Genomic DNA, 144,179 nt, shown 5'->3' on the forward strand with positions numbered 1-144,179 from the left:
ATGCACTAGTCAATACATCAATAACATTAATTAATTAACACATTTAAAGGCAAAACACAAGACGCTATATTGTTTCTAATTGCTCATATTTGTATATACAGCGAATCGATAACGACGACTGCAAGGAGTGTATTTCGTATATTTTATTTGAGACGTGCTCTGCGAAATGGGGTTTAAAGTGGCCTTTCCACGGTTTAGTAAATTGACAAAATTGAAAAAAGTTGTTTCATATTCGCAAATTTTCGTTTTAGTTATGATATTTGTGAGGTAACAGTATTACTGAACATTTAACATAGTCCAATATAGCCATGATATGTATATTTTGACGATTTGAAAACCTAAATATTATAAAGCGTTGCAACGCGAAACGATTGAATAATTTGGAGTGTTCTGTTGTCGTTTAAATTTACGAAACTACAAAGATTGCATATATAATGTATAAAATATTTCGACTGTGTATACTCGGCGGAATAGCCGAGAGGGCTAATGCGTTTTTACTTCAGACTAACTCCAGGACTCCGGGGGTTACTGGTTCGAGCCAGTACCGGCCACTTTTTTTCCATTTTTAAATTTTATTCTTGATTGTTTACTGGAGCTTTTAAGATCTAATGTTTACATTTATCAATATAAAGCATTTAATGACAAACTTCAAAATATGCCAAAATCTGTGAGAAGGCCCCTTTAATGCATCAAGTGCGGAAAGTGTCGTCCCAGATAAGCCTTCGCTGTTATGTTATGTCGTTTACAGAAAGCCTCTTCTTAGAAAAAATCCAGTTTAGGCGGAAAGTGTAATCCCCGATTATCCTGTGCGGACTGCACAGGCTTATCTGGGACGACACTTAACGCACATGAATTGAACCTATATTTCACAGAGCACGGCCCATTTAGTGTGTATTTTGTTGCATGCTTGCACGGGAAAACGAATATATTTTTATTTTATTTTATTTTTGCTGTTTGTGTATATAGTTTTGTTTTGATTTAAAATTAAAAATAACAATGTTCATCTTTATGTTAGTTATCTTTATGGTAAACTGCCCTGAAGAGGTTAACAAGTTGTTTTTTTATAATAAGAAAGATATATAACGTTTATCATCGCTCGATAAACTGACTTCGTTGTAACTGTTTTATCCCATATTACTAGACTAGCTGAAGGGAACCGGGCGTTTCGGCTGTAAAATAAATTTCTTTAAAGGGATCTTTATACGCTTTGGGAAATTTAGAAAATCGAAAAAAAAAATTCAGAATCACCAATGTTTGTTATATTCTATTTGCGAGGAAACAGTAATAGTGTTACCATGCTCTAAAATATCCTTTATATTCGTCTTTTGACGATTTATATTGTCTAAATTCTACAAAAAAACAGTACATGTTTAGTTGCTGCTAGAAAAACACACATTTCCGAAAAAGCATGTAATATAATATCAACATTTACAATTATTTATTTAGAGATGCATAGTTAAATTCGAATTTACAAGTATATCCATTAAATACATTACCTTGTTATGTGACAGTGCCTTCAAAGAGGAACGTGTCCCCTTCGTTCCGTATTTCCATCGCTGACAAGCCCTAATTATTTAAATCCTTAGCTTTCAAACGTATGTTGCCAAATAACAAGCCTAGAAATACGGTTATTGAATATTCCATGCTTAAACGCTGATGACATCACTGCATGCCATAATAGAAGTTGACAAAGATGCTAAGAAACATGTAGTTAATATAAAAGATAGCATCGAAACACAACATACGGCGATCCAAGCAAGAAAGCCTTTTGGCAGATAATACGTGGCGGGATTTAGAAATAGAATGGCAATACGCAGAACGAAAACGGAAGGCACATTCTTTTCCGAAGAATGTTGATTGTATTAGGCTGCAATACAATAAACCACATCACGAGTTACAAGTCTCCTTTATGAGATGCTTATCTGATGATGTCGGAGAACCACATGCACTTAATACGCAATTATAACACAAACACTTTGTTTGCTATATGAAATCACCAGCGCTTCTTGCCTCTTTTAAATGGCCACCATGTGCAAATATTCACAGATCCGCCAAAATTTGCGATGAATTGATGTGAGGTAAAACAAACAGTCTGTGTACAACCAGGACATTGACCCCTTTCAGCATATGCCATCGCCAGCTCCTGCACCGCATGCACGTATGGGTGCCGAGATGAAATTGCCGTAAAATATTCAATCATATATTTGGCACAGGTATTTATCCAGAAGACTGGTCTAAAGGAGTAATTGTGCCGATTCATAAAAAGGGTTGTAAATCTGACCCATAAAATTACAGGGGCATTACAATAGTAAATACAATGTCTAAAGTATTTCACTCTTGCTAAGAAATAGACTTAACGCTTGGTGCGAAAGTGAACAAAAGCTGAATGATGCTCAATTTGGTTTTCGTGAGAACCGTAGTACTAGCGATTGTATTTTTATCCATCATAATATAATACAGAAAGTACTTGCTAATAAACTAAAATTATATTGTGCATTTATTGACTATCAAAAGGCTTTTGACACTGTTATACATGACGCTTTATGGATGAAATTAACTAATTCACAAATAAGTTCTAAGATGTTAAGAATGCATAATTATAGGATCTGGCACGAGTTGTCATATCATACCATATTTTATTTAACGAGTTCAGGAATTTTGTTAGTAAACGAGCCTTTGGCGAGCTTACTAACGAATTTCCTGGACGAGTTTAATAAAATATGGTATGATATGACAACGATTGTCAGATCTTTTTTATCGCATGCTTCTTAATGTGCAAATTAAATAAATATTTACGCAAACATAATGATAAATCACGAATGTTGTTTACATTGTGTGACGTCATTTGACGTTGCAACGTCATTTCAGCAAAATAACAATGCGATTGGTCTATAAACGAAAACGTAGCCAATGAAAACGCTTAAAAATATTGTATTGCACATGTGTAATAAAAAAAAATATGTAATGGTTGTATTACATGGGAAACAGGGTATAGCATGTGATAAATCCTTATACTCGAATGTTGAGGCCTGTATAAGAAATAATGAAAATATGTCGTATTCTGAACTATTTGATCTAACACAAGGTGTAAAGCAGGGCGAGCTTCTTCTCTTTTGTTTATATTATTTATAAATGACATCAATGACTATATGGACTTTACTAATTTGTCTATAAACGATATTTAAAAATTGTCACTATACATGCTTTAATTTGCTTTTGACATTACATTATTTATGACGGATCCAGAACATCTCCAGACTCAACTTGACTGTATAAGTAGATTATCTTGGACATGGGGCAAAAACACATAAATTTGTATTTTTGAACGCAAAAGGTCTAGAAACAATTATACTCTGTGTATCAACAATATCGATGTTGAGATTGTTGATAGTTTATGTTACCTAGTCATGAAATTTTATTATAACGGAAACTTTAACCAGGCTATAAAACACTTAATGAACAGGCACTCAAAGCCTATTATGGTATTTTATCATTGTTTACTGGAGTATCATTTGATATTAAAACCAACTTGCTACTGTTTGACTCCAAAGTTGCGCCGATTATTCTATATGGTAGCGAGATATGGGGCGTATATGACTTTAAAGAAGTAGACAAACTCCATGTTAATTTTGCAAACATATCCTTGGCGTTCGTCCCGAAACATCCACAGTTGCAGTCCTTGGGGAGTTAGGCAGATTTCCTCTTTCGGTTATCTGTAAGGAAAGGGCTTTAAAGTATTGGTGTAAAATTATGAAAAATTCTTAATCTCTTCCAAGCAAAATATTTCAAGAACACATACATGATGTAAGTTTCAACTCATTAAATTTAAAAAATAGGTGAGGCAAGGCCATGAATAATTTATTAGATGACCTTGGATATGGATACATTTGGTCAAGGTTCGATTATAACTGAAGCTATGTGCATATGTTAAAACAAAGAATCCGTGATCAATATATACAGACTGTTAGCTCACGAAGCAAATTATACTATTTTAACAAATTTAAAACTGTTTTCAAATATGAAAACTATCTACATGCAGCAGACCATGATAATTATAGAATCGCATTAACAAAACTGAGACTGTGTATTTTTACAAATCCTTGGTCAACCCTTAAGAAATAACTAGATTTACAACTCGCGTGACCCACTTAACATCGATCAGACCTGATCTAAGAATGAAATCTTCAAGGAGTTAAGGGCATTTTCCCTGCAAAGTTCACGGACCTCGATACCATAATTCAATAAAACGTTTGAAAAAACATTCTTACCGTGCTGGCCGTTGCATTATTCATCCAAAACTAACTGTCCCGCGCCGTTCGAAACCCTTGTTTACATACATTTCAACTAACTGACATTTTAAACGCACGAGTGATTTCATCGATCCAATGCGAAGGTGTGTCTTTACACCTGGAGATTTCATTCATGAATCATGTCTGATCGCTGTAAAGTAGGTTAAGCGAATTGTGTTTGGTTTTATTTCTTAAAAGTTGACCCAGCATGTGAAGAAATATAACAATATATATACATTTCCAGAAAGGAAATTCATTTCTGCGTTGAATAAGACCGGGTTCATGAAAATCGCTGCAAAATTGATGTAGTAATGGCTGTCCAATGCGATGCACCCTGTTTTCGGGTGATTTCGATTTGAATACCTTGTTATATAAATATTTGATAGTGAATTTTTTTTCTTCAGAAAATTTGATTTTTCGTTATAATATTTATCATTCAAAATGATGTTTTCACTAATTAATATCATAGCCACACGCTAACCACCTGTGACCAAAGGCATGGATTATGTCGATTTGCCCAATAAAGTATATATTATTCAACTATTGATGGGATGAAAATAAAGCTTCAAATATGGATAGAGAAAATTGAGAGAAAATTCAGGGCAAAAAAAAACATTACTCTATTGTTTTTTTTTTAATTATTGACCTTTATTGACCTTTGCTTGTTTTTATGTTGAAAATAACAAAGCACAGTAATTTTCTTGAGCCAAGCATGACTTAAAAAAATTGTATGGATTCAATTAAAACATTATTCATTCATAACGGGCTTTGAGAGCAAGTGAATATGAAACTTACCATAGCTATTTCTTTGATATTTACTTAGCAGCAGTCTTTTGTTAGTTTTCATGTACATTCTACAATATCATTACTATAAAAGATATTGAGATGAGAATCCCGGGGAGAAACTTGTTCTATCACTCTGATAGAAATGTAACTATCATTTACGTGTTTTTGGATTTATTGCAAGTTATGTGCAGAGCCCAATAACACACTTAAATTGAATCAAGCAGATGATAACACAAAAAGTATTTCAGCGATTCAAATGAGCTTCAAATGAAACTTGATACAATGATAAAAGAGAGAAAGTGCGGAGTATAAAATCAAATAACTATTTGTTTATTATTATTTTTTAAGTTTAATCTCCTTTGTTGAATTTTCTTGTGCAAATCATTACTATTTATTTAAAAAAATGATTGTGATAAAAATTTAGATATCAATAGAAAATATTCAGATTTCTCGTTTGAAATGCCTTCCGTGTTTGTTTTCTTCAACTTTTGGGTAAAACCATTCGTCGGGTGCATTCGACAGCTATTTTTATAAACATTGTTATTAAAATGAAATACAACATGTCGATTTTAAACCATATTAATTGAGTAAAGTACCGCATTTTAAGAGGCATCCTTTCTAATGACACGTCAGGAACTGATCTTTATTTTGCACTTAACGATTTGTAATTTTATAATATCAAGTCTTTAAGACAGACTGTTTTAAATAGTTATGTTAAGACTTAATATAACTTATTAAAGCAGCATGAAAGTGCATTCTCCGGAGACACGTGACAAATCCATCCTGGGCCCGTATTCACCAACCGATTCTTAGACTAAAGAATAGACTTAGAACCAAGAAAAATGTGTTCAGTGTTTGAATATATACAGGCCTCCACTGGTGATTATGTCATTAACAAAATGTTCTATATGAAGAATAATATAGATAGAGGTGTTTACTGCAGAGTTTGACTCAATATTAAAGAAATTCATGAATATTCTAATTTAAAGAATTTTCTTTATTCTTAGACTTAAGTCAAAGAATTGTTTTGGTGAATACGGGCCCAGGGTATTCGGAAATATGCACTCAAAGACCTGGCTTTCCCGCGATAATGCCGGAGGATGGTAACCAATACGTGCCTTATGCAATCTCAAAATCCCATCCAGAGTTGCTGCCCATAGTGAAATCGGTGAATATAGCGATAGGGCGCTTAGTATCAAGCTTATACGCGGAACAGTGTCACAAGTGCTCAAGATGGTTTGAAAATAGTATTGAACACTTGCTTTTTTCTGCCCTTATATTAATCCCCACATAACACGCATGATGGCACTAGTCATTGAAACTTGCGGGGTAGACTTCTACTTACAATACTGCAGTAAACAGCTTGAACTACAAGCAGACGTATTGATGTGTAAAACGTTCCTCAACGCAGGTGCGTCAAATTTTACAATGCTTAAAACGTTCCGTCGTGGGCTAAAGGGATACGTATAAAAAGAAAAAACGTGCTCGGGCACTGTGGTCGTAAACACTTAAGAGAACGCATTCTAGAATGTATTCCCGTAACTTGTTAACTAGTTTGTTTCTTAAGTTGCTATCAATCTTGCCGAAATACGCTATCAGCACATGAATCAGTAAACAGAAGTTATTCTAGAATTTCGTTTTCGTATCTAGAATGCCAGATTGTTTTCGCGTAAGTTTTGGTCAGCAGTGGTTTGAGAATACATGTGTTTGTGCGTTATGCGTATACACTCATTACCGTATGTTTCGGTGCACTATGATATTATATGTTTAAGATTTTTACCACATGCGTACTGTTTTTTTCTCTGTTTCATTGACCTCTAGGAGATTATTTTCCATAACAATATCAATTTAATTTAATTCCACACCTGTAAATAATAGTTCAAAATATATGAATATAAGTTTGCTCTGTTTATCATGTCAATGTTTACTGTGTTTATCGCTTATGAAGTGTAAGATATTGTACTATGTATGCATAGTACTCTTATGATTTTTGTGAACAATAGTAAACTTGTGTCTTATTATTTGTTAAGGAGGAAATAAAGTAATATATTATTCCTGTGTTGTTTGCATTTTGATTATAACAAGGAAAACATGCTTAATGAAATATATATTGTCTAGTATGAAAATCAGAGAATGCATCCAATATAATTTAAATGAGCTAATTATTGTTTAAATGTGATGTCCATTGCGCTCGTTGTTATTTGTCACATAAGTGTATATGTATGGCACTTTCATAGCTTATTTAGAATAATTATGTTCTTAGTAAGTTTGCAGTTGCTTCGAGGTTTTCAGAGCTTTTATATATGTATTATGCAGCTATTATCATTGCGGAGTGTAGCATATTTCAAAAAGGGGTTGACTACTTCCAACAATCAAAATGGGCTTTTTAACCCTAATGACTTCGGTTAAAAACATTTCCCAATCTCACAGATTGACATAACAAAAGTCGCATGAATGCCAAGGAAGTGAAAAATAAATTCCCATTTCCATGTATTTGGGAAAAAAGAAACAATGTGGGTGCGGAAATGTGTTATTAAAAAATATAATGCAATATTTGTAAAACTCATTAGTGTTGTTTTGTAAATTGAACCGAAATATATAAGATAATAGAAAAGAAACGGTAATAAATTTTAACAACACATTGCCTTACTGCCTAGTAATAGGTTGATTGTTGTTGTTTTTCCATTCAGTTTGTGGAAGGTGGTTAGTTGTTTACCATGTAGACCTCGGCTTTTAAACTATAGCCCGGTCTTTCTGCTTCACGTAGGATACAAAACATATGCAATGCATGTAACATTATATATTGATCACATAAATGTATCGATTTGCTGTGGTAAAATATTGTAACATTCGTGTACAGTTCACGTGTAAAAAACAACAACAACAGATTGACCTACTTAGCAATAGAAAAGGAGTATGCTTGTCGTTTAAATACGACTGTTATGTTTAGGTGACGATGGTTACATAACGAAACAATCAAAGGATTGGAACAGAGCAGAACAATATTTTGTTTATCACATGTATACATCGATACAACATGGGGATTTCTTTTTTGACTTCTGTTTAATGTGTGTTGGCTCGTAATCGCGGTTAGTAGATTAGAAATGAAGTAGAAATAAATGTGTGTATAATGACCTGATAGGAGAACAAAAGAACTGCACGCTTGACTAACTGTTACATCACAGTTTGTCGATTTAGTTGCAAACTATGAATTAAAACGTCTGGGAATGGCTTTAAACAGTACAAAGCCGAATTTCCGAGAGTAAACAATGAAACATGATTATCAAACGCCACTATGTTAACGAAATCCTTGATTTTTAACATTGCAGTTTATTGAAATATTTCGTGTAAATACTTCACATAATGTTACATATAGTCTTAAGCATTTTGCTAATTGATCAAATAGAGGAGAACATCTAGAAACAACAACGATCTTATCTAAAGTAATTGATGATTATATTACTAATTTCCTTTATATTAAACTATTACAGACAAATGTGTTTGTTAATATCGTATCAGTTAAACAAACATAACGATATTGTGTATAGGAAACGAATGCAGACGGAAAGATTCGTATTTGTATTTCTTTAGGCAATGAATATTTAGTTAAAGACTAACTCCAATCATATTGTGTTGTCCCTCCATTATCTTTCTTGTTCTGTACATTTTTTTGTATAGAAAATTATATCTAGACGCATTCTTTGTCATGTGTTAATCTTAATATAAATTTAAAATATTTTTTTGTAGCTTTTTACAAATTTTGTACACTAATAAAAGCTTGACCTGGTTTGTCAATCGTTCCAACGTCTAGTAGCATATGTTCATGTTATTTGTTCGGCGCGTCATGTATTTAAAGGAAAAACAGTTACATATAGTTATATGCAGTCAGCTTTCTCCATGCGTTTCGGTTCTGGTCGAATCACTCCGCATACCGGTATCTCTGTATGTACGCACACATATAAATGTAAAAGAGACGCGCTCTGTGAAGAGGGGGTTAAATTTGCATGTGCGTAAAGTGTCCTGCAGTCCGTACATGACCCTTTCCGCCTAAACTGGATTTCTGATAAGAATAGACTTTCTGTAAACGAAATATATCATAAAAGCGGAAAGTGTCGTCCCTGATTAACCTGTGCGATCTGCACAGACTATTCTGGGACGACATTTTACGCACATGCGTTAAACTCCCTTTTCACAGAGCACGGCCCTTACGTATGGGACACAATTATTTTTCTGAAGTCCTATGACGTTTGTTCATTAAAGTTCAGAGAAACAGCTACACAGTTAGTTGATTTGATGTGTCGCCACGAACTGTAAAGTACAGTTGACACTTTTGTTTTCAGCCGATCTCTTGAAAAATCATGAACGCCTTAAAAACTATTGATGTACACATAACAATAAACAACGTTTGAATGAAATATGTATTAAATGTAAAAGTATATAAAGTTATCATGACATTAATTAAATATCAATGTTTATTTTATTTGCGATCTATAATAATTCTAGCTACTTATGTCGTGTGTGCAGTGTGCAAATATGAAATAAAAACTAAATTTTCGAATGTTGTTTTGTGATGTACATAATTCGTTTTCTTAGTTAACGCTTTCCTTAGAAGCTGGCATCGTCGATGACGTACTTTATATTTACTTCTAATAGTTAATTCCGATAGATCAAATACGACTTTAACAGTTAAGCACTTCAAAAAATATTAATCTTAATACACTTGATAGTTCTATATAGTTTATTTTCACGAGCAGTAAGTCTTGAAAATTGGTAAACATAACATTCAATAAGCGTTCCAGTGTCTAAATCGACCGTCTTTAAGCGAGTTACTTAAGCAAAAGACATTTCAATATAAATGTATATATGTATATTGATAGGTCTTTGAATTGATAGGTCTTTGTATCGATAGGTCTTTGTATTGATAGGTCTTTGTATCGATAGGTCTTTGTATTGATAGGTCTTTGTAGTGATCGGTCTTTGCATAAGCGTGTCAATTAAGTCGACGCTAGTCGCTACTATCCCCCCTCTAATCCAAATGTAATGTTCGCGAGTAAAGATAATAAACATGTATGAAACGTGACCATTAAACACAAACAAAATACAACGTAGGAACATGTTTTATTAACATTGACGTATTGGGTGTCCGGTCAGCGCTGTGGTTGGTACATGAGCTTCCTACTTAGGCAACCGGGTTCAATGCCTGTTTCCGGAGGCAACTGAGTTTGGTTGGTTGTCCCCATGCCGGTGACCGGCTTCTTCTCATTGTACCATACCAACATTGAACATTACTTGCAGTACAAAATAATATGGAAATCGCAGTTTTAATTCAAAATTTGTCCCCACTCTCGTGAATCAAATGAGTCCCGTTCTGAGAATACTGGGCTTAATGCATGTGCGTACAGTGTCGTCCCAGATAAGCCCGTGTAGTCCGCACAGGCTAATCATGGACGACACTTTCCACTTTTATGACATTTTTTTGTTTAAATTTCATTTAAACGAAAAATGTCATACAAGCGGAAGGTGTTGTCCCTGATTAGCCTGTGCGGACTACACAGGCTAATCTGGGACGACACTTAACGCACATGCATTATGTCCAGTTTCCTCAGAACACGACTCAATTTCGGTAATAGACAATAATAAAATAGCCCTGCTTCAATCAGAGTCAGGGGAAAATTGCTGTACATAGAATAAAGAAAGATATGATATAACAACCAATTACTACACATGTAAGGCCGGCGATAGAGCCTGCTATCATCGGATTAACAGACCAGCGTTCTAGTCATGGGGACAGCCGGCTCGGTCGATTAAAATGTACAGCATATTTATCTCATGGCTTTAGCAATGCTAGTGTGTACGCGTTATACATTGATACAAAGCTATCCTGACGGCTAACATGCGAAAAATGTATTGTAGTATCGTGAGTTATTATAGGTCATCATATACTAAATATTTTACTTACTGTATTTAATTCAATGTATAGCAACATTTAAGTGTAAATAAATGCAATATTTTGCACATGGACCCATCGTAACCATACAATTTGTCGATGAACATTCAAAGCCAAATCGATTAAAGCGATAAAAAAAAACGTATGTCATGTAAAAGCCTAAAATAACTCAACATTAATCAAAATCCAATGTTTTTTCCTTTTCCTAGTGAAATGAACCCCGTTTTAGAGTATGATTCTACTATATTCTGAATCTCTATTATATATCGGTTATTTAGAAGTGAACACATTTGCTTGTCCTATCAATATATCCAAAAGATAAAACCAGAACAACTGTCTAAACTGCAAAACATGCGAGTGAAAATGTTGATTTATTGTGGATGAGACTTAAATAAACTATTAAACTATTTATGAAGAGAAAACAGCTCTACAAGACCCAATTATTTAGTATAATGTAACCTACATGTATAATAAAACCTAAAGTGCTAAAATCGCAAACATCTGCCTTTTCTATCATTATGAACCTGTTTCAATGTGCATACCATAGTTTAGATCGATCATTCGTATAGAAATGCTTGAAATGTTCAAGAGCAAAAACCTTTACCCTAATAATACGCATCCGTCAAAAATAATGAAAGAAAATTTGCCCGTTTTGTCAAAGACGAAATAAACAAATGTTAAAACGCGTATATGGCTTATTTAAACACGAATTGGTGCGCTTTGAGATGCATAAGACTTTTAATTTAGTTTGTTGTAATTTGTCCTGACAAGCAGTCTTTTCTTTAACATCGTAATGGTCGTTATATTTATGACACACAAAGCATTTTTCCCGTGAAACTTACAAAAACGCTCAAACCCCACACAACAGGTTTTTTTTAGTAAAGCGCAAACTGGATTAGCTTCGTTTCTGCCTACTAATTAGTGACCACGAAATGTATTGGCGGCTCAAGCTCAATCCAACTTAAAAATGACACAATCAGCTTAACTGTGAAATGGTGCATGGCTTATGCCAAACCCTGAACAAACCGGATTCTTATGTTTGTTCAGTCCCTCTAAATAGCCGACGCGATGTAGAACCCTTTAATAAGGCCATTGGTCGAAGTGATGTGTACATCGAACGGTCATATAATACACAAAACTGCTCGTTGGAGTGACTTTTTCAACGTCTATACATATTATTAATATAATTGCAATTTATTAACCTATATTGAGAGTGGACGGAAATGGATCTGCTCTGCTGGAAAGAGGTTTGCATATAGATATAGAATTGTGTGCAAGTGTATTTATTGCGATAATACTTTTATGTTTCAGGGCTGTTCGAACATTTTAGTCCGATTTTCAAGTGTAAAAATTGTGACTTATGTTTAGACATTCTCATTTATATTCTAAATATTTTTTGTATGTTCAATTAGTAAGAATATACGAATAAATTAAATATGTTATTCATGGCATTCCCGTGATATTTTGTCGAAAACCATTCCAAGTATTTGTCATGCAGAGTTAAAAACGTTCATAAAATCCAGTTATTCACACTTCAAAACATCTGCACATAACATTGTCGGATTGTGCCACACGACTTTACGATGAATATCGAGTTCTTGATGCCTTTCAAAAAAGACTCCTAAAGATACTGGTAAAAGGAAATCAAGCCGAAAAACCATTTCGCCATTAATGGAGGACAGCACGTGGAAATCGAACAGCGCGGGATTTATCGAAACAGCGAAACTGAATATTAAATAACTTTACCGAGTGTTCTCGCACTACAAAACCAAAAATGGTTGAACAATAATTTTATGACGAGATAAATGATTTTAAAATACTGTGATATGTTTACTGCATGAATCAAACGATCGAAAAAGGCACAATATAGTCCATTATGGTTCAAAATATGATAAAACAAAAAGAAAAATGGTTTGAACCTTTACAATCTTGATTTAACAATGTCGTTATCCACCTAGTTTTCAAATCGAAATTGTACAGCCAAGTTAAGGGTTGATTTTGCTTATAAGAGCTTATAACCTTTGTACGAATTTCATTACAAAAATTCTTAGCGAAAAAAACAACAACAACTGTATTGTGTTTGCATCTGCCAACAACATTTGGACGTATAGACAATAACATGTTATAGCAACAGTTTTTTACAGAAAATATGAGTGGTCAATTTTTGAACGCACTAAAAGCTGTGTACAGCTGCATAAAATTATTTGTACAGTATAGAAGTTCACTGTCTTGCTTTGAACCTAAGTTGGACAAATTCTTTTATTACAATGTAGTTTCATTTCTTTGCTGGAAGTGAAAAAACTCTGCATTCTTGAATAATGGAAACACATAATGCTACAAAGTATATCCAAGGTTTAATTTTCAACATTACTGCATAGAAAATACATTTAAAAAACCGATTTACTCGATATCAAATTTATGTTTTCAGTTTTAAAAAGTCTCGCTTTGGGAAACTTAGTTAAATTGCGAAAATGTGTCCCGGATTAGCCTGTGCAGTCCGCACAGCTAATAAAGGTTGATACTTGCGTCTTTGCTGGTATTTATCGATGAAAGAAAGTTTCTTCTACGTACAAATCTAGTCTAGGCGTAAAGTGTCGCATCTGTTATCTGCGTCGAAACTTTACAAACATGCATGCAGAGTTATATTAAAGTGTTACCATTTGATTACAATGGTAATCAAATAAAGGAACAGATAGCGCTTTTTATTTTATGCTTTCCGGTGGTTTATAGAGAAATATCAGTGAATTAAAACTGATAATTTCACTGTTTCAAACAATGAAAATTATCAGTGAAAATTATCGATAATTTTTAACTGTTTATGTTAAATGACATCATTTTTTTGACGAAATGACGTCATTTTCCCAGCGAAATTCTTTCGTTAAACTCTTTTACAATGTATATAAACTGTGAAAAAAGCATAAAATAAAAAGAAAATTTGTTGGGTTCGGTGGAATATCGATTTTAATTCACTCGTGATCATATAAAATATATTTTCACTCGTGGCTGCGCCACTCGTAAAAATATTATTTTCTATGATCACTCGTGAATTAAAATCGATAATGCACCGAATCCAACAAATATCCTCTTATTTATTTCGTATAGCAATTAAAAATGGCGGTTGCTTTACTGTTCACACAAAAAATCTTTGAATTTACACATGTTTATTCATAGGTAATTGTTCAAACATATATTTTACTTGGGCCGCCTTATCCGCGTAACTTTGACACATTCCAAAAAAGTGTAATAAGTATAATTATATGAATAAACAGTCTTTAGTTCAAATGAAACAATCATTTAATTACTATATTATGCAATGACGAACCATTCCAATAGCACTTGCTAAAACATTGCTATACACTACATTGCCGCATACAGCCATTCAGCTTTAGTTTGACATAATCTAAGCATAGTATCATTACGTGCTGTTATGGAAATAAATTCGCACCCTGAAGACATGTCTATTAATGCTTGAAAGAACAAAATGTCGGGTTCTATGTTTGTCCGATAGACATTGCATAAAATTGCGTGAACGATTGATTAAAATCTTTGTAACACAATCAGAGCGAAACGGGCAGGCGAAGCGGACCGGTTAAACGCCGATTGGACCCAATATAAACCCTATCAATATAATCCGTTTAAAAGATTACTTTTCTTAATTAAAGCGGATATATACGATGTTGTCAAATATTTATTTATTAATATAAAATGTGTAAAAATTTATTATACATATATTTCAATATGATCTAAAATAAAAGTTTAGAAGAACATGTGTCGAAAAATGCTAAATAAGCCAGATATTTAATTCTGAAATCGAAAAAGGCTGTACAGCCGAATTCGCCAGCATGTATATCATGCATGTACGATGTGAATCTAAATTTAGTTTAACGGTTCATTTGAAATTCCTGCAGCGATATCGATTCATACGACACACAAACACTTACTAAAAGACGAATGCATCCGTTATTGTAGGAAAATAATTACGAATTATCTTCGTCACAATCGGCTCAGGGCCCTAATTTGTATTTGCTGTTTTTTATGAAATTCGTCTTAAATGTATCATTTTTCTTGCATATTGTGTGTTATTATAACATATTTGTATCAATATTTTACAATTCAGCACATATAAAAATCGTATATACCCGCTTTAACGCGTTGTCTAAAAAAGAAATGTTTACTAACGTGCATGCAAACACAAGTTCCAATGCTTTTTTTATTTTCGAATTTATCTATTTTTATATTTAAATGCATTTATTAATATGTACATAACGGTCAATTCAAATACGCTCTATGATTCTGCCACTTTCAGATGCGCGCGTCCACGACATGGCACCTGTCCTGTTTTTTGCTGATCGTCTTTCACCTTCAAGCATCTCAACAGTCCGCCATCGATGTCGCCACCTCGCTGTCTAACAAGAGCACTACTTCGAACTCGGCAGAACCGGAAGTAACGAACCAGATAGGCACGGAATCTAGCTTCGAAACATCAACATTTTCATCATCGTCGTCTTCATCATCACAATCGCATTCTTCATCATCCTCATCTACTCCATCAAGTAATAACACCAACAGCGCCACTACCGTTGCAAAATCTAAAACGGAGCCTTTAATACAGGATGACGGTCCGGAAGTGGTCGACCTGCACGACAAACACGGCCAACATGGGGACTCTGTCCCCCTGGCGCCTATACACTTTTCGCACGTGAAATACGCGCTGGTGTTCTCCGTAGTCGTAATCGTCGCTGGACTCAGCAAGATCCTGTTCCACCACTCCCACTTCCTGTCATCACGAGTCCCCGAGTCATGGTAAGATCGCGTTCAACTTTTTTCACAGTCTTGCCGGGAGCTACGTTGCCCGCTTTTAACCCATTTATGCCTAGCGTCTAGAAAAAAAAGGCATTGGGAAACAGCGTATACCCAGATGAGACGCCGCATGATGCGGCGTCTCATCAGGGTCTGCACTGTTCGCTTAAAGAAATTTCGGTAAAAAATATTCTAAATGCAGAAATAAATATACTAGACATCCCTAATTTTTTAAATAAATTGATCCAATTTAATAGGATGGTAGAGTCCACTAGGCATAAATGGGTTAATTAACGCAAAGTGTTATAGTCTCGTAAGCGGACAGAGTAGCACCTAACCAGACTGCGCGAGTTTAACTTAAGACCTCTTTCGCATGGCACTGCTTACCTGTTGTCATGTCTACCGCCAACTGAAAGCATTTTCAGCGTCAACAGCAGTCACCCACGATTTATTCCGTTAACAGTTTTTTTTTGTCATTTTCTATGCAAAAAAAAAACAACAAACAAGCATACATGGATGCATTTTAGTTTTAGGATAATTTTGCTGATTTGTTTAAAAAACATTGTTCATATTATTTACTTATCAACAATTCCTTTTCCTGAAATGCTAATTTATTGCTAATACGAATCCCATTCAATGAAGTGCTATTTTTCTGTTTCAGTGTTCTCATTGTAGTCGGCATCATATTCGGTCTCATACTGAGGTAAGCCGACGTAGATTAAAACTACTATACGACCAAGAATGCTAGGCCGGCTTTTTCTCTCGTACAGGTTACAAACCACTTACAAAATGTCGAAAATATTTGTTGTATATGATTATATTAGCTCATCTATTTTTTGAAAAAAAAATGAGCTATTGTCATCACCTTGGCGTCGGCGTCGGCGTCGGTGTCGGCGTCGGTGTCGGCGTCGTTGTCGGTGTCGGCGTCGGCGTTCGATTAAGTGTTGCGTAAAGGTCCACTCGCAGTGCTAGTGCATTCAAACTTGGTACACTTACTTACTATCATGAGGGGACTGGGCAGGCAAAGTTAGATAACTCTGGCTTGAATTTTGACAGAATTATGTGCCATTTTTATACTTAGAAAATTAAAAAATTTGGTTAAGTTTTGTGTTTAGGTCCATTTTATTCTTTAAGTATCAAAGCTATTGCTTTCATACTTGCAACACTTAATAACTATCATAAGGGGACTGTGTAGGCAAAGTAATGTAACTCTGACTGTCATTTTGACAGAATTATGTGCCCTTTTTATACTTAGAAAATTGAAAATTTGGTTAAGTTTTGTGTTTAGGTCCACTTTTTTTCCTAAAGTATAAAAGCTATTGCTTTCATACTTGCAACACTTACTAACTATCGTAAGGGGACTGTGCAGGCAAAGTTATGTAACTCCGACTGGTATTTTGACGGAATTATGGGCACTTTATACTTGAAAATTTGGTCAAGTTTTGTGTTTTGGTCCACTACCTCTAAAGTATCATAGATATTGCTTTCATACTTGTACCACTCGCATACTATCATAAGGGGACAGTAAAGGACAAGTTGCATAACTCTGGTTGTCATTTTTACGGAATTATGGCCCTTTTTTACTTAGTTACTTTGAATATATGGTTACATTTTGTGTTTAGATCCACTTTACTTCTGAAGTATCAAGGCTATTGCTTTAAAACTTCACATACTTTTATGCTATCATGAGGGTACTGTACCTGGCAAGTTGAATTTTACGAAGACCTTTGAATGATCTTTACTCTAAAGGTCAAATTATTAAATTTTGCTAAAATTGCCATAACTTCTTTATTTATGATTAGATTCGACCACAATAGACTCCACCCAAACCATCCCCACGCCCCCCCCCCCCCCCGCGAATCCCCCCTCACGAATTTCCCCTCAATCCCCCCCTTATTTTTTGTTTGATGAAAGATCATCTAATAAATGACCACACACCCTCACATTAAACCCCACCCCACCCCCAAAAAATAATTTTTATGCCCCCGGTAGGATGTCATATAGCAGTTGAACTGTCCGTCAGTATGTAAGTCAGTTTGTCCGTCCGTCCGAAAAAAACTTTAACATTGGCCATAACTTTTTCACTTTTGAAGATAGCAACTTGATATTTGGCATGCATGTGTATCTCATTGAGTTGCACATTTGGATTGGTGAAAGGTCAAGGTCAACGTCATCCTTCAAGGTCAAATGGAAAATTTATGGTGTCTGTCCGTCAGAAAACTTTAACATGGCTATAACTTTTTCAATATTGAACATAGCAACTTGATATTTGGCATGCATGTGTATCTTATAGAGCTGAACATTTTGAGTGGTGAAAGGTGAAGGTGAAGGTCAAATGTCAAATATATGGCGTCTGTCCGTCAGAAAACTCTAACATGGGCCATAACTTTTTTAATATTGAAGATAGCAACTTGATATTTGGCATGCATGTGTATCTCATGAAGCATTGAGTGGTGGAAGTTCAAGGTCAAGGTCATCCTTCAAGGTCAAGTTCATCCTTCAAGGTCATTTTTTTATATTCAAAGCGGCGTTCTTATGAAGCTGCACATTTTGAGTGGTGGATGTTCAAGGTCAAGGTTATCCTTGAAGGTCAAAGGTCTTTTTTATAATTTCAAAGCGGTGTTCTCATAAAGCTGCACATTTTGAGTGGTGGAAGTTCAAGGTCAAGGTCATTCTTCAAGGTCAAGGTCATACTTCAAGGTCTAAGGTAAAAAAATAATATTTTCAAAGCGACGTTATCCTGAAGCTGCACATTTTGAGTGGTGGAAGTTCAAGGTCAAGGTCATCCTTCAAGGTCAAGGTCATCCTTCAAGGTCAAAAGTCAAAAAAATAAATAATAAATTCAAAGCGGCGTTATCATGAAGCTGTACATTTTGAGTGGTGGAAATTCAAGGTCAAGGTAATCCTTCAAGGTAAAAAAAATCAAAGCGGCGTTCTCATGAAGCTGCACATTTTGAGTGGTGGAAGTTCAAGGTCAAGGTCATCCTTCAAGGTCAAGGTCATCCTACAATGTTAAAGGTAAAAAAAAATAAAAAAATTCTAAGCGGCGTTCTCGTGAAGCTGCACATTTTGAGTGGTGGAAGTTCAAGGTCAAGGTCATCCTTCAAGGTCAAGGTCATCCTTCAAGGTAAAAAAATAAAATAATTCAAAGCTGCGTTATCATGAACTGCACATTTTGGGTGGTGGAAATTCAAGGTAAAGGTAATCCTTCAAGGTAAAAAAATAAATAAATGAAAGCGGCGTTCTCATGAAGCTGCACATTTTGAGTGGTGGAAGTTCAAGGTCAAGGTCATCCTTCAAGGTCAAGGTCATCCTTCAATGTCAAATGTTAAAAAAATATATGATTTCTAAGCGGCGTTCTCGTGAAGCTGCACATTTTGAGTGGTGGAAGTTCAAGGTCAAGGTCATTCTTCCAGGGCAAGGTCATCCTTCAAGGTCAAAGGTCAAAAACATATTCAAAGCGGCGTTATCATGAAGCTGCACATTTTGAGTGGTGGAAGTTCAAGGTCAAGGTCATTCTTCAAGGTCAAGGTCATCCTTCAAGGTCAAAGGTCAAAAACATATTCAAAGCGGCGTTCTCATAAAGCTGCACATTTTGAGTGGCGGGTGTTCAAGGTCAAGGTCATCCTTCAAGGTCAAAGGTAAAAAACCCATTTTTTTTCAAAGCGTCGCAATAGGGGCATTGTGTTTGGCTAACACATCTATTGTTTTTTCTAAACATGGTTAAAAAGCACAAATATTTATTTTTATTATTTTATTTTTGAAATACCGTCCAACCATCCCACCCAAGAATCCCCCCCCTCCAAAAAATGCATTTTTTTTGCATTTTTGGAAGATAATGTAATAAATGACCACACCCCCACACTATACACCCCTCTCCACTCCACCCCTCCCTCCTTTGTGATTGAAATTGAGATAGGTCCCTACACCTTTAAAAAGAAAAATAGATGAGCGGTCTGCACCCGCAAGGTGGTGCTCTTGTATTTATTTGCACGTTGAACATCAATGTAGAAAATAAATTATAACCGACTTTCATAATCTTTGAAGATTTTCAACAAGGAGAAGTAAGAAGCCGCGTATATGATTTATTTTTACTGTGTTCCATTTTTAGGATCAACGTATTCAGAGAACAATTAAGCTACATTGTATTTTAGATCTTGTTTATTTCTCATGACGTCATCTGTCTTTACTGAACTAACAACAAAAGCTAACATGTATTGCTATATATTATTAGTTACACGGCTGTATACTTCTAAACCCGTAGTATAACGGGTAATACATTTATTTAATTTATGTTGAGCTCGGGTGTGTTACACAGTCAGCAGATTACCATTGTATTGTATACATGTACATGTATTGCAATAAATCGTCTGCTGATCCGATTCTAGCTGCGCTTTATTTTGCAGATTTTCAAACGCCTCAGAAAAGATAACACTGTATGAACCGCACGAGTTCTTCTTGTATCTGCTTCCACCGTAAGTACGGTTTTGACATTCTCGGATCTGCATGTTTATGTGTACATAAATATAGAGCTATACAATTTTTATATAACAAAATAATAAGTATAACACGTTTTTTAAACATTGAATTTGCGGGTGGATTGTCTTTATTCGATTTGCAACTTGAAAACATAATTTTTAAACGTGTACTACGTAATATATATTGAAATAATCGCTAATCTCACTTTAAAAGTATGCTTATTTCCTTTTACAGCATTATATTGGAATCGGCATTCAGTCTACACGATCGAACGTTTGCTGACAACATCGGTGGAGTTTTGCTGTTTGCAGTAGTTGTAAGTACTCACATGACGATAGTGGGGTTAATGAACAATTAAATGCTAGTTATTGTGGTTATGTTGATTATAACGATACTAATCTAATGAAGAAATATTCACCAATCTATTTTTTTTAAGCATAATGTATAGACTTAGAACAAAGAAAAAGACGTCGAGGGTATGGATATATGCATGCTACCACTGATGATAACTTAATGTTTCACATGAAGAATGATGGAAATAAAGGCAGCCAACGCCAATATTGACTCAAAATAAATCAATTGTTAAATATTTTAATTTAAAGACTTTTTTATTTTTCATCTTTGAATTTTGATGTTTATACTGGCCAAGCAATAACGTGATTATTTTGTTGTTCCAGGGGACAGTTCTGAACTGCTTCTTGATAGGTAAGTTAAATTAAAACATACCTGTTTTGATGTGTATGATCTATTCATCAAATTGATATCGGAAGGTTATGCACACAAACATATATTTCAGGCAGTAAGTTTCATATTACACAAATAAAAATGCTTAAACAATGTTTCATTGATTTATTCTATGTTTCTGTTACTAGCATAAAACAAGGATTAATATTTGTTTATTTCCGCATATTGAGGTTCGCATTTTGGCTTGTTTAAACAAATCGTGAGTATTCATAATTTTCCGTTCATTATATGAATCTTTAGGCCCGTCCCTATGGGGTCTCTACCAAGTTGGCGCGATGGAGGAGATCGATTGTTCTTTTGTTCAGATTCTCGTGTTCAGTGCTTTGATTGTTGCCGTCGACCCAGTAGCGGTAAGTTTCTATTTGACTAATTAGTGTAAAACACTCATAAGACATATCTGTTACAGATACAGTACAAATGTTTCACTCGCATACCTTCTTTGAATAACCCTTCAGGCTTGTACGGCATCCATACATTTGTCACAAAGCAAACACGTACAGGACGATGTAAACAATAATTTTGTAATGGTTACTATCTTTAACATATTTTTCTATACATTAAAATAACCCATTTCTAACAAAACCATATTTTGTTTTCGTGTCTATTTCAATTGATTTATCTACGAAATTATGAATGTTTTGTATTAACTTAAACGCATGTTGTTGTCGAATATTAAATTTAATGACATACGCTTCACTCGCTTAAGTACGATTAAACCAACATGTATTATTTATAGTTAACCCATTTATGCAAAGCGTCTAGAAAAAAGGACTTGGTAAACAGCGTTGACCCATATGAGACGCCGCGTGATGCGGCGTCTCATCAGGGTCTACGCTGTTTGCTTAAAAGAATTTATATAAGAAATATTCTAAATATAGAAATAAATATACTAGACATCCCTAATTTTGGAAATAGATTTATTCAATTTAGAAGGATGGGAGAGTCCACTAGACATAAATGGGTTATGTGCAAATTGGAGTCGATAAAAACGATAGTATTACGATACATACGCCACATGTTCATGCTGGAAATACTCTTAAAAAGGGGGTGCAATGTTTGCGCGTAAAGTGACGTCACAGATTAGCCTGTGCAGGCTCATCAGGGACGTCACTTTCCACTTTTATAATATTTTTCGTTTAAAGAAAGTCTCTTTTAGCAAAAATCTAGTAAAGACGGAAAGTGTCGTCCCTGATCAGCCTGTGCGGAATGCACAGGCTTATTTGGGACGGCACTTATCGCACATGCATTAAACCTCCTTATCACAGAGCACCAAATATATACTGTACAGTCATTTTTATTCGTTGGACATTTTTGTCAAGTTTGTGGGTTCGGCAATCAACGACTTAAACACAAACACATAGGAACATTTTCAAAACAAGAAGTACACAAATTTTTAAGCCGACGAATGTAAATCGTTTTACAATAATAAGGCGAACAACCTTATTCAATTAGTAAGGATATGTGTTTGCTCTACTCGTCAGGTATTCTTTGTTTACACTTCAGGTGCTGGCAATATTTCAGGAAGTAGGGGTGAACAACACACTCTATTTTCTCGTGTTTGGAGAGTCCTTGTTGAACGGTATGTTAACGGATCAAAGAAGTCGTGACACCTATGCATCGCCACAAAATATAATTGTTGTAATTGTGCAATAATGTGTTTTAGTTTGTTTAGTTTAAATCTTTTTATTTTAGCTCGATTGCATCGAAAGCATCAAGCTTATTTAAATGCCCTCGAGTCCGTTTTCTGGTCAGAATCATTACTTGTTGTCTTTGGGGGATTTATTTAGAACGCTCCCACAATTAGGATCGAACCCATAACATCCCGGTCGCTATGCAGACACCAAGTTCCAATGTCACTGGCAGTTTAAAATGAAGCGTAGTCGCACTTTGTCATATTTCAGCGTCGATTTCAACTGTAGCTATTTTATTCTTTTTTACATATCCACTACTGATGTACAAGGTCATACTGTATATTTAATGAGATGCCATGCAAATATGCCCGTTCTATTTTTCTTTTATTTAAAGTAAATGCATTGATTTATGTCAGTGACATGTTTCAATCAATTTTCCAGACGGTGTGACGGTCGTTTTGTATAACGTGATGCAGGTCTTTAACGGGTTCGAAACTATCTCCGTTGGCCATGTACGTATATGGTCCATAAACCTTAAAAAAACTCAAAATCATAGAATATTTCTTACAAAATTTTGAAAAAATAAAGTTAACGCATAAAAAATAAATTTCCCTTATGGCAATAGCCAAAATTTCAACGCTAGATGTGGTTGGGTAACATAGAATTAACAAGATACAAAATGCTCTCTCTCTATATATATATGTGTGTGCGTATCACGGCCAAGGAGTACAGCAAAACACTGAAAATACACTTAAATATGACTTCAAACATTTTAAACAAGCAGAATGTTTTTTATTTCAGATGTTTTTGGGCGTGGCCAAGTTCTTTATCGTCTGTTCAGTGGCCACTCTGATTGGTATCGTCTGCGGACTGATTGCCTCGTTCTTGACAAAGTTTACTAACTCTGTTAAAGGTAAGACTAGTTGTTACCATAGTTAGTGCCTTAGTTTCACAGAATGAAAGAACTATAAAATCAGCGACTTCAAATGTTTACACAGCGATAGAATCATGAAACTATAATTCTTTTAGTACGGATTTACAGAGATGTATTTGTGCTTGTTACAGATCGCTTTCCGTTAGCCCTCCTATTGTTCGCGTTTATTCGTGTATCTTTCAATGTATTGTATACATGTATTACCTTTCTTAAAAAAATGCTCTTGTTATTGGTTATATATTTGTAATTTAGTTGTTGAACCCATGGTTGTGTCACTTAATATACTGATTGGTTTGCACTGACCATACAATATTGCTTATCGTTTGTTCTCATTTGTTGAAAAAATTATTTTGTAACTTTATAACTTTTTGAAATGCAGTGATAAGATATGTGATTATCTGTGTTCCAGTTGTTGAACCAATGATTGTGTTTGGCTTTGCCTACATCTCGTACTTGCTTTCCGAAATGTTCCAATTCTCCGGAATCGTCAGGTAGTCAGACGCCCTATTTAATATGTTTGATACTGCGACTTGATATGATTTCTTATAACATCATATATGGTATAATATTTTCATGAATAATAATGAGAATAAGGTATTACATTAATTATATAAATTAAAGCAACATTAAAGGCATTACGAGACAAAGTCCTGAGTTTGATCATGGCATCTTTCCGAGATAGAACCTTCCTGTTCTTAAACATATAGCGCAAATAAAGAGACAATACTGCGAGCATCATTCTGCTTTCAGCGGTTACTTCCCTTTCCTTATCAGCAATTTCTATTTTTAATTTAATTGATGTTTACACATGATGAACTTAAACTTTATTTCTTATAATTATGATTTCAGTATCATCGCGTGCGGCATAGTTCTAGTGCATTATGCTTTTCATAACGTGACAAAAAAGTCTAGAATGGCGATCAAGTTCGTCTCGAAAGTGATGGCGTAAGTGGACTTCGTCTTTCAAATATTATAGTTAATAAAAAATAAAAGCTCAATCAATAATAAATGACGGAATCAAAACCCTTCAATACAACTTCTTAATTTATTACGTTTAGGAAACTAGTAGAATAGACGAAATTGTCTTTTCCCCCCACTTTAATACCCTTTGTATTAAAATGAAGTCCGTCCTTCACATAATTTTACTCTGGCATCATTTGGATTTCACACAAGAATTATAGCTGTGATATTCGCTGGTTCGATGATTGGTAGTATTTTCTTCATAATACATGATGCGGATGTTTGTCTTTAGAAATAGCTCTTTTCTCACTACTTTTGCTTAAATGCTTGACAAATCGCCCGTCTTGCATGTTTTACAGAAACGCTTGCGAGATCATTGTCTTCATGTTTATCGGGTTCGTTACCGTGAATCAAACTCATGACTGGAAATCAGGATTCATTCTATGGACCACACTTTTGTGTATCGTTTACAGATTCGTAGGTGAGTGGATTTGAAGTGGTCTCTCCATAAGTTGCATCTACATCTTCGATTTTAGTTAACAAATCTCATGGAAAAAAAAGGCTGAAAATGATTTATCTATGCGTTAAAGAAAGGAAAATAATTGATAGTATCGTAAATTGTTATTTCTTGTTTTTCAGTAACCTACTCTCTATCCTACCTCGTCAATCGTTTTGCATCAACTCGGGTCCGGAAAATTAGTTACGACGAAATGTTTATGATAGTAAGTAGACATATTACTACTAATTCTTCTTAAAACTTACATGTTCTACTTACAGCTGCTTACTTTCTACTACTACTGCTAAACTACTTCTAATTTTACAACATCTATTTATACCACTACTACCACCAATTCCATCACCAATAGCATAACCACCAACACTTCCACTTCTACAACTTTTACTACTTCTGCTCCCACTACTATTACTTCTTCTTGTTTGCGACTAATTACTAATTAATAATGATAATAAAATAAAAGTTTGAATATTTACATGAAAACAAAAGTAGTGCTTACTGCTGCCCATTCATCGGTGATACGTTTGCCTTTTTTCAGAGCTACGGCGGACTTCGTGGAGCCATTTGTTTTTCACTGGCCGCTTTAATCGACGAGACCGCGATTCCGGCGAAAAAGCTGTTTGTTACCGCAACCTTGTTCGTGATTTTTTTCACAGTGTTCGTTCAGGTCAGTAGATTTTATATATTATCATTACCATAATACGTGTTTTTGTGGCTGCTTTCCCCTCATTCCTCGTCACCATCGACTTCTTCAACTTTTTCGCTTATTTATAATCATGATTGTCGTCGTTTGTCTTCTTTTTAACGCTTACCTCATCGTCGGCATCGTTATTTTTATGCCCCCGGATCAAAAGATCGGGGGTATATTGTTTTTGGCCTGTCTGTCCGTCTGTCATTCATTGTGTGTGTCCCAGAACTTTAACCGTGGCTAAAGTTTTGTCAAAACTTTTTGAATATTGAAGATAGCAACTTGATATTTGGCATGCAAGTGTATCTCATGAAGCTGCACATTTTGAGTGGTAAAAGGTCGAGGTCAAGGTCATTATTCAAGGTCAAAAGTAAAAAAAACACAATCCAAGGGAAGTAATAAGCTTTAAAAGGGAGATAATTTCTAAACCTGACAAATTTTTTATTTGAAATTTAATTTCAAAGCAGCCCAATAGGGGGCATTGTGTTTCTGACGAACACATTTATTGTTATTATTGTCATTATCAGTGCATCATCATAATCTTCATTATCAAAATAATCATCATCATAATCATACTCATCATCGTCGGCATCGACGTCGTCACCACCATCGCCATCTTCATAACATCGTCACCATCGTCGTCGTCGTCTTCACCCTCATCATTCCCCTAACAACCAGAAGTCTTACTTTTATTTCAGGGCGGGACCATCAAATGGCTCACGAAAAAGTTTCGTATTTCATTGGCTGACACTAGCAAGGAAATGCGCATCAATGAGGAGCTGTCATCACACGTACGTTCAACATGTGGCATCATAGTATTAATATGTGTCTTGTTCTGTGAAAATTTGGCAAAATGCATGGGCGTAAAGTGTCATCCCAGATTAGCCTGTGCAGTCTGCACAGGCTAATCAGGGAGACACTTTCCACATAAACTTGATTTTCGGTAAGGAGGAACTTCTTGAAACTCAATATACCATAACAGCGGAAAGTGTCGTCCCAGATTAGCCTGTGCGGACAGCACAGGCTAATCTAGGATGACACTTTACGCACATGCATTAAGCCCAGTTTTCTCAGAACAAGGCTCATATTATCCTCAAAATTGAGTTCCTAGCCATACCGCTATTTAAACACGATTTCTAAATGAATGGTATTTTTTTTACAAGACTCTTTCTATGGCCTGCATGCTACCAGTGTGTTTTAAAAACGCAGTATGCGGTAATTTTTTATTCAATCTAAATAAATCAGTAATGAATTAGCTAACAAGTCCGGATAACCAGGGACATTTTACAATATGACAGCCATATTGTATTGCACAAAGAGCTGATAACCGCGAGTTTAATATTTTAGAGATAACTCGTGGACATTCAGTAACAGTCCGATTGTAATCCCGAAGTAGAAAGAGCAATATTTTGAACTATTGCTCTAATCCGCAATGCCAAGAGCTGCATTTAATTTTTTTGCACTCGATGCCGAGGGATCATAATTGAATGGCCTTTTCCTAAATGAAAAGAAACTTTAATTACTTTCTTATTATAAAAAATGAAAATAAAATTTATTAGTAATATTGTTGATTACACACCAATAAGATAATGCTATACCACGCAATATTGCCCGCTTGTTTAAATACAATTTGTTGTAAGAGTGCAATGTGCGTAAATATAATCTATATAGTGAAGTTGGTTATAACTGGTGCTATCAGACCCTCGATTGTTATAAATTCCTATTTATGTATTAACTATATAATTATCAATTTATGTGATATTTTATTGCTACGAATTTCAATGGATTGATCGTCTTTTTGTATATTTGTTTAATGTGTGACCAAAGGCATGTATTGGCTGATTCTGCATATCGCATCATTGGTGCAAAAAGGTACCATGTGCCTTGTAATTTCAATGTCACATTGTACCATTTTTTGCATCCAGGGGTGATAAAAACTAAACCTGAAAATGTTATAATTTCGTTATTTCCCAATAGGTATTCGATCACGTATGTGCGGGTATGGAAGAAATCATGGGCTACACCACCGGTCAACATCATTTGAAGGTAAGGCAAGCCGTTTGCATACCCATGACGTATTATATAGAAAAATATAACTGAACTTTATCGTTTGATACGAAGCGTGCTCTGTGAATAAAGGGGTTGAATGCATGTGCGTAAAATGCAGTCCCAGATTAGCCTGTGCGGACTACAGGCTTATCAGGGACCAAACTTTTCGCTTTTATGATATTTTTTGTTTCTTTCAAGGAAGTCTCTTTTTAGCAAAATATAAGTTTAGGCGGAATATGTCGTCCTGATTAGCCTGTGCGGACTGCATTAAACCCCTTTATCACAGAGCACAATGTCGTCCCTGATTAGCCTGTGCGGACTGCATTAAACCCCATTATCACAGAGCACAATGTCGTCCCTGATTAGCCTGTGCGGACTGCATTAAACCCCTTTATCACAGAGCACAATGTCGTCCCTGATTAGCCTGTGCGGACTGCATTAAACCCCATTATCACAGAGCACAATGTCGTCCCTGATTAGCCTGTGCGGACTGCATTAAACCCCTTTATCACAGAGCACAATGTCGTCCCTGATTAGCCTGTGCGGACTGCATTAAACCCCTTTATCACAGAGCACAATGTCGTCCCCGATTAGCCTGTGCGGACTGCATTAAACCCCTTTATCACAGAGCACAATGTCGTCCCTGATTAGCCTGTGCGGACTGCATTAAACCCCTTTATCACAGAGCACGGCTCATATAAACGTGTTCAGCGAAACAACTTCCATGAACACCCAATCAATTGCTGAACACAACGTCATAATGTCATAAAAACAAACCCATTACAATTTGCTGATGTTGTTTCTCTATTATGTTTGCAATGCTAAAAAGCTTCTAATATTTCGACGTTGTACTGACACATTTTTCTCTATAAACTTATATAAATGACAAAAGTGTGTATGATGCTGCAGTAAATATCTCTCTATAGTGTATTGAATCTTGAAAACCACTGTTTCGTTTTTACAAATTATACCGTTTCTTTACTTCATTCAATCCGAATAACCAAGAATATAACAACCTAGTTTCACAACATTACCCTTTCAAAACATATGTGAACAGTTGAAATGTAATACTTTTTAGCTCATCTATTTTTTTAAAACAAAATATGAGCTATTGTCATCACCTTGGCGTCGGCGTTGGTGTCGGCGTTGGTGTCGGCGTCCGGTTAAGTTTTGCGTTTAGGTTCCCTTTTTCTCAGAAAGTATCAATGCTATTGCATTCAAACTTGGTCCACTTACTAACTATCATGAGGGGACTGGGCAGGCAAAGTTAGATAACTCTGGCGTGCATATTGACAGAATTATGTGCCCTTTTTATACTTAGAAAATTGAAAATTTTGGTTAAGTTTTGTGTTTAGGTCCATTTTATTCCGTAAGTATCAAAGCTATTGCTTTCATTCTTGCAACACTTACTAACTATCATAAGGGGACTGTGCAGGCAAAGTTATGTAACTCTGACTGGCATTTTGACAGAATTATGTGCCCTTTTTATACTTAGAAAATTGAAAATTTGGTTAAGTTTTGTGTTTAGGTCCACTTTTTTCCTACAGTATCAAAGCTATTGCTTTCATACTTGCAACATTTATTAACTATCATAAGGGGACTGAGCAGGCAAAGTTATGTAACTCTGACTGGCATTTGGACGGAATTATGGGCCCTTTATACTTAGAAAATTGAAAATTTCGTCAAGTTTATTTGGTTAAGTTTTGTGTTTTGGTCCACTTTTCCCCTTTAGTATCATAGATATTGCTTTCATACTTGGAGCACTCGCAAACTATCATAAGGGTACAGTAAAAGGACAAGTTACATAACTCTGGTTGTCATTTTTACGAAATTATGGCCCTTATTTGACTTAGTAACTTTGAATATATGGTTAAATTTTGAATTTCGATCCACTTTAATTCTAAAGTATCAAGGCTATTGGTTTCAAACTTCAAATACGTTCTTGCTATCATGAGGTTACTGTACCTGGCAATTTTACCTTGACCTTTGAATGACCTTGACTCTCGAGGTCAAATTATTAAATTTTGCTAAAATTGCCATAACTTCTTTATTTATGATTAGATTTGATTATACTTTGTTTAAGATCATCTCACAAATGACCACCACACCCTCACACTTTACCCCCCCCCCCAATTTTTTTTGAAACGGTTAAAAAAACACAAATATTTATTTTTATTATTTTATTTTTTAAATACCGTCCAACCATCGCACCCAAGAATCCCCTCCCCCCACCCCCACCCCCCACAAATTTATTTTTTTTTTGCATTTTTTTTCGCATTTTTGGAAGACAATGTAATACATGTCCACACCCCCACACTATACACCCCTCTTCACTCCACCCCTCTTCACTCCACCCCTCCATCCTTTGTGATTGAAATTGAGAGTCCCTTCGCATTTAAAAAGAAAATATATGAGCGGTCTGCACCCGGAAGGCGGTGCTCTTGTTTAATAATTGCTTTGAACTGTATTCTCCCCCATAGCCCACTGTTACACGTCTATATTTCCATTACATGACGTCACTATGTCTGCAGGCCAAGATATACCACTGGGACGATACCATCATTCGACCGATACTGCTGCGGAACGCCACGTACACGGAGCTTGAGGACATATCTACTTACTACGAGAAACTGGTGATGAAGTAAGTGTTATGACAACGCCACTGAAGTCACCGTGGTGTTGTGGATATGGTGTCCGCCTAGCGATCGGGAGGTCACGGGTTCGATCCCGAATCTGGGAGCGTTCTCTAGATCTTCTTAACAAGAAAGCTTCTTCGACATACTTTGGGTCATTGTCTGTTCGAAACTTGCTTAAACGTAGTCTGCGTACTGGTAAGTCTACTACGGGGTACGGAAAATATATGACCGGATGCTTTTTACACTTATGTTTTGTACCGGGGTACATTGAAGTTTAGAGAAGAGTACCCGGGGTTCTTTTTAGTAGTACCTGAGCCGACAACGACCAATTGAGTCTTAATTGGCTCTTTGCGCAAAACGAAAAATGTGTGATGAAATAAGAGTACCCGGGGTACTTTTTAGTAGTACCTGAGCCGACAACGATCAATTGAGTCGTAATTGGCTCTTTCTGCATAACGAAAAATGTTTGATTAAATAAGTAATATGAGAACGCTTATTCCACAGTGAGATGCCCGCGCTGGGTATTACGTTAAACGCTCCTTTCACACCTGAGATAGTGCTTCTCAGCATTACTAAATTAAAGTGGCCTTTTCACAGATTTTGGCATATTTTGAAGGTTGTCATTAAATGCTTTATATTGATAAATGTAAACATTGGATCTTAAAAGCTCCAGTAAAAAAATCAAGAATAAAATTAAAGAAAGGAAAAAAGTGGCCGGTACTGGCTCGAACCAGTGACCACCGGAGTCCTGGAGTTAGTCTGAAGTAAAAACGCATTAGCCCTCTCGGCTTTTCCGCCGGATATACACAGTTAAGGTATTTTAAACCTTATATAAGCAATCTTCGTAGTTTCGTAAATTTAAACGACAACAACAGAACTCTCCAAATTATTCAATCGTTTCGCGTTGCAACGCTTTATAATTTTTAGGTTTTCAAATCGTCAAAAGATACATATAATGGCTATATTGGACTATGGTAAATGTTCAGTTATACTGTTTCCTCACAAATATCATAACTAAAACGAAAATTTGCGAATCTGAAACAACTTTTTTCAATTTTGGTCAATTTAACAAACCGTGAAAAGATCCCTTTAAGGGATGAAATGAAGTTAGTGTAATGAGAACGCCTTTTCCTCACGGCTTTATGGTCTCAGTAATTATGCCGGAAAGGTGGCATTGAACTGAAAATACTAGAAAATCTGCGTCGTAATGTGCTGGCACAAGTGGTGGATTTATTTAAGTAATTTAAGTAAGGTGGATGGGAGAGTGTTGTTCATCTTCTTATGAGTTAATGTCAATAACTACAAATAACCGTTGTTCTAACAAAAATACACAATAACGGATGTTAAAGTAAGCATTACGAATACACATGCAATTGATGGGATTATGCAATTGATGTGATTATGCAATTGAGTGGATTATGCAATTGATGGGATTATGAAATTGATGGGATTAAGTATATTTACCATTTACAATTTGGTCGTTATGCAGCAATTGTTAACGATGCATTGATGTATACACGTGTTTGTCCGCACAATGTCCGGATTGCAACAGTTTTGGAACAAAAATTAAAAGTTATCACACAAAAATATTATAAATATTTTCTTGTACTGGCATTATGTTTTCAGAGAACACTATAAGAATCTGCAGTTGAGTGGAGCGAAAATACCGCGAGTGAAGTCATCAATGTAAGTTACCATGGTAAAAAATCTAAAAAATATGTTGAAGTATGGGAGTCAAACACATGTAGCTATTTTTTAAAGTCTCAGCGACTTTTAGGCGGTAATTTAACTTATGCATATTTGAGGCATTACTGGAGACGTTATTGAGCAGACAATATTTATATTGAAACCTGGTTTAAACTTATACTTGTATTTAGGAAAATATACCGCAACATGCATTGCATCGAGTTTAAGTAAATACAATATACTGCTAAATAGACAACACGTGTAAATAGTGTAAACAATTCTAGTTATTTCAGCTATTCTGAATATAGCAATTTTCTCTTGTGTAACAGTCGCCGTCTTGATAGCACACTTGCGCTGGAAGAGTTGAAACACCATGCATCTGAGCTTGGGTCGACAGAAGCTCTACGTAAGTTTACCATCATCTGGTAGAGTAACATACCATACATCTGAGCTAGGGTCAACATAAGTTCTGTGTAAGTTTACAAGAATGTGGTATGGTAACATACGATGCAATTTCCAGCTCAACATTCACTTAATTTTAGGCGTTCTTTATGTATATTATACAAATTATAAAGACCATGAATTTCTATTTGGACCGTGCTCAGTGAAAAAAGGGGCTTATACATGTGCGTAATGTGTCGTCCCAGATTAGCATGTGCAGTTCGCACAGGCTTATCAGGGACGACAATTTCCGCTTTTATGATGTTTTTTGTTTCAAAAAAGTATTTTCTTAGCAAAAATCAAGTTTAGGCGGAAAGAGTCGTCCCAAATTAGCCTGTGCAGACTGCACATACTTATCTTGGACGACACTTTACGCACATGCATTAAACCCCCTTTTCACAGAGCGCGGTTCATCTTTAAACGTTTAGTACTCCGTTACATCTTTTGTATTACTTGGTCGTAAAACGGTTTTGATAAGGTGACATTTTTCGAAGCACGAAATAAACGTCAAAAGAATAATAAATCAATTTCAGACGACACTGTTGCAAGACGAGAACAGGAAGTACAAGAAGAAAACAGACGACATGGCGACGAACACCACAAATTCTTTCCACAAACGCTGCGTGCCGCTTCAAGCGTAAGTTATCTCACGAAATGGTTTTGTTACTTGCTCTGGAAACACCGGACTTTATGCAGTCTCAAGAAAGACATGTTCCTTGTATGGTATTGTTCGCATAAGGACCTGTCTTCCTCATATAAATGATCAACTATGAATACGTAAATACAATGCGTCAGCGTTGTTTGTACCTACAGATTTGATTGGTTTTCCATCCAAGTTGTTGAGATCCGCAAAACACGTAATAGAGCTTGTGTTTGACCAAGACATTTTTGTTGTTTTATATGGTGTTGGTAAGTTCCAGTAAATGAAGTTTTATATGATGAGCATTAGACATTCATTTTCTTAATGACGAGAATGTTTTTTTTGCTTAAAAGTCTTAAATAAAGCTATGATTTTCTCTTAACGCGCGTGGTATGCGATGACATATACCCGTCATAAAGTATTTTGTTTCTCATGTTATGAATTGTGTTTAAGTCATTCATTCGTTTCACTCTTATAACTTCATATATTTTTACCTAGAAGTGAAAGAACTGATATTTATTGTGATGCAGTATAGAAGCTGAGAACGCAGTCAATGGTATTGATAAACGTTTTTTTACGTTTTTTACGTGAGTCACCGAATACAAGAATGGACTAAAACTATTACGTTTACCGTTGTATATGTGCCGCGCTATGGCGCAATGAGGCTCATTTAATGTGCATAAAGTGCGTCCCATATTAGCCTGTGCAGTCCACACCGGCTTATCAGCGACCACCCTTTCCACCTTAATGGAAGTTTTTGTGGAAAGGAATTCTATTCCAAACGAAAATCTCGTTTAGACCGAAAGCTTCGTTCCAGATTAGCCTATGCCGGCTATACATTCTTCACATGCTAATCCGGGAAGACACTTTAACGCATTAATGGTCTTGACCTTGTTACCTTCCATATCCTGTTGATATTTGTTTTTACGTTTATTTTTTTCTTTACAGCGGCTACATCGAGCGGTAAGTTTTCCAAGTGTTCTGTTACCTATTTGTTGTGTATATAACATGTCCCCTTTAATCTAACGTGTATATTATGTGTTACCTGAATGTGCCTTATGTGAAAATTGTTACAGAATAGCGCTCTCCTTTTTACATGTAAGCTTTTTAGCTCGGCTGTTTTCGGGGAAAACTCGGGGTATTGTCATAGCCAGCTCGTCGTCCGCGTCGTACTAAAACCTTAACATTTTGTCAAGGTTTTGATTATTGGCTCTAAAATCAAAGTGCTTCAACCTACAATTTTGAAACTTCATATGTAGCTGCACCTTGATGAGTTTTACATGCCACTAGGTTACTAGGTTAAAGGTCAAGGTCACTGCGACCTCCAAATAATAAAAAAATGACAAGCTTTCATTTATTTAAAACTGCACCCGCAGCCGTGGCACACGTTATGCGGTGCTCTTGCTTATGTTTCCTAGCGCTGTACTCTACCAGCCAACATCAATATCTTCTCAATGTTTTGTTGTTATACGTAAGAGCAGGAATGTCTATAATAATTTAAGATCACCCATTTATGCTTATTGGACTCGCCTATCCTTCTAAATTGCATCTATTTATTTCCAAAATAAGGGATGTCTGATATATTTATTTCTATATTCAGAATATTTCTTACAGAAATTCCTTAAAGCAAAGAGCCAATGCCTTTCTCTAGACGCTAGGCATAAATGGGTCAAATAAATTGTCCTTGCAAAATAACGTATCACATGTGCATGTCATTTGGATAAATTGATGTACATGAAACACGTTTTAATATAGGAATATCTGTTTGTTTTCGGTAATTTAGATTCATCTTGATTCTTAATGACAACATAACATTGTTATTAAAACACAATGGTATTGCACGTGTATGAAATAACTACTGGAATATTTTAATAAACAAATAAACTCGTGCAATTACTCAATGTTTCACCACAATAACAAATATTTAACAGCAACAAACAAACAGACAAAAACATAAGCTATCTGCGTGCTAGATCAAAATCGATTCCCCCTCCTCCCCCGCCCACTCCTCCCCCTCCCCCTCCTACCCCGCCACCTCCCTCTTACCCACCCGTTAAACATATTCCACTCAGAAGCAAAGTGAAAATGGTAATATGCAAACAACTTAAAACCAGAACAGCCTTCGAGTAACTCGCAGCCTGTTCAGGTTTAATGCTGTTTGCTGGTCATCAGTATCTTAGGGTCTGATATGACGCCTTTAAACTTGAATCTATACAAAAAAGTCTTAAATTTCAATTGTTATTGTAAGGGACTGAACACATGTCAAAATGCGTAACTATGTGGCAAAAGGTTTATCCCCACTCTCGGCTCGTCCACAGGTTCACGATAAGAACATCACGGCGTCGAACGGTAACGCGTCCAGAATGATCAACCTCTTGCGCAAGAAGCATACCAAGAACAGCATGTTGAGCGAGATGCGCGAGAGGAGTGAGCAGGGGGATTCATTCAAACCTGTGGCAGCGGCTCCTAGCAGCCTCTCCTTAAATAGCGACGGTAGCACGACGTATGAAGAAAACGGGAAATCGAGTCATGTATGTTTGAACTGTTTGTAAATATTAAACATGCGTGCGCATTTCCGTTTCGTTCAATATTGTATTGAAATGAATCCTGATTCGTAATGACAATCTGTTTTTACCTCTTTTAGCTTGATGCCCGTGTAGTTTCCCAACCCATCTAAATATTTAGAATTTCGTGATTAGACTTCTTACAAGTACATTCTTTTGCTGGTCCCTTGTTGTTGATTTTCTTTTGTCGAACATATTGCTTTTACCTCCCTCGCTGTATGCGTCGTCGGGAACTTTAAACTGCACTTTAGAATTTTCCATTCAACTTGGTGTAATCACTATGCCATTGATATTTTATAGATATGAGCTTCTATATGTGCGAAAGGGTTTTATGTATAAGCGTAAAGTGTAGTCCCGGATTAGCTGGGACGACACTTTCCGATTTCACGGTATTTGTCATCAAAATGAAGTCTTTTAGCGAACATCCAGTAAAGTGTCGTCCTTGATAAGCATGTGCGAACTAATCACGGAGACATCAACCGCCATGCATTTAACCCATTTATGCCTAGCGTCTAGAAAAAAAGGCCTTGGCAATAAGCGTAGACCCATTTGAGACGCCGCATGATGCTGCGTCTCATCAGGGTCTGCGCTGTTTGCTTAAAGGTATTTCTGTAAGAAATGTTCGAAATATAGAAATAAGTATGCTAGACATCCCTTATTTTGGAAATAAATTGATCAAATTTAGAATGATGGGAGAGTCCACTAGGCTAAAATGGGTTTACTTAGATTTCTGTGAGCGAGTCTCAATTATGATCATTCAAGTACTTTCTGTTTGCTCGCCTGTGACTCACAGCTCTATCCGTTACATTACAGGTTGTGTTCACAGTTCTATCCGTTACATTAGAGGTTGTGTTCACAGTTCTATCCGTTACATTACAGGTTGTGTTCACAATTCAGGACACGTTGTCTGAAGAAGACGAGACCAAGGGAGATCATGCATACACGAACGCGACCTTTCACTTTTAATTTGTAAAACTTCACAATGTTCATGTGAAAATTGAGCCATAAATAGTCATCTACGAACGGTCACGTGACATTTGAGCTATAAATAATGAAACTACTCACATTATTTTAATACATCACGTTTGTCTTGAGTACGCATGTATTCACCATGTTTTAGGCCAAAACCTTTGATTTTATGAATTTATAAATTGAATGTCTAACTTCGGATTTTTTATATATATTTTTAAAATCTGTGTGCCTCATATGTTATGAAACTGATTTTATTACAAATTACCGGTTAGAAAGATTTTAAATCGTACAACTGCTTTTCAATACGTAGTACATTAGGGGGATACAGGAAACGCCAGGGATGTCCAGTCCGTAGACGCGCTTTGCAAAACAATATGCAAGATTCACACTTGCAGACAATTTTCTCACCAAATGAAGTTTTGCATGCGAGTTTATACCATCGAATGTTTAGTATTACAAATTTTATGTTCATTTTTTAATTAAGACATTTTATAACATCACGTCTTTTATTTATAGCTGTATTTAAATTTTGTCTGGAGAAAATCTCGAAAACTAAATGAGCCATAACTCTTGCTTTCGTTTTTCAGAGAGTTATTGCCCTTGATTAGTTGTTATACTTCAATTTCGTTCGAGTTTATCGACAACTTTTTTAAGAAGTTCAGCTCTGAACTTATTATCTATGAAGACCTCATGCAGGAGGTTGAAGTGTATACGACTCATTACTATTGCTTTAATCATTTCAGTTATTTCTCCTTTAAACGTTGATGGTGATATTTTTGCATATCTCGATAAAATGAAGTATTGGTATACCAACACATCGTTCATGCATTATATAGCATATCTTGTGTGTTCTTTGTTGACAAAGCAGGGGTGGTCCTCAGACATATTATGATTTGATCTCATATCTGTTTTTTTATTGTTTTTAACTATATGCTTATTTTGAGTCGTTTTTATTCATAACATTTTTTTATATGTAAACTTTGTAGAAAGTGTATATAACTTCATAAGACATACTCGAAGACATTCGTGGTATGGGTTGTGATATATTTTTATATTTTGTTTCTTTGTTTTTATTTTTGTTTTTATGTTTGTTTTTAGTTCTTATATTTGTAGATAGGGTTTTATCTGAAAAGCAATCTGCTTTTGTATGATTGCTTTAACAGATATAAACTATTTTGAAAAAAAAATGTGTTTGTTGCGTTCTTTTTTGGATTTTTTTTCTATTTTCATTTGAGGCGGAAAGTGTCGTTCTCTATTAACCTTTGCGGACTGCACATGATAATCTGGGACGACACTCGACGCGCATGCGTTAAACCCCGTTTCCCAGAACGAGGCTCAAATGTAAATTGTAAACAAGTCCTGATGACCAATCGAGATGGTGGATACCAGCTTAACATTTTTCATTTTATTTCATCCGATATGTATGGTTTTTAGCTCGGCTGTTTTCGGAGAAAACCCGAGGTATTGTCATAGCCAGCTCGTCTTGTCGTATCGTGTCCGTCGTCGTGTCCGTCGTCGTGTCCGTCGTCGAGTCGTCCGCCGTCCGCGTCGTGCCAAAACCTTAGCATTTGTCAAGGTTTTGATCATTGGCTCTAAAATCATAGTGCTTCCACCTACGACTTTGAAACTTCATATGTAGCTGCACCTTGATGAGTTCTACACGCCCACCCATATTTGGGTTACTAGGTCAAAGGTCAAGGTCAATATGACCTCTAAAAAAATATATATCTGATAAGCTTTTATTTCTTCAAAAATGCACCCAAAGCCGAGCGTGGCACCCGTTATGCGGTCCTCTTGATTTTTTATAAATATAAACATAATCCCAATGCGCTCTTACTGTACTCTATTGTACAAAGTAATTACTTCTAACTTCTCGGTTACTTGCATGCTAAATTTGAAACAGTTTATAAATTAGTCTCGTCATTGGAAAATAGTCAGCACGCATGTCGTTTTAACCCATTTATGCATAGTGGACTCTCCCATCCTTCAAAATTGGATCAATTTATTTCCAAAATTAGAGATGTCTAGTATACTTATTTCTATATTTAGAATATTTCTTACAGAAATTCCTTTAAGCAAACAGCGGCGTCTCATCTGGGTCTACGCTGTTTGCAATGTCCTTTTTTCAGGACGCTATGCATTAATGGGTTAAGTGTTGTCACAGATAAGCCAGTGCAGTCCGCAAAGGCTAATAATTAACGACTCTTTTCGCCTAAATTGGATTTTTACCAAGACACTTCATTCAAACGAAAAATAAAATACAAGCGTTACGAGTCGTCCCTGATTAGCCTGTGCGGAAGCACAAGCATTAACCCCAGACCCATATATGGCTCATTCACTGAATTGTGTGTGTGTTAAAAACTTGCTTGATGCAAAAAAGGAAAGAAATTGCAAATCTCTAGAGTAATTAAGTATTATTTGTACCCCGGAAAAGCAACCTCTTGGATAAAAACAAAATTGGTCTGCTGGCACAAATAAAGCCCACCCATTTACAATCCTTTAAACATCACACACCGTATAAACCGTTATTATTTAAATTACGCTATCATAAGATGATATAATGGACCCGCGTTGTTTGTACAATCTCTCGTGGGTTATTTTAACCCATTTTTGCCTAGTAGACTCTCCCATCCTTCTAAATTTGGTCAATTTATTTCTAAGATTAGGGATGTCTAGTATATTTATTTCTATATTTAGCAAATTTCTTACAGAAATTCCTTTAAGCCAACAGCGCAGACCCAGATGAGACGCCGCATCATGCGGTGTCTCATCTGGGTCTACGCTGTTTGCCAAGGCCTTTTTTTTCTAGACGCTAGACATAAATGGGTTAAACTCTTCCGAATCCCAACATCGGTCTTTTCTATCGGAATGCCATTATTTGTTTCACCATATTCGGACTTCCGTACTGTAAGATACCATGTATATGTGATCCAATGTAACTGTCACATTGAGATATAGCGCTGACAGTGTACCTATTAAGTACATTTATTCTGCAGAGTTCAATTGTGGTTATCATTGTTACTATAGGATACAGTGTATTCTTCAAATGGAACGTTCATCATAAAGTACCGGTAGCCAATCAAGTGGCATCCGTTGCAAGGCGCGAGTACATGATATAGGGATTGAGGATGCGTAATTGTTAACTATTAATTACCGTTAAAAAAACAAACACGCACAGCACATAAACCACAAAATATTGTGTAATTAATCCATACTCCCATTGATTGACACACAACTTAATATTGCAATAATATTTTTTGCCGTTCTCTATGAAAAAGGGGGCTTGATGCATGTGCATTGAACTGCATTAAATCCACAACTTGGATTTTTGCAAAGAAGAGACTTTCTGTAAACGAAAAAAAGCGGAAAGTGTCGTGCCTGATTAGCCTTTGCGGACTGCACAGGCTAGCCTGGGACGACACTTTACGCACATTCATTAAGCCCCTTCTCACAGAGGACGGCTTATTTATGGTAAAAGTTCACTATAAATACCAACAGTTTACAGCTATAAATTAACGTAAAAGTTACACTTTAAGAAACACGCGCGACATCTTAAGCGGCAGAATGACATGCTAAACCCTGTAACTATTCATGTTGGATTGCGAATTGGCCGATATATAAATGTGTATATTGGCATGATCTCGGTTTTTATATCGGCCAACGATCATATTCAAGACATGGCTCGATGTCATTTAATTTCCAGTGAGCAGAATATAATGGAAACTTTTCATCATTTAATTTACAGTGAGCATCATATAATGTACAGTGAGCATCATATAATGAACAATTACAATCATATACATGGCATTGAGCATTGTATAATGTATAATCAGCATCATATAACAGACACTAATCATCATATAATGTACAGTGAATAATATATAATCAACAATGAACATCATATAATGGATCGTGAGCATCATATACTTGTTAGTTATCATACCCTCATTAATTTATAAAAGTTAAATGCCAAAGTAACATAATATCATGTACAATCAACATCATGTAATGATGAACATAGTCATGTAATGTACGTTGTCCTGTAAAGGCAGCTATGGCGTTTCTTATCAACCTGGCACATCGTCAGTCCGCCTACATTTAAAGAGATTCAAATTCAGTATCTTCTGATTCCAGTAAACGTTTTTCCACTGTAAATGAACTTTTTGTCTTCTTCCGGTTTCATCGGAGGGGATTTATGGTTTGCGCTCTGTGTGTCTGTCTGACTGTCACAATTTTCTGGATCCTGCGATAACTTTAAAAGTTCTTCATATTTTTTCATGAACATTTAAATATGGATAGATGGCAATATGGACATTATGCATGTCCTGTCATTCTGTACCTACGTCAAAAAAATCGAGTTGCCATGGCAACAAATAAAAAATAATTCTGACAATGGTGGAGTCGGTAGGGGACATATATTGCTTGGCAATAGCCTTGTTTATTGTTCGATTGGCGGTATTTGCTACATAACTATATTATAATAGAAACTAAGAATGACCTTTTGTAAAATACACGTTTAGATTTTTTTAGTGCATTTTGATTTTTTACATTAGCGAATGTTTTGATTTAAATGCATGAATATACAAATTATAGGATTGATTTAACTAATTCTAGCTTAATAGAAATGACAGACGATTAGTATGATAATTCAGAATTAAATACGAGATCAGCCGGTAGTGTATTTTGATTCGCATGCGCTTATTGGAAACTAGAGTATGTCTGGTTCCTGTTCTGGTTAGAGTATGTCTGGTTAATCCGATGTACCTGTTCCTTTGAATGATGCACTGATCAATGTCGGATATTATTGATGATATGTGTCTTGTTCTGTGAAAGCTGGTCATAATGCATGTGCGTAAAGTGTCGTCTCAGATTAGCCTGTGCAGTCCGCACAGGCTAATCAGGGACGACACTTTCCGCTTAAATGGTATTTTCCGTTTAAAGGAAGTCACTTTTTACCGAAAATCTAGTTTAAGCGGAAAGTGTCGTCCCTGATTAGCCTGTGCGGACTGCACAGGCTAATCTGGGACGACACTTTACGCACATGCATTATGACCAGCTTTCTCAGAACAAGACACATATATGCCTATTTTGAATAAGCTCTGAATGTATAAAACGCCAGGAACTTAAAATCTTACAGATTTGCAAGTTGTTTTCTTTTAATCCTAATAGGATTTTACTTGAATTCGACTTTCACTATTGTTCTAGTATTTCCCTTGACAGTGTATGGTTCAAGTCATGTAACAAGTAATAAAACTATTCCTTTAATTTGATTAAAATGTTACCTTACCATTTCTTATTGTAATTTTTTGAACATCATAAGATACGAAAAAAGCAACAGGCTGTCATCAATAATTAATAAGTAATTACGATCAATTTTTCAAAAGTCATATATATTGTAAGCGCAATAGTATTATATAATAACATCTACATTGGATTTTTTTTAATATTTGACTTATTTTTCATTTATCATTGACCAGCCCAAATGGGTGGCAGAGAGAACCAGCACGTTGGCTGATTGTATTATTCTACCAAACACCTTACGAAAAATATGTATTTCTGAATTTGAGCGCACTTCACATTCACATAGACAGAGATATTTGTATTTAAAATAAAGGCATGTGATAGATACTAGCACGTCATACGTTTTTCAAATAGTATATCATAACTGAAAGTTTAGGCGCGATGTTTGTTCTTGTTGTTTTTGTTGTTTATTTAAATGATGTCATTGCATATATTTCATCCTATTTAGGTATTTGAAACTCCACATTAACGCCAAGTAATTTTGATTTGCAATAACGACATTAAGAGACCCGTGCGCAACGACGCGGAGGAGGAAAACATAAAAGTGGTATGCATGAAAATTGATTAAAGGCCGATACAATTTAATGTCCCTGCTTATTACTGTGCGCTTGATTGATTTCTTCGTTGGGTTCAGTTTACATCTCAAATAGCGATACACATAAGACTGACTACAACTTTTTTTTATAGGAGTCGGAATAGTGCGCATGTCCATAAAAGGATGACGTAGATGACTCACCCTAGCGGCACACTTGTTAATGTATGTGCCTTGCTCTGGGAAAACCTGGCTTACAGCGGTCTTTTGACAGATATTGACATGTATTTAAGTTTGTTATTAAATGCATTATATGGATAAATATAAACACTGGATCTGAAAAGCTCCAGTAAAATAACAAGAATAAAATAAAAGAAAGAAAATAAATGTAACCCTTAACTGGGCACGAACCACACACCACTGGAGTAAAGGTCTATCGCTAAGACCACTTGGCCATCCGTGCTCATATAATGAATGATGTGTTTTGTACTTTATATAAGCAAACCTCGTAATGTCACAAAATATAACGACAACAACAGAACTCTCCAAATTATTCAATTGTTTCTCGTTGCAATGCTTTATCACTTTCAGATTTTTAAATCGATGCAAACAATGGATATTACAGAGCTTTGGCAAATGTTCAGTGTTACTGTTTCCTCACAAATATCATAAATACAACGAAAATTTGCGAATCTGAATTATTGTTTTTTTTTGTCAATTTACTAAAACATGAAAAGGTCCCTTTAACGATTATACTTGTTAAAGTATCATTCAAGACAACTTGCAAAAAAAACATGTCGAGCACATCCAAAAAATAGTTCAGTTGCATTTATACATTTGCTTGAAAATATCATATACGATTCATGAACAAAATATCTTCAGGCAGACATCTGCCAGTGCCCAATTCTGGGAAGTTCTTGATGTGCCAGATCAATATTTTGCTAATTATTTAGTACATGCATTGGCGAAAAATGTCGTCACAGTCTGCAAAGGCTAATCAGGCACGACACGTCCCACCTACACTGGATTTTCGTTAAGAATACACTTATTTTAAACGAGTAAATCAATAAAGACGGGAAGTGTTGTCCCTGGTTAGCCTGTGCGGACTGCCCAGGCTACTAAGCGACGACACTACGCATATGCGTTTAGCTCGTTTTCAAAGCTCGCGGCACATCCATTTTTAGTGTCTTATACATGTATAAAACATGTACCGTTACATATTGGGTTCTCATAAAATTTTGAAAAGAAAATGTTTAATTTCTAATCAGTTATATTTTAAATATTCTATTAGTTAAATAGTTTTGAATAATTGTTTTAGAACATAATTTAAAAGCTTTTTATGCATTACAAGTACACATACACTGTATATATTCGTTTTAAAATATATATTCTGTTTTTCAATCCGTTCAACTCAGATTGTTCTTTAACAAAATATCTGGTTAATTGTGGGCCCAAAGTGCAAAAGTTGTTTTCAATATTTGTGGAAGAAATGGATATTCTGATATAATTAACACGAGGATCTGAATAAGTATAGTGTAACCTATATGATGAAGAAGGTCAGAATACACTAAATAGTTTGCATATATAATTCAATGTGAAAGCGACAACTTTATGCCAAAATAAATGCAACATTTTGCACATAGAGACCCCATTACCATACCTTTTCTTAAAGAGCATTCTAAGCGGAATCGATTTATGCAATAAAAAAGATATGTCATGTTCAATGCAAGAAAGAACTTGACACAAATCAAAATCGACTGTTTTTGCAACTTTTTTTTCGGCCGTTTCTTAGTGGAATGTAACCTTTTTCAGTGCGATGATTTACTATAGTCTTCAAGTTTATCATATTTCAGGGATTCAGTAGTGAACACCTATTCATGCCCTACCATTATCTCCGAAAGATAACACCCGAATAATAGACAAAAGTGTAAAACATGCCTTCCTGTCAACTATGGTATTTTTTTAGAGAGTACAGAGAGTACGGTTATTTAGTGTACTGTAACCAGAAACTGATACTCATTGAAGCACGACGACTTAACTGAATTGTTCCCCTTTATCTATTTATAGCTTCGACGGTCTGATTTATACATAATTTATTGGACGCTAACACAATTTACAATATTATACAAAATCTGCTCTAGAAAGTGATAATAATGCCTAAAATTCGGAGATTGGAAATAGTTGTCGCGAATCCACAGATTGTGTATTATCCTGGACAATGTATTCGAGGACAGGTTATTGTGGAACTTAACGAAGCTAAGAAAATGAGAGGTAAATATCACAGGTACAGTAGCCGATGTTGAACCCTGGCAGTAAGATTACACTTTGTACAGTGGTTAAACTACTGGCTGGACGGAATGTAAACACGTCGTTAATAACTTCATTTTGCTAATATCTCAAGTTAACGGAATACATTTGGAAATATCTTTTAGTGCATTTAAAGACGTTTTTTTTGCAGTTTGTGTCGATATCTTAAGATTTAAGAATAAATTATTGAATATGTCTTTAATCGTAGTCTAGTCCAATGTGTTGACGCTCTAAAATATTAAGGCTTAATTTAAGCTACTTTTTATGTCCCCCTTCGAAGAAGAGGGGGTATATTGTTTTGCACATGCCGGTCGGTCGGTCGGTCGGTCCGTCCACCAGATGGTTTCCGGATGATAACTCAAGAACGCTTTGGCCTAGGATCATGAAACTTCATAGGTACATTGATCATGACTGGCAGATGACCCCTATTGATATTCAGGTCACTAGGTCAAAGGTCAAGGTCACAGTGACTCGACACAGTAAAATGGTTTCCGGATGATAACTGAAGAACGCTTACGCCTAGGATCATGAAACTTCATAGGTACATTGACCCTGACTTGCAGATGACCCCTATAGATTTTCAGGTCACTAGGTCAAAGGTCAAGGTCACAATTACTCGACACAGTAAAATGGTTTCCGGATGATAACTCAAGGACGCTTACGCCTAGTATCATGAAACTTCATAGGTACATTGATCATGACTTGCAGATGACCCATATAGACGAGTTAATTGTTATTGTTTACATTCGGGATTTTTCGCGCATGCGCACTGACTGGTTGGCAAAAACACTGGTTACAGTAACGTAAAACATGTATAAAGGGCTTTTGTTTATTCAATTAAACGATAAAAAATCCGAAATAAACATTACAACTCTTATACAATAGTGCAAATATATCATATTTAGTACCAATAAATAAATGTATCATCATATGTATAATTTCCTCTTTATAAAAATACAAAATAGTTATTAGCATCAGAGTAAACGTGGTCGGAAGACTAAATACTGACAATACCACACAACAAAACAATAAATTAGCCGTATTCTTTTTTATAGTAAGACTTTAAAAAATGATATTTAAAAACTTATAAAACATATATTAATTTGATTATAACTATAAACGGTGTGGATATTGTTATTGCTCATCAGCGATCAAAAGTGTATTATAAGAGGCGCATTTGATCAATTATAAAACAAAGCCATTAAAAACGGAATACATTACAATCGTTAAATGTTGTGGTAATTTTCTTTTCCATAGAATGAATTTTCGTTTCGTTTCCATTGAATTACAATATTAATAAATTTTAATATACAAATGAAAATAAAACCTGCATCTTGTGCAAATTGAACTGTCTTTGCATGTATATTGAAATCTCTTAACAAGTAATAAGGAGTGATACATTTAACAATCTAGCATTTTATGATAAATATATATATTAATTTAATTTATTTTACACAAATATTGTTTATCAATTGTGATTGCTTGGTTTCATGATGGTGTTACGTGCAATGCAAGAACGTACAATCTTTACACTAAATTGACGAGTTTACATTTGCCGGTACCCGCGGTAAATACATCAATTGTGTAGCAGTAATATTGAACAATATTTTAAATTTAAAGTTATAAAGCACTGTATTATTATGATTAAACTGGCTTACATATAAATACGCATGTTCTTGTTAATCTGTTTCAGACAAATATCTTCTTTTTTTAATATGTTAAATTATTTATTAAAGCAAATGTTACGTATTTTGGCTTTAATATTTGGCTTGCTCAATATGACTGCTCAATATGCCAAGAAATGGCATGGATGTATCATAAAGTCTGCCACATGTGGTCTATGCAGGGACCCAATTAAAGTATTGGTCACTATGTTTATGACACCGGCATGTTTTCTGTGTAATTGTCTGGGCAGTCTCCGATCATAACGAGATAATAGTGTCAAAATTGGTGTGCACAATTAAATAAAACAATGAGATTTATCAATTTATTTGTTGTGTAACAAGGTAAGTCTGTACACATTTATTAAGATTAAAATCAGTTACTATATGTTTCGCACAAAAAGCGATCTATTTGATGTTTGTTTTCATCCTTATTTGTGTTTTTTTCATTAAATTTAATTTATTCTAAAAGAATTTCCATTTTTGAAATTTTGTATCTAAAATGGACGTGAAGATGCGTTTAGTAGAGATTTTTGTGGTAACCACATAACGAGCTCGTAGATAGTGTACGTTCCACTCCATAGCTTGTTTTTAGTAAACACAAATAATAACAACAATATAATCGTTCCAAAAATGAATTTCCACGCATGCTTATGTTTTATTCAGACATAAATAGTAAAATTATATTTGATACAGTTCATGAGTATCAATAAAAACGATGATAATGTCAACCTTCTCTATATGCGCTTATAAGAATTCCACCTCTTTTTGCCAACCAGTGGGCGGAGTCTAAACTTTGCAGGTGCGTGTGACGTCACGCGTTAACTCGTCTATAGATTTTCAGGTCACTAGGTCAAAGGTCAAGGTCACGGTGACTCGACATAGAAAAATGGTTTCCGGATGATAACTCATGATAACTCAAGAATGCTTATGCCTAGGATCATGAAACTTCATAGGTACATTGATCATGACTGGCAGATGACCCCTATTGATTTTCAGGTCACTAGGTCAAAGGTCATAGTGTTTCTCAAAGAAATCTTGTTTGGAATATGACCATACACAGCATATTCTAATATTCTCTAGAACTTTAATTCACGATCATTATTTATATAAAAAGTCATAAAATGACACATTCTAAGAATATTTAATTTCAATGAAAAAGCATGAAAACGTTATGGAATTTATCTCAATCGACTAAGAACTAAATCTAAAAGTATAACTAAATTTAATTTATGTAAACGAATAACTCTGATGACAGATCGACACATTCTACTGATTGAAAACCCATAATATCAGCTGAATGCCAATGGAATGATCATCTATTCCCGAATTCAGATCCAGTCAAGTTCCCGTTTTCTCCAGTAGTTGACATTTTCTCCTTACCCATGTTCAACTCGTCACAAAAAATGTTTTTAATGTTTGGATTGCAGATCAATCAAAAATTTGTTGTGTTTACCGGTACTCACCACCGCAGAGATTTGAACCAGGAACCAGAATAGCTTGTAAAATATATGTTTTGCAAGGGCGTTACGTGCATGTTATCAATGGCTGCTTTTTCGATCGAACCATGTGCAATCGTCCTACTGTACAGGCTTGAATTAAATTAAATATTATTACCAATATTTTATATCATATTTACAGTAATTTACTTAAGATTTTTTTTAATTGATAATTTTGCGAGCTTTAATTTGCACGCACGGCACGAGAAAACCATACCCGCACATGGCCCAAAAGTGTCAGAGTGTGTTGGATAAATGTTTTTAAAATTTAACTTTAAAAAAATGTTCTTCAACAAAAAGCGTGACATTTAAAGCTCATATAATTAGCCTTTTATGAAAAGTTAACAAGAATTTTGTTAGAAGTGCCAGTACCGGTAAGTCTTCTTAAGTGTTGCTTATAACATAGGCTCTTTCTTGATAAACGGGGTTTAATTCATGTGCGTAAAATGTCGTCACAAATTAAGCTGTGCCGTACGCACAGGTTAATTGTGGAGGACATTTTCCGCCTATTTGGATTTTTCCTAAGAACATACTTACTTTATACGAACAATACATTGAAAGCGGAAAGTGTCGCTCTTGATTTGCATGTGCGGACTGTACCGGCTAACCTGGTACGACACTTAAAGCAAATGCATAACGTGCCATTTTCCCAGACCGAGGCTCAAACTGTCGCCATGGTGTAATGGATATGGTGTCCGCCTAGCGACCGGGAGGTCACGGGTTCGATCCCCACCGTGAGAGCGTTCTTTAGATCTCCCCCAAAGACACCAATTACTGGTTCGAGGCACAGGAAACGGACTCGAGAGCGTTTATATAAGCCTTAGGCTTTCGATGCAATTGTGCTAACATAAATAGGTTTAAACTAATCTGTATTTTCTACCAGGAATCAGGGTAAAATGCAGAGGACGGGCGTACATTTACTGGACTGAAGGCTCCGGGGATAATAAGAGGCATTACTCGGCATCCCAGGATTATATTGATAACTCCATCGTGCTGTTCGGCAAACGTAAGTTAAGGATTACCTCATCACATTATTATTTAATTACTTTGATAACCTGATTGAAAATGTTAGTTTATGAACACTTTTCTATGAAAATATCGATAAATCCATCGTGCTGTTGAGCAAAAGAAATTTGAGGAATTCCTCAACCCATGATTAATTCGATAAGTTAGTCATGCTGTTCAGCTTAATGCTTAAGCGTAAAGTGTCGTCCAAGATTGGTCTGTGCAGTCTGCACATGCTAATCAGGGACGACACCGTCTGCTTTAACTCGATTTATCTAAGAAAATACGTTCTCTAAACAAAATATACTATATGAGAGGAGTCAAGACTCCGATTAGCATGTGCGGACTTCTAAGGCTTATCTGGGGCGACACTCAACATTGATGCATTTAACACCGTTTTCCCAAAGCGCGACTCATATTAATAACTAGAAGTGGCGCAGCAGAGGCCGACGCGTATCCCCACGCCGCATAGATGTTATATTAAAAGGCAATTTTGGGTGGGCAAGGCCTATGTTTGTGGGGCCCAGGGGTGGATAATGTGGACATGGAGGGTCGAGATAGACTGTGTTGTCATAACAGATGTTCATAAATTTGAATTCATTTGATGACTAAATAAAGAAAAAATGTTAAAACAAAATTTTGAGTACGAAAAAAAAAATGGGTACGAAAATTTTGGGTACGAACAAATTATGCAAAAAAAAAATTGAGGTACGAACAAAAAATTGTTTGGAAAAAAAATTTAGGTACCAAAAAAAATTTCGGTGCCAAAAAAAAATGTGTGCCAGAATTTTTTTTTTGGGTACGAACAAATTCAAATTTGGGTACAAAAAATTATGCCAAAAAAAATTTGGTACGAAGAAAATTTGGGTACGAAAAAAATGTGGGTATAAAAAAATGGGAGCGAAAAAAATTTGGAACGAAAAAAATTGCGTACGAAAAAAATTTGGGACAAAAAATTGGGTAATAATTGAAATTTGGAAACGAAAAAATTGGGTAGGAAAAAATTATGCCAAAAAAATGTGGACACAAAATCAATTTGGGTACGAAAATACATTTGGGTATGAAACAAATTTGTTTACGAAAAAACTTTGGGTACAAAAAAATTGTGTGAGAGGAAAAAATTGTGTAAGAAAAAAATTTGGGTATGAAAAAAAAATTAGGAACGAAAAAAAATGGGAACGAAAAACATGTGGGTACGAAAAGAAATTTGGGTACGGAAAAAAAATTTGTGAACGAAATATGTGGGTTCAAAAAAAAAATTAGGAACGAAAAATAGGGTACCAAATAAAAATTGGGGTACAAAATAAATTTGGGTATGAAAAAACATTTGGATACGAAAAAAAATCGGGTACGAACAAATTTGGGTGTGAAAAAAAATTGGGTATGAAAAAAAAATTGCGTACAAAAAAATAGGGTTCGAAAAAAAATTGGGTTTGAAAAAATTTGGGAAGGAAAAAAAATTTGAGTACTAAAAAAAATTGGGTACGACAAAAAATGTTGATACGAAAAAAATAGGGTTCGAAAAAAATGGGTACGAAAAAAATTGGGTATGTAAAATTTTGGATACCAAAAAAATACGGGGAAGTAGTACCAGTTGACCTCTCGATATATTTGAAAGAGGACGGAAACCAAGCTTCCTTTACCAATCGCCTTATCAATGGCCCTGGGGTGGGTACTGTGGACATAAATGGTCGAGATAGACCGTGTTGTTAAAAGAGATGTTCAGTATTAATTTGAAGTAAATTGGTGAATAAATGAAAAAGTTATCTTTAAACAAAATTTGGGGTGAGCGTGGTCGGCCATTATCTTCTTCTACACTATGAACATTAGAACCTTAAAACTTACACACATGGTTGCTATGAGCATATGTGTGACAGTGCACTATTTGGAATTTAGATCTGACCCCTGGGTCAAAAGTTATTATCATGTGCGTTGCATGCTGTTAGTAAGTGAGGTATTTTTTTACACATTTTACCCATTTATTTACCCACAACTTTTTACTAAGGGGTCAGATCAAAATTCCGTCGCCGTTACCGTTGCACTTATGCTCATAGTTACCATGTGTGCACGTTTCAAGGTTCTAGTGCTAATAATGTAGGAGGAGATAGTGGCCAAACAGATAAACAAAAAGATGGAGCCCAAACCAATATCCACACGCTTTTTAAAAGCGTGGGGATAACTAGATTGCGCTGTTAGTCAAATGCAAGTATATATAGTGCATTATGTTTTTTAGCTCATCTATTTTTTGAAAAAAAATTATGAGCTATTGTCATCACCTTGGCGTCGGCGTCGGCGTTGGTGTCCGGTTAAGTTTTGCGTTTAGGTCCACTTTTCTCAGAAAGTATCAATGCTATTGCATTCAAACTTGGTACACTTACTTACTATCATGAGGGGACTGGGCAGGCAAAGTTAGATAACTCTGGCGTGCATTTTGACAGAATTATGTGCCCTTTTTATACTTAGAAAATTGAAAAAAAATTGGTTAAGTTTTGCGTTTAGGTCCACTTTTCTCAGTAAGTATCAATGCTATTGCATTCAAACTTGGTACACTTACTTACTATCATGAGGGGACTGGGCAGGCAAAGTTAGATAACTCTGGCGTGCATTTTGACAGAATTATGTGCCCTTTTTATACTTAGAAAATTGAATATTTTGGTTAAGTTTTGTGTTTAGGTCCATTTTATTCCTTAAGCATCAAAGCTATTGCTTTCATACATGTACTTGCAACACTTACTAACTATCATAAGGGGACTGTGCAGGCAAAGTAATGTAACTCTGACTGGCATTTTGACAGAATAATGTGCCCTTTTTATACTTAGAAAATTGAAAATTTTATTAAGTTTTGTGTTTAGGTCCACTTTATTCCTACAGTATCAAAGCTATTGCTTTCATACTTGCAACACTTATGAACTATCATAAGGGGACCGTGCAGGCAAAGTTATGTAACTCTGACTGGCATTTGGACGGAATTATGGGCCCTTTATACTTAGAAAATTGAAAATTTGGTTAAGATTTATGATTTGGTCCACTCTACCCCTAAAGTATCATAGATATTGCTTTCATACTTGGAACACTCACAAACTAAGGGTACAGTAAAAGGACAAGTTGCATAACTCTGGTTGTCATTGTTACGGAATTATGGCCCTTTTTTTTCCTTAGTAACTTTTAATATATGGTTAAATTTTGTGTTTCCATCCACTTTACTTCTTAAGTTTCAAGGCTATTGCTTTCAAACTTCAAATACTTTCATGCTATCATGAGGTTACTGTACCTGGCAAGTTGAATTTTACCTTGACCTTTGAATGACCTTGACTCTCAAGGTCAAATTATTAAATTTTGCTAAAATTGCCATAACTTCTTTATTTATGATTAGATTTGATTGATACTTTGACGAAACTACTCTTACCTGACATACCACAATAGACTCCACCCAAACCATCCCCCGTGCCCTCCCCCCCTCCGCCCTCCCCTCCCCCCCCTAATTTTTTTTTTTTTTTTTTTTTTTAAGATCATCTCACAAATGACCACCACACCCTCACACTATACCCCCACCCCACCCCCCACCCCACCCCCCCCCAATTTTTTTTTTTTTTTTTTTTAATCTCATCTCACAAATTACCACCACCCCCATCACAAAATAACCCCCCCCCACCCATTTTTTTTTAAAACGGTTATGTTTGAAATACCGTCCAACCATCGCACCCAAAAAATACCCCCCCCCCCCCCATCGCCCCCGCCCCCCCACCCCCCCCCCCCCCCCGCCCCCTATTTTTTTTTTTTTTTTCGCTTTTTTGGAAGATTATGTAATAAATGTCCACAACCCCACACTATAAACCCCTCATCACTCCACCCCTCCCTTCTTTGTGATTGAAAATGAGAGTCCCTTCACCTTTGAAAAGAAAATAGATGAGCGGTCTGCACCCGCAAGGCGGTGCTCTTGTTAAGATTAGAAATACCTTGTGCCATACTTATATTTAAAGTCCGTTTCATGCTTTATAATGTAAGTTTAGGATTGGTTGGTTCATTACTATATTGACAACTTCACCTAGCGGTTTGTTTTAAATAAGTTCAGAAAAACCTCTTCCGATGATTGTAACGATAAATCCGTCGTGCTGGTTTGCAAATCTTAGTGTAGAAATACCTCATTTTTGTATCCACAAACATCGAACTATTTATTTTATGTACGTTAATTCGGCAAATTATTAACATATTCATTTATTCAAGTAAACGTGTTGAGATACACACTCACAACATAATTAAATGTGAAAACAAATGTTTAACAAACTTACGCCTTTCAGCGCCTAATGTAAGTGAGGAAACCATACTACCTGCTGGAAATTATTCGTACCCGTTTGAGTTCGTACTTCCATTCGGCATTCCTGGTTCGTTTGAGGGACCCATCTACCAGGGATATGTGCGCTACTGGTTGAAGGCTACAATTGATATTCCTTGGAAGTTCGATCCCGAGTATAAGACTCTGTTCACAGTGGCCTCTGTCTTGGATCTCAACACCGTGCCTAATGTTATGGTTTGTTCAATATTTGAGCTGCGGTCTGGGAAAACAGGGCCTAATGCTTGTCCGTAAAGTCGCCCAATATTAGCCTGTGCATTCTGCGCAGTCTCACAATGCACGACATATCATCCTTAATGGAATTGTTCGTGTTATGAATGTCTCTTCATAACGTAATCCCATGTACGCGGCATGTGTCGTCCCTTATTAGCCTGTGCGGACTGCACAGGCATTAAGCATAGTTTTCGAAGAAAGCGGCTCATTTTGTCAAGTTGTTTTAATCTTTTAAACATAGTATATGACTTACAAATGGTTATTACAGGGCTTTCCTTTGACCCGAGCTCCCGGGTTTTGACGCTTGAAAATTACAGAAGACCCCTTTTTGACTCTTGAGAAAATTACGTCATGCGTCACATTTGACCCGGGGGAATATACCGACTTGCGTCAACGAGATCAAAAGTTGTTAAGACTAAGCGATAATTGGCTCGGGGCGGAGTATCTCATTTAGTACACGCTAATCGTTCACGCCCGTTTCCAATCATCGAAGCACAAGTCCACCCAGTAGGCGGAGTTTGGTTAATTAAGAAATCTAGTATTGACCAATTAAAACACTGCTGGTTCGATGACGCGTGTATTAACTTTCCATTATTTATCATAGCGTTTGTTATCAGCTGTTTGCGGAAAAGACGTGTATTAAACCCACCTAGTTGCAATAATCCAACTCCCAGCTATTGACCCTCTGAGCTGTACGTGTGTACTCATAAAAGCTCATAGCATTTAAGAAGAACTATAAACCCACCAAAACAGAATGGACTCATCCGCGTCAGTTTTAATAATATTCAATATAAAATAATAACATCCATATCCACATAACACCGTAAAGCATATTTTGAGATATTTCCAGAGTATGGCAGAATGTATTTCCAAAGCTGAATGCACCCATCACTGTTTCGCTTCATGATTGCTCAGTTCAAAGACGCGCGAAAGTTATGCTGGCATATGTACTGTCTACAACGTCAAATTAAACCGTTAAGACGTTCTTATTATCCCCCGCCAGAGGCGGAGGGATATTGTTTTGGCGTTGTCCGTCCGTCCGTCCGGCACTTTTGTGTCCGGAGCCATATCTTGGAAGTGCTTTGGCGGATTTCATTGAAACTTGGTATGAGTATATGTATGCATAAGTGGATGATGCACGCCAAATGGCATTGTACACCATCTGTTAAAAACAGAGTTATGGCCCTTTGTATCTTGAAAAAATGCTTTTTACTATAGGCACTTTTGTGTCCAGAGCCATATGTTGGAAGTGCTTTGGCGGATTTCATTGAAACTTGGTATGAGTATATATATGCATAAGAGGATGATGCACGCCAAATGGCATTGTACACCATCTGTTAAAAACAGAGTTATGGCCCTTTGTATCTTGAAAAAATGCTTTTTACAATAGGCACTTTTGTGTCCGGAGCCATATCTTGGAAGTGCTTTGGGTGATTTCATTGAAACTTGGTATGAGTATATATATGCATAAGAGGATGATGCAGGCCAAATGGCATTGTATACCATCTGTTAAAAACAGAGTTATGGCCCTTTGTATCTTGAAAAAATGCTTTTTACTATAGGCATTGTGTCCGGAGCCATATTTTGGAAGTGCTTTGGCGGATTTCATTGAAACTTGGTATGAGTATATATCCCCCGCCAGAGGCGGAGGGATATTGTTTTGGCATTGTTCGGCTGTCCGTCCGTCTGTCACTTTTGTTTCCGGATAGCCATATCTTGGAAGTGCTTTGGCGGATTTAATTGAAACTTGGTATGAGTATATATCCCCCACCAGAGGCGGAGGGATATTGTTTTGGCGTTGTCCGGCTGTCCGTCCGTCACTTCCTCTGTCTTAGTTTTGAGTATTGTCTTCCGTCCGTCCATCTGTCAGTATGTTCATCCGTACGATTTGCACCCATCCTCAAACAAAGCATATGCTGCGGGGGATATCAATTCTATGAATTTGCTTGTTAATATTATTTTTCGGGTTGCTTCCTTTTTCTTCTACGGGTCCTGGTAATCTCTACCGCACAATAATGTTCAACAATGGTATGCCAGTAGGCCAGCCAACATTATCGGACTCATAGTATCGACCAAGACATGTGATGGATGTAATAAATGTAACTCCAGTTTTTTGTCAAATACGAATCATTTAATTTATTGGGCACGAAAATCTTAATGGCTCGCGAAAGGTAGATTATAGAGGATATTTGTTGGATTTGGTGGAATATCGATTTTAATTCACGAGTGATCATTGAAAATATATTTTTTCTATGATCACGATTTAATTAAAATCGATATTCCACCAAATCCAACATTTTTTTTATTATTTTATGCTTACAATCAATGATTATTTTCGTATGTTTGCCATTCCGGACAACATAATTCCCCGTTGGATGCCCCCCATGTATTAAAATAAAATGGGGATCTTCAGTATGTTTTTTTTTAATAAACATCTATGCAGAGTAGACCCCCTTTGTAAAATTAGCCTTCAATTGAGGGTCACATTGGGGAAATAAAAGATATCTTAAAATAGTTCACGTTAAACAATGAAAATTATCAATAATTTTGACTGATATTTTTCAATGTTTTAAACATTGAAATATCAGTTTTAATTCACTGATATTTTTCTATAAACCACCGGAAAGCATACAATAAGTTAAGATTTTCTAAGCTCTAAATATATGTAGTAACCTCTTAATATACACTGCACCATAATCTTCTACAATGGTATGTCCAGGCAAGCCAGCAGGTCTCGGACTCCAAGACGGGTGTGTTGCTGCTGCTGTGAAACCCCGCCTATTAGTGCCAGTCTGAGGATTGACAAGACTGGGTATGTGCCCGGAGAGTGGGTGGTCGTGAACGCGGAATTTCAGGATGGGACGGGCAGAGGTGTTGCTAAGTCAAAGATTTGCCTTGAAATGGTAATTTTTAACTAAGCCTGTGCGTAAATTTTCATCCCAGATAAGCCTGTGCAATCAGTATATTTCGTGTAAGTGGTGTTGTTAACCTTCGTTTTTAGCTCACCTGAGCACAAGTGACCTTTTGTGATCGCCTTTTGTCCGTCGTAAGTCATGCGGCGTCAACATTTGCCTTGTTAACACTCTAGAGGCCTTTTTTATTTTCAATTCTTCATGCAATTTGGTCAGTAGATTGGTCTCAATAATATCTTGGATGAATTCAAAAATGGTAACGTTTGCTTGAAAAACATTGCTGCCACGGGGCGGGGGCATTTTTCCTTATATGGCTATATATAGCTATAGTAAAATCTTGTTAACACTCTAGAGGCAACATTTATTGTCCGCTCTTCATTAAACCTGGTCAGAAGATTCATCCCAATAATATCTTGGACAAGTTTAAAAATGATGCCGGTTGGTTGAAAAACTTGGCCGCCAGGTGGCGGTGCATTTTTCCTAATATGGCTATAGTAAAACCTTGTTAACACTCTAGAGGCCACATATATGTTCCAATCTTAATGAAACGTGGTCAGAAGATTTGTCCCAATGACATTGGATGAGTTCGAAAATGGTCTCGGTTGCTTCAAAAACATGGCCATCAGGTGGAGGGGCATTTTTTCTTATATAGCTATAGTAAAACCTTGTTAACACTCTAGAAGTCACAATTATTGTCTGATCATCATGAAACATTGTCAGAAGACTTGACCCAATGATATCTTGGACAAGTTCGAAAATGGTTCCAGTTGCTGGAAAAAAATGGCTACCAGTGAGACTGGGCATTTTTCCTTATATATCTTCATCAATCTTTATGAAACCCTGTCAGAATATTTGTTTAAATGATATCTTTGATGCATATGAAAATGGTTCTGGTCTGTAGAAAAATGTGGCTTCAATAATCATGAAAGTTGGTAAGAATATTTTGTTCTTATGACATCTTGGGCTGTACGGAACAGGTCAGTTCCTTTGAATCTCAGGTGAGCGACTTTGGACCTTTGTATAATTAAGCCATGTTTGGGACGATAAGATATGATTTTACAGGAACTGCTAGCGGTCTTTGATAGGTACTAGATTATGCTGTTGCGCTGAATGCATGACAGGGTCGCAGCATTCTTAGACATTGTCCGTTCATTTTTAGCTCACCTGAGCAAAACGTGCTCATGGTGAGCTTTTGTGATCGCCTTTTTTCCGTCGTGCGTCGTGCGCCGTCAACATTTGTCTTGTAAACTCTCTAGAGGCCACATTTATTTTCCAATCTTCATGAAATGTTGTTAGAAGATTGGTCCCAATGATATCTTGGATGAGTTTGAAAATGGTAACCTTTGCTTAAAAAACATAGCTGCCAAGGGGAGGGGATTTTTTCCGTATATGGCTATATATGGCCAAAGTAATATCTTGTTAACACTCCAGAGGCCACATTTATTGCCCAATCGTCATGAAATTTGGTCAGAAGATTCACCCTAATACTACCTTGGACGAGTTCAAAAATGATGCCCTTTGGCTGGAAAACATGGCCGCCAGGAGGCGAGGCATTTTTAGCTCATCTGATTGCTCAGCTGAGCTTTTGTGACCGGTCTTTGTCGGTCGTCTTTCCGTCCGTCCGTTCACATTTGTTCGTAAACAATCAGGAGGCCACATTTTTTGTCTGACCTTCATGTAACTTGGTCAAAAGATTTGTCCCAATGAAATCTCGGTCGAGTTCGAAACTGGGTCAAAAACTAGGTCACTAGGTAAAAAAAAAAAGAAAACACTGTAGAAGTCATATTTCATGCCTAATCTTCATGTTACTTTGTTAAAATGTTTGTCTTAATGATAGCTTGGTTGAGTTCAAAAGTGGTTCCCTTCTGTGAAAAACATGTCCGCCAGTGGGCCGGGCAATTTTCCTTATTTGGCTATTGAGAAACCCTGTTAACACTCTAAAGACCACATTTCTTGTCCGATCTTCATGAAACTTGGTCAGAAGCTTTGTCCCAATGATACCTAGATCGAGCTCGAAACTAGGTCATGCTTTTTTGAAAATTAGGTCACTAGGTCAAAAAAGAAGAAAAACATTGTAAACACTGTAGAAGTCACATTGTATGCCCAATCTGCATGTAATTTCGTCAAAATTGTTGTCTTTGTGATATCTTGGTTGAGTTAAAAAGTGGTTCCCGTCCGTTGAAAACATGGTTGCCAGTAGGCGGGGCATTTTTTCTTATTCGGCTATGGAGAAACCTTGTAAACACTCTATAGGGCACATTTCCTGTCCAATCGTCATGAAACTTGGTCAGAAGATTTGTCCCCACGATACCTTGTAAACACACTTGAGGCCATAATGATGATTCTTGACCAGGATGTTTTTCTTGATGATATCTATGCAAAGTTTAACATTGGGTCATGTGGGGTCAAAATCTTGGTCAGCAGGTCCAAATCTTACACAAACTTTGTAAACACATGTAGAATTAGCATTACTTGCAAATGTTTGCATGCAAAAATCCATGTGAATAGACAGTACTCAATCAGAATTAATCATATGCTCACACTGCACAAGTAAACAGAAGGGAACCAATCTAATATGCTATAGCGTACTGAATTTTCAACTAAGCAATGAACAAAGCCTTGTAAAAAAAGGTGAGCGAACTAGTGCCATCTTGGCCCTCTTGTTCCTGTTATGGGTATAGTAAAATCTTGTTAACACTATAGAGGCCACATTTATTTTCAGATCTTTATGAAACTTGGTCAGAAAATTTGTCTTAATGATATCTTGGATGAGTTTGAAAATGGTTTTGATTTCTTTTAAAACATGGCAACCAGGGGCGGGGCATTTTTCCTAATACGGCTATATATGGCTTTTGTAAAACCTTGTTAACACCCTAGAGGCCACATTTATTGTCCAATCTTCATGAAATATGGTCAGAACATTTGTCTTATTGATATCTTGGATGAGTTCGAAAATGGTTACGTTTACTTGAAAAACATGGTTGCAAAGGGTCGGGGCATTTTTTCTGATATGGCTATGTATGGCTATAGTAAAACCTTGTTAACACTCTAAAGGTCACATTTATTTTCCGATCATCATGAAACTTGGTCAGAAGATTTGTCCCACTGATATCTTCGATGAGATTTGGTTGCTTTAAAAATATGGCCACCAGGGCCGGGGCATTTTTCCTTATATGGCTTTAGTAAAACCTTGTTAACACTCTAGAGGCCACATTTATTGTTCAATTGTCATGAAATTTGGTCAGAAGATTGGTCTCAATGATATTTTGGAAGAGTTCGAAAATAATAATGTTTGCTTGAAAAACATGGCTTCCAAGGGGCAGGGCATTTTTCCTAATATGGCTATAGTAAGATCTTGTTAACACTCTGGAGGCCACAATTAAGGTCTGATCTTCATGAAACGTGGTCAAAAGATTAATCCCGATAATATCTATGAAGTGTACAAAAATGATGCCAGTTGGTTGAATAACACTGCTGCAAGGGGTGGGGCATTTTTCCTTATATGACTATAGTAAAACCTTGATAACACTCTAGAGGCCACATTTATTTTCTGATCTTCACGAAACTTGGTCAGAAGATTTGTCCCAATAATATCTTGTTTTCTCAGGTGAGCGACTTTGAGCCTTCATGCCCTCTTGTTTAGTTTAAACAGTTATCTGACAGTATGCATCATATCTTGTGATAGATTGTTCTCTGTTCATTTACAGGTAACTACCTACCGGACATACGGCGGCTCAAAGAGACGCTCCAAGTCACACTGCGTCGTCATGGAGCATGGTCCGGTCAGTGGGGGCGGAAGTGACGCGTGGGTGAATGAACGATTCCAGATACCTGCCCTGCCGCCGTCCCAGCTTCCCGGATGTGACATTATCTTCATTGAATATTTTGTGGAGGTTGTTGTTCAAACGTATTATTATGTTCTTGGATTATTATGTGCGAAATCAGTCTTAACCGTTTCATGGTTTTTATACTGTTGTGCTTATATAATTGTATATACCTGAGCGCAACTGATTATTAACTAATCTAAGGAACAACACAACACGTGTTAGGAAGTTTAATATAAAATGTAAGTGTCAGAAACAGGAAAGCGAGTTAACGTTGATTGAAGCAAAAGTCCGTTGCACATTACAAATATCTATAGTATATTTTACAAAAGAACATTTACCGTCGAATTTCCGTATTTAATTATGCCCCCTTCGAAGAAGAGGGGGTAAATTGCTTTGCTCATGTCGGTCTGTCGGTCGGTCGGTCGGTCTGTCGTTCTGTCGGTCCGTCCACCAGGTGTTGGTCAGACGATAACTCACGAACGCTTGGGCCTAGGATCATGAAACTTCATAGGTACATTGATCATGACGCGCAGACCTATTGATTTTGAGGTCACTAGGTAAAAGGTCAAGGTCACGGTGACCAGAAATAGTAAAATGGTTTTTGAATGATAACTCAAGAACGCATACGCCTAGGATCATGAAACTTCATGGGTAGATTGATCATGACTTGCAGATGACCCCTCTTGATTTTGAGGTCACTAGGTCAAAGGTAAAGGTCACGGTGACCCGAAATAGTAAAATGGTTTCCGGATGATAACTCAAGAACGCATACGCCTAGCATCATGAAACTTCATGGGTAGATTGATCATGACTCGCAGATGACCCCTATTGATTTTGAGGTAACTAGGTCAAAGGTCAAGGTCACGGTGACCCGAAATAGTAAAATGGTTTTCGGATGATAACTCAAGAACGCATACGCCTAGGATCATGAAACTTCATAGGTAGATTGATCATGACTTGCAGATGACCTCTATTGATTTTGAGGTCACAAGGTCAAAGGTCAAGGTCACGGTGACCCGAAATAGTAAAATGATTTTCGGATGATAACTCAAGAACGCTTTTGCCTAGGATCATGACACTTCATAGGTACATTGATCGTGACTCGCAGGTCACTAGGTCAAAGGTCAAGGTCACAGTGACAAAAAACGTATTCACACAATGGCTGCCACTACAACGGACAGCCCATATGGGGGGCATGCATGTTTTACAAACAGCCCTTGTTTTTATAACAAGGCGCATTTAATACTTGACTGCATAGATACTGAAGGAGAATAAGATTCTATATAATTCATATGTATGCCTAATACAAAAAAGATACATGTATATCCAAAATTATTTTCCCACAGTTTAAAGTGGACGTAGTGGACACACCGTTCGACCTTGAGCTGCCTATACCTATAACTATTGGCACCATCCCCCTGCAGTCCACGGTACAGATGTACATGCCCTCAATGTGGCCGTCTCCGGAACCTGTAGTCACTCAGCAACCATACGGGCCGCCGTCAGGAAGTATCTCTTCCGTTTAATCTGCGTAAGTACCGTTTTTAGCTCACCTGAGCACAACGTGCTCATGGTGAGCTTTTGTGATCGCCTTTTGTTCGTCGTGCGTCGTCCGTTGTGGCGGCGTCAATATTTGACTTGTTAAATCCCTAGAGGCTATATTTATTGTCAAATCTTCATGAAATTTAATCAGAAAATTGGTCTCAATGATATCTTGGATGCGTTCGAAAATGGTGACGTTAGCTTGAAAAACATGGCTGCCAAGGGGCGGGGCATTTTTCCTTATATGGCTATTGTAAAATCTTGTTTACCCTCTAGAGGCCACATTTATTGTCTGACCTTCATGAAACTTGGTCAGACGATTCATCCCAATAATATCTTGGACGAGTTCGAAAATGATGCTGGTTGGTTAAAAAACATGACCGCCAGGGGGCGTGGCATTTTTCCTTATATGGCTATGGTAAAACCTTGTTAACACTCTAGAGGCCACATTTATTTTCCGATCTTCATGAAACTTGTTGGAAGATTTGTCCCAATGATATCTTGGATGACTTCAAAAATGGTAACATTTGCTTGAAAAACATGGCTGCCAAGGGGCGGGACATTTTTCCTTATATGGCTATATTATAATATATGGCTGTAGTAAAATCTTGTTAACACTCTAGGGGCCACTTTGATTGTCCAATCTTCATGAAAATTGGTCAGAAGATTCAACCCAATCATATCTTGGACGAGTTCGAAAATGATGCCGGTTGGTTGAAAAACATGGCCGCCAGGGGGGCCGGCATTTTTTCTTTTATGGCTTTAGTGAAACCTTGTTAACACTCTAGAGGCCACATTTATTTTCCGATCTTCATGAAACTTGGTCAGAAGATTTGTCCCAATGATATCTTGTAAGAGTTCGAAAACTGTTTTGGTTTCTTTTAAACTTGGCCACCAGGGGCATGGCATTTTTCCTTATATGGCTTAAAATCCCCTTCAGAAGTTAAAAAAAATATTATAGAATGAACTGTCTAAAGATAAATATATCTCAAATTTATTTCATAAACAACTCGCGAAGTATATAACTATAATTTATATGATTTTGAATTGTTATACAGAGTTATATTAAATTAGTTTTTCCCAAATCAGTTGTCTTTTCACATGAAATGTATTTTTTTCCCAAAATGGCCAGGAAAGGCCTGATGTATCGATATTGTGTCAATATTTGTTGATAAAAACATTCCAATTTGGTCCATTTTATTGATAAAAAATGCTCAAATTTGCCATTTTATCTATTTAAAAAATCTCAATTAGACTCAAAATGGCTTGGAAAACTGAGACTGTGCATAAAAGCTGAACTGTCTGAAACTAATGTTGAAAAAAATCATTGATATATATTTAAGAAAAAGGACAGAGACATTGAGCTGTGAATATTACATTTATACATACATGTGTATTCATATAATGAATATCATTACATATAAAGAGTGAATTTTTAATTTTCCTCTTTTCCTAAAAATCGACGCGTTTTTCCCCTTTGGATGGGCCCCGCCACTATTCCCCTCTAGGTGAAAAAAACACAGGGCTATAGTAAAACCTTGTTAACACTCTCGAGGCCACATTTATTTCCAATCTTCATGAAAATTGGTCGGAAGATTGGACTCAAGGATATCTTGGATGAGTTCGAAAATAAGTATGTTTGCTTGAAAAACATGGCTTCCAAGGGGCGGGGCATTTTTCCTTATATGGCTATAGTAAAATCTTGTTAACACTCTAGAGGCCACATTTACTGTCCAATGTTCATGAAACTTGGTCAGAAGATTCGTCCCAATAATATCTTGGACGAGTTCAAAAATGATGCCGGTTGGTTGCAAAACATGGCTGCCAGGGGTCGGAACACTTTTCCTTATATGGCTATAGTAAAACCTTGTTAACACTCTAGAGGCCACATTTATTTTCCGATCTTCATGAAACTTGGTCAGAAGATTTGTCCCAATAATATCATGTAATCTCAGGTGAGCGACTTTGGGCCTTTCATGCCCTCTTGTTCAGTGTTAACCCTTTCCCACTCGGAAGCATAGTTAAAATGGCTACATGCAACCAGCAGGTTACATGCAAACCAGAACTGACTGCGGTAATTCACAGTCTGTTAATGTTTATGCTATTTGCGGCTTATAAGTATCTTCAGGTTAGATATTTTGGCTTTAAGACTTGCATCTTTGACGAAAGATGTTTATTGTGTTATTCTAATGGACTCCAAACGGGCCAGAATGCGCTTCTGAACGGGAAAGGGTTTAAGTTTATCATTCTGCTGTAATTAAATTATCCTTAATAGACTTTATGTGTTGCCCCGTCGCTATGATTGTGTTTGTTGCCTCAATTAAGTGTCTTCAATGAAAGTTTCTGTTTTTAGATCCGCCCTCTTACCAGTTTCTAAGATTTCAGTTAATATTTTGTAGCTTCGCCCTCCTACCGACATCGTTTGTATGTTCTTGTTTCTAGCCCCGCCCTTTACTAGCATCAGAAGTGTTTGTTATTATTTCTTGCTCAGCTCTACGTCCAGTTCCCAAAATGTCTGCTTCGCCCTCATAACAGTACTCAACATGTATGTTCTTGTTTTCTTTGCTCTGCCTTCTTACCAGTAAACCAATAATTATTGTAATTTTTATGCCCCCTTTCAAAAAAAGGGGGTATATAGTTTTCGCACTGTCTGTCTGTCAGTCTGTCTGTCTGTCTGTCACACTTTTCGTGTCCGCTCTCTTTTTCAAATACTTTTCATCCGATCTTTACCAAACTTCAAAAGTTGTATCTAGACAATATCGAGGTCGAGTTAGAATATGGGTCATGCCGGGTCAAAAACTAGGTCACGGGGTCACTTAGTGCATTTCAAGGATTTAGCATGGTAAAATGCTCATAACTTCTATCAAAGCGTTGGCTATAACTTTCGCATTATTGAAGATAGAAACTTGATATTTGGCATGCATGTGTATCTCATGAAGCTGCACATTTTGAGTGGTGGAAGTTCAAGGACAAGGTCATCCTTCAAGGTCAAAGGTAAAAAAAAAGTTTGTGACTTACACATCTCTTGTTGTTTCTAGCTCCGCCGTCTTACTGTTCTGTAGCTCCGCCCTCTTACCAGTATCCGAAAATTTTGTTCTTCTTTTAACTCCGCCCTCTAACCCTCTTACAAGTATCCAAAATGTCTATTTATGTTTTCAAGCTCCGTCCTCTTTCCGAAGTTTCTGTTCGTGTTTATCGCTCCACCCTTAGTATTAAAATCATCATTCTCTTGACCGGTTTGGCCGTTGGAGGAAAATGAGGGACGACGATACCGAAATCCGCCTCCAGTCAGAACTGTTGTCTGCTGCTGAGAGTTATTCATCCATGAGAAGGGTTGTGCACTATTTTAAATTGTCCATCCAGCTCTTCTTCTGACGGCCTCAACGTCGACTTCCCTCTAGTTTACCCTGGAGAACAGACTTGCACAGATAGACGTTCTTGGAGACGTGTCCAAACCAAGCAAGCTTTTGTCGTATGACGGTCGCCAGAAGGGGCTCGTTTGGGCAAACATGTGTTGCAGTCATGTTCCGGAAGTACTCGTTGATCTCCGCGTAGGAGATGCGGAGCAGTGTAATTAGAAATTTGTGTTCAAATGCCGATCTCGCAGCCGTAGAGTAGCATGGAGACTACGAATGACTTGTAGAGCATTGGTTTGAAAACTGATGGAACTGCTTGTTCACAACCTGCTCAGTCTGGCCATCGCTGCGGTAGCCATGGTAATTAATTTTTATTCGGACCCCATCAGTACTGGTACCATCCCTGGACAGGGTTGCGCTTAAGTACTTGAAGCTGGTCGCTTCTTCTAGCTTCTCATCATTCATGGTTATGGTCGTGCTCTTCACCATCATCTCTCCATGCTAACCACCATTCCGTATGCTCTTGCTCTTTCATAGAGTTTGTAGGTAAGATCTTGAAGTTCACTGCTGGTGCCATACATGAGGTCAATGTAATAAGCGAATCTCAAGTTGGAGATGGGTTTTCCACCGATAGAGATAGAGATGTGGAGGTCATGGAGATTCCCATTCATTGTCTTCTCAATGAAATTGTTAAACAGGACGGAAGAGATCAGACATCCCTGACGGACATCCACTGTAGTCCTGAAAAAGTCCCCCTGCTGTCCAGTGAGAAGTACTGCGCTGCTATCTTTTCCGTAGAGTTCTTGGATGACTTACACCACCCTTCGTCAATGTTCAATCCTATCATAGCATGCCATAGTCGATCATGCCACACGTGGTCGAAAGCTTTCTTAAAGTCGATGAGGTTCAGGAAGATCTCACGTTGGTGTTGCAAGTGTTTCTCAAAGGTTATTATGCAGTCGAAAATCTGTTCCACTGTGCTTAGCCCACCTCTGAATCATGCCAGCTTTTCGGCCAGCAGTTCATCGCCCTTACTTCTCAATCCATTAATGATGCGAAGCGAAGCATGACTTTGCTGGGATGACTGATCAGACTGATGGTGCGATTATTTTCGCACATCTTTAAGTTGCCTTTGTTCGGTAGGGGTATTAGTCTTATTTTGGCTAAGGCTTCTGATCACAAATTATTCTGTTTTTAAATAATTATTGTTTCTGTTTATTTTTAAATAAATATAAGAAGTACCGGTATTATAATTAACCAGTTTTGTATTATTTTTTCATTGATATTTATATTAAAATGAAATTTTATTCTTCACGGAGATATTTACATGTTTTTTTCCACTTATAATCGATTAGCTAAGAGCACTGACACCTACGAAAAGAGCGCAGCCGATTTCGAGAATTATTTTACTGTGCCTGTGACGTCATTTTTCATTGTCAAAACAAAAGTGCAGTTTCTGTGTGTACTAAACCTAGTTTTTGTTTGTTCGAAAAATTGTTCGCAATTTGTATCGATGTAGCAGGAGTTCTGGAAATGAATTTATATTTCTCAACTTGAAAAACAGCACTCGCCGAGTCGGTCGAGTATTTAACAAACTTTACTCGCCCAACCGTCAATTTCACTCGCATATGCGAGCGGTCGAGTGGATGTTTCAAGGCCTGCCGGTATGACCAGTGACTGGATCCAGTCCTTGGGCCACTCTCGTCCAATATCTTTTGGCATAGTGTCGTCATTGCTGCAGTCGTTACCTTCCCTCCGTGTTTAATCAAAGTGCATGGGACGTTGTCCACTCCCAGAGATGTACCAGCCTTAAGACTACACAATGCCTCCTCCACCTCAGCTATAAGTAATTTCGTCGTCCGCTTTTGATCTGAAATTGTCCAAAAGGAGACTGAAGTCTGTTTGAAGCGGGTAGTTGTAGAGGTCACTGTAGTATTTACTCCACCTGTTTAGGACTGTGGCATTCTCGAAAAGGAGGTTCCCGTTAGCATCTGCTAAAACACTTGGCTCTAATTTCGTTTCCAAATCGTCATTTTTGTCTCTAGCTATGCAATCTTGCAAGTATCAAAAACTGTATGTTTATGTCTTTTAGCTCGGCACTGTTACCAGTATCCAAAATGATTTCTAGCTCCGCCTACTCACCAGTATCCTAAATGTGTGTTCTATATCATGCTCCGCCCTGTCAATATGTATCCAGTATGAATGTGTATGTTTTGTTGCTTCGCCCTCTTACCAGTATTAAAAATGTAAGTGTATGTATTATAGCCCCGCCGTCTTTCAAGTTCTTTTTTGTTTCTCCTCCCTCTTACCAGTTCATATTTTGTAGCTCAACCGTCTAACCAGCATGTTATGTTTTGTAGCTCCGCCCTCTTACCAGGAGTGCATGTTCGGCAAGGTTGATACCAAAGATGATGATGATAAGCACGCTGGGGGCAACATGAGTTACGCCCCCGCATACAGCTACTACAACTGGATGCAACCGCCGCAGCCCTCCGCGCCACCCACGACGAAAGTGGGAGGGTCTAACATGTAAAGAGGTGCTCCATGAAAGTCGGGACCCGCGTCAGTATCAAGCAGCCAATGTTTAGACTAAAGTCTTCAAAGAAATAATACTCTCAAATCTGCAATCTTCTAAAATTACTTGAAATTAAAGTCTAGCATGGCAATTAACACAAATATTCGGAAAATTCTTTGTTAAGAATAATATGATAATAATATAAGAAGTATCTTTAGCTTCTCCATACAGGTAGACAGAGGTGATCCAAGACACGGAAGGCTTAGATCTGTTGATTAAAATCCTTTACATTGTATGACCTATCTTTATACATTCAAGTTTTAAAACCACAATTTCCAGCCCTTCGACAAATCCTGAGCAGTTTGTGAGTTACTCACAGGCTTATCTGGATTATGCTAGTTGCTGTGTGATGTATACTCTGTTAGATAGGCAATATATCGTTTGCTGATCCAAAGCGCGCTCTGGTGTCATCGTCGTAATGTAATGGTCACCGACCTGCGAAATTATACATTTTACTGTAATTAATCTTAGTTTTTTTTTATGTTTTTACTTTCTAAAGTCTAGTAATTTTGCTACTTGATATACATATATCTATTGATATTGTTGTTTTGAGTTTAAAGGTTCAAATTCATTTTAATTTTCTGCTATTTGTGTCCATAGTGTAAGAAATCATTTTTACATGCATTTATTTTACATTTTTACGTATTATAATCGTCGTTGTGTTTGTTAACTTTTTACAATTGTTTTACGATGTATGATTAATTTTTTTTGTTTGGAGTCCGGAATCGTTTTCTTCTAAACATGTTTTAACTTATTTGATTCATTTGCCTTTTTTCTTGTGCCCATAATACTCGATGCTTTAACTGGTTTGAATGGTATTTCTCCATTTAATTAAGTATAAATTAACACTGAATATTTGCATTGAATTGAATTAATTATTTTCTATGACATAAAGGGTTTGCCGTAATATCATTGTATTATAAGTTTTAATTTACTTCAGTGTAATTTTAACTGATCAGGCACTATAGCGGAACACTTATTTATAATTTTTAAGCAATATAAAATTATGTAATGATTCAAAACGAGCAACATTATTGAAACAAGATAAATCGACATTTTTAAGAACAATCACCTGAATACATAATTATGACTATTATGCCATGACTATTTATTTCAAATGTTTACCTCATAATGTTGATAACGACGTTTATTGCGTTTGTCATAATGTTGATAACGACGTTTATTGCGTTTGTCATAATGTTGATAACGACGTTTATTGCGTTTGTCATAATGTTGATAACGACGTTTATTGCGTTTGTTGTTTACACTTTACATGATCTTCGACTGTATATTGTACAATTATACTTGCTTCATTACTATACATACTCATTTCTGCTTTACATGGTTATTGTTAGAAGTAAATATTGTATATATTTGATGTTAAAATGTATTTGAAGCTGTATTGTTTACAGTTGTACACGATGTGGCATTCTGTTTTTTTTACAGGTTTACTCAAACTTGAATGAAAGCCAATTGACTGTGGATATTTAACGTAACTTTGATGTGCATATTTAAAAGCCCATACACACTCACTATAAACGAATATATCGGAATATTATTCGAAAAATAAAGCTAACCCATAAAAATGTTGTTTATAGCATTAGCCGAACATTCGACGCTAAATGTGGTCTGGTAAAACGAAACAAAATGCCAATTTTTCTTTTCTATGGGACAATATATTTCTTGTATTACTAACAAGTTAGTGTTCGTGTGTCGTTTGAATAGATTTCGTTGCAGGAAATTAAAATCGAATATATTGTGGCACAAAAAATCGAGCATTTTGTATTTCGTTAAACCTGTGTTAACACACTACTTCTAGCGTTAAAATGTTGGCTATCGCTATAAGGAACTCGGATTGTTTATGGGATAACTTTATTTTACTATTGTTTACAAAGTACTCATTGACTTTGAGAATTTATGTTATTTTAAGCTTTAATAAGAGAGGACACACGGAAGGTATCAAACAATATAAAGTATTTAGTGTTTAAAAGTTATCTGTGTTCAGTTTGTTCATACCGATACGTTGTATTACAATCAAAATACATATACTCATTTAATCATGAGATTACATTTCGCTTGTTAAGAAATTTTTTAACGTTGTGGTATGAATATCATGCGTTATTGTTGTTGACATTAACCTCATGAGTGTAGATTTCTTTGAACCTGCATTTCTTCAGACATTTGTATGTACTCGACTGTATGCAATCTTTCATTAAATCAGTGTTCGGTAATATTTATATTATGCTTATTAGAACGTATTATATCAAACTGAAAATCAGTAATTAGATATTTTTTAATTGTTGTAAATCGTTTAAAGTTCCAAATTCATAGCATTCGGAACAACACAACTTAAATAGTAAATAGCAGAAATACCAGTGAAGGGAAATTATTAATTGCGGTTCCGCGCGAATAAGTTTGGCCTTAACTGTAAATTCGTTAACCTCAGGTGGCGTTTTATCTTTGTCCAGGACAAATCAATGTAATGTGGTTTAAATGTCCATATTGACAGACAAGATGCATATTTCTTCTTGACATCTTCAAGTTTGGCATTGAACTTTGATCGAATGCATTTAACATCTTTTCGTAGGCAAGACACGATGCCTCATTTTCGCAAACACGTGTGACATGTAAGTTGGAACTTCATCAATACCTTGTAAGTTAAAAGTCAGGACAAGAAAGTAAGCTTATTATGACCTTGACTTTTGGTTGTCGTTCATGTCGCCCTACTGAGCTTGACATTGGTTTCAATAAGCACGTTATATTTGTGACATTTGTCCTCTCGGTGAGACCTTTACATTGGAAAAGGCAGCATTTTAATTAGCGGTACGCATTTCGGCCAACCAGTAAATGGGTACCAAATGACTAGAATCCGTCAAAACTGTGTACGTCAAAGCAAAATAAAAGTATATAACCAAAAAGCATATCATCCAAAGGTTACTATGCTGTTAACTCCGAGTATAAGATGTGCTCATTAATTTCGATTCTTCTTGAATAAATAGTTAATGTTTTTGTACTCAGAAGCTTTATTAGATTACAGACAAAATAATACAACTGCAAATTATTGTTTCGTACATAATATACGATTTCATAATAATCATGGCGGCCGGATGACCTTTGTTTTATCTTAATTCGACAGAGGACGTATTTGGAGATTCGTATTCAGTTACTTTAACAGCGATAATTTTGTTTATGCATCTGCTATTATAGCGGACGGGCAAATAGTGCTTTCTGTCCGTGTGTGTTTGTGCGGGAGATAACTTTTACCTACATCTTAGTTTAAACCTATTTATTTTAGAACGATTGCATCGAAAGCCTATGGCTTATATAAAGTATCTCGAGTCCGTTTCCTGGGCTTAGAACCAGTACTAAGTGTCTTTGGAAGAGATTTAAGGAACGCTCCCACGGTGGGGATGGAACTCGCGACCTCCCGGTCGATAGGCGGACACCGTATCATCCATTACATCACGGCGACCTCCAGGTCGTGATATTGTGGGACCCGGTAAGTGGTATAACATTTTAAACCCTTTTTCTTAACAATTTCAACTCGTGCATACAAGACAGATGGTTATGCTGCTTATAGCAATGTGAAATACACCATCATTTCTTTATTTAATAAGCATGTGTTCTTGTTAAAAAATTATATGTGTACTGCATTCATTTATACGGTTATTCTTCAAGCGACGAGAAATTATGTCGCCGATTTCAGACGTATTCAATGATTTATTCTTTTACCTTGAGATATGTACACAAACATCAAGAAAAAATCTTTCTGTTATGCGCGAAATAGTTTTGCAAGTACATATCAATGACATATTTGGAAAAATAAAGCTCTTTACGGTGTGTTTAAATTCTGTCCAACCCGTGTGTAAACCCTTGAAAACCCGTTGATTCTGCGCCCTGTTCATGGTGGAATTTCGAAATTAATTGGTTCAGATGAACAGCATATCAAGACGACGTGTCGCCAACAATCATTTCTCTTGCTTCAATGTCAAGGTTACAGTGGACCTTTGAGTTTTTGCGTGTGCGTATATATGTTAAATATTGACGGTACATGTTTGCGCGCGGCTCATAACTTTGCCGGGCATTATAGCTATTCAAAATAACTTGTCTGTAATGATATTCATAGCAAGACGACGTGTCGCCTGCAACAACCATTTCTCTCGCTTCAATGTCAATGTTACAGTGGACAATTACAGTGTTTGCTTATTCCTTATGTGTAAATAGTGTCCCGCTAATAACTTTGTTTTGCACGATAGGATTTCGAAATTAATTAATTTGCTCAAATTATCGTTACATCAGTCGCAACATTATGTTGCACGATTCAAGATTGAGGTCACAGTAGATACTGATTTTGTGTATATTCCTTATTTGCACACGAACATAAATGTTTATGTTCACTCATCACTTTGCTTTGCTTGAAGGGATTCCAGAATAAATTCACATACATAATCAAGTTAATCAACATGTCAAGATGAAGTTTCGCCAAAGTCACAATTAACACTTGAAATTTTTGAACATTCCTTCTTTATTTATGTGATCTAGTATTGACCTCACGTGACCCAGGCGAGATAAATGCTGACGACGAGAGATGAACAAAGGCGATCACACAGGCTCACCAAAAGCACGTTAGACTAAGGTGAGTTTAAACGTTAAGCTTATATCAAAATGAGTTCAGAACGAAGCATTCCACGTGATTACGACCAGACATTGAAGATCCCTACATATCTTAGTATAGTTATAATGAGTTAAACTTCCACACTGAACAGATTTTCAAAACTCCCATTTGACACGGAATCGAAAGCGTTTCAATAAACCTGATGATTTTGACGAAATCGAGCAAACATAAATAGGTTTCAACTAAACAAAACCATTATCATTTGCACGTGATTCAGATTGTGTATGAAGCCCAGTAAAGTATTCGTGTAAAAAAGACAATGGCAGGATATCCCCATAAAATATGAAATACAACTATGAACATAAAACAATGATACATTGAACGTGTTTGCGGCTTTCCAAAATAAATAAAAATAAATGTGAGTTAATGGCACTGGTTATTATTTCGTCAATATAGGGTTAATATTGCGACAAAACCGAACATTTTCAAAACATTGCAATCGAGTTATAAATATAATTACATAATTATGTGATGAGGCTATCTTAACTTACGTTTGCCGAACAGCACGATGAAGTTATCAATATAGTCCTTATATAGTAATAACTCTCGTCGTCCCCGGAGCCTTCAGACAAGTAAATGTACGCCCGTCCTCGGCATTTTACCCGGATTCCTGTTACAAAATACAGAGTCAGCCTTAGTCTGGGAAAATGGGATGTAATGCATGTGCGTAAAGAGCGACACTTTCCGCTTTCATTTTAGCGAAAATCCAGTTTAGGCGGAAAGTGGCGTCCACAATTAGCCGGTGCGTAATGCACAGATTAACATGTGACGAAGTTTAACGCACACTGATTAAACCCCGTTTTCCAAGAGAGAGCCTACGTTATAAGCAACATTTAAGATATCTACAAAATAACGTTTATACATGTAAAGGCACGTGTAACGCAATTCTGTAAGAAAACTTCTTTTTCATCAACGGCTAATGATGCGAACTTGAAACGTCGCGATTTTTGTTTGAGAACAAATTTTGAAAAAGTTGAATTTAATAAAATTTATCCAACACACTCTGACACTTTTAAACCATGTTCGGGTATGGTTTTCTCGTTCTGCACGTGATAATGTAAGCTCGTAAAATTATATTTTTGTAATTGATGATTTTTCTTATGGAAATATAACATAACTCATTGATAATAATATTTAATTAAAAACAAGTCAGTGCAGCATGACGATTGCACACTGTTCGATTGAAAAAGCAGCCATTGAACACAAGCACGTACCACATTTGTAACACGTGTATTACACCAGTACCGGTTCAATCTCCACGCAGAGTTGTCGTTCCATGCTCTCGCATACAATATCTGCCATCACAATAAAATCCTACAAAATTTGGTAGGATTTTATTTCTTTGTTTAATTATTATGTTATGAAAGTATTTTTTTGTATATTTTGAAAATAGTTTTATAAGGGTCATAAAAAGTTTTATATATATATATCTCCAGCGTACCAAGAGAAGAAGCCCGTGCTGCAGTATTTGAAGCTCTCAATCGGCGAGTGCAACCGGAAGTACCAACCAACGACATGATCACAATGATGGACACTGTTCTAAATAACAACACCATTTCATTCAATGGAGACCACTACATGCAAAATGAAGGAACTGCTATAGGATCGCACTTAGGAATGAATTACGCATCGACCTACATGGGAGCCTGGGAGACAGAGTTATTTTCAAAATCAAACAAACATCCAATAGCCTACTTCCGGTTTGTTGATGATGTTTGGGGCTTGTGGACACATGGTTTGGAGGCACTAAAGACATTCCATGCGGTTGCAAATGAAATCCATCCACGAATACAGCTAGAGCTCCGTTACTCCACAGAGCAGCTCGAATTTCTAGACACCATGACGTCTATTCGAAAAGGAAGGCTGGTTTCAGACCTATATACCAAACCAACAGATCGGCACCTCTACCTGCACATGGACTCGTCGCATACCGAGTCTACGAAGAAGGCCATTCCGTACGGCTTAGGTGTGAGGCTAAAAAGAATATGTTCGGAAGAGACGGACTACAAAAAACACAGAGATAAGATAAAAGAGCAACTACAGAAGCGAGGATACAATGGCCGATTCGTCGAGACAGAACTGAAGAAAGTTGATAACAAGAAGCGAGAAAATCTGCTGCATACAAAAGTGCCTTCAAAAAGTAATTCCAGGGTACCGCTCGTTATCACTTTCTCCAGAGCGCTACCAAATGTCGGCCACATCCTCCGGAAACACCTGCCAACACTTCACATTTCAGATCATATGAAAAACGTTTTTCCTGAACCCCCGTTAGCAGCATTCAGAAGAGACTGCAACCTTCAAGACATATTGGTTCATAAAAAGCACAACCGGATGTTTTTCCGAGTTCACAACAGGAGCGGACCTTGTGGGGCACAGAGGTGCGCAATCTGTCCATACATGATGGAGGCTGAAAAGTTCAGCGACACCACCGGAAAAAGCTACAATGTGCGGAACGAGGTCACCTGCAAATCCACCAATGTAGTCTACGCTGTACACTGCGAACGGTGTAAGACCTTCGTATACATAGGAGAAACGGGAGATACCTTGTACCAGCGACATCTTCTTAACCTGTCCCGCATACGGACTCGACACAACGACCCGGTAGCCGAGCACTTCTACACAAACGGCCACAGCGTCGCAGACTTCCGTGTCATGGGACTCGAAAAATTAAATGGATCCGACGAGTACCGGAAGACCATCGAACAACTTTGGAAGCGCAAACTGAGGACGTTCAAACCATATGGACTAAACACAAAAGACTAAAATTGGCGCGCAATGTAACGTGCGATAATATAACGTCACGTCCGCTAAAGATGATATGCTTATTCACAAATAAACGCCGCTGAAGAAGACCGAGAGGTCGAAAGCTACGGCAAATTTAATAAAAGCGTTTTATTTTATATAAACGGCTAAAAGCGACTTTATTATATATATATATATATATATATATATATATATATATATATATATATATATATATATATATATATATATATATATAGAGGATATTTGTTGGATTCGGTGGAATATCGATTTTATTTCACGAGTGATCATAGAAAACAATATTTTCACGAGTGGCGCAGCCACGAGTGAAAATATATTTTTTCTATTATCACGAGTGAATTAAAATCGATATTCCACCGAATCCAACAAATTTTCTTTTTATTTTATGCTTTTTGCACCGTATATTTACATTAAAAATGAGTTAAACTGGATACTTTCGCTGGATTTATGACGTCATTTCGTTGAAAAAATGACGTCATTTCACAGTAAAACAGTGGCAAATATCGATATTTTTCACTGTTATTTTTCACTGTTTAAAACAGTGGAATACCAGTTTTATTTCACTGATATTTCTCTATAAACCACCGGAAAGCATAAAATAAATAGAAGTAAATATAATAAGGGATAATTATTGTACCACGTGACTCGGCTATCATCACGTGATTGCTTATAAAGGCATGATTTAAGTTTGCATTACAATAAATCACTGTGTATCCCTCCGTGGTTCATACGTAGTGCCTATTTCTAACGAGTGCATTTTCTCTTCCTCAATAAAAACTAGTTTGTTTTTGATTGCAATTATTGGAAGAGGACAGATCCATCTTTAAAATAATACCATGTCCGGAAAAAATGATACGTCGGAAAGGCAACATAAATGCTTTGAAAGTTGTGAGTTATATAATGGGACCCTGTGAGAATGGGAATTAGTGTAATATAACCTTAATCCAATCTCCACGCAGAGTTGTCGGTCATTGCTCTATGCTGGTTTCTGTCAAATCTCTGCGCGGAGGTTGGGATTTAATCCTGCTATGCTGGTTCGAGATTCAAATCTGATTTCAAATCAGCTATGCTGGTTCCTGGTTCAAATCTCTGCGCGGAGGTTGGTACCGGTTAACACAACGCATTTTTTGTTTGATTTGCAATCCAAGTATTATAAACATTCTTGTGACGGGTTGAACATGAGTAAAGAGAAAATTTCAACTCTTTAGATCAAACGGGAACTTGACTGGATCCGAATTCGGTAATAGATGATCATTCCATCAGCATTCAGCTGATATTTTGGGTTTTCAATAAGAAGGATGCGTCATCAGAGTAATTTGTTTACATATTATATTTAGTATTCAGGGATGGATACCTGCATAGTTCTTAGTCGATTGAGATTAATTCTTGGCGAAATTCCTGTCAAGACGGAAGGTGTCGTCTAAAATACTGTGACGACACTTTAAGCCCATGCTTTAAGCCCGGCTTCTCCGACTAAAATACTGTGACGACACTTTACGCCCATGCTTTATGCCTGGCTTCTCCGACTAAAATACTGTGACGACACTTTTCGCCCGTGCTTTAAGCCCTGCTTCTCCGAGATTGAGGCTCAACACTCATCTGAGTGTTTGTGAAAACAACTCCAATGTTATCAGCAATCAATAAATTAATACTTTTCCTTAGAGAATATATCAACATTAGAAAGGGATCTTTTCACAACTTTTGGCATATATTGAAATTTGTCACTAAATGCTTCACATTGATAAATGAAAACATTGGATCTAAAAAGCTCCAATTAAAAAACAAAACAAGAATACATTTAAAGAAATAAAAAAGCAACCATCAACTTGGATCGAAACACTGCACCGTGGAGTAAAAGTCTAATGCTTAGACCATTCGGCCATCCATGCTCCACAAAATATAACGACAACAACAAAATTCTCCGAGTTATTTAATTGGAATTGTCAGGTTTTTAAATCGTCAAAAGATGCATATAATGGATATTTTAGAGCATGATAAATGTTTAGTATTACTGTTTCTTCACAAAATGAAATCTAAAACGAAAATTTGCGATTTTGAAACATTTTTTCTATTATGTCAAATTACCAAAACGTGAAAAGGTCCCTTTAATGTCGAGTTTTCTTGCCGATGGGGACATAAATAAATATAAAGAAAAGACGTGAATAGTTAAATTGACTGTTATATTAGAATGCTCTTTGGACTTGGTTTATAAAGAACATTAGTTGCATGAAAACTATCCATAAGGCTTATGCTGATAATATGTAAGATATAATACAACAATTCTTTAAATAACAAAATGATGATTTGTTCTATATATCACTTAAACTGATAGTAAATGCTTAAAACGTAGATTGAAGAAAATCATAATAAATCATATATCAATATTATACTACAGAGCTAATAGTTTTATTTCATGAACATGACTAATGTACAGAATTTTACGATGAACAGTAGCTTGTATATAACAATTTATAAAAAAGAGGTGTGTTACAATACCTTATAGATACAGCAATATTATTGCGCGAGATAAACAAATATACATACATTTAAAGAACCACTGCGTTGTGACATTTATACAATAAAATGAACACATGAATTGATTGACAAATAAAAACAGAAACTGAATGCAAATAGCTTTTGTTTTCAATCTGTGTCGGCCCGGGTACTAATTTAAAGTACTCCGTATAATACAGTAAACCCGGGTACGGAAAATATACTAAAACGTACCGGCCTTACTCCAGGGTTGTTTTTGGTATATTGTCCGGGTACTTTGTAGTATACTTAATAGTATTCGGAGTGTTTTTAGGTATTACATGAGCCTACAAAGACAAATCAAGCACTAGTCGGTTATTCCTCAGGCGAAGTACTAACAGCTACACGGACTACATTACTTACAAAATATCCAACTCCCAGCTATGAACATCAACGCTAAAAGCATTCTAGAAGAACTATACACAACATCAACATTTTTTGTCTATCGCAAAATTGAAATACAATGTTTCATAGGCTATGAACTACGACCGTAATCTTTCAATAGAATCACACGCTATTAATTCCGAAATATTAGCGTGTGTATATCGACTGTAGTTACGATTGAGTAAAAGTATTATTCGCAAAATGATTTGTTGTTACATCGTAACTCAGTTTATTATGCTGATGGACCTATGCTTGTTTCGGTCCTAGCTTTGCTCAAATGGATATAATTTGCACGAGACCTTAACGTGCATAGTAAAGAGCACAATACATACATCACATAGCTTAACTATCAGGGTTATAACCTCGGCTACTGTGGTATTTACCTCTCGTTTTCTTATCTTTGTTAAGTTCCACAATAACATGCCCTCGAACACATTGTCAATGATAATACACAATCTGTGGATTGGCGAGAACTTTTTCCAATCTTCGAAATGCGTTTAGCTCCGTTTTCCCAGATCGCGGCACATCTATATTTTGTGTCTTATATGAAACATATACCGTTACATAGTGGGTTCTCATAAAATTCTGAAAATAACATGTGGTTTTTTAATCAGATATATTTTGGATAGTTTATTAGTTAAAAAGTGTTAAATAATTGTTTTCGAACGTAATTTACCAGCTTTCTATGCATTACACAGGTTCACCTGCGCTGTATATATTCGTTTAAAAATATATATTCAATATTTCTTCAATCCGTTTAGCTTAGATTGTTCTTAAAGAACATATCTGGATAATTGTGGGCCCTAAGTGCAAAAGTTGCATCCAATATTTGTGGAAGAAATGGATATTTTGATGTAATTAACATCAGCATCTTAATAAGTAGAGTGTAACCTATATAATGAAGAAAATGATACTCATTGAAGCACGACGACGTAACTGACTTGTTCCCCTTTGTGTATTTAAAGCATTTACGGCTTTACATAATTTACATAAAAGTCTGCATTAGGAAGTGATAATAATGCCTAAAATTTGGAGATTTAAAATAGTTCTCGCCAATCCACAGATTGTGTATTATCATGGACAATGTATTCGAGGACATGTTATTGTGGAACTTAACAAAGATAAGAAAATGAAAGGTAAATACCACAGTAGCTGAGGTTGAAGTTAGGCTATGTGATGTATTTTTGTGTGGTCTTTACTACGCACGTTAAGGTCTCGTGCAAATTATATCTATTTGAGCAAAGCTAGTACCGTGTAGCGCCGTTAAATGTCGCATCGCCGTTATATGTCGCAGGCTACGAGATTTGTCGCAACGTTGACGATAAATGTCGCAAGTACTGATATACGTCGCAAGTCCTACTGACGATATTTGTCGCAACTTAAAAGATAAATGTCGCAAAAATTACATCTGCCGATATATTTCGCAACATTAATAATCAATGTCGCACACCTTTGTGTGTCATGTTAAAAATGAAATGGTGAAGCAAAAATGACCTAAACTTTAAGGTTAGATCTAGATTACCCGACTGGGTTCTTTGGGTCGACTTCCACCAAAACGGTCAGTTTTTTAGTGAGTATTGTCCGAAATGGTCAGGTGTGGTCAGTATTGTCCACAATTGTCAGCTGCGGTGAAGATCGACCGAAGCAGTCATATTTATTGATTTTCAACCCAAACCGTTAAGTTGTATTCAAAATGACAAAAATCTTTGTTTCAAATTGATCGGAAATCGGAAAAACGATGTGCCCGTAAGTTTTGCTTTGGGTTTGAGGCCGTTATGACGAGTTGGTTATATAAGGTCAGTCTTACAGAAACCATGTGGGTAGAACAAAATGTGAATACCTTGGTATTTCTGCTGGAGACGGACAACTTTGCTGTCTTTGAATAAGCGATAGAAGACGAATATTCTTGGATAGAATCGTCAATCCACGATCGCACCGGTACCTGCTCAGCTCGTTGGCCCAATGTGGGGCCGGCAAAGGTCAATGCCTTTCTATGAAAACTGCCAGGAAATACGTGTTCTTTTCTGAAATGGTTCGTCATTCGGGTGCAGCTGCGCAATGCATAAGATACTAAAACCATAATCAAATTATAGCCGAATACAGCTAACTTTAATATGTGAACGGCTTTACACCCAACGTCAGCAATCAGACTCAATTGACAAGGACTCCGTGTCGGTCGGAATTATCAATTAACTAAACAAGCTGTACGATTTTCCTACCTAAATTTGAAAAAAAGCTTGCACTAAGGTCTGTGTCAATTCAATATTGATGTTCGGCGATAAGATAAGTTCAGTAGCCGAAAAAAGTCTCTTTAGCGACACATACATTACTGTTGTCATCGACAAAAATAAGATACAAACGACAATTCTTCATAGAAATCGGCATATATTTATGTCATTTTTTTAAATATTCAAATTGGTACATAAACCCGTCTGTTTACTAAATGGTTTAACTATTATTATAACATGCATTTTTTTATATGTATCAGAAAACAACGAATGATTGTCGCAACTAGTATTTTCCTTACAACATCGACCAGGACCGATATATTTCCTATTTGTATTCCACATACTCTAAAAATGTTAATGTGCGAAAATGAGAAATCTTAAATTCAGAAAATGATCGCCTTCGCATCGCCTGCCTATTCCACGATGAACTATAACTTTTCTGTGGCGAAATATATTTTAATTACTAATAGCATACATGGTTATTATTCAATTTTTTAGCGGCAATTTGCGACATCCATGACGTCAAATCAAAAGCCGTCGACGTTGACAAATTACGTCTCCTGACCGTTATATGCATCTTTTGACTATTTGAAAACCTGAAAATTATCAAGCTTTGCAACGCGAACGATTGAATTATTTGGAGAGTTCTGTTGTTGTCGTTATATTTTGTGACACTATGAGGATTGCTTATATAAAGTATAAAAAAACATCATTCATTGTGTGAGCAGGAATGGCCGAGTGGTCTAAGCGCTAGACTTTTTTTCCAGGGGACAGTGGTTCGAGCCGAGTTGAGGGTTACTTTTTTCTTTCTTTAATTTTATTTTTATAAATCACTGGAAATTTTTCGATCAAATATTAAAATTTTCATTTATCAATATAAAGCATTTAATGGCTAATTTCAATACATGCCCAAATCTGTGAAAAGGTCCCTATAAGATGTATTTTATTTAGTTTAAAAGCGTGTGATAATCAAAGCGCTGAAGATGCTGCAGTTGTTCGCTCTTTGTGTCTATGCAAGAGCAGTCAAAGGAAATGAAGTTCAACCTTTTATTTTAAGAAAATCGAAAGGCCATGAAAAATACAAATATAAATATAATTTCACTTTAATAATAAATTGTCTACATGGGCGAGATTTTGCTTCTACGGGGGCTAGATTTTGTATCATCGGGGGGTAAATATAGCAAACACTTTGAGAGAGAAAAATTACATGTACTAAACTCACGAAAATAGGACTGAATTTTGAGTAATAGCTGTTATTTACAGCTCGTTCGTTGTTTATGAATTACTTTGAATTTTTAGTACCCGCAGCTAGAAACCCTACCAGTGAAGTATGGTATCCACCAACCAAACTCACATGCTTTCACAGCCTCTCCATCTACTTAATCATACAGTCTTTTAAAATGCGATACATTCCATATCGCATAGTGTCAAGGACAGTGCGCAGTGTGTCAGGAGATCGTCCTTACAAAGCTATGGCATATGCTAAAGCGATACAACAAACATCGTTCGGCGTATGCTAACATTTCATGCACACTAGGGTACATAATTTAAATAAGACATGTGCACTTTACTAGATACTGAATGTGCTTTGACCATTAACATTATAGTCATCATTTTTGGTTCATTTAATAAAAAATATTATATAAACTTAACGAATGTACTTATCATAATGAAATTGATTAATGAAGCTGTATATAATATTTACACCAGTGAAATAGTATGACAAACAACATGTATGTAAAGAACGCGCGCGAATACATATTTAAAATATGTATGTGTGATTCATGATAGTGCGGTAACCCAATGCTTTTATTGTATTTTACACATAGTATTGTGCATTTTAGCTACAGATAAATTATTATCAATATATAATTTTGATAAATACATATTAAAATCTGGCTAAACAGCTCGTACAGATATGGGTGGGATTCAGTTTACATTTATGAAAAAAAAAACACATCCGCAACATAAGTCACCACAATTCTAATTGCCCCACTCTTAACATGCTTGATATATTAAATCTTAAAAACAACTGTACAAACGGATGTTCAAATTCCTAGACAGTTTTATCATACGACTATATCCTGTATAAAAAAACAAACAGTCAAACAACTTATACCTTGTAATGAAATCCTAACATCAAATTTAAATCGCTAAAATTTATGGCTTTTTAATATTTATCTTAATTTTTGAAAAAAAATATTTCTGAAGTATGAAGTTAAATTGTTTATATCTTACCTTAAACTGGAGTACGAGCTATGTAACACAATCTTCTTCTATGCTTGCAGACAATTTGCTGATAATGCACTTGCATACAATGTCATTGTAACGTCTGTATTGATGTCGAGCGTAATGATCAATGTCTCTATCACAAAATATCATAAAGAAAAAATCTTTGCATGATTGCATAGTTGTAGGAAATCAAGTGAACATCATATCAATGAAATAATTTTTATTATAAACAATCGGTACATAGTCATTTAAGAACATGGCGGTGTCCTTAGCTCCAAATAACAGAAAGATTGTCGGTGTCTATATGTAACAATGCTTTTTTCTTTCGCTCGTTGTTCTTCCTTTAGGTCGGTTGATGGAGGTTTCCGAACTCTTGAACTCGAACTTAATCTCGCGTTGCGATGAAGTTTTTCAAAATGAATTGCTGCAAATATAAGCCTATTTTAGAATGTGTGTCGCTCAAACTATCAGATAGAGTCTGTCAATGTTAAGTCATTACATTAAAGGTGACACAACTGGCTTGCCCAAGCTCTCCCTGTTCATTGCGAATTGTATGCAATATCATGAACTTATAATATTCTGCTCTTTTAAATGCTTGAATGGTTTTAACCATTAGTAGAAAGATAATATTTCACCAGACTTAACCTTGTGATGCGAACATTCCCCATACGTTTTAGAAGAGTCGTTAACACGAAAACAACTATTAAGCCATATTAATGTAAAAGCGTCATTACCAAACATCAAAATCATGGACATTTAATGTTATGAATAGAATCAAAAACAAATTAAATATTCTACATCCTAGTTTATTGAAGATAAATTAATTCGTTTTCTCTCAATGAACGTAATTTTCCGTTACCAGACACGAAAAGTCCCAAGCTCATTAAAATAAAATCCTTACATCCACTAAAAGATTTGTCGCTGTTAGCCGAATGTTCTAGAAGCGTCAGACCGGGGATAATTTGAAATTATAATATTGAAACAATACCAATGGATTCTACGATTAGAGTTTATCAAAGAACTCAGTTTTCTTTGCTTTGAATATTTAATTTTGTGAATACTCATATAAAATCTATATTTCCTCAAGATATACAGATTAATTTCAAAAATGACACTGCATAAAACTTAAGGGTTATCTTAATGTTTGCAAGTAAAAATATGTTAATTCTCTCGCAACCCTGGGCTATAAACTTAATGGACATTTATTTTAAAAAGATAATAATTTACAATTCAAAACTCTTCGAAATGCAGTTGAAACCACAAGTCGCTTGATACGCCATAATCCGTGACAGGAGCTATACACGCTTTGCTGCATAGTAATTGAAAATAATCTGTAGATCAGATCTCTTTAAAGCGCGTTTTCATTGCTAACGTACATATTTTACCTTATTTTATTTTAAAGGAAAGTTTGCTTTCAAAACAACGTTGGTTTGAAACTTCGTGATGTGACAGAAATTGCTAGAATTAAATAGATTAATAATGAAAGAAACTAATAGTTCCTTTTGCCACAACACACTGACAGAATGGTAGAAGTAGTTAAAAACTATAAACTCTGCTTTAAGTGACAGTAGAAGCTGCACATGTGCGAATTCACTGGCAGTATTTAAATAACTAAAACAATTTTAGGACACGCACTGAGTCATATAATAATTTGTTTGCTTGCGAATAACTAATGTTTATACTTCAAATAAGAAGTTCCGTATTAAGTGAGTAGATATTGTTAAAGTTGTTCAGTTTGATGTTGAATGCAATGTCAAAAAGATGTTATCTTTAAGGAGCCTTATAAACACTCAAACAAAACAGAAACAAATTGTGCGTTTTGTTGCGAAGGAATAAATGTATGCAAAAACAGTAAGACACAATACGTCATAGTCATATAATCAATCTGTAAAAGAATTACACAATCTTAAACGTTGAAAGAAGTAGTGCCGTTTTAAGATGATACATAATTTAGTAAACGCATGTATCGTTTTTTTAAGAATTTGATTAGAATAAAATATGCATACAACAAATTCAAATTTAACAGGTTGTGTTTTTATATGCTTGCCATCAACTTTTTAGGCACACTCGCGGTAGAAGGAAGAATATTGTGTTCTATATCGTAAGTTTATTAAAGGATACTTTAAATTTAGATTCGGATGTTATGAAGTGGTCAGGTAAAGTCAAACTACTAGCAGATTATCTCCCCTAGCTGTGAACAGAGCGTTATGCAGCCTTCGCATATCCAAGCGCTGAAGGCACTGCAGTTAATAGATCTTGTTAACGTATTTTATATTACTTGCAGTCACAGGACATTAAGTTCGACTTTGTTACGTAGGCAAATCGAACGGCCACGAAAAATGCACATACCAATTTAATTTACTTTTAAATGTCTACAGTGGTGAGATTTTGAAAAAAACATCAAGGCGGAAAATGCCATTGATTTACAATCTTTCATAATCTTTTTCACACAAACTCCAGTTATGATTACAAAGATGAAAAAATAAATTCAACGTACATCTAAGGAGCTAAGGAAAAGTATGTGAGCCCTACACAGAATGAACCACATCATAATTCTGATAATAAATGTATTGGTATCAACGAGCATTTTATTTTATTCTCAATTAAACCAGATTAAAAAAAATATTTGATATTTTTCGCCTGAAATTAAATGTTTCATTTAATGTATTTCCATTTCATTTTTATTCATTTTCATGTACTGACATCTCTACTCTCCCACCCTTCTCCAATATTTTAGGAACGTAACATCTACTACAAAGTTTAAGTCGTAAATTAACGGGTTTTTTTCTTAATAATTTCAATGGGTCAATACTTTCTCATCGTGTGAATGTATTCCGATTTACTTTTTTAATCATAAAATACTACATGTACTGAATTGCACGTCTTAATTTAATAACAACGGCTGGTCTGTTGCAACACGCACGCTTTTCATGGTTGGAACTTGACAGATGACAGCAGAAAAGCGAAGCATACATGTACTGAAATTAAATTGCTACCGCGTAGATTCTTTATAGTTTGTTGTTTTCATAACTTACTCGCCATAAAGATTCAATTGCTCACCATTCGCTTTTAACTTTGCATAAGTAACTACATTTAAAAGTTGTGAGGATGATGCCCGACATTGTCTTTAATGTACTGAATTAATTGCTGTTTTATATTACGTAAATGGTAAAACTATGATTATTTGTTAAACAATCTGCCGTAAACGCTAATTTAATCGACCGAAGTCAATCAAAACTAATAGTCGCCAGTTAACCCCGCCCTCATAAGCATTCTAGGAACATATTGGACGGCGAAAAATTAGGTTTGTGTGTTCACGCATCTTTGTAAACACAAATGACTGTTATGTGGCTTGTCAAATGTACCTCGGCTGTCCGGTTATTCGCCAACGAAATAATTTTGATCCAAATAGACCTTAATGCTTACAGGTAGAAAATTTAAAGACAATTCATGCCTTGTTGCCCTTAAAAAGACAAGGTTACTCCGTGGAGTGCTGAAAATAAAAAAAGACCTTCCCGCTCCTCGCGCGCTGTGCCGCTTGTATGGCCTATCTAGACGCCACAAGCCGTCAACCCGAACCCCTGAACAGTTTCTCCTGCAAGTTGAGCGTACCGGGTACCGCCGTCCTGGAAAACTTCCATTATATGCATAGGGCCACGCTCTTCGAAATCCTGGTTTGTATCTTTGCCCAAGGTCCGCATCACACGTCTTCTACACTGCTACCTTCGCTGCTCCCGTCTCTTTTCCTGAGATGTAGTGAAACCACTAACCACCTACGGACAATTACCATTCCGCATGGCGATCCTTATAAGTTCAGTGAGTAGGCGAAGGCAGCAGGAAAGGACGTCCGTGTCCAGGGATGACGGTACTCGCTTGATAAACACAGCCACCCGCAGAGGTTTCCATATCCGACCGTCCTCAGACGATATAGTAAAACCACTATCCACCTACGGACAATTTCCATCCCGGTTGGCGATTCTTCGGAGTCTACAAGAAAATCTTCTACGGGTGACTCTCTGCCCGGTCGTGACGTACACGCTCTAGCTGTTGACCGTAATCTTTTAAACTAATGAATACTATAAAATATATAGGATAACCTTGATTTTTTTTACAATCACACTTTTTTTTACATTTTCAACTTTAATCGCCAGCTTACTTTGTGTCACTTGTTTGTCGCATTTTCACCGCATGAAATGTGTGTTATTAATTGCACGTGTATTCAAACCACACTAAATGATCATATCATTTGCGTCCTCACATTGCTTAGTATGAGTTTACTTTTTCACCATCGAAATAAATAGTATTCTAATATTTTATTAACACGCAGTTTTCTTTCGACACATTCAAATCATGCCCTTCGGGCCGCGTCATGCGAAAATGGGTCTTATGGCGCGTTGGCGAGCGTAACTAAAGCCCTGTCTGCGCAGTTGCGTCGTCTGGTCAGTTGCGCTGTCCGCATATGACATAATACCCATTTTCGCATAAGGCGGGTCTATAAAACTATCTTTGTTTCTTATAAATGGAACATCTTAGCACAATACTTTTCGATAGAAAATTGAGGTCAAAATGTGTTATTTATTGCAAACTGGCAAATAACGGTAGCCTATTCAGTCTTTCAAGAACGATTTCCATACCGACTGAACGAGTGCGGCAAACAGTTGTTGTTCGATAATGAAAAGATTTCTGTCTTATCATGACACTATATTATTTCAGTACTTTTTGATTCCTCATCTTGAAAGCAATACTGGGTAATCAACGTTTATCGATAGTCCATTATGTCTTTCCCGGACGGTTTAGTTAAAATATATCATTTAAACATATACCACACACAAATATAGCGAAATGGATACGATATTTTCGATTGTCACGAATTTTCCAAATGTGCTGCGTTTTGACGAAATAAACACGCTAAACACGCGCAGGTTGATTGTTAAGTGTACTGTTTACTATCGTATCTCACAAGAAAAACTAGACAGATGCAACAGTTTTCCTTCAATACTCGATTGTTCAGCGTTGCGATAACGACCAATATAATAAGCTACTGCTTTACAAGTGGTTAGCGTGAGTGTACCCGTCGATTTTTTTTAGTCTAGCAAAGAATGAACCACAACAAAATTATAAAAATAACTGTACTGGTATCAACGAGCATTGAATCAAATTCTCAAGCAAATCACAGTATAATTTTTAAATATTTTTCGCCAGAAATTAAATGCTTCATTTAATTTAAAAAACATGTATTTCCATTTCATCTTTAGTCATGTTCATGTATTGACATTAACGTGTAACACCTCTACCAACCCTTCCCCCCTGGTAACCAATTTTTTGTTACGAATGTACTATCTTCTGAATGTATTAATCGTAAATTGACGAACTTGTCTATAGTTCCAATGGGTGAATACTTTCTCATAAAATACAGTTTAAAAAATGTTTTTAAATAATTTAATTTATAAAAACGTTAATTTTGTTGTTGTTTTTGTCAGTTGTTAATCGCATATTCACCGCATGAAATGTGTGTTATGAGTTTAAGGATGTTCGATCGTTTCGTGAACATTTTCAAAATATCCGGAATGCTATATTTTGTGTATGGTGATAAATGGATCTGTATCTGAAAGAAATATTAAATAACAAAGGGGGGTCACCGTGAATAATTTTGAGATAATGAAGGTTTTTAAATGCCATGTGCGTTTGAGAAAATGTCATTTTTTTGCGGGGCATACAATTGGGGGTAGAGTAAAACGTTTGTTCTTAACTTCTACATACTTTTCCAGTAGTTTCAATGTGCTTAACTATTATTACATTTTAAAGGCATGGTACACGGTATTTTGCATCACCAAATTTATGTTGCTGTTCTTTATGTATAGATACATGTACAATCATGTACCTGTGCAGTAGTATTACTGTGTTTATTTATTTTATCATACCACCACATTGATATCTGCTTGATATACTGTTGCCAGATATCTTTTTTCATATCACGGTCAACAGGAAGTTCATATATCAGTCATGTGTGGAGGCTACTAAGACTTATTCACAATGTTTTGTTTTATTGTAAAACTGAATCAGATTTATCAAAACAAACAATTTGATGCCAAGAGGTATTACATTTAATCCACAAACAGCAACAGAAACAGAAAAAACGTATTTTCTAAATATTAAGTATGAATAAGTACATGCTGATGACGTCATGTAACCAACGGACTAATTTTATTGACACGCCTTCATATGCAAACATCAAAGGTCAAAGGTTATGTATAAAATTCAGCACTTAATATAAACAGACCAAAAAAAAAAACAAACAATAAAAACGTAGTAAAAATATTAAAAATAAAATAGTAACTCACTTCCCAATAAAACCAAATGTAATATGAATTAAATAATGAATACATTTTAAATAATATATTATTCTTAAGGTTACAAATATGATTTGTCGTCTGCTACAGTTTGCCACAGGAATTGTGTTTGATAAATTTAGGCTAGTTAAAAGCTAATTTCTTTTGAAAATAAGGACTTAAACATAAAAACATATATTAATACAATAAATAAACATAACCATGTCAGGCTTTGTGGATGGTGGTAAGTTTGACATCGTTTGGGACGGTTAAATGGAGAAATTGTTATGTCAGAGAAAGACTTTGCCAATCAGTTAGCCAATAGAATAAATCCGAGTGTGTTTAATGAACCATTCGATGAAAGCACGAATGCAAATGTAAATTTAAATAAAAGTCATTTAGAATCCCTAACTGAAACAACATCAAAAACTGAGAACAGTAAAAACATATCAGACGCCACAGAAATAACAACCGAAGATGTAAAAAAAGTCATTGAAGCCGAAGATAACAAAAACACTATCCGGAAAACACTGGCAGATGTCAGTCGATTTCAACAATATATTGCAAAGAAAGGCGAAACGAAGGCAATCCACAATTTATCAGTCGACCATCTTGATGAATATCTTGCCACATATCTTCTCTCCATTCGCAAGAGTGATTGTGATGAATACGAGCCTGTCACATTGCGTAGCATCGTGAGAAGCATTGAGCGGAAACTCCAAAGAGCAAAGTACCCATACTCTATCTTTCGGAGCAGTGGTCCAGAATTTTCCCTCACACGCGACTGCCTGAAAGCAAAGCAGAAAAATATATAAAAAAAACAAGGAAAAGGTAAAGCCTCGCCGTTATTTTATTCTAAGCCTCGCCTGATATATTACAAAACGATCAGGCAGTAACCTGTTATTCTCTATGTTACACTTTAAAGACATGGGATATGGTTTTAGCTCCATTAAACTTACTTTATTAAATTAACCAAATGACTAGCAATCTGAAAATTGTTTCTCTGAACTGTAAATGATTAAATGGGAAATTAAAGAGGCTTAAGGCTTTTAATAACTTAAAAGGGTTAAATGCTAATATATATTGGCTGCAGGATACACATTTTACCCCTGATATGTACAATACCATTTATTCCGAAAGGGGATCGGAATGCTTTTTGAGGAATGGTTTTAATTATTCAAGGGGAACACGTATTTTTATATCCAATAGCATAGATAATAAAGTACACTTTTCTGCAATTGATACTTCTGATAGTGAATACCGCTTTACATTGCTGACTTTATATTGGCCAAATATTAACTCTCCCTCCTTTTTTACTGATATCTTTTGAAATTATTGAAAGATTTAAAAATAATTTGTACCATATGGGGAGATTTTAACCTAGTTATTGATCCTGTAATACAAACATATTAATAAACCTAAGGCTCGCAGTAAAGTATTAGATTGTATTTACTGCAATCTTGTGGATCCCTGCCGACATCATAATCAGTCAAAAAAGAGATTTACCTGGCGTAGGACAAACCAAATACAACAGGCCAGACTTATTTTTAATCACATCAGACTTTTTGCAACACTTTAAAAATACTGAAATTAAGCCAAGTCTTCAATCGGATCACTCAATAATAACTTATAGCATTTACCAAGTTTTCTCATGAATGGATCTTTGGAAACATAATAATTCTCTACAGTCAGATATTGTGTACGTACAAGAAATAAAAAAACAAATTGATAATATTAAATTTCAATACGCACTACCAATTTACAATTATCAAAATATTAATGAAGTTCCTGACAGCGAACTACAGTTTACTATAAGTGATCAACATTTTATAAAAACTCTCTTGACGGAATTAAGCGGCAAATCTATTTAATATGCGTATTATAAAAAAAGGAATCAAAACTAATAGAAACAAATTAATAACTAGAATTAAAGAATTGGAAGAAAACTTTTAAAATAAGGATATTGAAGAACTAGAAAATTTGAAATCTGAAATAAACAATATTCAGAGCACACAATTAAAAGGATGTATGATTTGATCCCAATTTCCGTGTACTTTGCTAGGTGAAAAGCGATCGAAATGTTTTTGCAGCCTAGAAAAAACATGCAATAACAAAAACTATATATAAACTAAAAAGTGAAGATGATAGGGATATAACTGACCATACATGTATACTAAGTACACTAGCATCTTGTTATCAGTCTCTATATAAGCAAAAAAATGAATATAATAGTGAAGACTTTAATAATTTTGTAAGGGGAATTAATTGTCCAAAATTAACGCAAGCTGAGTCCTCTTCCATTCAAGGTTTCATAAATTTAGATGCAGCTTGAACTGTTTTAAAACTAATCAAATAATAGTCAAATAATAAAAGCGCAGGAAGTTCTGCTTCAATGTTGATTTTTATAAAATGGTCTGGAAAAAAATTGTAACTTTTGTTGTCAGATCCCTAAATGAAGCTTTCAGTTGTGTAAATGTATATTTAACACAAACTCAAGGCATAATAACCTGTATTACAAAAGGAGATAAATCTAAGATTTTTTTTATACAAAATTGTCGTCCTCTTACTCTTCTAAATACTGTTTATAAAATTGCCTCGAGAGAAATAGCTAATATATTTATATTATTTATGGACAAGCTAATTCCTAACGACCAGACTGGTTTCATTAAAGGGAGATACATAGGGGAAAATAAAAGATTAATATATGACAGCATGCACTATACTTAAGAAAATGATATCCCGGGGTTACTTCTTTAATAGACTTTGAAAAAGCCTTCAATTCAACGTGGTCGTTTGTGCAAAATATAATTTCTTTCTTTAATTTTGGTCCAGACATTAAGCGTTGGTTTCGGATTTTATATAAAGATTCTAAGTCGGCTGTTGCTAAGTGTGGTTACCGAACAATCGTTAAATTAAACACTTAATGATGTACAAGATTTTTTCAAAAATTTCAGGTCTAAATGTTAATTCTGATAAAACAAATGTTGTATGGATTGACAAACTCAAGTATAGTTCTAATTCCATAAAAACAAAATGGAAATTAAACTGGATGCAACACAGCTTGAAACTGTTTGGAATAAATTTCCATGTTGACCTGTCAAAGTATTTCATATAAATTACGGTGAAAAACAAAGTTAAAATGGAAAATACCCTGACAAATTGGAACTTTAACACCCATTGGAAAAATTGTTATTGTAAAAACTCTTATTGTGTCATTATCCACTTTTTATCATCCAAATATATTGATAGGAAATAAAAGCTTTTACTTTAAGTCATGGTTTGATACTGGCATTTACTGTATAGGTTATATATTTTGTTATTTTGTATTTTGATATATACAAAAAGTATATATTTTTTTTAAATTTTGTTCGCAATCAACAGCTCAAAACTATATGACATAAGTTGTCTTTCCATACCATATTTTATTAAATTCGCCAGAGGCTCGCTTAATTACAACTTTTTTGAACTTGTTTAATACAAAATGGTATGAAACGACAACTCGTGTCAGATAATATATATTATTCTTTAAACTAACCAATCACGAAAATGGCCACATTTATTTAAATATATTATATGTGTAAATGCGGGCATTTTAGTGATTTGTAGGCTTAAAGAGTACGAGTTCAAATCCCAAAAGGATCGGGAATCTAATACTGTGTACGGAGGATGATCTGTGACAGTGTCACTTACCAATACTTTTATATTCACTTGAGTAAAGGAAATAATTAACAGAAGGCTAAGTTCACTGATAAACCGTGATGAGGTATTTTCACTAGATTGTTACTCTGCAGCGAGTCAGTGAATACCGACTGCCTACATGGTCAGCATTAATAGAAGGCAACGATATTATTATGATGGCGGTTAAAAATAAAATACAGTTATGAAATAAATATAAAAAGGTTGTATAAGGTCAGTTAGTGTAAGTTTGAAAAGGAAAAAGATGTGCAAAGTCTATGTTTATATTGTTTTTAGATTTTAAATGCCCCCGTAAACGAAAAAAGAGTTCTCCAGAGACAGTACAGGTAGCTTCTCAGAAGACAAAGAATCCGCTTAGGTCGAAAGGCAAGATGGCGGACTAATGGGAGCGGTGTAAACAATCCATCTACATCTTACACTAAAGCCTAGTGGCGTTATTCAATTACCACAGATGAACGGCTCATTTTTGCATGCAAGTCAGACTTTCAATACAATGACTCCAATGATTACAATGTCTCCATTCCCGCCGAATAACAATTATGGTAAATTATTTATGAATCCTGCGTCCCCATGGTTTAATAACTTTAATCCATCGGCTACTCCAACCATGATGTGTTCACAGCCGAATACAGATTTTACCGCAGTGTTAAGTATGCTCCTGTCCCGGATTGATACTATGGATAAGAAACTTTCCAAATTAGAAAACTTACAACTCTCAATGAACACCAAAACGGCTAAGTGTGAATGCATGGACAAGAAAATATCACACATTGAAAGCAAAATGAGGGACTTAGAACAAAGCCGCCAATTTGACAGTGATGTACTCGAAAAGCAGAAGGAAATTGATTTACTGGCAGGACGATTAAAAGAAAATGAAAATCTCATGCAGCATGAAGTAACGGACTTGAAATGCCGTAGTATGAGGGATAATTTGCTGTTTTACAAATTACCCGAGGAAAAAGAGGAGCATTGTGACAGGAAAATCCTCGAATTTATCGAGGCGAAATAAGGGATTGAACATGCTGACAAAGACATTTAACTGCATCGCGCACACAGAATTGGGCGATACAATAGCAACAAAATTCGACAAATTTGTGGCGACATTTGCGTACTATCCAGATAGAGAGAGGGTCCGAAAGGCGGCCAAGAATCTCAAAGGGACGCCATATGGTATCTCGGAGCAATGCCGGAAGGAAGTGATGGGTACAAGACAGAAACCGATCCCTATCATGAAAAAAGCAAAGGAGCAAAATAAAGAGGCATTCCTGAAAGTTGACAGTATTTTCATTAACGGTCGTGAGTACAAGTCCAGTGCCTAGGAGCGAGGTGAGAATGTTGTGAGATGTGTGGCATGGAACGTTGAGGGGCTCACAGCGGACAAGTGTTCAACGCAAGAGTTTGTTAATCTAATCACACAGTATGAGATAATATTTGTGACTAAAACATTGACTAACTCTTAATCGAATATTCAACTTGGCAGATACAGTTATCCAATACATGTATTTAAACGTTACAAAAATAGACGTGCGAAACGGGCAAGTGTCGGCATCTGTGTGTATATAAAAGATAACATACGGGAAAGAGTGTCTCTTGTAAAAAATGAAATCGACTGTATAGTATAGATTAAACTTGACAAAACATATTTTAAAACTGAAAATGATGCATACATTGGATTTACATATATAGCGCCCGAAAATTCACCTATACATAACAGACTTGATGGCGACATATTTAAGATGCTAGAATCTGATATAAACGACTTTAAAAAGCTTGAAACTGTTTATGTAACAGGGGATACCAATTCAAGAATAGGCTAAAAAAAGGATTATATATAGCACATGACCGTTGTTTAAATAATCATGATTATATTGATATTGATTTCCCACTGCCTAGGGCAACTTGTAATACTAAGTCAAATCGCTTGGTGGACTCATTATTAGATTTATGTATAGCCACACAATTTCGAGTTGTTAACGGTAGATTGCATAACGATAAGAACATTGGCAAATTAACCTGTTACACTCATAACGGGTAAATTGTAGAAGATAATCTTCTAACGCATATTCAGAATTTTGAAAATATTGTTAACTTTGAAATGAAAGATTTTAATGAATTTCCCAATCACGCACCACTTCAATTTAATCTTAAAACTTACGTAAAAAATAGCGTGTCTACCCCTAGAAAAAAAACCTTTATAAAATGGAAAACACAGAACACCGTTATGCTTTTATTTCCGAAATATCAATGGATATTGCAAGTCTCGAGTCCCAGTTAACAAATGGTATAGACAATAGTATAAACACGGATGATTTGGTGTTAATATTTACCGATTTTTAACGACAAAAGGCAACCTTTTTTCATGCGCACTGTCAACTCCAAGACACTTTTGAGACACATGACAAAAACAAACAAAAATGGTACAATGAGGACTGTAAACAGAAACGTAAAGACTATAAAGAGGCTCTCTACAATTTTAATTTAGAAATTTTAGAAATCTTGCAAATAGTAGGGCTCTTCGTGATAATGAAAACAGTTTTAATTTTGTAAGGAATTTTGACAATAATTATCGTAACGAAAGGGTTAGTTCTTATCCTGAACTAGACACACATATTTCGTTGGAAGAAATTATATCGGCCACCAAACGTTTGGGTAACAATAAGGCATGTTCGTCGGATAACATCATATATGAGTATTTTAAAGAGAGTATCCATGTTATAGGACCTGCATTGGAAATGCTGTTTAATTAATACTCATTCCGGCAAATTTCCCAGTAGCTGGTCCTGATTATCCCCCTTTATAAAAATCGAGACCCTTCAGTCACAAATAACTATCGGGGTATTACTCTTGTTAGTTGCTTTGCAAAGCTATTCACAAGTATCTTGAACGAGCGTTTACAAAAGTGGGCTCTTGAAAATGATATTTTAACAGATGCACAGTTCGGGTTCAAACCGGGATACAGTGCAGTATATGCAATTTTCGTTTTACAATCATTGATTGAGAGTCGCTTAGATGATATGAACAAACTATTCTGCTGTTTTGTCGATAACTTAAAGGCTTATGATTTAACGGATCGCATGCATCTTTGGTTTAAACTTATTCAGTCCGTTATCGACGGTTAATTAATGGCCGTTATAAGGTCATTATATGACCAAATTGAATTAGGTGTTTAAACACTGAATAGTATCTCAGGTTTCTTAAAGTCCGACATAGGCTGATTGAAAAGGGAAACATGTTCACCAATTATGTTTTCTCTGTTCTTAAATGATATTGAAATGCATTTAAAAAGTGATATAAATGCTGGCATTACCATTAAACAGCTATCAATTTATCGTTTGTTATTTGCCGATGATACAGTATTATTCTCTGAATCAGCGGAGGGATTACAATCGTCGTTGAATAATTTGAACGAATATTGCAATAAGTTGAATATAACTGTAAATGTCGAAAAGACCAAAATTGTTATCTTTCATACTGGTCTTTTGCCAGCCGGGTACAGTTGATTTTATAATAACAATTCGATTGAAGTCGTAAAAAAATTCAATTACCTTGGTATAGTCATGTCGAGTAGCGGCGCACATATTCAGGCTACAATAACGCCGTCGGCAGGAGCCCTTCGGGCGATGGTACTCATTGTTTAGTATTACGAAATCGCTAAATGTACCAATCAAAATAATGTTTAAATTGTTTGATGCATATATTGCTTCGATCCTTAATTATGGATTGCGAGACTTGGGGATTTACTAAGGCGGAAAATATTGAACGTGTACAGCGTAAATTCTGTAAATGGCTGCTTAATGTAAAATCCTCTACACATTAAAATGCATTGTATTCCGAAGTTGGAAGATATCCGTTGTATATTTGCCTTTATTTACGAATAGTAAAATATTTTTTAAGACTTTTCGACTTTAAATCTGCCAATTGTATTTTAAACAATATTATTCGTAAGCAATACGAAGAAGCAAGAAGCATTACAAGGTCCAAATCTTGGGCATGCAAAGTTATAAAACCTTTTACAAGAATCTGGATTAACGACGTTTGGTTGTATCCAGAATCTGTTCACATAAACATCTTTATTCCAATTTTTCGAAACCGTTTAAAAGATATCTTTATTTCAAATTGGAGAACGGACGTTAATAAAAGTTCCTCATTGTACATTTACAAAGAATTAAAACCTATTTTTGAACGATCAGTTTTCTTAGATATCTTGGAGAAATCGAAATTTAGAAATACCATTGCAAAAATGCGGTTATCATCCCATAGCCTTTTTATTGAAACTGGTAGACATCAATATATCCCAGACATGAACGAATATGTAAACACTGTTCATTGAACGAAATTGAAGATGAATACCATTTTGTACTGATTTGTCGTTTTTATGACAATTTAAGAAATACTTATTTGCCTAACTTTTACAAAAGAAGACCAAGTATGTTTAAATTTGTTCAATTATTGAATGAAACTAAAAAAACGGTATTAATTCGTCCAGCTAATTTTTGTCTCAAAGCTTTTAAACTTAGGGCTGACAATACATAAATATGTTATATCATTTTTCTATGTGAATGTAGCTTTTCAAAAGGATACACATTCAATAAATTAAATGTGATTTATTCAAGTATTACATTTTGATACTCTTTGCAAATTAAGAGTCACCTAATATTGTTCTGGAATTCTCACAGTAAGCCATGCTAGTATATAACTGATGTACTGTATACAATGCCATGAATTGTTGACGCATGTGAAGTTTTTGTTTCTGTTCATACTGTTGTGACGATGAGCTGTAAATGCTTAAGTCGTAAATAAACATTCTGTTCTGTTCTGTTGTGAAATTAAAAAAGTAAAAAGAACATACTATTTTTCAGTCAGTTCATCATTATGGCAGTTCAAACTCCGGCATATGCCAGTGCGTCTGCAAAATAGTAATATATTAACTAAAATAGTGTACCTGTACTACAGTCATACATACAATATTCAATACAATTTTATCGTAATGTGTGTTGCTGTAATAATGATTCAGTTCTATCACGTCTTACAACTTTTGGCAAATCTTGATAACAGCAGTTTAATTATTACAGGGAAATCAACAACTGACTACTCGAGCAAAAAATTATAAAAGCAACTTTTCATTTTTACATGACTTACAAAGGTATGCGACATGTTTCTTGATTGCTGCGACACATATTGGCAGTTGAAATATCTGCGACATTTATCGTAAAAGTTGCGACATATATCGTCAGTACGATTTGCGACATTTATCGTTCCTTGCGACATTTATCGTCAACGTTGCGACAAATCTCGTAGCCTGCGACATGTAACGGCGATGCGACATTTTACGACGCTATAACAGTCGTTATGCACACGATACTATTTCGGAATTAAAAGCTGGTAATTCTATTGACATATTACGGTCGCGGTTCATAGCCTATGTATTTTAATTATGTGATAGAAAAAAATGTTTATGGTGTGTATAGTAGTGTCTGAATGCTTTGAACGTTTATGTTGGTAGCTGGGAGTTGGATATTTTGTAACTACTGTTGTCCGTGTAGCTGTTAGTACTTCGCCTGAGGAATAACCGACTAGTGCTCGATTTGTATTTGTCGGAACAGGTACTTCTTTTAAGCACCCCTTAGTAAAGTACTCTTAAATATACTACAAAGTACCCTGGGTATGGACAAATAAAAGCTTTTTGCATTCTGTTTCTGTTTTCATTAGTCAATTCTGATTATCACACCATGTTTTTATTATATTGTATAAATGTCACAACATTTCAGTGTTTAGGTGATATATAGAACAAATCATAATTTGTAATTTTAAGTTTTGTATTATATCTTGCATGCTATCCGTGTACGCACGAATTTACACGCAACTTATGTTCTTTTTTCTTTTTTTTGGGGGGGGGGGGGGGGCAAACTATTTATTCACAAAAGTATAAACATATAAAAACATATACAAATCAATTATCAAGTACAGTTACATACATTTACAGTTATCTAAACATTCATTCGAAATATGTGAATGTTTATATAATATTTCATCAATATTAATTTTTTTTTTATATATTGGTGATTCAAATTATACTTACATAAATTACATAGGATAATTTCTTTATTATAATATGATTACAATGGTATTTATGGTGTATACACAGTTATAAAGTCAAATGTTTAACAAACTTTGATAGTATACTGTGACATATATTTCTTTTCCTGTAACATTCATTCGAAATATGTGGATGTGTATATAATATTTCATCAATATTTTTTTTTAATATATATTGGTGATTCAAATTATACTTACATAAATTACATAGGATAATTTCTTTATTATAATATGATTACAATGGTATTTATGGTGTATACACAGTTATAAAGTCAAATGTTTAACAAACTTTGATAGTATACTGTGACATATATTTCTTTTCCTGTAATATTGCATCACTGTCAGAATATCTTTCATAAGCATATTTTTCATATCGATAAATTTTGATCTCCTCTCGCTGATAATGTACATGTAACATATATATATTGAGTAACAAGCATAGCTTATTATGATATTAACATCATTGTATGTATTACTTTCTATTTTATAACCAACGATTATATTACGAAGACAAATAAGAGAAGAACAAAATCCTATTTTCTGGAAAATTATTTGAACAATGGACCAGAATGGACGTACATAAGAACAGTCTAATAGCAAGTGTTTAATTGTTTCTAATTCCCAACAATACAGGCATAGGGGCGAATCTTTAATTTTCCAAGTAAACAGGTTTTTATCAGTTGGAATAATTTTGTGGATTAGTTTATATCTAAGTTGTCTAACCTTAGTGTTGATAATAACATTATTGATAAAATCATATACCGATTTCCAGATAACTTTTTCTTTAAAAAAAACTCTGGTCCAGTGGTCATGTACGTATGGTTTATCACATGTATTCGCAATTAACTATTGTTTTAGTATTTTATTATTTAATTGATATATATTTATATTTTTGTTAAATGTGCAATTTAAATCTGTTTTCACCGCGGAATTAAACGATTCAGATGATTGCAATATTACAGTCCAATCCTTCGGAATTGATTTTTTTAGTATATTTAGCTCAGCAATCCAGTTAGATTTGTTTTCTAGTTTCGAAATGATGTGCGTTTCCTTAGCTAGGCCAGCGTTGGAAAGTAAATCTTTGATGAAAATTATATTAGAATTCATCCAGTTTTCGAAAATAAGGCGTTTGCCATTATGTTTGATATATCGGTTTCCCCATATTACTTCAGTTCTTATATGAAAGTATTTTAGTGCTTTTATCGGTGAACTGGCATTGTTTATTTCAATGAAATTGCTTATAATTTTCTCATAAAAGGCTGGTATTTTCCATTTTACTTTTGGTAGCGACTTAATTGAATCGATGTTCATTTAAAATATTAAAAGCTTTTTGCCAAATTGGTTCAAGAAAAAAATAGGAATAGCTTTCCAATTTGCATTATCATCGATACATAGCATGTTCACCCATTTCTTTTTTAGTGTTTTTGCAAAAATGCTTATGTCAGGCATTTCAATTCCTCCATTTTGCTAAATCCTTATCATGCAAATGTTGAAAACATATTAAATATCGATGATTGACATACCACAATAATACCACAATAATATCGCCGAATATCTTTATTTAGTATCTTTCTGATCAAAACAGACTTCAAGTGCACAAAGTTTACGAGACGGCGTTTATATAAAGATTTCTGCAACTGACAGCAAACTGACCTTGATACCTTGCGGATTGGAATGCAATGCATTAAAGTTAGGTAACAATTCTGCTGCTGAAACGACGGCTTGTTTACGCCAACTGTACACGACCAAGGCAACAGCTGTGCCTTAAATATTGATATATCGACAAAGCGACTAAACGAACTATGTACTCCATCAGACAAAAATAGCATAGATTCCAATTTTTTCCTTCAATGAAAAGATCGCAACCCCTTCTGCGAACTCCGGTGATGAACTGTATATAAACTCTGACTTTCACACACTGGCCGCGAATTGACCCGAAACCTCGCGGGTTGAAATGCAATGCAAGTAAGTACTAAATATGAGAATATAGCCTTTAGTATAAACGCTTTTGCGCTGGTAATTCTCTGAAAATAAAAGGTGAACGCACAAACTGTATTTATGTCGAAAATTGATTGTAAAACTGTTCTATCTATTGAGCCTTTACATTAGAGATAAAATTGTTTCATGCAGTAAAACAGTGTTACAAAGACGCGGATATGTTTCCAATGTTCTGGGGTTATACTCAAATCAGCCAATGGAATAAATGAAGTGTATTCATTCGTACCTAGCAGGGTGAAAAGCTGGCTTAATACAGCTTACGCCGAAAAAAGCAGCACTTGCTTGTGTGTTACATCCATTAATGTTTAATTGGTAAAACCCAACAAAGTCACGTGATCCTGCACCCTGTCATTGTATTAGCATGGATGACCGAGTGTTCTAAGATTAGGCTTTTACTCCAGGGGGCAGTGGTTCGAGCCCAGTTGAGAGTTACTTTTTTTTCTTTAATTTTATTCTTGTTTTGCTTTTCAATGACAAATTTCAATACATGCCGAAATCTGTGTAAAGGTCCCTTTAATAAAATGGTAACATCGACCTCTAATATTGATATATTCTCTTACTTACTTACTTAGCCCTCTTCGCCCACTTCTGGTCATATGGCCTTGACTACAGTCCGCCATTGGGTACGGTCTTGAGCCCTGAGCTTTGCTTATCCCCAAGATAGGTGGAGTGACTTTAGCTCTGTCTCTAGAGTTCTCCTCCGGATGGTTGCTGGTCTTCCTCTCTTTCTCTGGCCTTGTGGATTCCAGTCCAGATCATGGCGGGTGATGTTTGGTTGGTCTCTTAGGAAGGTATGGCCAATCCGTTTCCACTTTCTCTCTTTAATGGGGGTGGCGATTGTTTTCTGTCTCGTCCTCGTCCAGAAATGCTGGTTGGAGATTCTGACTTGCCATCTGATTGGAAGGATGTTTCGGAGGCATATGTTGATGAACACCTGCAGTTTGTGATCCAGCGCTTTGGTGTGTTTCCAGGTCTCGGATAAAGCCTTAGGTGCATGTTTGTCCAGGTGTTCATTAGCATGTTGAAAGCACACTGGGCCTTACCAATTCGGACTTTTGCATCTTCATCAGCACCTCCTGTCTTGGAGACATTACTTCCCAAGTATACAAAGCTGTCCACTTCCTCCAGCAGTATTCTAGCCGTTTTGAAATAGTCCGCTGTATCCCACGAGGTTGACTAGTTGTAGTGGTAATTATCCAGTCGACAAGAAGCCAGAAGATCATAGGGGAAATCAAACAGCCCTGTCGTACACCGGTTGTTTCCTCAAAGGATGGGACAGTTCGCCATTATGAATAACATTGCAGGTGGTATTTTCATAAAGGCTGTAGAGTATGTTGATGACTTTGTCTGGAAGGCCATTGAAGTTCAGTATGTTTCACATTTTAGCTCGATCTACCATATCGACCGCCTTTTTGAAATCTATGAAGGTCATGTTTAAAGGTGTCTGCCATTATAGTGATTGCTCAACGATGGCTCGCAGTGTAGCTATCTGGTCAACACACGATCGCCCGACTCGAATACCCGCTTGCTCGTCCCTCATCACTTTGTTGACTGCTGCTTTAATCCTTTCCAGGACTTCCCTTTTTAGTACTTTGCTTGGCAGAGGCAGTAGCTGGATTCCTCGCCAATTTTGGCAGTCTCCCAGATCCCACATCTTTGGCAGCTTAACAATTAGTCCTCTACGATATTCTCTTGGTACCTGTTCTTGTTCCCATATGTAAGCGATGAGATCTTGCAGGATGTCTACTGTTGTCTACTGTTGTCTATGGATCTACTTTCAGGGCTTCAGGTGGAATGCTGTCCAAGCCAGGTGCTTTGTTGTTATTCAGTTTCTGTAATGCCTTGATGAGCTCTTGAATACGTCTGAAATCGGCGACACAATTTCATATTGCGTGACGCAAAGCCATGCATTATAAATGGAGTTTTTGAACAAGAACACAGGCTTATTAAATAAAATCATTCTTATGTAGTTCACATGGCCGTAAGCAGCATAAAAATCTTTCTTTTATGCACTAGTTGAAATTCTTAAGAAAAACTGTTTTAAAAAGTTATATGGAAAAAAGCAGCACTTACTTGTGTGTTACATCCATTAATTTTCAATTGGGAAAACTCAAACAAAGTCACGTGATCCTGCACCCTGTCATTGTATTAGCATGGATGATACTTCAATACTTGCCGAAATCTGTGTAAAGGTCCATTTAATTAAAATGGTAACATCGACTTCTAATATTGATATATTCTCTTTGGAAAAGCATTAATTTATTGATTGCTGATCACATTGGAGTTGTTTTCACAAACACAGAGACAAGAGTTTGGCTTAGAAGAAGGTTCCTTTCAACGAAATATACCTGTGCGGTAACACGCCCACGCACGGTTTTCTCAGAGCGCGGCTCATTTGTTTTTACCCACCTTTTATTCAATATCCCTTGGCCCGGAAAACGCAGTTTGAGTCATCGTAAAATCGAAATCAATACATCATTAAGTAACGATTAAGTACCGCGTTGCACATGGGCATTATTGAGAAATGTATTGTGGTAGTGTTCAGTTTTTTGTTTTCGTTTTAAGACATGACTTCGAGTCCTGTGCATCGTATTCTCCATTGGATTGTTTACATGCTGGATTTGCTATTGATGCTAAATAAATAGAATTATTGGATGGTGGAAATACAAAATCTCCAATTTCGTGTTTTTATGTCCTTTGAAGAAAGAAGAATAGTTTTGTTTAATGTTTTGAGTTTAATCATGTCATGATTAGAATGGTATAAAATAATAATCATATAAGTATGTTTTAAAGTAAAAACATAATGTCTTCCCCAGGTCCATTGGAAACTTATTCTTACGATTAACCACTCGACCATTCAGTTGTTTATTGACATCGTAACTTTAACGCCATGTCAGTAATATACATATTAACCATTTTTGGGTGAAACAGGTCACACACGCTTTAAAATGTGTACGTCGTTGGATTGATTATTTTTCAAATTAAATAGTTTCCATATTCAGTGTTTATGCTCCTTTCAATATAATGAATAGGTTCCTTTACGACCTTATCTTTTGGCCAAATCGTGAGCATTCCCTTCAACAATGTAGTTCGACTCTGAGTAACTGAGTAACTCTGAGTAATTCCGCGCAGTCTCACCAGGGACGACATATCCTCCTTAATAGAATTGTTCGTGTAATGGATGTCTCTTCATAACAATATCCAGTGTACGCGGAGTGTGTCGTCCCTCAATAGCCTGTGCGGACTGCGAACACATTAAGCATAGTTTTCGAAGAAAGCGGCTCACTTTGGCATGTTTTGTTAATCTTTTCAACATGGTTTATGATTTAGAAATGGTAAAGAAGTTCTCATTAATATTCGTTTTTTTTCTTGTTGCTTCATTTTTTTCTACATTTTTATAGTTATTATTTTTAACGTGTATATACCCAAATAAAATATTACTTAAATTCATTTATAAACTGTAATATTCCGATGAAAATTGACGCTCATTTTTCTTTAGTTCAATTTTTCTGAATATGCATTTTCAACGTTTGTGGGCATGAAGCAGAGACTATTATATTCGGGTTAATCCCAATATTAACCCTGTATTGACAAAATAATAACCAGTGCAATTAACTTACGCTATCACAGTGGAGATTTAACCCTTGACCTCCCGGTAGCTAGGCGGACAGCATATCCACTACGCCACATCTATCTGAAAGTGGCTGTTTAGGTTTTCTAAACATCGCTCTTTATAAACGTAATTACCTAGTAATGCTTGATCGGTCATTGTCGATTCAGGTACTACTTATGTATACTTCAAAGTACGTACAATATTTTAGTACTACGGGGTTTGGCCGGATGTCTCTTATGTGGTTTTTCGTATTTGTGGTGCATTCCACTATACTAAAGGGTATCCGGGGTCATTCCACTATACTAAAGGGTACCCGGGGTACTTTTAATTAGTACCTGAGCCGGCAATGACCTGTGGGGGCCTTAGAAATATCTACGTCACAATAATGTTCACCAATTGTATGTCTAGTCCAACCCATTCTTACACATAGGAAAGAATAGTCTGAGAACCAAGAAATATATGTCCAGCCGTTACATATGTACAGTCCGCCACTGTTTATTTTTTCCTTAACAGAAGGTTTCTTTATGGCGAAAGGTGAAGATAGAGGCGGTCAATGCGAATTTTTAATCAAAATTAACGAAATTTTTGATAGTTCCAAATTTAAGTATATTGTTGATTCTTATTCTTAAGCTTGATAAATGGTTGGTGTCTACGGGTGCTGGTAGTCTCTACTTCACAATAATGTTCAACAATGGTATGTAAGCAGGCAAGCCAACATGTATCGGACTCATAGTATAGACCATGTGAAGGATTTGTTAAAAGTAATTCGCGTTTTGTGTCAATAAGTAATCATTTAATTTAATGGACATGAACATCTTAATCGCTCGCGAAAGGTAGCTGTTAGGATTTTCTAAGCCTCGCTTAATAAACATACTAACCTCGTAATATACACCGCACACTAATGCTCCACAATGGTATGTCCAGGCAAGCCAACAAGTTTCTGACTCCAAGACGGTGTGTTGCTGCTGCTGCGAAACCCCGCCTATATTGGCCAGTCTGAGGATCGACAAGGCTGGGTATGTGCCCGGAGAGTGGGTGGTCGTGAACGCGGAGTTTCAGGATGGGACGGGCAGAGGTGTTGCTAAGTCAAAGAATTGACTTGAAATGGTAAGCTTTAACTTAGCGTGTGCGTAAATATTTATCCCAGATAAGCCTGTGCAATCAGTATATTCTGTGTAAGTGGTGTTTTTAATCTTCGTTCTATAATTAAGCCATGCTTTGGGAAAACGGGGTTTAATTTATGCGCGAAAAGTGTCATTCCAGATTAGCCTATTCATTCCGCACAGGCTTATCAGGGAATACACTTTCCCGTGAACTGGAGTTTCGTTTTGAAGAGTCTATATAAACGAATAATTTCATAAACGCGGTAATTGTGGTTCGGACGTCACAGGCTTATTTAGGACGACACTTTTCGCACATGCATTCAGCCCAGTTTTTCATAACGATGCTTAAATATAACATATGTGCGGTAAGTTCTTTTTTTATAAAAAAACAAATGTTTGATACGCATGCCAAGTAGGGTCTGTTGTCTATTAAGTACGTTTGACAGGTCATAAATCACTCTGGTCGGTTATTGTGCGAGTTCGCCAATTGAATTTCGGAGAGTTTTTTTATTAACATCTGTAGTTTTGTCAGAGCACTCTTTGGCATATTCCCTAAGGACGAAGTCATTTTCGGTCATCAGTCGACACACGTCGTAAGGGTTTATGCTTTACATGCGCCTTGGCTACATGTTCAACTGTCAATGAGCTTAAACAACAGTAATATCATAGGTTTTCGCGAGGCATTAATTTTCGTTGTAGGTTGACCGATCCACGAATTTAATATAAACACGTCGGAAAATGACCGATGCTAATTTCTCGCTTTGTTTGCAAAATAAAAACTCAACGCATAGACTTGTTCTAAAAAAAGTCATTTTTGGAAGACCACGAAATTTAATGCTGACGAATGTAAATGATCTTACATCTTTTTTTTTCCATTTAAATGTTTGGCCTTTTGAAGGAACTAGTTCAAAAGGAAAGAAGTATATATTTTTCCCAAATTGGACCCTACATAATTCCAATTGCAGGTTAACATTTTTTAAATATTTTTTTTCCAACTTAAGTCAAAACGACGCTTTTTTCCCAATCCAAATGGATCCGGCCCCATTCCAAAATGGTAGAAAAAACAAACAATGTACAGTAACTGCTGGCCGTCTTTGATATGTGCTAGTTATGCTGTTGCACTAAATGTATGACAGAGACGCAGCATTATGAGATATGGTCCGTTCACTGTTTTCAGTTAATTCAATTGTCTGCCAATATGTAGCATGCCTTCAGATAAGTAGTCCTCAGTACTTTTACAGCAAACTATCTACCGGACCCGGACATACAGCCGCCGCGAGAAACGCTTCAAGTCACACTGCGTCGTCATGAAGCATGGTCCGGTCAGTGGGGGCGGAAGTGACGCGTGGGTGAATGAACGATTCCAGATACCTGCCCTGCCGCCGTCCCAGCTTCCCGGATGTGACATTATCTGCATTCAATATTTTGTGGAGGTAGTTGCTGAAACGTATTATCATTTTCTTGGATTATTATATGCGAAATCAGTCTCAACCGTTTTATGATTGTGAATATATACTTTTATAACGTGAGCTAAACTGAGTATTAACTAATGTTCAGAACAACACTCAACTTGTAAGGACACGGCAATTTAATATTAAGAAACATTATACCTACCGGTAGTTTAGGTTGGTAAAAGCCAAAGCCCGTTGCACAATACAAATGATTGTATCGATAGTATATTTCACAATAGAGTAATCACCGTTTTCAAAGTCCTGTATTCAATTGGTTTAAAAACGTACATTTAATACGTGACTGCATAAATATTGAAGGAGAATAAGTTTGCTATAATACCCTATTACTTTTGGTATGTATGCCAATTTGTTTACGTATTCGTTTAAAACTTGCACATATCTGTACACATTTACAACAAATGTATTTAACATACAAACACATATTTTCCCCAGTTTAAAGTGGACGTAGTGGGCACACCGTTTGACCTTGAGCTGCCTATACCTATAACTATTGGCACCATCCCCCTGCAATCCACGGTACAGATGTACATGCCCTCAATGTGGCCGTCTCCGGAACCTGTAGTCACTCAGCAACCATACGGGCCGCCGTCAGGAGTATCCCTTCCATTTAATATGCGTAAGTACCGTTTGTCAGTGTTAACCCTTTCCCACTCGGAAGCAAAGTGAAAATGGCTGCATGCAACCAGCATAAAATCAGAACATACAACGAGTAATTCCAATGCGGTTCAGGTCTAATGCCGTTTGCGGCTTATCAGTATTTTAAGGATGGACATTTAGGCTTCTAAACTTGACTCTATGAAGAAAGATCTTTAATTTGTTATTCTTATGCACTACAAACTGATGAGAATGCGCTTAAGAGTGGGAAAGGGTTTAAGAACATAACTCTGCCTCAATAATATTATCCTTCATTAGACTTTATTTGTGTTGCCCCGTCGCCATGCCCGTGTGCACAGTTTCTCTTCGTGTTTCTTTCCTTAGTTAAGTGTCTTCAGTGACAGTTAATATTTTGTAGCTCCACCCTTTTATTAGTATCCAAAATGATTGTTCTTGTTTTAGATCCGCCCTCTTGCCCTGTAACAAGTATCAAAAATGCCTGTTAATGTTGTCTAGCTCCGTCCTCTTTCAATTATCCAAAATTAAAGTTCATGTTGATTGCTCCACCCTCCGAATAAAACATATCAGTTTATGTTAAGTATCATCATCATCATCATCATCATCATCATCATCATCATCATCATCATCATCATCATCATCATCATCATCATCGTCGTCGTCGTCGTCGTCATCATCATCATCATCATCATCATCATCATCATCATCATCATCATCATCATCATCATCATCATCATCACCATTATCATCATCATCATCATCATCATCATCATCATCATCATCATCATCATCATCATCATCATCATCATCATCATCATCATCATCATCATCATCATCATCATTATCATCATCATCATCATCATCATCATCATCATCATCATCATCATCATCATCATCATCATCATTAGCCTGCTAAAACACTTTGCTCTAACTAGTTCCCAAACCGACTGTTCTTGTCTCTAGCTTCGCCCTCTTATCCGTATCCAAAATATATGTTCAAGTTTCTCACTACTCCTTTTTACCAGTAGCAAAACGTATTTTCTTGTCTTTAGCTATGCCCTTACGCCATCTTGTCAGTATAAAAAATATATGTTTATGTCTTTAAGCTCGGCACTCTTACAAGTATTCAAAAAGGCTGTTCATGTTTCTAGTTCAGACCTCTTACCAGTATAAACAAATCAGTTTTTAGCTCCCCCTATTAACACTATCCAAAAGGTCAGTGCAAGTTTTATAGCTCCGCCTACTCACCAGTATCCTAAATATCTGTTCTGTATCGAGCTCCGCCCTCTCAAACGTATCCTTTCTGAATGTATATGTTTTGTACGTCCGCCCTCTTACCACTATCAAAAATCTAAGTGAATGTTTCAAAGCTCCGCCCTCTTACATGTTCATGTTTTGTTGCTCCTCCCACTTACCAGTTTAAATGTTGAAGCTCCGTCCTCTTACCAGTTTTCTGTTATGTATTATAGCTCCGACCTCTTACCAATTTATATGTTTAACTCCGCCATCTAACCAGTATGTTATGTTTTGTAGCTTCGCCGTCTTACCGGGAGTGCATGTTCGGCAAGGTTGATACCAAAGAATCTGACGATAAGCACGCTGGGGGCAACATGAGTTACGCACCCTCGTACATCTACTACAACTGGATGCAACCACCGCAGCCCTCAGCGCCACCCATGACGAGCGTCTGGTATATAAGTGGTGCTCCGTGAAAGTTGGGACCCGGGTCCGTATCAAGCAGCCGATTCTTAGATCAAAGTCTAAAAGTAAAGAATATTTTTAAACCTGCTATCGTCTAAAATTACTTGAAATGCAAATCTAGCATGGTAATATATAGAAAATTGTTTTGTTAAGAATAATATGATAACAATATAAGCTGCATTTTAGCTACTACATACGTGTAGAAAGAGGTGATCCATGACGGCGAAGGCTTTGATCTGTTGATCAAAAAACCTTAACATTTGAATTTCCTATCTAAATGCATTCGATTTTTAAAACCTACATTTCCCAACCCTAAGATTATTATAAGCAGCAGACATCATAACACTTGAACAGACTGCTAGTAAATCACAGGCTTATCTGGTTTAATGATAGTTGCATTTAGCTAGGCTTCTGGCATTTAATGTGGGCTCAGTTACGGCACGGCTGCAGTCAATCGTGTTACAGTAATTAATCAACATATTCTTTATTTTGATGTTTTTGCTTTTGCCAGAAAACTCCTTGTCATGTCTCTTATACAGTGCCACTTTGACTATGCCTGCTCTTTTTGGTACCCTGGTCTTATTCAGTCACTTAAAAATAGGCTTCAAACTGCACAAAACAAGATGATTAGGTTTGTTCTGAATATGGATAACAGATCACATGTTGGTCAAGAACAGTTTTCACATTTAGGTTGGCTGCCTGTTTCAAAAAGAGTAGAACAGATCATACTTTGTCATGTACATAAGATTAAAAATGGCCTTGCACCAGAGTATATGGGTGAGAATTTTAAGCCAGTGTCTGGCGTACATAATCGTTGTACTAGGTCTAATATGGTAGCTCAGCCAGAATCTGATCATTTTGCTGAAAATTTTACATTTGAAGACTCTGGTCGTTTTTCCAAACCAAGAGTAGGAAGTTTTGGTTCTAAAACATTTACATATAATGGTATCTGTTTATGGAACAATCTTCCTCAAAACATCAGGGATGTACCTAAACCTAACAATTTCAAGGGTGCCATCAAGAAACAGTTTTTAGAGTCTTTATAGCTTTTTATAGTATACTTTTTATTATGAATTTTATGTTCTGTTAAAATACTGTGATACATTTTTAAGTCTTATGATCAATAAGATGCAAGGATCTCATAATTATTCTTTAACTTATAGTATGCTACAAAGTGTGTTTATTAACTACCTATGCAGTGTGTAACTTTCTTATGCAACTTCTGTGATAATAATGAACATGTGATTATATTTATTAATTCTTAATCAGTAATATACTTTATTAAACAGTACATATTTGATACATATACATTATTAAAATCTAATACATGACTGTTTCATGGTTACTGCCACCAATAACTAGGACCACAATGGAAATAAGTGAAAATCATTTTTCTCTTTTTTGTGTTACCCTTGTGTGTGCATTCCATGGTTTGCTATGTATATTGCTGTGATAATATATTTTATATTGTCTGCATTATGTAGTAACTATGTAATGTTCATATGTTTACCAAATAAAATCAATCAATCAATCAATTGTGTTACTTCGTTTAAAACTATTTATTTGAGCTCGATCACATCGAAAAGCTATGGCTTATATTAACGCTATCGGGTCCGTTTCCTGGGCATGGAACCAGTACTTGGTGTCTTTGGGGGAGATCTAAAGACGCTCCCACGGTGGGGATTGGACCCGTGACCTCCCGGTCGCTAGGCGGACACACTATCCATTACACCACGGCGCGAGGTGCTACTTGATGAACATACATGTATATCTATTGATAGTGTTGCTTTTAGTTTTAAGGTTAACATTCTATGTTAATTTCGGCTATTTGTGTTCATAGTGAAACGAAATCATTTTAAATGCATTTATTTAACATTTACACATCGTTTTGTTTCTTGTTGTTTACTCTTTGCAATTGTTTTATGATGTATGTTTCATTTTTTGTGTGTTTTTGTTTGGTGTCCCGAATCGGTTTCTACTTAACATGTGTTAATTAATTTGATAAATTTCCTAATTTTGTCCTTACAACTCCAGATGTTTGAACTGATTTGATAGGTATTTCTCCATTTTATTTTGTATAAATAAACAATAAATAATTGCATTGAATTGAAATTACATTATTTTATCTGACGCGAGGCTTTGGTGTTCATATCATTACAAGTTTTAATTGGCTTCAGGGTAATGTTAGCTGATTTTGGTCATTGCTACATCTATAAGGAACAATACTTTGTATGGGTTAACTTTATTATACGAAATATTGTACTAAGTATAGTTTGATTTCGAGTATTTATGTTATTTAAAGCTTTAATACGAGCGAAAACACGGGCGGTATCTAAGACTGTATGCTTGTCTAATAAGTATCGTGTTTTCAGTTTATTCATATTGATATTTTCTAATATAAAAAATACATAAACTTATTTGAGCATGAGATAACATTTCGCATGTTAAGATATTTACTTAATGGTTTGGTAAGTATATAATGTGTTACTGTTGTTGACATAAACCTCACGAGTGTAGATTTCATTTAACCTGTATTTCTTTTTGACATGTATGTACTAGAATGTATGCATTCTTTCTTTAAATCATTGTTCTGTAAGGTTAGTTTTAAGCTTATTAGAACATATTATATCAACATGAAAGTTAGTCAGTTATAAATCGTTTTGAGTGTTACATCCGTAGAACATCACAACTTAAAAGTAAATAGCAGAAATACAAGTGAAGGGAAAGCACTTAGTATTCATTGCGATACCGCGCAGATTAGTTTGACCTTAACTTTAAATTTGTTAACCTGCCTAGTATGGTTTGAAAATTCATAGTTACATACAGGATGCATATTTCTTCTTAACATCTTCAAGTGTGACATGTAGTTGGAACTACATCAATCACTTGTCAGTAAAAAGTGAGGATAAGGAAAAAATCGTGTTATGTTTTTGTACTAGTATCTTAATTCGACAGAGGAAGTATTTTGTGATTCGTTTTCAGTTATTTTAACAACGATAAGTTTGTTAATGCATTAGTCATTTTAGCGGAAGTGCAAATTGTGCTTACCTACATGGTGGGATTTCGAAATAAATTGGCTCAAATGGTCACCATAGCAAGACGACTTGCCTCTTGCAGAAACCATTTCTCTTGCTTCAATGAAAAGGTTACAGTGGACCTTTGGGTTTTTTGCGTGTATGTATATATGTAAAATACTTACAGAACATGTTTGCGCACGACTGATAACTTTTGCCGTGCATAATCGCTTTTCAAAAAAAGGTTGTCTGTAATGATCATCATAGCAAAACGACGTGTCACCTGAATCAACCATGTGGCTCGCTTTAATGTCGCTGTTACAGTGGACAATTAAAGTGTTTGCATATTCCTTATGTGTTTACAGTAAAGACACATGCTGTTGTCCGGCCGATAACTTTTTTTGCACGATAGGATTTCGAAATCGATTAATTGCTCAAATTATCGTAGTATCAGTCTAGTGCAAAAAACAAGATTTAGGTCACAGTAGACACTTTGAGTTGTGGTATACATATATATTGAACATATTGACAGTACATGTTTACGCTAATCTAATCTACTCTGCTTCATGCCCACACAAGTTTAAAATGCACATTGAGAGAATTGAACTACAGAGAACAAAGGGCGTCAATTTTGATCGGAATATGGAAGTTTCGAAATAAATTTAAATAATATTGGATTTGGGCGTTTGCAAGTTAAAAATAATTACTATGAATTAAGAAAACAGGAAGCAATCAGAAAAAAAGAATATTAATGAGAACTATTTAACCATTTGTAATTCATAAACCATGTTTAAAAGATTTCTTCGAAAACTAAGGTTAATGCCTGTACATTCCAGTGTACGCGCAATGTGTCGTCCCGTAGTAGCCTGTGCTTCTCCGGGACGACTAGTAGCCTGTGCTACTCCGGGACGACACATTGCGCGTACACTGGATTACGTTATGAAGAGACATCCATTACACGAACGATTCCATTAAGGAGGATCTGTCGTCCCGGGTGAGGCTGCGCGGAATGCACAGGCGAATATTGGTTTACACTTTACGGACAAGCATTAAGCCCTGTTTTCCCAGAGCGCGGCTACAATCTTCAACACACCATAACATTAGGCACGGTGTTGAGATCCAAGACAGATGCCACCGTGAACAGAGTCTTATACTCGGGATCGAACTTCCATGGAAGATCAATTGTAGCCTTCAACCAGTAGCGCACATATCCGCGGTCGATTATGGCGTACCATTTGGGTCGAAAGTCAACAAGCGCTACTAGGTGAAAAGAGAGATGTATGTCGACGAACAATATGTACGTTGTAGTACAAAAATTGTACTTCGACGTACAAATATGAAATACACTTCGACGTATATATTTGTACGTCGAAGTACATGTTGTATACTCAACATCAGTTGACTCGCGGTATCACTTATCTCGCGGTATTTCGTTGTGCGCCACCTACCCAATGTTTACATTGTCAACAAGCAGACTTACTTTCGTTTTTCATTGAAATTCTATTACTGGGTGAACATGAGTGGAATACTGGTAAGTTTGCTCATTTTCTTCGTTATGTATACATTTTTCATTAAAATCTAGTTAAAAAAAAAGAAAAAATCGGTATTTGTCAACCTTGTCATCAATGTTTACAAGTTCGTCTGCCTATCAATTAGGTCAGACAACACACTTTATAAAACGGTTAACAAAAAGTAATTCCTATCAGTTTTGTTAATAGGTCAGGCTCAACACTTTCATTTAAACTTGTGAATACAAAAGTATTTACAATGTTAACAATTACAATCAATGAAAGATAATTAACCAGATCTTTTTGATTATTTTCAGAAAATGAAACAATTCAGAGACAAGAAGCCATATGACAGAAATAATCTGCAAAGGGCAGACACTCGTTCCACTTGACATACTGCTGTGATGTTAGGGTCCTGAGAAGAGAAAGCACATTTTTATGCCTTCACTGTTCTGCTGAAGAATGAATGACACACACTGTTCAATCCAATAAAACAATAAAATGTATGAATAAACCTGAAAAACTATAACATTTAAACATTGATATCCCTTTGCAATGAATGTGGTAATGAATTTGAAATTTTAGTGTAAAATAACCTCAATTATGTTACGGTAAACATGTTTGACCTAATTACCGCGACTCAAGTGATGTTATAAACTAGGACTAAAATGGCCGATAGCCATTCGTATTTTTCAGCGTTGTTTCGTTTTCTTTGTTAATTTTATGCTATTTTTATCATTTCTGATAAACATTATGATGGGGTTAAATGAAAACTATTTCATTTGATTGGTAAGTTGTGTTTTGGTGTTTTATTTCCGAGAATAAGATTAAGTACCGCGACTCAACAGATGAACAGTATACTTCGACGTACATTTTTGTACGTCGACGTACAAGTTTTCTGAACAGCCAATCAAAACACTCGTCTCTTGAGCCGCTTTTCCTTCAGATTTATTCATAATGAATGTTTAAAACCTCTTTTTAAATTGAGGACAAAATGAATAAAAATATCAAAATTGAAAAAAAAAAAAAACAAAGAATTAAAAATAAGTATCTACTTGACGGTATTAATTCTAAAATCGGTTTAAGTAATAAATATTAAACACTTTATTAGACAGCCGGCCGATGTCTGATCTATATGCCATAACTTGACGCTCAAAGGGATAGGGATCACCACAGATGGGTGCTAATACACAGTGTAGACTTCCGCTGTTTTATTGTGGAAACACGATTGTTTAGAAAGCATAGGCCAAATAATATGGAATCAAATTTTGAAATAAACAAACGTATAAAGAGTCTGAAAATAGCGCAGTGAATGTTTAACATGCGGATCAAAGCAACAGATGTAAGGGGTCTTCTGATTGGCTAACACTCAAGGGTCGGTAAAAATTGTACGTCGACGTACAATTTTGTACGTCGAAGTACAAAATAATGTACGTCGACGTACAAAATTGTACGTCGACGTACATTTATATTTTTACCTAGTAGGTCTTGTTGACTTTTGACCCAAATGGTACGTCAAAGGTCGATGGGCCCTCAAACGAACTAAGAATTCCGAATGGAAGTACGAACTCGAACGGGTACGAATAATTCCCAGCAGGTAGTATGGTTTCCACACCTACATAAGGTGCTGAAAGACGTAAGTTTGTTTTACATTTGTTTACACATTTAATTACGTTTGTATCAATGTTGTGCGTGTGTCTTAAAATACCAACTTGAAGAAATGAATAGGTTACTAATTTGTCAAATTAACATAAGCAAAACTATTGTTTCGGTATTGAGGTAATCCTTAACTTACGTTTGCCGAACAGCATGATGGAGTTATCAATGTAGTCCTGGGAGTCCGAGTAATGTCTCTCATCGTCCTCGGAGCCTTCAGACCAGGAAATGTACTCCCGTCCTCGGATTTCTGATAGAAAATACTGTTTGAGCCTCGGTCTAGGACAATGGGAGGTAATGCATGTGCGTAATTGTCGTCCCAGATAATCTTGTGCAGTCCACACAGGCTAATTAAGAGCGACACTTTCCGCTTTCATTTTAGCGAAAATCCAGTTAAGGCGGAAAGTGTCGTCAACAATAAGCCTGTGCGTACTGCACAGCTTAATCTTGGACGACGTTTTACGCACACTGATTAAACCCCGTTCTCCAAGAGAGAACCTACATGTATGTTATAAGCAACATTTAAGATATCTACAAAATAACGTTTATACATGTAAAGGCACTTCTTACGAAATTCTATAATAAAACTTACTTTTCATCAACGGCTAATGATACGAGCTTGAAATGTCGCGCTTTCGTTTGAGAACATTTGTTTCAAAAAGTTGAATTTTAATTTTTTTTATCCAACACACTCTTACACTTTTGGAAGATGTGCTGGTGTGGTTTTCTCGTGCTACACGTGATAATTTAATCTCGCAAAATTATACCTTTATAATTGATTTTTTTTCCTATGGGAATATAAAATAAAATATTGGTAAACGTACTTATTTAAAACAAGTCTGTGTAGTTGGACGATTGCACACGGTCCGATCGAAAAACAGCCATCAAACACACGCAGTATTGGTAGGATTTTATTTTTTAATTTAATTATTATATTATGAAAAGTATATCTTTACATATTTTGAAAATAGTTTATAAGGGTCATAACAGATAAATTATCTCTATTTCCTCTATTACAAAAAGTAAAAATAATAACGGGATAGTTATTGTACCACGCGGCTCGGCTATCATCACGTGATTGCTTATGAAGCCATGGATTTAAGGTTACATTACATTTAATCACTGTGTATCCCTCCATGGTCCATTTAACACTGCGAGACATGTCTTGTGTGCTTATTTCTAATAATCTGTATGTGTCTGGAGTCTGGATTGGAAGATAACTTGAAAGATGAACTTTGGGTGGGTGGGGGTGTTCTGTTGCATGGGTCTTTTGTTGAAATAAGGCTTCCGAAAAAAGGATTGTATGGTGGGTGCATTTGTCAGCGACTTACTTTCTTAGAAGTTGCGAGACGGTATATTTTTGATTGCAATTATTGGAAGAGGACATATCCATCTTTGAAATGATATCAGGTTCGGATAAATGGATTAGTCGGAAAGGCAACACAAATGGTTTGAAAGTTTCCAGTTTAATAATGGGACCCTATGGGAATCGGAATTAGAGTAATATAACCTTAATCCAATCTCTACGCAGAGTTGTCGTTTGTTGTTCTATACTGGTTCCCGTCAAATCTCTTCGCAAAGGTTGGGATTTAATCCAGCTATGCTGGTTCCAGATTCAAATCTGATTTCAAATCAGCTATGCTGGTTCCTGGTTCAAATCTCTGCGCAGAGGTTGGTACCGGTTAACACAACGCATTTTGGCTTGATCTGCAATCCAAGCATTAGAAACATTCTTGTGACGAGTTGAACATGGGTAAGGAGAAAATGTCAACTATTTGAACGAAACGGGAACTTGACTGAATCCGCATTCAGGAATAGATAATCATTCCATCAGCATTCAGCTGATGTTATGGGTTTTCAATAAAAAGAATGTGTCTACCTGTCATCAGATAAATTAGTTTACATTCATTATATTGAGTAATCAGGGATGGATACTTACATAGTCCTTTGTCGATTGAGATAAATTATATAACGTTTCAATGCTTTTCAATGGAAGTAAATATTTTAAATGTGTAATTTTGTGACTTTCTTTATAAATATTGCTCGCGATTCAAATTTCTAGGGAATATTAAGATATGTTTTGTATGTTCATATTCCAAATTAAGACGAACTTCATTGATATATAATGGAGAAAACATGTAAAATGTAAGTGCTGCGCTACAAGTGATTTTATGTGTATTTTTTAAATAACGTATATGGATAAACACCTGTGACAGCTTCATTTGATAGCGGTTGATACATGCTACTATAAGATGGATATTGATTTTGCGTCATATATACGCCTACTATACGTAGTTTGAACCGCCAAAAGCTCCGATTTGGTAATGAACCAAAATGTCATAAAGTGCATAAGTTACTCCGAGTCGAACTACTTTGTTGAAGGGACATGCTCACGGTTTGGCAAAAATATTAATTTATAAAGGAACGTATTCATTCTATTCAAATGAGCTTTATAACTAAATAAGGAAACTATTTAATATGTAATCATCAATCCAATGAGGTAAAATGTTTTTAGTGTTTGTGACGCGTTTCATCAAAAAATGGTTAATATGTATAATTTTTAAATGGCGTTAAAGATACGACGTCAAGTATTAACGACTGAATGGCCGAGTTGTAAAGCGTTAGAATTAGTTTCCAGAGGACCTGGAGAAGACATTAATCTTTTTACTTAAAACATATTATTTCTTCGATTATTATTTAATACCATTCCAAACATTAAATGATTGAAAGTAAAAACATTAAATTCAATTATTCTTAAAATTTCAAAGGACATAAAAACACGGAATCGGACATAGTGTATTCCCACCATACATAAATATTATTTATTTAACGTCAATAGCAAATCCAGCATGTAAACAATCCAATTGGCAAGACGATGCATAGGACTCGAAGTCATGTCTGAAAACGAAAAATGAACACTACTACGATACATTTCTCAATAATGCCCATGCGCAATGCGGTTCTTAATCATTAAAATTTAATAATGATGTACTGATATTGATTTAACGATGACGAAAACTGCGTTTTCCTGGCCCAGGGGAATTGAATCAAAGGTGGGTAAAAAAATCAGCCGCGCTCTGAGAAAACCGGGCTAAATGCACGTGCTACCACACAGGCTTATCGGGGACGACACTTGCCGTGTTTATGGTATTTTTCGTTGTAAGGAACTCACTTCTTTACGACATTCCTGTCAAGATGGAACGTGTCGTCTAAAATACTGTGACACTTTACGCCCGTGCTTTAAGCCCGGCTTCTCCGACTAAAATACTGTGACGAAACTTTACGTCCATGCTTTAAGCCCGGCTTCTCCGACTAAAATAATGTGGCGACACTTTACGCCTATTCTTTAAGCCCGGCTTCTCTGACTAAATACTGTGACGACACTTTGCACCCGTGCTTTAAGCCCGGCTTCTCCGACTAAAATACTGTGACGACACTTTACGCCCGTGCTTTAAGCCCGGCTTCTCCGACTAAAATACTGTGACGACACTTTACGCCCATGATTTAAGCCCGGCTTCTCCGACTAAAATACTGTGGCGACACTTTACGCCCATGCTTTAAGCCCGGCTTCTCCGACTAAAATACTGTGGCGACACTTCACGCCCATGATTTAAGCCCGGCTCCTCCGACTAAAATACTGTGGCGACACTTTACGCCTATGCTTTAAGCCCGGCTTTTCCGACTAAAATACTGTGGCGACACTTTACGCCTATGCTTTAAGCGCGGCTTCTCCGACTAAAATACTGTGGCGACACTTCACGTCCATGATTTAAGCCCGGCTCCTCCGACTAAAATACTGTGACGACACTTTATCTCGAGCTTTAAGCCCGGCTTCTCCGACTAAAATACTGTGACGACACTTTACGCCCATGCTTTAAGCCCGGCTTCTCCGACTAAAATAGTGTGGCGACACTTCACGCCCATGATTTAAGCCCGGCTTCTCCGACTAAAATACTGTGGCGACACTTTGCGCCTATGCTTTACGTCCGGCTTCTCCGACTAAAATACTTTGGCGACTCTTTACGCCTATGCTTTAAGCCCGGCTTCTCCGACTAGAATATTGTGGCGACACTTTACTACGTCCATGATTTAAGCCCGGCTTCTCCGACTAAAATACTGTGGCGTCACTTTACGCCCATGATTTAAGCCCGGCTTCTCCGACTAAAATACTGTGGCGACACTTTACGCCTATGCTTTAAGCCCGGCTTCTCCGACTAAAATACTGTGGCGACACGTTACGCCTATGCTGTTATCGTGGCTTCTCCGACTAAAATACTGTGGCGACACTTTAGGTCCATGATTTAAGCCCGGCTTCTCCGACTAAAATACTGTTGCGACACTTTACGTCCATGATTTAAGCCCGGCTTCTCCGACTAAAATACTGTGGCGACACTTTACGCCTATGCTTTAAGCTTGCTTCTCCGACTAAAATACTGTGGCGACACTTCACGCCCATGATTTAAGCCCGGCTTCCCCGACTAAAATAGTGCGGCGACACTTTACGCCTATGCTTTAAGCCCGGCTTCTCCGACTAAAATACTGTGGCGACACTTTACGTCCATGATTTAAGCCCAGCTTCCCCGAGAGCGAGGCTCATCCATGTCTTTTTGAGGAAATCACTTCTTAGCAAAATTCCTGTCTTTCTAAGTGTTTGTGAAAACAACTCCAATGTGATCAGCAATCAATAAATTAATACTTTTCCTAATGCAATATATCAACATAAGAAGTCGACGTTGATATTTTAAAGGGACCTTTTCACAGATTTTGGCATGTATTGAAGTTTGTCATTAAATGCTTTTCATTGATAAATGTTAACGTGAGATCCAAAAAAGCTCCAGTTAAAAAAACAAAACAACAATCAAATATTTTTTTTTTAAAGTAACCCTCAACTGGGCTCGAACCGCTGCCCTCTGTAGTAAAATGTTAATGCCTAGACCACTCGGCCACCCATGCTCATATAATTAGTTCTGTATCTGATACTTCATATAAGAAATCCTCGTAGAGGCACACAATATCGACAACAACAAAACTCTCCGAATTATAATCGTAATTGTTAGGTTTTTAAATCGTCAAAAGATGTATATAATGGATATTTCAGAGCATGGTAAATGTTAAGTATTACTGTTACCTCACAAATATCAAATCTACAACAAAACTTTGCGATTCTGAAACATTTTCATTAGATCAATTTACCAAAACGTGAAACGTTCACTTTAATGTCGAGTTTTCTTACCGATGGGGACAGATATAATTATATAGATAAGACGTGAATTGTTAAGTTGACTGTTATATCAGAGTGTTTGTAGGACTTGGTTTATAAATAACATAAGTTGCGTGTAAACTATCCATCTAACGTACACTGATAACATGCAAGATATAATGCAACAATTCTTTAAATTACAACTGATGATTTGTTCTATATATCACTCAAACTGGTATATACTTAAGACGTAGATTGAAGAAAATCATAATAAATCATATATCAATAATATACCACAGGACCTATCGTTTTATTTAATGAACATGACTTATATATAGTATTTAATTATGAACAGTAGCTTATAGGCTATGAACCACGTCCGTAATCTTTCAATAGAATCACCAGCTGTTAATTCCGAAGCATTATCGTGTGTATAACGACTGTAGTGACGATTGAGTTACAGTATTATTCGCATAATGATTTGGTGTTTATGAAACTTTTATAATGAAGAAAATGATACTCATTGAAGCACGACGACTAAACTGACTTGTTCCCCTTTGTGTACTTATAGCATTAACGGTCTTACTTAATTTACATAAAAGTCTGCACTAGGAAGTGATAATAAGGCCTAAAATTCGGAGATTTGAAATAGTTGTCGCGAATCTACAGATTGTGTATTATCCTGGACAATGTATTCGAGGACATGTTATTGTGGAACTTAACAAAGATAAGAAAATGAGAGGTAAATACCACAGTAGCTGAGATTATAACCCTAATGTGATGTATGTTTTTGTGTTCTTTACAACGCACGTTCAGGTCTCGTATTATTATATCCATTTGAGCAAAGCTAGGACCGTGTATTGCCGTTATATGTCGCATCGCCGTTATATGTCGCATCGCCGTTATATGTCGCAGGCTACGAGATTAACGTTGGCGATAAATGTCGCAAGTACTGATATACTTCGCAAATCCTACTGACGATATATGTCGCAACTTTAAAGATAAATGTCGCAAAAATTTCAACTGCCGATATATTTCGCAACATTAACGATAAATGTCGCACACATGTGTGTGTCATGTAATAAAAATGAAAGGATGAAGTAAATATGACTAAAACTTTAAGGTTAGATCTAGATTACCCGACTGGTCGACTTCCACCATAATGGTCAGTTTTTAGTGAGTATTGTCCGAAATGGTCAGTTTTGGTCAGTATTGTCCACAATTGCCAGCTGCGGTGAGGATCGACCGAAGCGGTCATACTTATTCATTTTCGACCAAAAACGTTGAGTTGTATTCCAAATGACAAAATCTTTGTTTTCGATTGATCGGAAATCGGAAAAAACGAGGTGCCCTTAAGTTTGTATTTGGGTTTGAGGCCGCTTCAACAAGTTTGGTTATATAAGGTGATTCTTACAGGAACCGTCTGTGTAGGACAAGATGAGAATCCCTCGGTATTTCTGCTGGAGACTGACAACCTTGCCATCTTTGAATAAGCGATAGAAGGCGAATATTCTTGTATAGAATCGTCAATCCATGATCGCATGGAGCAAGATTACCTGCTCAGCTCTTTGGCCCCATGTGGGGCCGGCAAAGGACAATGCCTTTATATGAAAACTGCCAGAATATACGGGTTATGTTCTGAAACGGTTGTTCGTTCGGGTGCAGCAGCGCAATGCATTGGATACTAAACCTAAAATCAAATTATCGCCGAATACAGCTCACTTTAATCCGTGAACGGCTTTATACCCAACGTCAGCAATCAGGCTCAAATGACAAGGACTCCGTGTCGGTCGTAATTACCAGTTAACTGAACAAACTACGATTTTCCTACCTAAATTTGAAAAAAGACATGCGCTAAGGTCTGTGTCAATTCAATATTGTTGTTCGGCGATAAGATAATTTCAGTAGCTGAAAAGGTCTCTTTAGCGACACATACATTACTGTTGTCATCGACAAAAATAAGATACAAACGATAATTCTTCATAAAAATCGGAATATATTTATGTCATTTTTTTGAATTGCATTTATGTTAATTTCTCCAGATCATATTTGTCAAACAAATGTTTCGTTCTTGTGTTTCCCTGAACGTTTTCGGAATTTTGCAAGGGCGGATTTAGGAGGGCGGAAGCGGCATGCGCCCCCCCCCCTTAAATCGGCCAAGAGTTTGTTTAATTAAAATGTAAATATTTGGGGCCTTAAAATCGAATACCAAGGCTTGCTTCACTCCCAAAAATGCCTTCGGCGATTGAATTGGATATCATAAACTACTATCAACCGTGTTTGGGTTAACAAACTTTCATTAAAGTATCCCCCATGTAAATCTTGACCTACGCCCCTCCCCGTATTCGAAAACCCTGGATCAACACCTGCTTTGATGTCACAAACATAACATCAGCAATTTACAGATGTTTAGGTGTACACAGTACGAAAGTCTTATTGCTAACAATCATTTTGATAGACAATTCCATTTATTTAAATACATGGCAGCAAAATCAGCTCATCCATCCGGTTGACATTTAGTTTATACATGTTTCTACAAGATGAAAACTAGATTCGCGATTATAATTTAATTGGATGAAGTATTCTTATCCAACGGTTGAATTATCTGGAATTCCATATTGGCACACTAACTAGAGAAAAAACCATGAGGTCATCTATGCCGATGTTTAGTAATTATTTGTTATGTTTGATTTAAGTAGGGCATGCATGTACCATGATTGCTCGTGTGATTAAACCATGGTAACTATAACATACCTTTATATATCCTGATTTCCTACAAAGCTTTGAAATGTTATATATATAACGTAAACGTGATTTGCATGAACTTTGTTGGTGAATTTGGACATTTTTAATGTTTATAAAGAAGATATTTTTTTTTGAAAGGAAATTACGAAAAACAAAACAATGACGCTAAAATAACTTGTTGTTGTCGGAGGCGAACATTTAATTCCTTCAAAACGTAAAACACGGGTGCGATATTATTGGTTGTTCATTTTCTTGTATCATTAAGACGTTGCCAATAGTCTTTAAACGAAATATTTAAATTGGTACATACAGCCAATCTATTTACTAAATGGTTACATTATTATTATAACATGTTTTTTGAATAAGTATCAGAAAAAAAACGAATGATGGTCGCAACTAGTATTTTCCTTAAAACATCGAGACCAGGACCGATTTCATTATATATTTCCTATTTGGGTTCAACATACTCTAATAAAGTCAATGTGCGCAAATGACAAATCTTAAATTCAGAAAAAGATCGTCATTGCATCGCCTGGCTATTTCATGGTGAAATCTCAATTTTCTGTGGCGAAATATATTTTAAGTACTGATTGCATATATTGTAATTATTCAATTTTCAAGCGGCAATTTTGCGACATTTATGACGTCAAATCAAAAGCCGTCGACGTCGCCATATAACGTCTCGCGAGCGTTATATGCATCTTATGACTATTTAAAAACCTGAAAAAATTATCAAGCGTTTCAACGCGAAACGATTAAATTATTTGAAGAGTTCTGTAGTTGTCGTTATATTTTGTGACACTAAAAGGATTGCTTATATAAAGTATAAAGTACATCATTGTGTGAGCAGAAATGGCCGAGTGGTCTAAGCGCTAGACTTTTTCTCCAGGGGTCATTGGTTCGAGCCGAGTTGAGGGTTATTTCTTCGATCAAATATTTACATTTATCAATAGCATGCATTTAACGACAAACTTTACAAAACATGCCTAAACCTGTGAAAAGGTCCCTTAAAGGCGTATTTTATTTATTTTGAAAGCGTGTGATAATCAAAGCGGGAAGGTGCTGCAGTTGTTCGCTGTTTGAGTGTATGCATAGCAGTTCGACCTTTTATATTAAGCAAATCGTATGGCCATGAAAAATACAAACATAAATATAATTTCACTTAAATTGTCTACAGGGGCGAAAATTTACTTCTGCAAGGGCTAGATTTTGCTTCTTTGGGGTGGGATATAGTACACACCTCAAGAGAGAAAAATTACATTTACTAGACTAACGAAATTAGGACTGAATTTTGAGTAATAGCTGTAATTTACAGCTAGTTAGTTGTAACTGAAAGATTTTGAATTTTTAGTACCCGCAGCTAGAAACCCTTCCTGTCCAGTATGGTATCCACCAACCAAACTCACATGCTTTCACAGCCTCTCCATCTACTTAATCATACAGTCTTTTAAAATGCGATACATTCCATATCGCATAGTATCAAGGCCAGTGCGCTTCCAATGTGTCGGGAAATCTTCTTTACAAAGCTATGGTATATGCTAAAGCGATACAACAAACATCGTTTGGCGTATGCTAACAGTTCATGCAGAATAGGGTACATCATTTAAATAAGACATGTGCACTGTTCTAGATTCTGAATGAGCTAAGACCATTAACATGATAGTCATCATGTTTGGTTCATTTAATAAAAAATATTCTTTAATTATAACGAATGTACTTACCATAATACCATTGATTTACGATACTATATAAACTATATACGTCAGTCAAATTGTATGGCAAACAACTCAAACATGCATGTAAAGAACGTGCGCGTATACATATTTAAAATATGTTTGGTTGATTCATGATAGTGCGGTAACCCAATGCTTTTCTTGCATTTTACAAAAGTATGTGTGCATTTTAGCTATAGATAAATTATAATCAATATATAATTTTGATAAATACATATTAAAATCTTGCTAAACAGCTCGTACAGATATGAATGGGATTCAGTTTACATTTATGAAAAAAACATCCGCAACATAAGCCACCACAATTCTAATTGACCCACTGTTAACACGCCTGATATATTAAAGCTTAAAACAACCGTACAAACGGATGTTATTGAAATTCCTAGACAGTTTTACCATATGCCTATATCCTGTATCAAAAAACTAACAGCCAAACAACTTATACCCTGTAATGAAATCCAAACATCATATTTAAACTGCTACAATTTCTGTGTTTTCAATATTTATTTTAATTTTTGAGTAAAAATATTTTTTAAGTACTACGAAGTTTAAACATTTTTTCTATCATACCTTAAACTGGAGTACGAGCTAGGTAACATAATGTTCTTATATGCTTGCAGATAATTTGCTTTGAATGCACTTGTATACAATGTCAGCGTAACGTCTGTATTGACGTCGAGCTCAATGATCAATGTCTCTTTCACACAATTATATGAAGTTAACATCTGTGCATTATTGCATAGTTGTAGGAAATCAAGTGAAACATCATATCAATGAAATCATTTTTTTAATCGATCGGTACATAGTCATTTAATAACATGTTGGACGGTGTCCTTAGGTCCAAATAACAGAAAGGTGTCGGTGTCTATTTCTAACAATGATTTTTTCATTCGCTCGTTCTTCCTATAGGTCGGTTGGTGGAGGTTTCCGAACTAACTCTTGATACTGAACTTAATCTTGCGTTGCGATGAAGGATTTCAAAATGAATTGCTGCAAATATAAGGCTGTTTTAGAATGTGTGTTGCTCAAACTACCAGATAGTCTGTCAATGTTAATTCATTACATTTATTGTGACGCATGGCTAGCCCAAGCTCTCACTGTTCATTGCGTATTGTATGCAATATCATGAACTTATAATACTCTGCTCCTTTAGATGCTTGAAGGGTTTAAACCATTAATAGAAAAAACTCAAGACTAAAACGTGTGATGCGCACAATCTCCATACGTTTCAGATGAGTCGTTAACAAAAAAAAACAATTATTAAGCACATATTTATGTAAAAGCGTCATTATCAAACATCAAAAGCATGGGCATTATGTGATGACTATCATCAAAAACAAATTTAACATTCTACATCCTAGTTTATTGAAACATGCATTGATTCGTTCAATCTCAATGAATTGAATGTTCTGTTACTAGGCACGTACAGTCCAAAGCTCATTAAAATAACATCTTAACATTCACTAAAATATTTGTCGCTGTGAGCCGGATATTAGTGAGGCGTCGGAGCGGAGATAATTTGAAATTATAATATTGAAACAGCAATCATGGATTCTTTGAATCAAAGAACTCAGTTTTCTCGAGTAAAACATGATTATATGTATATTTCTCGAGCAAAGCTCATGTTTCACTTAAATTTTGTGATATGTGCAAAACTGATGACCACGCCTATCCGAGAAAGTCATGCACTTCATACGCGTAATGCTTACATTAATGAATGTAATGCTACATACAATATACGTTAGAACGTTCAACTGGTTTATATCTCATGTTATTGTTGTTGTTGTTAATGTTGTTTAATGCCTTTTAGGCCACTTCTAAATATTAATTAAAACGTACAGCAATTGTACAACATAGACAAATAACTGGTGCAATTTTATTATGTAAATTTTCACAATTGTTGAGATAAATCGGGTTAAATTAAGAGTAATAATATCTACAGCTGCCAATCTAGAACTAAATTCACAGCTATACAATTTTCATCACATTGCCTAAGTATCTGAATGTAATGGCGTTCATATAATGAAATGAGTATTTTGTTTGGCCTCGATGAATAATACACGAATATCAATTAGGAATCTGGCGAAGAAACTCAAACCGATCATAACGTTGATTAAACAATAAGTTAATTATTGCCGGTAAGCAGAAATAAGCGTTTATTACTTTAACAAGTACACACTTTATTGTGGTAAATTTATTTACTCCTTATAAATTCAAAACATAGTAAGCCTAACGTTTAGTGTGTATTTATTGAATTTCTTTGTAAGACTAGTAGTGTACGTTCTTAACAATTCGGAATTTGTAAATTAATTAGTCAATATTTCTATAAATAGCGCATGCTAACGATTTTGTAAGTTTTTATAAAATTAAAAAAAAAATCTGATCCTGGTAAGCTTAATATTGCAAATTGCTTTGAAGATTTAATTTTGTAAACACTCATAACACGTCTATATTTCATCAAGATATAAAGTTAAATTAAAAAAAACCCACTAAAATTGTGGTTACATAACTAAACGCCAACGCATGAGCAACCCTAAATATTAAAATGACGCTACATGAAATTTAAGAGTAAACGTTATGTATGCAAGTAAAATATGTAAATTCTCTCGCAATCCTGGGCATTACACTTAATGGAAATTTATTTTAAGAAGATAACGATTATCAATTCATAACTCTTCGAAATGCAGTTGAAACCACAAGTCGCTTGATACGCCGTAGTCCGTGACAACAGCTATACACGCTTTGCTGCATAGTTATTGAAAATAATATGTCGATCAGATCGCTTCAAAGCGCGGCTTCATTGCTCACGTACGTATTTTACATTATTTTATTTTAAGGAAAGTTTGCTTTCATAACTATGTTGGTTTGAAACGTGATGATGTGGAAGAAGTTGCTAGAAATAAATAGATAAATCTTGAAAGAAAACAATCGTTTCTTTTGCCATAACACACTGACAGAATGGTAGAAATGGTAAAAAAACAATACTCTTCCTCAAGTGACAGTAGAAGCCACACATTTGCAGACTGCATGGGTAGTTTTTAAATAACTAACACAATTTAACGACACACACTCTGGGTCAGATTATAATTTGTTCGCTTGCGAATAACTGTATTTTGTTCATACTTAAAAAATGAAGTTCCGTTTTAAGTGAGTAGAGATTGCTTCAGTTGTTCAGTTTGTTGTTGAATTCAATGTCAATACGATGTTATCTTTAACGAGCCTTATGAGGAAAGCTTACCAACACTCAGAGAAAACATGACCAAAAATGTGGTTTATTTTGCGAAGGAATACAATGTATACACAAAACAGTAAAAGACACAATACGTCAAAGTTACGTGATCAATCTGTAAAATAATTACACAATCTTAAACGCGGAAAGGCATCATTGCTCAACTGGATATGATAGTTGAATTTTATTTCATGAGAAAAATGCTTACTGAACGGTTCTAGAAAAAAAATTAATGGGAAGTAAGTGTTCTTAGATACAATATGTATATATTAGTTGCATAAGTAATTCCAGTCACTGTTGTAATAAAAAAATATAAAATTTAATCTTCAGATGCCATTATACAGACGATGATCTGTACCGAAACACGCTGATGCAGACATATCAGCTGTACTTATATTTGCACCAGAAAGGAGGAGAGGTGGTGGTCGGAAAAGAGACAATGCTTAATTTGAAATGAAAAATAATACTTTTAAAAGTCTTCTTTTACCTAATTTGATTCTATTTGATTTATACTATGAAAGAAAATAATATAAATTTATTTTCGACAAGTTGCAGGACTACTTTATTATATTGATAACATGACACGTGTGCAAAATTTTTCAAAGTGTGCACATTCACATATCTGATTAAATGATTAAATGATTATTTTTTTTTAATTTAGGCCACACCGAGCAGAAATTTGTCTAGCAGTATTATTTAAAGAATTTCGGTTTTCTTATTCCATAATTATTCAGTCTTTCCTGTTAACAAATATATAAGCTTCAATTAATTTACATTCTTAGATCTTTTTTTTAAACAAGCAAAGCCTAATATATATATTCGCGGTCTAAAATGTCAGAATACATTAAGATCCCATTATATGGACAGAGACATAAATCTAATAAAACTGGCAATTTAAGTATTTTGACTGGTTGTTTGGTCTGTTTAACACACTCCATAAGCATTTTAAATTGAAGTGTATACCATGGCATTTTGAAAGAAACCCATTAAACATGCCTCTATTGTAATTGATAATTAGCATCAGTACTGACGTCAACATGACGTCACGTATCTTTATTGACGTCATTTCATCGACACGACGGGATTTGACGGGAACCATCATAGAGCAAGGACCGACAACTCTGCATGGAGATCGGATTAATTACAATAATTCCCATAGGGTACCATTATAAAACTGACAACTTTCAAAGCATTTTTGTTGCCTTTTTGCCATATCAATTTTTTCCGAATCTGGTTTCATTTTTAAGATGGATCTGTCTTCTTCCAATAATTGCAATCACAAACATACCGTCTCACAACTTCTAAGCAATATTTTTGCTTTTGAATGCACCCATCGTACACAAAAACATGTTTCGGAAGCCTTATTTCGAAAAAGCCCCATACAATAGAAAACACCGCCCATCAAAGTTCATCTTTCAAGTTAGTTTTCAATTCAAGGCACCAAAGTACTCCAGACACATACAGGTTACTAGAAATTTGCACAAAAGACATGTGTCACAGTGTTAAATTGCTTTTATTTACTAAGAGAAAAGGATCACTTTAGAAATAGGCACTACTAATGGCCCACGGAGGGATTCACAGTGATTTAGTGTAATGTAACCTCAAATACATGTCTTCATAAGCAACCACGTGATTATAGCCGATCCACGTGGTACAATAATTATCCCAGTAATATTTTTACTTTTTTTAATATAGGTTATTTACGTTTTGTTTGACCCTTACAAACTATTTTTCAAATATACAAGAACATATACTTTTCATAATATAATTATTTAACAAAAAAATAAAATCCTACCAAATCTGGTAGTATTTTTCTTGTGATGGCAGATATTGTATGTGAGAGCATGGAACGACAACTCTGCGTGGAGATTGAGCTTACTGCACAGACTTGATTTTAATTAAATATTATTACCAATATTTTATTTTATATTTCCATAAGAAAAAAAATCTATTTAAAACATATAATTTTGCGAGCTTAAATTTTCACGTGCATTACGAGACTATCATACCCGCACATGGTCAGTGTGTTGAATAAATGTTTTTTTTAATTCAACTTTTTGAAAAAAATGTTCTCAAATAAAAATCGCAACATTTCAAGCTCGTATCATTAGCCGTTGATGAATAGTAAGTTTTATGATAAAATTATTATTATTACAGAATTGCGTTAAAAGTGCCTTTACATGTATACACGTTATTTTGCAGGTATCTTAAATGTTGCGTATAACATAGATTCTCTATTGGAGAACGGGGTTCAATCAGTGTGCGTAAAACTTCGTCATATTATTATTGTGGTGACACTATCCAACTAAACTGGATTTTCGCTCAAATGAAAGCGGAAAGTGTCGCTCTTTACGCACATGCATTTCATCCCATTTCTCTAGACTGAGGCTCAAACTGTATTTTCTATCAGAAATCCGGGTGAAATGCCGAGGACGGGCGTACGTTTTCTGGTCTGCAGGGGACTCTAATTTCTCGGACTCCCAGGATTATATTGATAACACTATCGTGCTGTTCGGCAAACGTAAGTTAAGGATTATATCTTCACATAATTATTTCATTATATAAATAACTCGATAGCTATGCTTTGAAGTTAAAAGTTGAAAACTTGTTCATGAATATATATTGATAATCCATCGTACTGTTCGGCAACGTAAGTTAAGGAATACCTCATCACAAAATTATGTTACCCGCGGTCTGGGGAAATAGGGCCTAATGCATGTGCGAACAGCGTCTTCCCAGATTAGCCTGCGCAGACCGCACGTGCTAATCAGGGACGACTCTTTCAGCTTAAACTCGATATATCTAAAAGTTATTTTTTTTTTAAACAACAAATACAATATAAGCTGAAAGTCAAGTCTCCGATTAGCATGTTCGGCTTGCTAAGGCTAATCTGGGACGACACTCAACATTGATGCATTAAACACCGTTTTCCCAAAGCGCGACTAATATTAATAACTAGATTGCGCTGTTGGTCAAATGAAAGTAGATATAGTGCATTATGGGATTTGTACGCTTAGAAATACAGTGTGCCAGAAATCTATTGATAAGTCCGTCTTCCTGTTTGAGACAAATACGTTTGGAATGCATTGGTATTATTATATTGAACACATCACTTTTCTGTTTCATTAATACGTTTAGGAATACCTTGTCCGATGACTGTTATGTTTAATCCATCGGGCTGTTTTTTTGCAAATGTTAGTGTAGAAATACATCGTTCGTGTATTGCTTAATATCATCGAAATATTCATTTTCCTTACGTTAATTCGCCAAATTATTAACCTAATAATTTCTTTAAGTGAGTTTTTTTAAGAAAGACGCACAACATGTATTGATACAAACATTATAAAATGTGTAAACAAATATAAAAAACGTATTTCAGCACAAAATGTACGCGAGGAAACGATACTAACTGCTGGGAATTATTCGTTCCCGTTTGAGTTCGTACTTCCATTCGGCATTCCTGGTTCGTTTGAGGGTCCCATCTCCACCGTATATGTGCGCTACTGGTTGAAGGCTACAATTGATCTTCCATGGAAGTTCGATCCCGAGTATAAGACTCTGTTCACGGTGGCCTCTGTCTTGGATCTCAACACCGTGCCTAATGTTATGGTTTGTTCAATATTTGAGCCGCGTTCTGGGAAAACAGGGCTTAATGCTTGTCCGTAAAGTCGCCCAATATTAGCCTCTGCATTCCGCGCAGTCTCACCAGGGACGACAGATCCTCCTTTATAAAATGTTCGTGTAATGGATGTCTCTTCATAACGTAATCCAGTGTACGCGGAATGTGTCGGCCCTTATTAACCTGTGAGCACTGAACACGCATAAAGCATTGTTTTCGAAGACAGCGGCTCATTTTGCCAAGTTTTGTTAATTTTTTAAACACGGTTTACGACTTACACTGGGTAGATAGGCGGAAATCATATCCACTACTCCACATCTATTTGAAAGCTACGATTTAGGTTTTCTAAACATCGCTTTTTATAAACGTAATAACCTAGTAATGCTTGATTGGTCATTGTCGGTTCAGGTACTAATTAGGTATACTTCAGAGTACAGATAAAATACTTAAAGTACTCCGGGGTATGGCCGGATGCCTCTAATGGCATTTTCCGCATTTGAGGTGTATTTTAGTTTACTAAAGAGTACTTGGGGTACTTTTAATAAGCATCTTAGCCGACAACCACCTATGGAACCCTAGTAATATCTACGTCACAATAAATTTCACCAATTTTATGTCTAGTCCAACCAAGTCTTTCACTTAGTAGAGAATAGTCTGAGAACCAAGAAATGTCCAGCCGTTACATATGTAGAGAATGCCACTGTTGATTTTGTCCTAAACAGAATGTTCTATGTAAAGACAGGTGAAAATAGAGGCGGTAAATGCAAATTTGTACTCAAAATTAACGTAATTCTTGATAAATCCCAAATTTAAGAATATTCTTGATTCTTAGACTTAAGTCTTAGAAATGGTTGGCGTCTACGGGTGCTGCTATTCTGTCCCTCACCATAATGTTCAACAATGGTATGTCAGTAGGCAAGCCAACATGTATCGGACTCAAAGTTTCGACCATGTGAAGGATGCGTTAAATGTAATTCCAGTTCTGTGTCAAATAGTTATCATTTAATTTTCTGGTCATGACAATCTGTATCGATCGCGAAAGGTAGATGTTAAGATTTTCGAAGCCTCGCGTAATAAGCATACTCACCTTTTAATATACACCGCACACTAACGTTCCACAATGGTATGTCCAGGCAAGCCAGCAAGTTTCGGGTTCCATGACGGCGTGTTGCTGGTGCTGTGAAACCCCGCCTATATCGGCCAGTCTGAGGATTGACAAGACTGGGTATGTGCCCGGAGAATGGGTGGTCGTGAACGCGGAGTTTCAGGATGGGACGGGCAAAGGTGTTGCTAAGTCATCGATTCGCCTTAGAATAGTAAGCTTAAACTAAGCCTGTGCGAATTTTTCATCCCAGATAAGCCTGTGCAATCAGTATATTTCGTGTAAGTGGTGTTGTTAACCTTCAATTTATACATGCTTTATGGCGATAATAAACTATCTTACAGTTACTGCTGGCGGTCTTTGATAGGTACTAGCGTATGGTGTTGCGCTGAATGCATGCCAGAATCGCAGCATTCTGAGATATTGTCCGTTCATTTTTTAGTTAAATCAGTTGTCTGACACTATGCACAATATCTTCTGATAGGTGGTTCTCTGTACATTTACAGCAAACTACCTACCGAGAAAAGGGCGGCAACAAGGGAAGCTCAAAGTCACACTGCGTCATCATGGAGCATGGCCCGGTCAGTGGGGGCGGAAGTGACGCGTGGGTGAATGAACGATTCCAGATACCTGCCCTTCCGCCGTCCCAGCTTCCCGGATGTGACATTATCGTCATTGAATATTTTGTGGAGGTTGTTGCTCAAACGTATCATCATTTGCTTTGAGTATTATATGCGAACTTAGTCGTAACCGTTTTATGATTGTTACACTATTTTGTTTATATACTTTATACACGTGAGCGCAACTGAGTATTAACCAACGTTAAGAACAACATAACACTTGTTAGGACAAGAACATTAAATATAACAATTGCGATATCAGAAACAGGATACCGCGTGAACGTTGGTGTACGCCAACGTCCTTTGCACATTACAAATGATGGTATCTATTGCATATTTCAGAATATAACATTCATCGTTTTCAATGCCTGTACTTAATTTGTATAACAACGCACATTTAATATTTGTCTGCATAAATATTAAAAGAGAATAAGATTGCTATAATTCCCCATTACTTTTTTTGTGTATGCCAATTTGTTTACATATTCGTTAAATACCGACACATATGTGTACACATGTGCAACAGATGTATTTTCAATACAAATATGTAAATTTGATATGTATATCAAAATTGAAAGATATTCTTATTCCACAGTTTAAAGTGTACGTTGTGAACACAGAGTTCAACCTTAAACTGACTATACCTATAACTATTGGCACCATCCCCCTGTACAGATGTACATGCGCTCGATGCGGCCGTCTCCGGAACCTGTAGTCACTCAGCAACCGTACGGGTCGTCGTCAGGAGTATCCCTTCTGTTTAATCTGCGTAAGTACCGTTTGTCAGTGTTAACCCTTTCCCATATGGAAGAAAAGTGCAAAAGGCTGCATTCAACCAGAACAGACAACGAGCAATTCAAATGTTGTTCAGATTTTATATCGTTTGCGGCTAATCACTATCTTAAGGTTGAACATTTAGGCTTTAAAACTTGAATCTATAAAGATAGATCTTTACTTTGTTATTCTTATGGACTACGAACGGGTAAAAATACGCTTAAGAGTACCATACTAATGAAATTATCCTTCATTATACTTTATTTTTGTGGCCCCGCCGTCATGACTGTGTCCAAAGTTTATCTTTGTGATTATTGCCTCAATTAAGTGTCTTCATAAAAGTGTATGTGTTTAGCTCCGCTCTTATACCAGTTTCTAAGAGGCCAGTTTATATTTGTAGCTCCGCCCTCTTACCGACATAGAATATGTCTGGTCTTGTTTCTAGCCCTGCCCTCGTAGTTGAGCGCCATTTGTAACCTACTGCTTTTTACAGCAGTAATGTTATGGGTTCTGGTCTTTATATATATATATATATATATATATATATATATATATACATATATATATATTACCAAAGTTCACAATTCGGTTTACCAAAATACTGTCCAAGTGTGACAGTTGAGTGCATTTGCAGAGGAAAAACCACAATTCAATTCCATAAATTTGTAAGGATTTATTGTGTTTTTTGTACAGTTGTGCTGTTCAATCTACATGTGCTTATGTGCTTTTTGTGATCAATATTTCACGTTGTTATATCTGTATGCTTTGTATGTTTTTTCATATCTTATGAATTTTACGGTTTTATTTGTAGGATCAATGGCCACTAGAATTAATCTGTTTATTTAGTATGCCAATGTTTTATTAATTATAATATAATTCAAAATTCATTTCATTAAATACACGTAGATATTTCTATTACTTAAAATGTGTTTTTCTATATCAGATTTGATTTTACATACATCTAAGTAAACATACAACTATCAGATACAACATAATAAACTTGGTAAACTGACTTGATAATTGACTTGGCCACAATAGCATACGAAGTGGTCGTACTTACTACTTGCACCGCTCTATTTCCAGTTTCCAAAATGTCTGTTTATGGTTGCTCAAACAGTTCCCAACATGAATGTTCTTGTGTTTTGCTCCGCCCTCTAATCCGTTAACCAATTACATTTTAGCTCATCTATTTTTGAAGCAAATTTATGAGCAATTGTCATCACCTCGGCCTCGGCGTCGGTGTCGGCGTCAGCGTCGGCGTCCGGTTAAGTTTTGTGTTTAGGTCCACTTTTCTCATAAAGTATCAATGCTATTGCATTCAAACTTGGCACACTTACTTACTATCATGAGGGGACTGGGCAGGCAAAGTTAGATAACTCTGGCTTGCATTTTGACAGAATTTTGTGCCCTTTTTATACTTAGAAAATTGAAAATTTTGGTTAAGTTTTTTGTTTAGGTCCATTTTATTCCTTAACTATCAAAGCTATTGCTTTCATACTTGCAACACTTACTAACTATCATAATGGGACTGTGCAGGCAAAGTTATGTTACTCTGACTGGCATTTTGACGGAACTATGGGCCCTTTATACATGAAAATTTGGTTAAGTTTTGTGTTTTGGTCCACTTTACCCCTAAAGTATCATAGATATTGCTTTCATACTTGGAACACTCGCAAAATATCATAAGGGGACAGTAAAGGACAAGTTGCATAACTCTATTTGTCATTTTTACGGAATTATGGCCCTTTTTTGACTTAGTAACTTTGAATATATGGTTACATTTTGTGTAAAGATCCACTTTACTTCTAAAGTATCAAGGTTATTGCTTTTAAACTTCAAATACTTTCATGCTATCATGAGAGTACTGTACCTGGCAAGTTGAATTTTACGTTGACCTTTGAATGACATTGACTCTCAAGGTAAAATTATTATTTTTTTCTAAAATGACAATAACTTCCTTATTTATGATTCGATTCGATTGATCCTTTGACAAAACAACTCTTACCTGACATACCACAAGAGACTCCACCCAAACCATCCCCCACGCCCCCCGAATCCCCCCCCCCGAATCCCCTAATCCCCCCCCATTTTTTTATATTTAAGATCATCTAATAAATGACCACCACACCCTCACACTTTACCCTCCCCACCCCCACCCCCAAACAATAATTTTTATGTCCCCGGTAGTGTGGCATATAGCAGTTTAACTGTCCGTCAGTATGTCAGTCCGTCCGTCCGAAAAAAACTTTAAAATTGTTCATAACTTTTTCACTCTTGAAGAAAGTAACTTGATATTTTGCATGCATGTGTATCTCATGGAGCTGCACATTTTGAGTGGTGAAAGGTCAAGGTCAAAGCATCCTTCAAGGTCAAATGTCAAATTTATGGTGTCTGTCCGTCCGAAAACTTTAACATTGGCCATAACTTTTTAAATATTGAATATAGAAACTTGATATTTAGCATGCATGTGTATCTCATGGAGCTGAACATTTTGAGTGGTGAAAGATGAATGTCAAGGTCATCCTTCAAGGTCAATGTCAAATATATGGCGTCTGTCCGTCCGAAAACATTAACATTGGCCATAACTTTTGTAATATTGAAGATAGCAACTTGATATTTGGCATGCATGTGTATCTCATGAAGCTGCACATTTTGAGTGGTGGAAGTTTAAGGTCAAGGTCATCCTTCAAGGTCAAATTATTTTTTTCAAAGCGGCGTTCTCATGAAGCTGAACATTTTGAGTGGTAGAAGTTCAAGTTCAAGGTCATCCTTCAAGATCAAGGTCATCCTACAAGGTCAAAGGTAATTTTTTTATTCAAAGCGGCGTTCTCATGAAGCTGCACATTTTGAGTGGTGGAAGTTCAAGGTCAAGGTCATTTTTCAAGGTCAAGATCATCCTTCAAAGTCATGGAAAAAAATATCAAATCGGCGTTATCATGAAGCTGCTCATTTTGAGTGTTGGAGTTTCAAGGTCAAGGTCATTCTTCAAGGTCAAGGTCATCATTCGAGGTCAAATGTCAAAATAATAAAATTTAAAAGCGGCGTTATCATGAAGCTGCACATTTTGAGTGGTGGAATTCAAGGTCAAGGTCATCCTTCAAGTTCAAGGTCATCCTTCAAGTCAAAGGTTAAAAAAAATCAAAGCGGCGTTCTCATAAAGCTGCACATTTTGAGAAGTGGAAAATCAATGTCAAGGTCATCCTTCAAGGTCAAAGGAAAAAACCCCCATTTTTTTACAAAGCGGCGCAATAGGGGGCATTGTGTTTCTGACAAACACATCTCTTGTTTTTTTCAAACATGGTTAAAAACACAATATTTATTAGTATTATTTTATTTTTGAAATACCGGCTAACCATCCCACCCAAAAATCCCCCCCCCCCAAAAATTTTTTTTATTTTTTACTTTTTTTTGTATTTTTGGAAGAAAATGTTATAAATGACCACACCCCCACACTATACACCCCTCTCCACATAACCCCTCCCTCCTTTGTGATTGAAATTGAGAAAGGTCCCTACACCTTTAAAAATAAAAAAATAAATGAGCGGTCTGCACCCGCAATGCGGTGCTCTTGTTGTTTCTATCTCCGCCCACATACAAGTATCAAACTGTGTATGTTCTGTAGCTCCGCTCTCTTACCAGTATCCAACATATTTAATCTTCTTTAAACTCCACCCTCTTACTATGTCACAAGTATCCAAAATGCCTATTTAGTTTTTTCAATCTCCGTCTTCTATACAGTATCTGAAATTTCAGTAAATGTTCATTGCTCCACCCTCAATATAAAAAATATATCAGTTTATGTCATTATCATAGCCTTTATTGGTTTGGCCGTTGGGGGAAAACTAGGGACGACGATACAGAAATCCTCCTCCAGTCAGAACTGTTGCTGACAGCACCTATCCATGGGAAGGGATGCACACTATTGCAAATTGCCCATCCAGCTTTTCTTCTGACGGCCTCAACGTTGACCTCCGTCTAGCTTGCCCAGGAGAACAGACTTGCACAGAGAGTCGATCCAGGTGACGTGTCCAAACCAAGCAAGGTTTTGTCGTTTGACGGTCGTCAGAAGGGGCACGTTTGGGCAAATATGTGTTGCAGTCATGTTCCGGACGTACTCGTTGGTCTCCGCGTAGGAGATGCGGAGCAGTCTTATTTTTTGAGTTCAAACCTGTATCATGCAATCTGCGTCCGCGTGAAGCGTCCAGGTCTCGCAGCCGTAGAGTAACATGGAGACTTCGAGGGACTTGTAGAGCCTTTACCTGGTTTGAAAATTGATGGAACTGCTTGTTACCAACCTGCTCAGTCTGGCCATCGCTGCGGTCACCATGGCAACTTTTATTCGGACATCAGCTGTACTGGTAACATCTCTGGACAGGCTTGCGCCCAAGTACTTGAAGCTGGTCACTTTGTCTAGCGTCTCGCCGTTGATAGTAATGGTCGTGCTGAACACCATGATCTTTGACTTCTCCATGCTGACCACCATTCTGTATGTTCTTGCTCTTTTATAGAGTCTGTAGGTAAGATCTTGAAGTTCACTGCTGGTGCCATACATTAGGTCAATGTTTTCAGCGATTCTCAAGTTGGAGATGGGTTTTCTAATGATAAAGATGGTGATGTGGAGGTCATTGAGATTCCCATTTATTATCTTCTCGATGAAAATAAAAAAACAGGAGGAGGGGCGATAGCAGACATACCTGACGGACGCCCTTGGTAGTCCTCATGCTGTTCAGTGAGAAGAACTGGGCTGCTGACTTTTCCATACAGTTCTTGGATGACTTACATTAGCCCTTCGCCAATGTGGAATCGTATCATAACATGCCATATGCAATCATGCCCCACGTGGTCGAAAGCTTTCTTAAAGTCGATGAAGTTGTGGAAGAACTCACATTGGTGTTGCAATTATTTCTCAATTATGATTCTGAAGTTGGTTCAACTGTGCTCCGCCCAGCTCTGATTCAAGCCAGCTCATCGCCATTACTTTTCGATCGATTGAGAATGATATGCTGAATTAGTTTTATGGGAAGACCAATTAGACTGATGCGGTTATTTTCGCACATCTTGAGGTTGCCTTTTTTCGGTAGCGGTATGACCAGTGACCGGGTCCACTCCTTGGGCCACTTCTTCTCCTCCAAGATCTTTGCATAGTGCCGTCATTGCTGAGTCGTTGCCTTTACTAATGCTTAATCAGCTCGGAAGGAGCGCTGTCTACTCTAAAAGATTTACCTGCCATAAGACTACACACTGCCTCTTCCTCCTCTGCTGTAAGTATGGACGACTTTCATCGTCCGATTTTGATCTGAGATTTTTGAGAAGAAGAGTTTGAGTCTGGTTGAAGCAGGTAGTGGTAGTTGTCACTACAGTATTTATTTTGCCTGTTTAGGACTGCGACACTATCGGTTAGGAAATTACAATCAGCACCTGCTGTTCTTGTCTCTAGCTTCGTCCTCTAACTAGTATCCAAAATATTTGTTTATGTTTCTCTCTCCTTCTTCCTTCCAGTATCCAAAATGTATGTTCTTGCCTCTACCTATGCTCTTTCATCAGTATCAAAAATGTATGTTCCTGTCTCTAGCTTTGACCTCTAGCCAGTGCTTGTATTAAGCTATGCCCTCTTTCATGTATCAAAATGTATGTTTATGTCTTTTAGCTCGGCCTATCATCCGTAAGATAGGCAATACATCGTCTGCTGATCCAGAGTGGGCTCCGGTGTGTTTGTCTTAGTAGAATGGTCGCCGATGTGAGAGATTATATATGTTACCGTCATTAATCAACGTATTCTTTATTTTGATGTTTTTACTATCTATAGTCTAGTAATTATGCTACTTGATATACATATATCTATTGATATTGTTGTTTATAGTTTAAAGGTTTACCTTCTATGTTAATTTTTTGCTATTTACAATTACACTTGTTATTATCATCGTTTTGTTTTTGTTGTTTACTGTTTGCAATTGTTTTATGATGTAAGTTTCATTTTTTTGTTTGGTGCCCGGAATCGTTTTCTACTTAATATGTGTTAACCAATTTGATTCATTTCCCGATTATGTCCATACAACTCGATATGTTTAAACTGGTTGCATTTGTATTTCTCCATGCAATTTAATTTGTGTTTTAATGGACACTAAATATTTGCATTGAATTGAGATTTAATTATTGTCTAAGGCATGTGGCTTGACGTAAATATCATTGTTTTACAAGTTCAAATTACCTTCAGTGTAAAGTTAGTGATCGTGTACTTTAGCTGAACACTTATTTATAATTGTCATGCAATATAAAATTATGTAATGCTTCAAAACCGAGCAAAATGACTGAAACAAGATAGATCGACATTCTAAATTACAATCACATAAATATATATATTTAATAAATAATGTCATGACTATGAATTTTAATATTTATACTTCATAGAGGTCATAACAACGTTTATTGTGTTTTTGTTTACACTATGCATAAGTATATTCGGCTATATAATGTGCATTTATACTTGCTTTCTAACTATACATACAGTCAAGATACCATTTCCGGATAATTACCCAAAGCAGATCACTTTTATGTTCAAGACTGCGTATCGCGATAAATAGTTGACATGTTTAAATGATTTTTTGCACACATCATCTTCAATGCCTGTTATTTCAAACGATTTGATTGAGTTGTATTCGGAGCTACTCCTTGTCAAACATTTCGGAATGCTTTGCTGACATGTATACACGACTTTGTTGACTTCCGTCTTGTTTACAAATCGAGGGTGAACATTGTTTGCGGCCACGTGATAAAACTCTGCTGAAAAGTAAAAGGTTTTCGCATTAATTAACAGGCAATTTAGAAGTCTTTCTTCCTGCAAAAGTCCATTTCAGTTTTGATTCGTGTTTAAGATTTTGCAACACCTTAAATGAAAAGAAGAATAAGGGCAATAAGGGATCAAGCGTGAGAATATGCGTATTGATAATATATTAAATTAAAATATATATGCAAATATTCAAATATTCCTTATTCTTTCAATAAATGATCTCAATCTTAATGTTTTATTTATGTTTCATGTTCAAAATCGATGATTAAATTTACTTGGTTTATAAGATGCCCATATCTTTTCGACCTATTTAATATTTTCAACAGATAATTCATACTCGAACGTCATGCGTAAAGTGTAGATACATGATAACCTAAAGAAATTAATAAATAACAAAAAATGAATAAAATGTTTAACTGGCAATGTTATTTGGTCAGTGTAAACAACACATTTCATGTTTCAACAGTTCAAATAGCGTATTAGATGCCCCACTCAATGGTTTCGATCACGTGATCCGTTTTGGCTACAACTCATCCGTTGATGCATGAATTCTGAGGCGACAAAAGGTATCACAAATACATTTTGCATGCGCTTAAAAATAATACTATGCACTGAAACAGTAAGCAAAGGTAATATAAAATCAAACTAGTGTACAAGACGTCTCAAAACATTTATTGTTTTTCACCAGAACAACTTTATTACGCTACTGATCCGGTAATGGTAACATGACTGTACTCATTTCTACTGTACATGGTTATTGTAAGAATTAAATAATGAATATATTTGATGCAAAAATGTATTTAAAGCTGTAAAGTGTACGGTTGTTTGCGATGTGGCATTTTGAATAAGTTAACATTGTGTTGGACTCAATGTTTCCTACGTGTATGGCTTTCTTATTCCTGTATTTGTGCGATAATGATCTGAAATATAAACTTTATGATGCTGTATTTTTAAATCTTTTTCTATAACGAAGGAATGTAGTTGACACTTGTTCATAGTTTCATTCCATCGTTCCTCAAAAAGTTGTAACTCCGTTGCTCTGGTATCTTCAATACCATTGAGTAATTAAATGGTAATTAAATTGCATGCGTTTTAACTCCCTTTTATTATTGTTTAATTTGAGTTACAATGCTATGAGGTTAAATTTTATTTACACTTAAATGTCTTATGAATATTGCTGGGCCAAGTGTGAGGTTGAGCGCTCCAAAACCGGTTATCACCCCCAATGCTTTGCATTGACCGTTCCAAGGCGGTGACCCCAGCTTTATTCTTATTTGTGTTTATGTTGTTTTGTATTGTGCTGTATTGTGCTGTTGTGTACTGTTTGGGCAATCGGTCACTTGCCTTAAATTAAGGACCTACTAATTGTTTATAAAAATAATAATTCAAAACTTCACCAGCAGCTGGAGTTTCACTTTTTATATTGAGTAATTTGTTTTGTAAAACGTATATGTCCATTTTAAATCTTTCAAGTGTAATCAAACTAACAGCAAATTGGCTGTGAACATTTAACGCAAATTTGCTGTGCATATTTAAAAGCCCATACACACTTACTATAAGCGAATATTTCGGAACATTCAACGCTAGATATCGTCTGATAACATAGATTTAACACGATATAAACTACTTTTTTTAACATATGTTCATGTACCAAGTTAGTGTTCGTGTGTCGTATGCATATATTTATTGCAAGAAATTCAAATGGAATATATTGTTCCACAAAAAAAAATAAAAACGAACATTTTGTATCTCGGTAAACCTGTATTATCATATCACATCTAGCGTTGAAATGTTGGCTATTGCTATAACGAATACTATTTTTATGGGTTAATTTTACTTATACGAAATATGTTACTAGGTATTCGTTGATTTTGAGTATTTATGTTATTTAAAAGTGACATTATGGGCATTTTCACTATTGAATTGAGCTGAAAAGAATTAACACGTTAAAAGAGTTAGTTAAAATGTGGTCACTGACCAATTATCTGAAACTCATCTTGCTACCAGTTGTTTATAAAAAATATATATTATATTCAATATTTTGCATGACTCACCCAGTCCGCTAAGCCGAAATGTTCCGTAAAACAATATTGTGTCTTTTTGTCGTGCGCTTAAACTAAATGTTGGTCCACATCGTACATGCATGATCAGTTGTCAAACGAAAGTACGGTTGATATTCAAATGCATTGTTTTTCTCTTTCCGGGATATTGTTTTAGAGTGTTGATGCTGCATTAACAAATTAACGTGTATATGAAGTTAAAACACCAAAAATAAACAACAGTTGCGATAGACACATATAGACTGTTAGATGATCATAAAATCTTTTAATATTTTAATAATAAGGGCGGACACACGGAAGGTATCAAACAATGTGTGCTTGTCTAATAGTTATCCTGTTTTCAGTGAATTCGTATTGATACATTGTAAAACAAAAAATACATAAAATTATTCAAGCATGAGATTACATTACGCATTTTAAGATATTTACTTTACGCTTTGTTATGAATATAATATATTATTGTTGTTGACATTAACATCACGAGTGTAGATTTCATTTAACCTGTATTTCTTAAGACATGTATGAACTCGACTGTCTGCAATATTTCATTAAATCATTTTTCTGTAAGATTATTTTTAAGGTTATAAGAACGTACTATATCAAGATGAAAGTTAGTCAGTTATATATTTATTAATTTTTATAAATCGTTTTGAGTGTTAAAGCGAGATTATACAATTTTGTCAAATATTTATGAATTTATATTAAATGTGTAAAAAACTTATTATACACATATTTCAATATAAATTCAAATTAATGTAAGCAAGAACATTTGTCGACCAATGCGGAATATGCTAGATATTTAAGTCTTACTCGAAAATGTCTGTACAGTCGAATTC

At 35.9% G+C, this 144,179-nt stretch overlaps 3 protein-coding genes and 1 long non-coding RNA gene across 4 annotated transcripts in view; all 4 read left to right on the forward strand.

The window, feature by feature from the left end:
- Positions 1 to 12,094: 12,094 nt before the first annotated feature.
- On the forward strand, positions 12,095 to 37,941 carry LOC127835252 (Na(+)/H(+) exchanger protein 7-like). The gene is made up of 24 exons (XM_052361588.1): positions 12,095 to 12,269; positions 15,329 to 15,825; positions 16,484 to 16,525; positions 20,229 to 20,297; positions 20,536 to 20,617; positions 20,979 to 21,006; positions 21,286 to 21,395; positions 22,549 to 22,624; positions 23,118 to 23,188; positions 23,478 to 23,589; positions 24,020 to 24,101; positions 24,460 to 24,555; positions 24,930 to 25,051; positions 25,210 to 25,292; positions 25,623 to 25,751; positions 26,471 to 26,563; positions 27,750 to 27,818; positions 30,353 to 30,462; positions 32,084 to 32,143; positions 32,473 to 32,549; positions 33,118 to 33,221; positions 34,173 to 34,187; positions 35,543 to 35,755; positions 36,668 to 37,941. The coding sequence occupies exons 1-24, from the start codon at positions 12,246 to 12,248 to the stop codon at positions 36,752 to 36,754; spliced, it is 2,451 nt and encodes an 816-aa protein (XP_052217548.1). The 5' UTR covers positions 12,095 to 12,245; the 3' UTR covers positions 36,755 to 37,941.
- Positions 37,942 to 44,629: 6,688 nt separating this feature from the next.
- On the forward strand, positions 44,630 to 110,831 carry LOC127835863 (arrestin domain-containing protein 17-like). The gene is made up of 7 exons (XM_052362288.1): positions 44,630 to 44,864; positions 48,944 to 49,066; positions 53,364 to 53,593; positions 105,333 to 105,488; positions 106,753 to 106,944; positions 107,416 to 107,599; positions 109,129 to 110,831. Exons 1-7 carry the CDS (start codon positions 44,747 to 44,749, stop codon positions 109,305 to 109,307), a joined length of 1,182 nt encoding a protein of 393 aa, XP_052218248.1. The 5' UTR covers positions 44,630 to 44,746; the 3' UTR covers positions 109,308 to 110,831.
- Positions 71,203 to 74,524, forward strand: LOC127834416 (uncharacterized). The gene is made up of 3 exons (XR_008027929.1): positions 71,203 to 71,340; positions 72,384 to 72,477; positions 73,953 to 74,524. It is a non-coding gene; the product is annotated as an uncharacterized LOC127834416 (long non-coding RNA).
- A 10,425-nt stretch (positions 110,832 to 121,256) lies between the features above and the next one.
- The window catches only part of LOC127834415 (arrestin domain-containing protein 3-like), a 23,161-nt gene continuing 238 nt past the window's right edge, over positions 121,257 to 144,179 (forward strand). Inside the window, exons 1-7 of the mRNA XM_052360237.1 lie at positions 121,257 to 121,416; positions 130,792 to 130,902; positions 131,761 to 131,990; positions 133,134 to 133,316; positions 133,609 to 133,794; positions 134,318 to 134,491; positions 140,144 to 144,179. The exon at positions 140,144 to 144,179 is cut by the window's right edge and continues 238 nt beyond it. Coding sequence (XP_052216197.1) covers positions 121,410 to 121,416; positions 130,792 to 130,902; positions 131,761 to 131,990; positions 133,134 to 133,316; positions 133,609 to 133,794; positions 134,318 to 134,437 — 837 coding nt within the window. The 5' untranslated portion in view covers positions 121,257 to 121,409 and the 3' untranslated portion in view covers positions 134,438 to 134,491; positions 140,144 to 144,179. The remainder of the gene's footprint in view (positions 121,417 to 130,791; positions 130,903 to 131,760; positions 131,991 to 133,133; positions 133,317 to 133,608; positions 133,795 to 134,317; positions 134,492 to 140,143) is intronic.

Source organism: Dreissena polymorpha, chromosome 6 (assembly GCF_020536995.1).
Source record: "Dreissena polymorpha isolate Duluth1 chromosome 6, UMN_Dpol_1.0, whole genome shotgun sequence".
In the NCBI taxonomy this organism is placed as follows: domain Eukaryota; kingdom Metazoa; phylum Mollusca; class Bivalvia; order Myida; family Dreissenidae; genus Dreissena; species Dreissena polymorpha.

Excerpts from the sequence above, each read along its gene's own strand:
- LOC127835252 (XM_052361588.1), top strand. The coding sequence starts at position 12,246 with ATGGATCTGCTCTGCTGGAAAGAG. Across the intron at positions 21,396-22,548 it reads TTGCCGTCGACCCAGTAGCG|GTGCTGGCAATATTTCAGGA; the intron begins GTAAGTTTCTAT and ends TTTACACTTCAG. Across the intron at positions 22,625-23,117 it reads TGGAGAGTCCTTGTTGAACG|ACGGTGTGACGGTCGTTTTG; the intron begins GTATGTTAACGG and ends TCAATTTTCCAG.
- LOC127835863 (XM_052362288.1), top strand. The coding sequence starts at position 44,747 with ATGCCTAAAATTCGGAGATTGGAAATAGTTGTCGCGAATCCACAGATT. Across the intron at positions 49,067-53,363 it reads CATCGTGCTGTTCGGCAAAC|CGCCTAATGTAAGTGAGGAA; the intron begins GTAAGTTAAGGA and ends TACGCCTTTCAG. Across the intron at positions 107,600-109,128 it reads ATCCCTTCCATTTAATATGC|CTTCGCCGTCTTACCGGGAG; the intron begins GTAAGTACCGTT and ends TATGTTTTGTAG.